General features: G+C 41.8%; 8 protein-coding genes across 13 annotated transcripts in view; 5 read left to right on the top strand and 3 right to left on the bottom strand.

The window, feature by feature from the left end:
- LOC106598568 (potassium channel subfamily T member 2) overlaps positions 1 to 855 on the bottom strand; it is a 64,237-nt gene extending 63,382 nt beyond the window's left edge. The window contains exon 1 of the mRNA XM_014189602.3: positions 486 to 855. Within this exon, the coding sequence (XP_014045077.1) occupies positions 486 to 580 (95 nt within the window). The 5' untranslated portion in view covers positions 581 to 855. The remainder of the gene's footprint in view (positions 1 to 485) is intronic.
- Positions 856 to 6,245: 5,390 nt separating this feature from the next.
- LOC106598656 (complement factor H-related protein 4) lies at positions 6,246 to 18,113 on the top strand. Of its 2 annotated transcripts, XM_082973272.1 has the most exons (17): positions 6,246 to 6,403; positions 7,081 to 7,272; positions 7,951 to 8,130; positions 8,415 to 8,597; positions 8,722 to 8,757; positions 9,488 to 9,709; positions 10,517 to 10,708; positions 11,387 to 11,566; positions 11,851 to 12,033; positions 12,158 to 12,193; positions 12,809 to 13,150; positions 14,350 to 14,415; positions 15,542 to 15,712; positions 15,828 to 16,001; positions 16,202 to 16,366; positions 16,549 to 16,571; positions 16,766 to 18,113. In XM_082973272.1, the coding sequence occupies exons 1-16, from the start codon at positions 6,319 to 6,321 to the stop codon at positions 16,563 to 16,565; spliced, it is 2,424 nt and encodes an 807-aa protein (XP_082829398.1). In that variant the 5' UTR covers positions 6,246 to 6,318; the 3' UTR covers positions 16,566 to 16,571; positions 16,766 to 18,113. The 2 variants fall into 2 exon arrangements, with proteins under 2 accessions (XP_082829398.1, XP_082829399.1); XM_082973273.1 differs by lacking the exon at positions 16,202 to 16,366.
- A 3,603-nt stretch (positions 18,114 to 21,716) lies between these two features.
- On the top strand, positions 21,717 to 30,242 carry LOC145877544 (uncharacterized). 2 transcript variants are annotated; one of them, XM_082973274.1, is made up of 12 exons: positions 21,717 to 21,874; positions 22,552 to 22,743; positions 23,422 to 23,601; positions 23,886 to 24,068; positions 24,193 to 24,228; positions 24,844 to 25,281; positions 26,479 to 26,544; positions 27,671 to 27,841; positions 27,957 to 28,130; positions 28,331 to 28,495; positions 28,678 to 28,700; positions 28,895 to 30,242. In XM_082973274.1, exons 1-11 carry the CDS (start codon positions 21,790 to 21,792, stop codon positions 28,692 to 28,694), a joined length of 1,707 nt encoding a protein of 568 aa, XP_082829400.1. In that variant the 5' UTR covers positions 21,717 to 21,789; the 3' UTR covers positions 28,695 to 28,700; positions 28,895 to 30,242. The 2 variants fall into 2 exon arrangements, with proteins under 2 accessions (XP_082829400.1, XP_082829401.1); XM_082973275.1 differs by lacking the exon at positions 28,331 to 28,495.
- A 3,015-nt stretch (positions 30,243 to 33,257) lies between these two features.
- Positions 33,258 to 40,875, top strand: LOC145877545 (uncharacterized). 2 transcript variants are annotated; one of them, XM_082973276.1, is made up of 12 exons: positions 33,258 to 33,415; positions 34,093 to 34,284; positions 34,963 to 35,142; positions 35,427 to 35,609; positions 35,734 to 35,769; positions 36,385 to 36,798; positions 37,996 to 38,061; positions 39,188 to 39,358; positions 39,474 to 39,647; positions 39,848 to 40,012; positions 40,195 to 40,217; positions 40,412 to 40,875. In XM_082973276.1, the coding sequence occupies exons 1-11, from the start codon at positions 33,331 to 33,333 to the stop codon at positions 40,209 to 40,211; spliced, it is 1,683 nt and encodes a 560-aa protein (XP_082829402.1). In that variant the 5' UTR covers positions 33,258 to 33,330; the 3' UTR covers positions 40,212 to 40,217; positions 40,412 to 40,875. The 2 variants fall into 2 exon arrangements, with proteins under 2 accessions (XP_082829402.1, XP_082829403.1); XM_082973277.1 differs by lacking the exon at positions 39,848 to 40,012.
- Positions 40,876 to 45,755: 4,880 nt separating this feature from the next.
- On the top strand, positions 45,756 to 53,554 carry LOC106599177 (complement factor H-related protein 1). Of its 2 annotated transcripts, none has more exons than XM_082973278.1 (6): positions 45,756 to 45,893; positions 46,160 to 46,351; positions 46,555 to 46,731; positions 47,800 to 47,925; positions 48,150 to 48,175; positions 48,260 to 53,554. In XM_082973278.1, exon 6 carries the CDS (start codon positions 52,635 to 52,637, stop codon positions 53,250 to 53,252), a length of 618 nt encoding a protein of 205 aa, XP_082829404.1. In that variant the 5' UTR covers positions 45,756 to 45,893; positions 46,160 to 46,351; positions 46,555 to 46,731; positions 47,800 to 47,925; positions 48,150 to 48,175; positions 48,260 to 52,634; the 3' UTR covers positions 53,253 to 53,554. The 2 variants fall into 2 exon arrangements, with proteins under 2 accessions (XP_082829404.1, XP_014045771.1); XM_014190296.3 differs by having other exon boundaries at positions 48,260 to 51,748.
- Positions 53,555 to 55,022: 1,468 nt separating this feature from the next.
- On the bottom strand, positions 55,023 to 72,983 carry zbtb41 (zinc finger and BTB domain containing 41). Its single transcript, XM_014189792.3, has 11 exons — positions 72,840 to 72,983; positions 71,079 to 72,348; positions 69,738 to 69,945; positions 68,739 to 68,808; positions 61,171 to 61,318; positions 59,808 to 59,937; positions 58,602 to 58,697; positions 58,270 to 58,376; positions 57,990 to 58,095; positions 57,194 to 57,282; positions 55,023 to 55,968 (listed from the first exon to the last, which is right to left on the bottom strand). The coding sequence occupies exons 2-11, from the start codon at positions 72,316 to 72,318 to the stop codon at positions 55,334 to 55,336; spliced, it is 2,829 nt and encodes a 942-aa protein (XP_014045267.1). The 5' UTR covers positions 72,319 to 72,348; positions 72,840 to 72,983; the 3' UTR covers positions 55,023 to 55,333.
- Positions 72,984 to 84,603: 11,620 nt separating this feature from the next.
- Positions 84,604 to 99,177, top strand: LOC106598731 (crumbs cell polarity complex component 1). The gene is made up of 6 exons (XM_082973054.1): positions 84,604 to 85,669; positions 87,117 to 87,670; positions 90,933 to 91,098; positions 92,657 to 93,584; positions 94,031 to 94,153; positions 98,675 to 99,177. Exons 1-6 carry the CDS (start codon positions 84,604 to 84,606, stop codon positions 98,931 to 98,933), a joined length of 3,096 nt encoding a protein of 1,031 aa, XP_082829180.1. The 3' UTR covers positions 98,934 to 99,177.
- Positions 99,178 to 126,370: 27,193 nt separating this feature from the next.
- Positions 126,371 to 135,174, bottom strand: LOC106598790 (sentrin-specific protease 5). Of its 2 annotated transcripts, XM_014189795.3 has the most exons (10): positions 133,767 to 135,174; positions 133,372 to 133,594; positions 133,186 to 133,291; positions 132,441 to 132,588; positions 129,836 to 129,883; positions 129,504 to 129,581; positions 129,051 to 129,188; positions 127,527 to 127,610; positions 127,282 to 127,332; positions 126,371 to 127,140 (listed from the first exon to the last, which is right to left on the bottom strand). In XM_014189795.3, the coding sequence occupies exons 1-10, from the start codon at positions 134,727 to 134,729 to the stop codon at positions 127,030 to 127,032; spliced, it is 1,950 nt and encodes a 649-aa protein (XP_014045270.3). In that variant the 5' UTR covers positions 134,730 to 135,174; the 3' UTR covers positions 126,371 to 127,029. The 2 variants fall into 2 exon arrangements, with proteins under 2 accessions (XP_014045270.3, XP_014045271.1); XM_014189796.3 differs by lacking the exon at positions 133,372 to 133,594 and having other exon boundaries at positions 135,080 to 135,153.
- Between the last annotated feature and the right edge of the window lie 9,005 nt (positions 135,175 to 144,179).

The raw sequence follows: 144,179 nt of genomic DNA on the forward strand, positions 1-144,179 counted from the left end.
ACAGAAGACTGAAATATAACAAAACCGTTTGATATAGAAACACCTGATTTTCAGCGGTTTAAAACAAATGTTTATTAATGATTCAATTATGAATAACATTCCACACATTAAAAGAAAGGGCTAGATTCTACAGGTACAAACTCTAAATAAACTTTGACCCTGGACTATCAACTACTGCTGTATGCCAATCATAGTCTCATTCCCTTCTTATGCCAGCACCATGACACTGTAGGTCTTTATACAAATGTAACCCCCACAGATTTGTTCTAAGGGGTGCACTATTAGCATAGTCATTCTCTTCCCCTCTCCAACTACACTTTGCAAAACACAAAATCACAACACAAAATCTACTATTGTATTGAACAAGTAAACATGTTTTTTAAAATGTCTCCACCAACCTTACGTTTTGTACTAGCTACAACAATGTTTAACCACGTCATTTTTTATAATTGTAGTTAACATGATGTCAAACAAACTGAACCTACCTGTCATCATTTTGTAAATTCTGGTCCCCGAGGAGTAAGTCTCTGAATCTATACTTCGGGGGAAGAGGGGGTACTTCGCTCTCCAAATCAACCATAGTTTTCCTCTGCTGTAGCTACATCAGCCGAAAAAAAATCCAGATCATCAATCCAGATCTCAAATGCACACTTTTATGACTGTATTTTAAAACAATTGTTGTACTCCGAGTGCACAAAATGTGTGTCTTCTCACTCCAAGCGCTCGAAATGACTGCATACATCACACAAATGTTGTTACATTATTTGGAAAACAAGGAAGCCGCTATAGGCTAATTATTCAAAATCGTCCCATTGTTGAGCATCCTTGGCAGTGCACGTGCGACTACACCCAAAGTCCAATTGCATCATTCTATAACCTCTTGAGGCGCTTTGCGTGGGTATCAGTGTCCGCAACATCTGAAGCGCACATTGCAGTCACTGGAGTCGTCGGTTTATTGGTGATGATGATTAAGGACGATTTCAATATATACAGCGCCTCCAGAAAGTATTCACACCCCTTGACCTTTTCCACATTTTGGTGTGTTTCAGCCTGCATTTAAAATGGATTTAATTGGATCAACATTTTTACAAATTAATAAAAAAGGAAAAGCTGAAATGTCTTGAGTCAACAAGTATTCAAGCCCTTTGTTATGGCAAGCCTAAATAAGTTCAGGAGTAATAATGTGCTTAAAAAGTCACATAATAAGTTGCATGGACTGAGTGTTTTACCCCACACATACAATGATCTATAATATCCCGAGCAGTGAGTTTCAAACAGATTCAACTACAAAGACCAGGGAGGTTTACCAAGGTCACATAATAAGTTGCATGGACTGACTCTGTCTGCAATAATTGTGTTTTACAATACTTTTGAATGACTTCCTCATCTCTGTACTCCACACATACAATTATCTGGAAGATCCCTCAGTTGAGCAGTGAATTTCAAACACAGATTCAACCACAAAGACCAGGAAGGTTTTCCAGTGCCTCACAAAGAAGGGCACCTATTGGTAGATGGGTAAAAAAAAGCAGACATTGAATATCCCATTGAGCATGATGAAGTTATTAATTACACTTTGGATGGTGTATCAATACACCCAGTCTCTACAAAGATACAGGCATCCTTCCTAACTCAGTTGCCAGAGAGGAAGGAAACCAGTTAAAACAGTTACAGAGTTTAATGGCTGTGAATTTAGAAAGTTGAGGATGGATTAACAACATTGTAGTTACTCCACAATACTAACCTAATTGACAGAGTAAAAAGAAGGAATCCTGTACAGAATACAAATATTCCAAAACATGCATCCTGTTTGCAACAAGGCACTAAAGTAATACTGCAAAAATATGACAAAGCAATTCACTTTTTGTCCTGAATACAAAGTGTTATGTTTGGGGCAAATCCAATTAAAACATTGAAGAACTTTGAAAAGAATAATGGGCAAATGTTACACAATCCAGGTCTGTAATGCCATTAGAGACTTACCCAGAAAGACTCACAGCTGTAATCGCTGCAAAAGGTGATTCTAACGTGTATTGACTCAGGGGGGTGAATACTTATCTTATTTTTCCTAAATGTTTTACAATTGTTCGAATTTTTCTTCCGCTTTGACATTACAAAGTATTTTGTGTAGATCGTTGACAAAAAAAAAGACCATTAAATCAATTTGAATCAAAATGTGGAAAAAGTCAAGGGGTGTGAATACTTTCTGAAGGCACTGTATTATTACATTATTATTTTGTTGATTTGGATCAGTGGAGGCTGCTGAGGGGAGGACTGCTCATAATAATGGCCAGGAATGGACTGAATTTATTTAGTTTATTTATCTGTTATTTTACCAGGTAAGTTGACTGAGAACACGATCTCATTTGCAGCAACGACCTGGGGAATAGTTACAGGGGAGAAGAGGCGGATGAATGAGCCAATTGGAAACTGAATAGAATTGTATCCTAAACATGTGTTTGATGCCATTCCATTCACTCCATTCCACTGACTCCATTCCATTCACTCGATTCCACTGACTCCATTCCACTGACTCCATTCCATTCACTCCATTCCACTGACTCCATTCCACTGACTCCATTCCATTCACTCCATTCCACTGACTCCATTCCACTGACTCCATTCCACTGACTCCATTCCACTGACTCCATTCCACTGACTCCATTCCATTCACTCCATTCCACTGACTCCATTCCACTGACTCCATTCCACTGACTCCATTCCATTCACTCCATTCCACTGACTCCATTCCATTCACTCCATTCCACTGACTCCATTCCACTGACTCCATTCCATTCACTCCATTCCACTGACTCCATTCCACTGACTCCATTCCATTCACTCTATTCCATTCACTCAATTCCACTGACTCCATTCCACTGACTCCATTCCATTCACTTCATTCCACTGACTCCATTCCACTGACTCCATTACACTGACTCCATTCCATTCACTCCATTCCACTGACTCCATTCCATTCACTCCATTCCACTGACTCCATTCCATTCACTCCATTCCACTGACTCCATTCCATTCACTCAATTCCACTGACTCCATTCCACTGACTCCATTCCATTCACTTCATTCCACTGACTCCATTCCACTGACTCCATTCCACTGACTCCATTCCATTCACTCCATTCCATTCACTCCATTCCATTCACTTCATTCCATTCACTCCATTCCACTGACTCCATTCCATTCACTCAATTCCACTGACTCCATTCCACTGACTCCATTCCATTCACTTCATTCCACTGACTCCATTACACTGACTCCATTCCACTGACTCCATTCCACTGACTCCATTACACTGACTCCATTCCATTCACTCCATTCCATTCACTTCATTCCATTCACTCCATTCCACTGACTCCATTCCATTCACTCAATTCCACTGACTCCATTCCACTGACTCCATTCCATTCACTTCATTCCACTGACTCCATTCCACTGACTCCATTCCACTGACTCCATTCCACTGACTCCATTCCATTCACTTCATTCCATTCACTTCATTCCATTCACTCCATTCCATTCACTCCATTCCACTGACTCCATTCCACTGACTCCATTCCATTCACTTCATTCCATTCACTCCATTCCATTCACTCCATTCCACTGACTCCATTCCACTGACTCCATTCCATTTACTCCATTCCATTTACTCCATTCCATTCACTTCATTCCATTCACTCCATTCCATTCACTCCATTCCACTGACTCCATTCCATTCACTCCATTCCATTCACTCCATTCCACTGACTCCATTCCACTGACTCCATTCCATTCACTCCATTCCATTCCATTCACTTCATTCCATTCACTCCATTCCACTGAATCCATTCCAGCCATTATTATGAGCCGTCCTCCCCTCAGCAGCCTCCATTTGGATAAATACAAACAAACACACTAACACATCGAACAAACAGTCATCTGATGCATTGCACTATAGTGTTTCTAGCACATGGTAATTTTCAACACCCGTCCCCTTGGGTTCTAATTGACACAAAAGAAAATAAATAAATACATAATCAATGAAAAATCACATAAAATCACAGATCAGTACATTATCAGTACATTATCACAATTATATGCACAAAAACAAATCTCATACATACTGTATGTATCCCTAATATTTACACCATGGAGGTACACGGGTCTTAATTGATCTGTTGATTGCACGCAGCAGATCATACGTGATTGTACTGTTGGAGCTATAGCAACCAGTTTTTGGTGTTTCTTCTGAATGTATTAAAATGTTTCAGCAGTTTATGTTCTTCTGATAAAGTGTTCCATGCATGTGCTCCTCTGTACGAGAAGGAGGACTGTCCTATAGAGGTTTTTCATAGAGGGACCATGCAGTTTCCCCTGGTGCCCCATGAAATGTGGATTTAGTGTTATTGATGACCACACATTGTCCACGGTTTTCCAAGATGTAAACCAAACCAGCTGATGGCTTTGTCTGATAAATTCAACTTGTGGAGTTTGGAGAGCAGTACCCTGTGATTCACTATGTCAAAAGTCTTTTTCAGGTCAAGGACGACTGCCCCAACCACATTTCCCTCATCCAGTGATTTCTTGATATTCTGCAGTAGGACACAGCTTGCTGTTTCAGTGGAGTATTTTGGTCTGAATCCAAATTGTTCCTGGTGCAAGTACTGATGCTTATCCAGATATGACATGAGCTGTTCTGCTAGGACTTTCTCCAACACTTTACATAAGACAGGCTCGAATACATCTGTTTGACACACCTCTCTGAATTCAAAACAGTCAGCTTTATTGACATCTCTGAGTTCAAAACAGTCAGCTTTATTGACATCTCTGAGTTTAAAACAGTCAGCTTTATTGACATCTCTGAGTTTAAAACAGTCAGCTTTATTCACACCTCTCTGAGTTCAAAACAATTAGCTTTCTTGACATCTCTGAGTTCAAAACAGTCTGCTTTATTGACATCTCTGAGTTTAAAACAGTCAGCTTTATTGACACCTCTCTGAGTTCAAAACATTCATCTTTATTCACACCTCTCTGAGTTCAAAACAGTCAGCTTTATTGACATCTCTGAGTTCAAAACATTCATCTTTATTCACACCTCTGAGTTCAAAACAGTCAGCTTTATTCACACCTCTCTGAGTTCAAAACAGTCAGCTTTATTCACACCTCTCTGAGTTCAAAACAGTCAGCTTTATTCACACCTCTCTGAGTTCAAAACAGTCAGCTTTATTCACACCTCTCTGAGTTCAAAACAGTCAGCTTTATTCACACCTCTCTGAGTTCAAAACAGTCAGCTTTATTCACACCTCTCTGAGTTCAAAAGTCAGCTTTATTCACACCTCTCTGAATTCAAAACAGTCAGCTTTATTCACACCTCTCTGAATTCAAAACAGTCAGCTTTATTGACATCTCTGAGTTTAAAACAGTCAACTTTATTCACACCTCTCTGAGTTCAAAACAGTCAGCTTTATTCACACCTCTCTGAGTTCAAAACAGTCAGCTTTATTCACACCTCTCTGAGTTCAAAACAGTCAGCTTTATTCACACCTCTCTGAGTTCAAAACAGTCAGCTTTATTCACACCTCTCTGAGTTCAAAACAGTCAGCTTTATTCACACCTCTCTGAGTTCAAAACAGACAGCTTTATTCACACCTCTCTGAGTTCAAAACAGTCAGCTTTATTCACACCTCTCTGAATTCAAAACAGTCAGCTTTATTCACACCTCTCTGAATTCAAAACAGTCAGCTTTATTGACATCTCTGAGTTTAAAACAGTCAACTTTATTCACACCTCTCTGAGTTCAAAACAGTCAGCTTTATTCACACCTCTCTGAGTTCAAAACAGTCAGCTTTATTCACACCTCTCTGAATTCAAAACAGTCAGCTTTATTGACATCTCTGAGTTTAAAACAGTCAACTTTATTCACACCTCTCTGAGTTCAAAACAGTCAGCTTTATTCACACCTCTCTGAGTTCAAAACAGTCAGCTTTTATCACATCATTGCTGGTGGTATTTGTTTTTGTAAAACGAAAAGGCACTGCACTGTCACAATATTTATGATGAACAGTCCAATAAAATCCTACAACAACTACAACATGAAGCATTATTTATAAGACAATGCAATTGAAGTCAGCTACACCCCTTACTGTTCAAAACAATTCTGTTTTGTTGGAAACACAGTCAGATGCGCCAAAATACATAGCCTATTTGGAAACTCTAGAGTTTGGAACTGCCCTAGGCAATGATTAACTTGCACACAGCTGACCTAAACTATTTGTGAAATCCAGTTTACTTTATTCGGCAGTAAGCATTTGTCAGAGTCGCATGGGTTATCTATTTTGTAGGGAAATGCGTGAACCAAAATGTTTGTTTTTTGTTCTATTGATTTGGTGTCTCGGCACAGTACACGGTAAGAGCTTTTGTTACGTGGCATCATTCACTTCTCATTTTACAAAATGTTTATTTAATTTGTTGGCAATTTTGATTAAAATAACCAAGTGGACCTTATGCTCCCACGTTGTCTATGGGCTATTACAGATGGACTCCATGGTCGTGAGCCTCACATTTCATACACTTCTAAGTGGTTGGCATCTTTACTGCCATTCCATTACATGTGATCATTACATGGTAAAGGCCTTTCATTGGTGAGGATGACTTTTCAGGGTCGATCACAAGCATTGGAATTGTTAAAGGGATGTTTCATTCAAAATGCAACTGAACATAAGCTTTTCTCGCACCTTGGCTGTGGTCGAATCCCCAAGACAGATTTTGGATATGTGTTTTGCTTACTTGGGTATTTGATAGTCATGTTGTGTTTGGTCACTATCACCATAGGGCACAGTTCATTCTGAAATGATGTCTGAAACACCTTACAAACACTGAAATACAATTCACAATACAAAAGTGTCCCTTTCTGAAGAACTCGTCTGCATCAGGTTTTTGAAAAGTCAAAAGTGTTCTCATACACTTTTGGATTGTGATGTATTTATGCATCAGAACGCCACAATTCAAAATGTAATAAAGTAATCTGGTTGTTATCAGCTTTACTGTTCCTTTGATAATTAGGCCAAGGTTGCTCCATTTCAGCTCAAGATTCCCAACGAAGCTGCCTAAAACCCAAACTGGATCGAGGTTATTTTGACCTGGATGAAGAAACGTACCCGCATGGCACTAAACTTTACTATGCCTGCGATAAAGGCTGGAAACCTGTGGTTGAGGGGTGGTGGGGGATGGTTAAGTGTGAGAACAGAAAATGGTCCCACATACCTCAGTGCATAGGTAAGTGATTTGAGCATTCTTTTAAAAAAATGTATCATGAATGAATTGTTAGAACATTGGTGTTTGAGATCATGGGAAGACTTTGAGGGTTCCTGCTGCCCTCATAGAGTATAGTGTGTACTGCTCACTGTTAATACCTGCATGTTGTACTGGGAAGTCACCAACAATCTTGTATTGCTTGTTAACACGTTTTCTGTTCAGGTGAAGATGGAAAGACTGTTGATGACTTTGTTTAAGCTTTCTTTTCATAATGTGTAGGGAACTCCTTGTACAACAGCCTAATTGCACTAGGTCACTAGTACTATCAGGAACTCTCCTAAAAGAGACTCTCCCAACTACATCACATGCTATCACAATACATCTCCAAACCCTGCCCCAAGTCCCCAGTCTCCCTCTGGCAGCCCTGATTTAGTGTATATGGCCTTCTGGGGCCGCCCTTAGGCTTCAGCTTTGTAAACACGAAATCCTGAGACTTTGGGTCAAGCACCGGGGTAAAACCTGACAGTGGAAAAGGTCTATACAGCCCTTTTTGGCACACGGCACAGATAGTAGACTAGTCCATCTACTTTGTCTACCTTAAGATAAATACAGACATGCTGTTTGGTTCAAACCTCACTCTAGCTTTTCTCCCTCAGTTGATTCAATAAGATGTTTATAGTTGATGTTTTTGTTTTTCAGATGAGAACAACTGCATTCCTCCAGATAACCCTAATGCTAAAGAGAAACCTCTTAATGTGAATGGATGGTATCCCAATGGAAAAACTGTTTGGTTTGATTGTGATTTAACACATGAAATTAAGGGCTCTCCCTCAGCTAAGTGTGAGAATGGGAGTTGGAGAGAATTACCACTTTGTGTAGGTGAGTGTGTTCTCAGAGTTGTCTCTGTATCAAACCCTTGTTTTGCTCCACTATGTGGACATAATGAGGACTTTTTCATTACATTTAATGAAATATTACATTCTGTATTTTTTCACCTCTTTCACCACAGAGGGTGGCATTTCGTCATGTATTCTCCTTCATTTTGTTAAACATTCCAGTGATTGTCAGTGGAAGCAGCATGTGTCAGTGTCACGCATGAGAAAGATGCTGTACATAGCAACATGTATTAGTGTCTGTGTTTCCACTGTCTTGGTTCTTTACAGAAAAATACGACTTGTGTCGAAAACCTCCTCCTGTTGTGACCAATGCAGTTATCATTCATAAATATCAGGACAAGTTCCCAGAAGGCTTTAAGTTAAATTATACATGTCAGGATTCATATACTTTGGAAGGAACTGACTCTACTGTTTGCCAATCTGGAGGATGGACCAAAGGTCCCACATGCAGTAAGTGAAGTCCTGGCGTCAGAGCCATCATTCTATAGTGTGACTCCTGTTTCCTTGGTTGTTTCATCTTCTGAACCCTTCTGAATAAATCATTGATATTTGTTCCCTTCCTCCCTCTCAATAGTTGAAACTCCATCCCCCACAGAGTGGCCCAGCACAGGTAAAAGTGACCAGTCATTTTGTATCTTAGGCAAGAACAGCTTTGTTTACCCCAATGGCAATAAACTGGCAATAGCAATATTGAACAATGTAACTGGCCAAACGAGCTAAACAAACCTGCAGGTTTCTTGTTTGGTGAGTGACATTTCTATAAGATGTTTTACATTGCACAAATTGTGCCCCCTGATATTCCTAAAACATCCCAGACTGATAAATCTATGAACATTGGGTCATTGACATCAGTTGAGGCCAAAACTGTGTAGTTTGTAGTAACAGCCTTCAAGCTAATGTTATTAACCATGTTATATTAATGTTATTAATCATGTTATATTAATGTTATTAATCATGTTATAGTAATGTTATTAATCATGTTATATTAATGTTATGAATCATGTTATATTAATGTTATGAATCATGTTATATTAATGTTATGAATCATGTTATATTAATGTTATGAATCATGTTATATTAATGTTATTAATCATGTTATATTAATGTTATTAATCATGTTATATTAATGTTATTAATCATGTTATATTAATGTTATTAATCATGTTATATTAATGTTATGAATCATGTTATATTAATGTTATGAATCATGTTATATTAATGTTATTAATCATGTTATATTCATGTTATTAATCATGTTATATTCATGTTATTAATCATGTTATATTAATGTTATTAATCATGTTATATTAATGTTATTAATCATGTCATGTGTGGAACAGGTGATGGAGGCAGCAGCACTTCGAGTGACAGAGGGAATGGTGGCACGTCTAGTGGAGGGGACCGCAGCACGTCTAGTGGAGGGGACCGCAGCACGTCTAGTGGAGGGGACCGCAGCACGTCTAGTGGAGGGGACCGCAGCACGTCTAGTGGAGGGGACCGCAGCACGTCTAGTGGAGGGGACCGCAGCACGTCTAGTGGAGGGGACCGCAGCACGTCTAGTGGTAATCTCATCCAAATGAGAAATTCCATAAAAAAATATCCTATTCCTTCCTCAGTTTAGTTCAGCCAGTCATAAATATTGTAACAAACCTGGCATTGATTAGACCGATTGCAGGTACCATAATGCCACAATATTCTGCTTTTGTTACGTGGCATCATTCACTTCTCATTTTACAAAATGTTTATTTAATTTGTTGGCAATTTTGATTAAAATAACCAAGTGGACCTTATGCTCCCACGTTGTCTATGGGCTATTACAGATGGACTCCATGGTCGTGAGCCTCACATTTCATACACTTCTAAGTGGTTGGCATCTTTACTGCCATTCCATTACATGTGATCATTACATGGTAAAGGCCTTTCATTGGTGAGGATGACTTTTCAGGGTCGATCACAAGCATTGGAATTGTTAAAGGGATGTTTCATTCAAAATGCAACTGAACATAAGCTTTTCTCGCACCTTGGCTGTGGTCGAATCCCCAAGACAGATTTTGGATATGTGTTTTGCTTACTTGGGTATTTGATAGTCATGTTGTGTTTGGTCACTATCACCATAGGGCACAGTTCATTCTGAAATGATGTCTGAAACACCTTACAAACACTGAAATACAATTCACAATACAAAAGTGTCCCTTTCTGAAGAACTCGTCTGCATCAGGTTTTTGAAAAGTCAAAAGTGTTCTCATACACTTTTGGATTGTGATGTATTTATGCATCAGAACGCCACAATTCAAAATGTAATAAAGTAATCTGGTTGTTATCAGCTTTACTGTTCCTTTGATAATTAGGCCAAGGTTGCTCCATTTCAGCTCAAGATTCCCAACGAAGCTGCCTAAAACCCAAACTGGATCGAGGTTATTTTGACCTGGATGAAGAAACGTACCCGCATGGCACTAAACTTTACTATGCCTGCGATAAAGGCTGGAAACCTGTGGTTGAGGGGTGGTGGGGGATGGTTAAGTGTGAGAACAGAAAATGGTCCCACATACCTCAGTGCATAGGTAAGTGATTTGAGCATTCTTTTAAAAAAATGTATCATGAATGAATTGTTAGAACATTGGTGTTTGAGATCATGGGAAGACTTTGAGGGTTCCTGCTGCCCTCATAGAGTATAGTGTGTACTGCTCACTGTTAATACCTGCATGTTGTACTGGGAAGTCACCAACAATCTTGTATTGCTTGTTAACACGTTTTCTGTTCAGGTGAAGATGGAAAGACTGTTGATGACTTTGTTTAAGCTTTCTTTTCATAATGTGTAGGGAACTCCTTGTACAACAGCCTAATTGCACTAGGTCACTAGTACTATCAGGAACTCTCCTAAAAGAGACTCTCCCAACTACATCACATGCTATCACAATACATCTCCAAACCCTGCCCCAAGTCCCCAGTCTCCCTCTGGCAGCCCTGATTTAGTGTATATGGCCTTCTGGGGCCGCCCTTAGGCTTCAGCTTTGTAAACACGAAATCCTGAGACTTTGGGTCAAGCACCGGGGTAAAACCTGACAGTGGAAAAGGTCTATACAGCTCTTTTTGGCACACGGCACAGATAGTAGACTAGTCCATCTACTTTGTCTACCTTAAGATAAATACAGACATGCTGTTTGGTTCAAACCTCACTCTAGCTTTTCTCCCTCAGTTGATTCAATAAGATGTTTATAGTTGATGTTTTTGTTTTTCAGATGAGAACAACTGCATTCCTCCAGATAACCCTAATGCTAAAGAGAAACCTCTTAATGTGAATGGATGGTATCCCAATGGAAAAACTGTTTGGTTTGATTGTGATTTAACACATGAAATTAAGGGCTCTCCCTCAGCTAAGTGTGAGAATGGGAGTTGGAGAGAATTACCACTTTGTGTAGGTGAGTGTGTTCTCAGAGTTGTCTCTGTATCAAACCCTTGTTTTGCTCCACTATGTGGACATAATGAGGACTTTTTCATTACATTTAATGAAATATTACATTCTGTATTTTTTCACCTCTTTCACCACAGAGGGTGGCATTTCGTCATGTATTCTCCTTCATTTTGTTAAACATTCCAGTGATTGTCAGTGGAAGCAGCATGTGTCAGTGTCACGCATGAGAAAGATGCTGTACATAGCAACATGTATTAGTGTCTGTGTTTCCACTGTCTTGGTTCTTTACAGAAAAATACGACTTGTGTCGAAAACCTCCTCCTGTTGTGACCAATGCAGTTATCATTCATAAATATCAGGACAAGTTCCCAGAAGGCTTTAAGTTAAATTATACATGTCAGGATTCATATACTTTGGAAGGAACTGACTCTACTGTTTGCCAATCTGGAGGATGGACCAAAGGTCCCACATGCAGTAAGTGAAGTCCTGGCGTCAGAGCCATCATTCTATAGTGTGACTCCTGTTTCCTTGGTTGTTTCATCTTCTGAACCCTTCTGAATAAATCATTGATATTTGTTCCCTTCCTCCCTCTCAATAGTTGAAACTCCATCCCCCACAGAGTGGCCCAGCACAGGTAAAAGTGACCAGTCATTTTGTATCTTAGGCAAGAACAGCTTTGTTTACCCCAATGGCAATAAACTGGCAATAGCAATATTGAACAATGTAACTGGCCAAACGAGCTAAACAAACCTGCAGGTTTCTTGTTTGGTGAGTGACATTTCTATAAGATGTTTTACATTGCACAAATTGTGCCCCCTGATATTCCTAAAACATCCCAGACTGATAAATCTATGAACATTGGGTCATTGACATCAGTTGAGGCCAAAACTGTGTAGTTTGTAGTAACAGCCTTCAAGCTAATGTTATTAACCATGTTATATTAATGTTATTAATCATGTTATATTAATGTTATTAATCATGTTATATTAATGTTATGAATCATGTTATATTAATGTTATGAATCATGTTATATTAATGTTATGAATCATGTTATATTAATGTTATGAATCATGTTATATTAATGTTATGAATCATGTTATATTATTGTTATTAATCATGTTATATTCATGTTATTAATCATGTTATATTCATGTTATTAATCATGTTATATTAATGTTATTAATCATGTTATATTAATGTTATTAATCATGTTATATTAATGTTATTAATCATGTCATGTGTGGAACAGGTGATGGAGGCAGCAGCACTTCGAGTGACAGAGGGAATGGTGGCACGTCTAGTGGAGGGGACCGCAGCACGTCTAGTGGAGGGGACCGCAGCACGTCTAGTGGAGGGGACCGCAGCACGTCTAGTGGAGGGGACCGCAGCACGTCTAGTGGAGGGGACCGCAGCAGGTCTAGTGGAGGGGACCGCAGCAGGTCTAGTGGAGGGGACCGCAGCAGGTCTAGTGGAGGGGACCGCAGCACGTCTAGTGGAGGGGACCGCAGCACGTCTAGTGGAGGGGACCGCAGCACGTCTAGTGGAGGGGACCGCAGCACGTCTAGTGGAGGGGACCGCAGCACGTCTAGTGGTAATCTCATCCAAATGAGAAATTCCATAAAAAAATATCCTATTCCTTCCTCAGTTTAGTTCAGCCAGTCATAAATATTGTAACAAACCTGGCATTGATTAGACCGATTGCAGGTACCATAATGCCACAATATTCTGCTATAACTAATTCTTAGCAGGTTAATTAATTAAATACATAGTGTGAATTTACAATGTTATTTGTAAGAGACCCTTAGGTCTCTATTCAATCTGGATCGCTGAAACGTTACAGGTTTTTGGTCATTTTTTTTGTTGGTATTTTATTAGGATCCCCATTAGCTGTTGCAAAAGCAGCAGCTACTCTTCCTGGGTTCACACAAAACATGAAACATAATACAGAATGACATAATGCAGAACATCAATAGACAACAACGGCTCAAAGACAGAACTACATACGTTATTTTGAAAGGCACATGTAGCCTACATATCAATATATACACACACACACACACACACACTATCTAGGTCAAATAGGCATTGTGCCACGAGGTGTTGCTTTACCTGTTTTTAGAAACCAGGTTTTCAGTTTATTTTAGCTATATGAGAAGGAAGGAAGTACCATGCAATAAGGGCTCTATATAATACTGTACATTTTCTTGAATTTGTTCTGGACCTTGGGACTGTGAAAAGACCCCTGGTGGCATGTCTGGTGGGACAAGTGTGTGTGTCAGAGCTGTGTGTAAGTTGACTATGCAAACAATTTGGGATTTTCAACACCTTAATGTTTCTTATATAAAGAAGAAATGATGCAGTCAGTCTTTCCTCAACTCTCAGCCAATAGAGACTGGCATGTATAGTATTGATATCAGCCCTCTGATTACAATGAAGAGCAAAACGTGCCGATCTGTTCTGGGCCAGCTGCAGCTTAACTAGGTTGCGCGTTACAAATGTAAAGCTAATTTCCGATTGAGTCGACATATGCAGAGTTCACCGTGAATGCAGTCTCCGCTAAAGCAGGAACATTGCCTTTAAATTTCATCAGGCTGTAACGCTGCATTTCCACGATACAGATTGATCCGAGCCCTAAGTTTCATGGCGTTTATCACTCAAAAAACTAATGCAGGAAAAGTAAAAATGCTGTAGAATCAATATATTTATTATGTCTTGTGGTTTCCAGTGTCTAATGCCACATTTCATACCAGGTTCATTTTTACAGATATCTGCTGTAACTGTCTCCAACAGGTGATGAGGCCTCACCCAATGTCAGACCCTCTGCCAGACCACAACCTAGTGGCCCATTTTTACCTGGTAATTCAAACTTTCTGTTTTCCACTTTTCAGCATTAGACTTAATATTATCATCTTATTTAGTGAACCAAACAGAAGCTAGTCCAGGAATGCTTACTTAAATCTTCCAAGTGTGATGCTTTATAATTTGTAACAAGCCTTTATAATGTCTTATAACAAGACTTTAACCCTCTCAGTCCTGAGACCCAAACAAAAACTGGCTTTTCATGTATCTGACTTGTATGTATCTGCTTGTCCAGCCCTTATATTTAGCCTCACAATGAAGTGTTTTCCCATTTTCTTTTTAGGACAACCATCGCTAGAACACAAAACTATTTGACATAAACAGTTGCATTCATGAGTTTTATTAACAAATGTCAATAATAAAAATAAGGTGCGCATAGGAAAACCTGATAAAAATGAATTTATTTGAACGCTGTAGTACAGAAAATGTTTGCTCATTAGAAAATGAGTGACAACAACTATGTCAGCTTATTACAGTATTATAGACACTATGTCCTGGGATTTTCTATGATATTCTATGTAGAAGAACCCCTTACCTTCTAATGACTCTTGTGTAGCTTGTGAGGTCATAAAGGAAAACATGTTACACGTGCGTGTTCGTAGACAGCTTTTAATAGTTTGTAGCTCAAACTATTCTGACTCTACAGACGTTTTTGTAAAAAAGGCCCCTTTGGGATCCGCCCTTGTCTCACAGACACCACTCTAGCTACGCCCTCGTTAATCACACAGGTTGGTACCAACGGCGGCAGAAGAAATAGACTAATCCAATGGTCCAACCCAGAAGTCTGTAGCTCAAATACACTTTGTTTAAAAAGGGGTTAGAAATCCTAAATCACACTGGCAGCGTAACGGTGGGACTGTTATGTCTCTATATGCAATTTCTGGCTGAGATTTAGTCCAGATCATTATGACATGATTACAAGAGACATACAGGGGTTGTATATGCTAATTACACATCTCATAATGCATTATAGCTGCATCATAATGAATTATACATGGATGCTTAGAGTACATTTTTACCACAATTCCTTTCACCTGGAAGTGGCCTGGTTTATGACCTGAAATGTCTCAGAACAATATGAGCATTATTCTTGTAATCCTGAAGTGCTGTATTTGTTGTTCAGTTGATAGCTGTGGAGAGAAGCCAACAGTTGATAATGGGGATTTTATCAGTGACTCTGACAGAAATCGAATGGCACTGACCTTCAAATGCATTAACTATTATAAACTTGTGGGCCCAGAGCAAGTGATGTGTCATAGTGATAAAACGTGGTCAAAGCTACCCATTTGTAAAGGTAAGTAAATTAATCACTTGCTAAAATTACCAAGATACCATCACACACCTAATTGTCTTGTCTAATAATATATCAACCTTCGTTAACACTCTTATATCCACTCTTTATATTACAGCTCCCTGTACCATTGACAAAAGGACATTTTACCTGCTGGATCTTAAAAAAGATATGTTTGTGAAGGAAGGAGAGAGTCAGACATTTCTCTGTAAAGAAACTGATTATTGGAAAAAACCTTTTGTTGCTGATGTTCGATGTCTGAATGGAGATGTGACCACTGGCAGTTGTACATGTATGTATGATGTACTACTCACAACAATAACAAACAGAATATACAGTACTTAATTAACACAATGTTTTCATTTGTTTATTATTTAGTTTAGTTTATTATATTTAATGTGTACTGTAAATGAGTCACTCTAAAATATATTATCACAAACTCAATGTATAAACCTTCATTTACACTTTTATATTGATTATCTTTTTACAAAGTGGGCTGCAAACTGGACGCACGGCGTTATTATTGGTTGGATCTTACACAGGATATGTTTCTAAAGGATGAACGTCAGACATTGAACTGTAAACAAAAGGATTACTGGGGTCGTCCTCTTGTTGCAAATGTTCAATGTCAGAATGGATATTTAACTTCGAACAGTTGTAAGTCTAATGCAACAGTAGGAAAGAGAATATAATCAACTGAAACACATTCTACACAGGTTTTTGTCAAGTGTGAAAACATACTGTCTTCAAGTTACAATAGTTGTACATGTCAGTTACTGAATATGCTACTGTAAGCCTCATAACATTCTAAATATGAACTACAATGTCATCCCATTTAGGTTACCAGCTAAACTAATATTTGGTAAGTGTTTATGGATCTCTGCACAGGTATTAAACTCAAGAAAACTTCAATGGGAGTTTTCTCAGTGTCAGATAAACATTAATAGAATCAAGAAATGGTAAGGCCAGTCCCATAAATACTGCCATTAGTTGTAGTTTGTAGTGAGCCTCTATTCTCTTCTGTAACTTCAACAAGGATGTGTATTTTCTTCACAGGCCTGATGAATCAATGCAACAAACCCAAAGCTGCAGCAAATCCCCTGGAAGACAGGACTTCCCACGTTGGCCACCAATCAAGATCATAATATGTTTGATTAAGTTGCTTTTACATTTGGTTCATGATATGGAATATGCCTCATAACACAGGGGGTTAGAAGGAGAGCAGAGAGGAATGGAGGTCCACCATCTTAGGATAGGAGGCTGTCTGAGAAGATTCAGACAGTCATTCTGAATGATTCAAAAGTAATGAAAAATACATGTTGAATATAATAATGGGAAGGTAAACAATTGATGAAATAGTTCATCAGCAAAACATTTGATATTGATCCTCTATTCATTTAAAGCAGAAAACTACTGATTGTCAATGAAAGTCGAATCAATACCCCACACATACAATACCCCACACATACAATGATCTATAATATCCCGAGCAGTGAGTTTCAAACAGATTCAACTACAAAGACCAGGGAGGTTTACCAAGGTCACATAATAAGTTGCATGGACTGACTCTGTCTGCAATAATTGTGTTTTACAATACTTTTGAATGACTTCCTCATCTCTGTACTCCACACATACAATTATCTGGAAGATCCCTCAGTTGAGCAGTGAATTTCAAACACAGATTCAACCACAAAGACCAGGAAGGTTTTCCAGTGCCTCACAAAGAAGGGCACCTATTGGTAGATGGGTAAAAAAAAGCAGACATTGAATATCCCATTGAGCATGATGAAGTTATTAATTACACTTTGGATGGTGTATCAATACACCCAGTCTCTACAAAGATACAGGCATCCTTCCTAACTCAGTTGCCAGAGAGGAAGGAAACCAGTTAAAACAGTTACAGAGTTTAATGGCTGTGAATTTAGAAAGTTGAGGATGGATTAACAACATTGTAGTTACTCCACAATACTAACCTAATTGACAGAGTAAAAAGAAGGAATCCTGTACAGAATACAAATATTCCAAAACATGCATCCTGTTTGCAACAAGGCACTAAAGTAATACTGCAAAAATATGACAAAGCAATTCACTTTTTGTCCTGAATACAAAGTGTTATGTTTGGGGCAAATCCAATTAAAACATTGAAGAACTTTGAAAAGAATAATGGGCAAATGTTACACAATCCAGGTCTGTAATGCCATTAGAGACTTACCCAGAAAGACTCACAGCTGTAATCGCTGCAAAAGGTGATTCTAACGTGTATTGACTCAGGGGGGTGAATACTTATCTTATTTTTCCTAAATGTTTTACAATTGTTCGAATTTTTCTTCCGCTTTGACATTACAAAGTATTTTGTGTAGATCGTTGACAAAAAAAAAGACCATTAAATCAATTTGAATCAAAATGTGGAAAAAGTCAAGGGGTGTGAATACTTTCTGAAGGCACTGTATTATTACATTATTATTTTGTTGATTTGGATCAGTGGAGGCTGCTGAGGGGAGGACTGCTCATAATAATGGCCAGGAATGGACTGAATTTATTTAGTTTATTTATCTGTTATTTTACCAGGTAAGTTGACTGAGAACACGATCTCATTTGCAGCAACGACCTGGGGAATAGTTACAGGGGAGAAGAGGCGGATGAATGAGCCAATTGGAAACTGAATAGAATTGTATCCTAAACATGTGTTTGATGCCATTCCATTCACTCCATTCCACTGACTCCATTCCATTCACTCCATTCCACTGACTCCATTCCACTGACTCCATTCCATTCACTCCATTCCACTGACTCCATTCCACTGACTCCATTTCATTCACTCCATTCCACTGACTCCATTCCACTGACTCCATTCCACTGACTCCATTCCACTGACTCCATTCCATTCACTCCATTCCACTGACTCCATTCCACTGACTCCATTCCATTCACTCCATTCCACTGACTCCATTCCATTCACTCCATTCCACTGACTCCATTCCACTGACTCCATTTCATTCACTCCATTCCACTGACTCCATTCCACTGACTCCATTCCACTGACTCCATTCCACTGACTCCATTCCATTCACTCCATTCCACTGACTCCATTCCACTGACTCCATTCCATTCACTCTATTCCATTCACTCCATTCCACTGACTCCATTCCATTCACTTCATTCCACTGACTCCATTCCACTGACTCCATTACACTGACTCCATTACACTGACTCCATTCCATTCACTCCATTCCACTGACTCCATTCCATTCACTCCATTCCACTGACTCCATTCCATTCACTCAATTCCACTGACTCCATTCCACTGACTCCATTCCATTCACTTCATTCCACTGACTCCATTCCACTGACTCCATTCCATTCACTCCATTCCATTCACTCCATTCCATTCACTCCATTCCATTCACTTCATTCCATTCACTCCATTCCACTGACTCCATTCCATTCACTCAATTCCACTGACTCCATTCCACTGACTCCATTCCATTCACTTCATTCCACTGACTCCATTACACTGACTCCATTCCACTGACTCCATTCCACTGACTCCATTACACTGACTCCATTCCATTCACTCCATTCCATTCACTTCATTCCATTCACTCCATTCCACTGACTCCATTCCACTGACTCCATTCCATTCACTTCATTCCATTCACTCCATTCCACTGACTCCATTCCATTCACTCAATTCCACTGACTCCATTCCACTGACTCCATTCCATTCACTTCATTCCACTGACTCCATTCCACTGACTCCATTCCACTGACTCCATTCCACTGACTCCATTCCATTCACTTCATTCCATTCACTTCATTCCATTCACTCCATTCCATTCACTCCATTCCACTGACTCCATTCCACTGACTCCATTCCATTCACTTCATTCCATTCACTCCATTCCATTCACTCCATTCCACTGACTCCATTCCATTCACTCCATTCCATTCCATTCACTTCATTCCATTCACTCCATTCCACTGAATCCATTCCAGCCATTATTATGAGCCGTCCTCCCCTCAGCAGCCTCCATTTGGATAAATACAAACAAACACACTAACACATCGAACAAACAGTCATCTGATGCATTGCACTATAGTGTTTCTAGCACATGGTAATTTTCAACACCCGTCCCCTTGGGTTCTAATTGACACAAAAGAAAATAAATAAATACATAATCAATGAAAAATCACATAAAATCACAGATCAGTACATTATCAGTACATTATCACAATTATATGCACAAAAACAAATCTCATACATACTGTATGTATCCCTAATATTTACACCATGGAGGTACACGGGTCTTAATTGATCTGTTGATTGCACGCAGCAGATCATACGTGATTGTACTGTTGGAGCTATAGCAACCAGTTTTTGGTGTTTCTTCTGAATGTATTAAAATGTTTCAGCAGTTTATGTTCTTCTGATAAAGTGTTCCATGCATGTGCTCCTCTGTACGAGAAGGAGGACTGTCCTATAGAGGTTTTTCATAGAGGGACCATGCAGTTTCCCCTGGTGCCCCATGAAATGTGGATTTAGTGTTATTGATGACCACACATTGTCCACGGTTTTCCAAGATGTAAACCAAACCAGCTGATGGCTTTGTCTGATAAATTCAACTTGTGGAGTTTGGAGAGCAGTACCCTGTGATTCACTATGTCAAAAGTCTTTTTCAGGTCAAGGACGACTGCCCCAACCACATTTCCCTCATCCAGTGATTTCTTGATATTCTGCAGTAGGACACAGCTTGCTGTTTCAGTGGAGTATTTTGGTCTGAATCCAAATTGTTCCTGGTGCAAGTACTGATGCTTATCCAGATATGACATGAGCTGTTCTGCTAGGACTTTCTCCAACACTTTACATAAGACAGGCTCGAATACATCTGTTTGACACACCTCTCTGAATTCAAAACAGTCAGCTTTATTGACATCTCTGAGTTTAAAACAGTCAGCTTTATTGACATCTCTGAGTTTAAAACAGTCAGCTTTATTCACACCTCTCTGAGTTCAAAACAATTAGCTTTCTTGACATCTCTGAGTTCAAAACAGTCTGCTTTATTGACATCTGAGTTCAAAACAGTCAGCTTTATTGACATCTCTGAGTTCAAAACAGTCAGCTTTATTCACACCTCTCTGAGTTCAAAACAGTCAGCTTTATTCACACCTCTCTGAGTTCAAAACAGTCAGCTTTATTCACACCTCTCTGAGTTCAAAACAGTCAGCTTTATTCACACCTCTCTGAGTTCAAAACAGTCAGCTTTATTCACACCTCTCTGAGTTCAAAACAGTCAGCTTTATTCACACCTCTCTGAGTTCAAAAGTCAGCTTTATTCACACCTCTCTGAATTCAAAACAGTCAGCTTTATTCACACCTCTCTGAATTCAAAACAGTCAGCTTTATTGACATCTCTGAGTTTAAAACAGTCAACTTTATTCACACCTCTCTGAGTTCAAAACAGTCAGCTTTATTCACACCTCTCTGAGTTCAAAACAGTCAGCTTTATTCACACCTCTCTGAATTCAAAACAGTCAGCTTTATTGACATCTCTGAGTTTAAAACAGTCAACTTTATTCACACCTCTCTGAGTTCAAAACAGTCAGCTTTATTCACACCTCTCTGAATTCAAAACAGTCAGCTTTATTGACATCTCTGAGTTTAAAACAGTCAACTTTATTCACACCTCTCTGAGTTCAAAACAGTCAGCTTTATTCACACCTCTCTGAGTTCAAAACAGTCAGCTTTTATCACATCATTGCTGGTGGTATTTGTTTTTGTAAAACGAAAAGGCACTGCACTGTCACAATATTTATGATGAACAGTCCAATAAAATCCTACAACAACTACAACATGAAGCATTATTTATAAGACAATGCAATTGAAGTCAGCTACACCCCTTACTGTTCAAAACAATTCTGTTTTGTTGGAAACACAGTCAGATGCGCCAAAATACATAGCCTATTTGGAAACTCTAGAGTTTGGAACTGCCCTAGGCAATGATTAACTTGCACACAGCTGACCTAAACTATTTGTGAAATCCAGTTTACTTTATTCGGCAGTAAGCATTTGTCAGAGTCGCATGGGTTATCTATTTTGTAGGGAAATGCGTGAACCAAAATGTTTGTTTTTTGTTCTATTGATTTGGTGTCTCGGCACAGTACACGGTAAGAGCTTTTGTTACGTGGCATCATTCACTTCTCATTTTACAAAATGTTTATTTAATTTGTTGGCAATTTTGATTAAAATAACCAAGTGGACCTTATGCTCCCACGTTGTCTATGGGCTATTACAGATGGACTCCATGGTCGTGAGCCTCACATTTCATACACTTCTAAGTGGTTGGCATCTTTACTGCCATTCCATTACATGTGATCATTACATGGTAAAGGCCTTTCATTGGTGAGGATGACTTTTCAGGGTCGATCACAAGCATTGGAATTGTTAAAGGGATGTTTCATTCAAAATGCAACTGAACATAAGCTTTTCTCGCACCTTGGCTGTGGTCGAATCCCCAAGACAGATTTTGGATATGTGTTTTGCTTACTTGGGTATTTGATAGTCATGTTGTGTTTGGTCACTATCACCATAGGGCACAGTTCATTCTGAAATGATGTCTGAAACACCTTACAAACACTGAAATACAATTCACAATACAAAAGTGTCCCTTTCTGAAGAACTCGTCTGCATCAGGTTTTTGAAAAGTCAAAAGTGTTCTCATACACTTTTGGATTGTGATGTATTTATGCATCAGAACGCCACAATTCAAAATGTAATAAAGTAATCTGGTTGTTATCAGCTTTACTGTTCCTTTGATAATTAGGCCAAGGTTGCTCCATTTCAGCTCAAGATTCCCAACGAAGCTGCCTAAAACCCAAACTGGATCGAGGTTATTTTGACCTGGATGAAGAAACGTACCCGCATGGCACTAAACTTTACTATGCCTGCGATAAAGGCTGGAAACCTGTGGTTGAGGGGTGGTGGGGGATGGTTAAGTGTGAGAACAGAAAATGGTCCCACATACCTCAGTGCATAGGTAAGTGATTTGAGCATTCTTTTAAAAAAATGTATCATGAATGAATTGTTAGAACATTGGTGTTTGAGATCATGGGAAGACTTTGAGGGTTCCTGCTGCCCTCATAGAGTATAGTGTGTACTGCTCACTGTTAATACCTGCATGTTGTACTGGGAAGTCACCAACAATCTTGTATTGCTTGTTAACACGTTTTCTGTTCAGGTGAAGATGGAAAGACTGTTGATGACTTTGTTTAAGCTTTCTTTTCATAATGTGTAGGGAACTCCTTGTACAACAGCCTAATTGCACTAGGTCACTAGTACTATCAGGAACTCTCCTAAAAGAGACTCTCCCAACTACATCACATGCTATCACAATACATCTCCAAACCCTGCCCCAAGTCCCCAGTCTCCCTCTGGCAGCCCTGATTTAGTGTATATGGCCTTCTGGGGCCGCCCTTAGGCTTCAGCTTTGTAAACACGAAATCCTGAGACTTTGGGTCAAGCACCGGGGTAAAACCTGACAGTGGAAAAGGTCTATACAGCTCTTTTTGGCACACGGCACAGATAGTAGACTAGTCCATCTACTTTGTCTACCTTAAGATAAATACAGACATGCTGTTTGGTTCAAACCTCACTCTAGCTTTTCTCCCTCAGTTGATTCAATAAGATGTTTATAGTTGATGTTTTTGTTTTTCAGATGAGAACAACTGCATTCCTCCAGATAACCCTAATGCTAAAGAGAAACCTCTTAATGTGAATGGATGGTATCCCAATGGAAAAACTGTTTGGTTTGATTGTGATTTAACACATGAAATTAAGGGCTCTCCCTCAGCTAAGTGTGAGAATGGGAGTTGGAGAGAATTACCACTTTGTGTAGGTGAGTGTGTTCTCAGAGTTGTCTCTGTATCAAACCCTTGTTTTGCTCCACTATGTGGACATAATGAGGACTTTTTCATTACATTTAATGAAATATTACATTCTGTATTTTTTCACCTCTTTCACCACAGAGGGTGGCATTTCGTCATGTATTCTCCTTCATTTTGTTAAACATTCCAGTGATTGTCAGTGGAAGCAGCATGTGTCAGTGTCACGCATGAGAAAGATGCTGTACATAGCAACATGTATTAGTGTCTGTGTTTCCACTGTCTTGGTTCTTTACAGAAAAATACGACTTGTGTCGAAAACCTCCTCCTGTTGTGACCAATGCAGTTATCATTCATAAATATCAGGACAAGTTCCCAGAAGGCTTTAAGTTAAATTATACATGTCAGGATTCATATACTTTGGAAGGAACTGACTCTACTGTTTGCCAATCTGGAGGATGGACCAAAGGTCCCACATGCAGTAAGTGAAGTCCTGGCGTCAGAGCCATCATTCTATAGTGTGACTCCTGTTTCCTTGGTTGTTTCATCTTCTGAACCCTTCTGAATAAATCATTGATATTTGTTCCCTTCCTCCCTCTCAATAGTTGAAACTCCATCCCCCACAGAGTGGCCCAGCACAGGTAAAAGTGACCAGTCATTTTGTATCTTAGGCAAGAACAGCTTTGTTTACCCCAATGGCAATAAACTGGCAATAGCAATATTGAACAATGTAACTGGCCAAACGAGCTAAACAAACCTGCAGGTTTCTTGTTTGGTGAGTGACATTTCTATAAGATGTTTTACATTGCACAAATTGTGCCCCCTGATATTCCTAAAACATCCCAGACTGATAAATCTATGAACATTGGGTCATTGACATCAGTTGAGGCCAAAACTGTGTAGTTTGTAGTAACAGCCTTCAAGCTAATGTTATTAACCATGTTATATTAATGTTATTAATCATGTTATATTAATGTTATTAATCATGTTATAGTAATGTTATTAATCATGTTATATTAATGTTATGAATCATGTTATATTAATGTTATGAATCATGTTATATTAATGTTATGAATCATGTTATATTAATGTTATGAATCATGTTATATTATTGTTATTAATCATGTTATATTAATGTTATTAATCATGTTATATTCATGTTATTAATCATGTTATATTAATGTTATTAATCATGTTATATTAATGTTATTAATCATGTTATATTAATGTTATTAATCATGTCATGTGTGGAACAGGTGATGGAGGCAGCAGCACTTCGAGTGACAGAGGGAATGGTGGCACGTCTAGTGGAGGGGACCGCAGCACGTCTAGTGGAGGGGACCGCAGCACGTCTAGTGGAGGGGACCGCAGCACGTCTAGTGGAGGGGACCGCAGCACGTCTAGTGGAGGGGACCGCAGCACGTCTAGTGGAGGGGACCGCAGCACGTCTAGTGGAGGGGACCGCAGCACGTCTAGTGGAGGGGACCGCAGCACGTCTAGTGGAGGGGACCGCAGCAGGTCTAGTGGAGGGGACCGCAGCAGGTCTAGTGGAGGGGACCGCAGCAGGTCTAGTGGAGGGGACCGCAGCACGTCTAGTGGAGGGGACCGCAGCACGTCTAGTGGAGGGGACCGCAGCACGTCTAGTGGAGGGGACCGCAGCACGTCTAGTGGAGGGGACCGCAGCACGTCTAGTGGTAATCTCATCCAAATGAGAAATTCCATAAAAAAATATCCTATTCCTTCCTCAGTTTAGTTCAGCCAGTCATAAATATTGTAACAAACCTGGCATTGATTAGACCGATTGCAGGTACCATAATGCCACAATATTCTGCTATAACTAATTCTTAGCAGGTTAATTAATTAAATACATAGTGTGAATTTACAATGTTATTTGTAAGAGACCCTTAGGTCTCTATTCAATCTGGATCGCTGAAACGTTACAGGTTTTTGGTCATTTTTTTTGTTGGTATTTTATTAGGATCCCCATTAGCTGTTGCAAAAGCAGCAGCTACTCTTCCTGGGTTCACACAAAACATGAAACATAATACAGAATGACATAATGCAGAACATCAATAGACAACAACGGCTCAAAGACAGAACTACATACGTTATTTTGAAAGGCACATGTAGCCTACATATCAATATATACACACACACACACACACACTATCTAGGTCAAATAGGCATTGTGCCACGAGGTGTTGCTTTACCTGTTTTTAGAAACCAGGTTTTCAGTTTATTTTAGCTATATGAGAAGGAAGGAAGTACCATGCAATAAGGGCTCTATATAATACTGTACATTTTCTTGAATTTGTTCTGGACCTTGGGACTGTGAAAAGACCCCTGGTGGCATGTCTGGTGGGACAAGTGTGTGTGTCAGAGCTGTGTGTAAGTTGACTATGCAAACAATTTGGGATTTTCAACACCTTAATGTTTCTTATATAAAGAAGAAATGATGCAGTCAGTCTTTCCTCAACTCTCAGCCAATAGAGACTGGCATGTATAGTATTGATATCAGCCCTCTGATTACAATGAAGAGCAAAACGTGCCGATCTGTTCTGGGCCAGCTGCAGCTTAACTAGGTTGCGCGTTACAAATGTAAAGCTAATTTCCGATTGAGTCGACATATGCAGAGTTCACCGTGAATGCAGTCTCCGCTAAAGCAGGAACATTGCCTTTAAATTTCATCAGGCTGTAACGCTGCATTTCCACGATACAGATTGATCCGAGCCCTAAGTTTCATGGCGTTTATCACTCAAAAAACTAATGCAGGAAAAGTAAAAATGCTGTAGAATCAATATATTTATTATGTCTTGTGGTTTCCAGTGTCTAATGCCACATTTCATACCAGGTTCATTTTTACAGATATCTGCTGTAACTGTCTCCAACAGGTGATGAGGCCTCACCCAATGTCAGACCCTCTGCCAGACCACAACCTAGTGGCCCATTTTTACCTGGTAATTCAAACTTTCTGTTTTCCACTTTTCAGCATTAGACTTAATATTATCATCTTATTTAGTGAGCCAAACAGAAGCTAGTCCAGGAATGCTTACTTAAATCTTCCAAGTGTGATGCTTTATAATTTGTAACAAGCCTTTATAATGTCTTATAACAAGACTTTAACCCTCTCAGTCCTGAGACCCAAACAAAAACTGGCTTTTCATGTATCTGACTTGTATGTATCTGCTTGTCCAGCCCTTATATTTAGCCTCACAATGAAGTGTTTTCCCATTTTCTTTTTAGGACAACCATCGCTAGAACACAAAACTATTTGACATAAACAGTTGCATTCATGAGTTTTATTAACAAATGTCAATAATAAAAATAAGGTGCGCATAGGAAAACCTGATAAAAATGAATTTATTTGAACGCTGTAGTACAGAAAATGTTTGCTCATTAGAAAATGAGTGACAACAACTATGTCAGCTTATTACAGTATTATAGACACTATGTCCTGGGATTTTCTATGATATTCTATGTAGAAGAACCCCTTACCTTCTAATGACTCTTGTGTAGCTTGTGAGGTCATAAAGGAAAACATGTTACACGTGCGTGTTCGTAGACAGCTTTTAATAGTTTGTAGCTCAAACTATTCTGACTCTACAGACGTTTTTGTAAAAAAGGCCCCTTTGGGATCCGCCCTTGTCTCACAGACACCACTCTAGCTACGCCCTCGTTAATCACACAGGTTGGTACCAACGGCGGCAGAAGAAATAGACTAATCCAATGGTCCAACCCAGAAGTCTGTAGCTCAAATACACTTTGTTTAAAAAGGGGTTAGAAATCCTAAATCACACTGGCAGCGTAACGGTGGGACTGTTATGTCTCTATATGCAATTTCTGGCTGAGATTTAGTCCAGATCATTATGACATGATTACAAGAGACATACAGGGGTTGTATATGCTAATTACACATCTCATAATGCATTATAGCTGCATCATAATGAATTATACATGGATGCTTAGAGTACATTTTTACCACAATTCCTTTCACCTGGAAGTGGCCTGGTTTATGACCTGAAATGTCTCAGAACAATATGAGCATTATTCTTGTAATCCTGAAGTGCTGTATTTGTTGTTCAGTTGATAGCTGTGGAGAGAAGCCAACAGTTGATAATGGGGATTTTATCAGTGACTCTGACAGAAATCGAATGGCACTGACCTTCAAATGCATTAACTATTATAAACTTGTGGGCCCAGAGCAAGTGATGTGTCATAGTGATAAAACGTGGTCAAAGCTACCCATTTGTAAAGGTAAGTAAATTAATCACTTGCTAAAATTACCAAGATACCATCACACACCTAATTGTCTTGTCTAATAATATATCAACCTTCGTTAACACTCTTATATCCACTCTTTATATTACAGCTCCCTGTACCATTGACAAAAGGACATTTTACCTGCTGGATCTTAAAAAAGATATGTTTGTGAAGGAAGGAGAGAGTCAGACATTTCTCTGTAAAGAAACTGATTATTGGAAAAAACCTTTTGTTGCTGATGTTCGATGTCTGAATGGAGATGTGACCACTGGCAGTTGTACATGTATGTATGATGTACTACTCACAACAATAACAAACAGAATATACAGTACTTAATTAACACAATGTTTTCATTTGTTTATTATTTAGTTTAGTTTATTATATTTAATGTGTACTGTAAATGAGTCACTCTAAAATATATTATCACAAACTCAATGTATAAACCTTCATTTACACTTTTATATTGATTATCTTTTTACAAAGTGGGCTGCAAACTGGACGCACGGCGTTATTATTGGTTGGATCTTACACAGGATATGTTTCTAAAGGATGAACGTCAGACATTGAACTGTAAACAAAAGGATTACTGGGGTCGTCCTCTTGTTGCAAATGTTCAATGTCAGAATGGATATTTAACTTCGAACAGTTGTAAGTCTAATGCAACAGTAGGAAAGAGAATATAATCAACTGAAACACATTCTACACAGGTTTTTGTCAAGTGTGAAAACATACTGTCTTCAAGTTACAATAGTTGTACATGTCAGTTACTGAATATGCTACTGTAAGCCTCATAACATTCTAAATATGAACTACAATGTCATCCCATTTAGGTTACCAGCTAAACTAATATTTGGTAAGTGTTTATGGATCTCTGCACAGGTATTAAACTCAAGAAAACTTCAATGGGAGTTTTCTCAGTGTCAGATAAACATTAATAGAATCAAGAAATGGTAAGGCCAGTCCCATAAATACTGCCATTAGTTGTAGTTTGTAGTGAGCCTCTATTCTCTTCTGTAACTTCAACAAGGATGTGTATTTTCTTCACAGGCCTGATGAATCAATGCAACAAACCCAAAGCTGCAGCAAATCCCCTGGAAGACAGGACTTCCCACGTTGGCCACCAATCAAGATCATAATATGTTTGATTAAGTTGCTTTTACATTTGGTTCATGATATGGAATATGCCTCATAACACAGGGGGTTAGAAGGAGAGCAGAGAGGAATGGAGGTCCACCATCTTAGGATAGGAGGCTGTCTGAGAAGATTCAGACAGTCATTCTGAATGATTCAAAAGTAATGAAAAATACATGTTGAATATAATAATGGGAAGGTAAACAATTGATGAAATAGTTCATCAGCAAAACATTTGATATTGATCCTCTATTCATTTAAAGCAGAAAACTACTGATTGTCAATGAAAGTCGAATCAATACCCCACACATACAATACCCCACACATACAATGATCTATAATATCCCGAGCAGTGAGTTTCAAACAGATTCAACTACAAAGACCAGGGAGGTTTACCAAGGTCACATAATAAGTTGCATGGACTGACTCTGTCTGCAATAATTGTGTTTTACAATACTTTTGAATGACTTCCTCATCTCTGTACTCCACACATACAATTATCTGGAAGATCCCTCAGTTGAGCAGTGAATTTCAAACACAGATTCAACCACAAAGACCAGGAAGGTTTTCCAGTGCCTCACAAAGAAGGGCACCTATTGGTAGATGGGTAAAAAAAAGCAGACATTGAATATCCCATTGAGCATGATGAAGTTATTAATTACACTTTGGATGGTGTATCAATACACCCAGTCTCTACAAAGATACAGGCATCCTTCCTAACTCAGTTGCCAGAGAGGAAGGAAACCAGTTAAAACAGTTACAGAGTTTAATGGCTGTGAATTTAGAAAGTTGAGGATGGATTAACAACATTGTAGTTACTCCACAATACTAACCTAATTGACAGAGTAAAAAGAAGGAATCCTGTACAGAATACAAATATTCCAAAACATGCATCCTGTTTGCAACAAGGCACTAAAGTAATACTGCAAAAATATGACAAAGCAATTCACTTTTTGTCCTGAATACAAAGTGTTATGTTTGGGGCAAATCCAATTAAAACATTGAAGAACTTTGAAAAGAATAATGGGCAAATGTTACACAATCCAGGTCTGTAATGCCATTAGAGACTTACCCAGAAAGACTCACAGCTGTAATCGCTGCAAAAGGTGATTCTAACGTGTATTGACTCAGGGGGGTGAATACTTATCTTATTTTTCCTAAATGTTTTACAATTGTTCGAATTTTTCTTCCGCTTTGACATTACAAAGTATTTTGTGTAGATCGTTGACAAAAAAAAAGACCATTAAATCAATTTGAATCAAAATGTGGAAAAAGTCAAGGGGTGTGAATACTTTCTGAAGGCACTGTATTATTACATTATTATTTTGTTGATTTGGATCAGTGGAGGCTGCTGAGGGGAGGACTGCTCATAATAATGGCCAGGAATGGACTGAATTTATTTAGTTTATTTATCTGTTATTTTACCAGGTAAGTTGACTGAGAACACGATCTCATTTGCAGCAACGACCTGGGGAATAGTTACAGGGGAGAAGAGGCGGATGAATGAGCCAATTGGAAACTGAATAGAATTGTATCCTAAACATGTGTTTGATGCCATTCCATTCACTCCATTCCACTGACTCCATTCCATTCACTCCATTCCACTGACTCCATTCCACTGACTCCATTCCATTCACTCCATTCCATTCACTCCATTCCATTCACTCCATTCCATTCACTCCATTCCATTCACTTCATTCCATTCACTCCATTCCACTGACTCCATTCCATTCACTCAATTCCACTGACTCCATTCCACTGACTCCATTCCATTCACTTCATTCCACTGACTCCATTACACTGACTCCATTCCACTGACTCCATTCCACTGACTCCATTACACTGACTCCATTCCATTCACTCCATTCCATTCACTTCATTCCATTCACTCCATTCCACTGACTCCATTCCACTGACTCCATTCCATTCACTTCATTCCATTCACTCCATTCCACTGACTCCATTCCATTCACTCAATTCCACTGACTCCATTCCACTGACTCCATTCCATTCACTTCATTCCACTGACTCCATTCCACTGACTCCATTCCACTGACTCCATTCCATTCACTTCATTCCATTCACTTCATTCCATTCACTCCATTCCATTCACTCCATTCCACTGACTCCATTCCACTGACTCCATTCCATTCACTTCATTCCATTCACTCCATTCCATTCACTCCATTCCACTGACTCCATTCCATTCACTCCATTCCATTCCATTCACTTCATTCCATTCACTCCATTCCACTGAATCCATTCCAGCCATTATTATGAGCCGTCCTCCCCTCAGCAGCCTCCATTTGGATAAATACAAACAAACACACTAACACATCGAACAAACAGTCATCTGATGCATTGCACTATAGTGTTTCTAGCACATGGTAATTTTCAACACCCGTCCCCTTGGGTTCTAATTGACACAAAAGAAAATAAATAAATACATAATCAATGAAAAATCACATAAAATCACAGATCAGTACATTATCAGTACATTATCACAATTATATGCACAAAAACAAATCTCATACATACTGTATGTATCCCTAATATTTACACCATGGAGGTACACGGGTCTTAATTGATCTGTTGATTGCACGCAGCAGATCATACGTGATTGTACTGTTGGAGCTATAGCAACCAGTTTTTGGTGTTTCTTCTGAATGTATTAAAATGTTTCAGCAGTTTATGTTCTTCTGATAAAGTGTTCCATGCATGTGCTCCTCTGTACGAGAAGGAGGACTGTCCTATAGAGGTTTTTCATAGAGGGACCATGCAGTTTCCCCTGGTGCCCCATGAAATGTGGATTTAGTGTTATTGATGACCACACATTGTCCACGGTTTTCCAAGATGTAAACCAAACCAGCTGATGGCTTTGTCTGATAAATTCAACTTGTGGAGTTTGGAGAGCAGTACCCTGTGATTCACTATGTCAAAAGTCTTTTTCAGGTCAAGGACGACTGCCCCAACCACATTTCCCTCATCCAGTGATTTCTTGATATTCTGCAGTAGGACACAGCTTGCTGTTTCAGTGGAGTATTTTGGTCTGAATCCAAATTGTTCCTGGTGCAAGTACTGATGCTTATCCAGATATGACATGAGCTGTTCTGCTAGGACTTTCTCCAACACTTTACATAAGACAGGCTCGAATACATCTGTTTGACACACCTCTCTGAATTCAAAACAGTCAGCTTTATTGACATCTCTGAGTTTAAAACAGTCAGCTTTATTGACATCTCTGAGTTTAAAACAGTCAGCTTTATTCACACCTCTCTGAGTTCAAAACAATTAGCTTTCTTGACATCTCTGAGTTCAAAACAGTCTGCTTTATTGACATCTGAGTTCAAAACAGTCAGCTTTATTGACATCTCTGAGTTCAAAACAGTCAGCTTTATTCACACCTCTCTGAGTTCAAAACAGTCAGCTTTATTCACACCTCTCTGAGTTCAAAACAGTCAGCTTTATTCACACCTCTCTGAGTTCAAAACAGTCAGCTTTATTCACACCTCTCTGAGTTCAAAACAGTCAGCTTTATTCACACCTCTCTGAGTTCAAAACAGTCAGCTTTATTCACACCTCTCTGAGTTCAAAAGTCAGCTTTATTCACACCTCTCTGAATTCAAAACAGTCAGCTTTATTCACACCTCTCTGAATTCAAAACAGTCAGCTTTATTGACATCTCTGAGTTTAAAACAGTCAACTTTATTCACACCTCTCTGAGTTCAAAACAGTCAGCTTTATTCACACCTCTCTGAGTTCAAAACAGTCAGCTTTATTCACACCTCTCTGAATTCAAAACAGTCAGCTTTATTGACATCTCTGAGTTTAAAACAGTCAACTTTATTCACACCTCTCTGAGTTCAAAACAGTCAGCTTTATTCACACCTCTCTGAATTCAAAACAGTCAGCTTTATTGACATCTCTGAGTTTAAAACAGTCAACTTTATTCACACCTCTCTGAGTTCAAAACAGTCAGCTTTATTCACACCTCTCTGAGTTCAAAACAGTCAGCTTTTATCACATCATTGCTGGTGGTATTTGTTTTTGTAAAACGAAAAGGCACTGCACTGTCACAATATTTATGATGAACAGTCCAATAAAATCCTACAACAACTACAACATGAAGCATTATTTATAAGACAATGCAATTGAAGTCAGCTACACCCCTTACTGTTCAAAACAATTCTGTTTTGTTGGAAACACAGTCAGATGCGCCAAAATACATAGCCTATTTGGAAACTCTAGAGTTTGGAACTGCCCTAGGCAATGATTAACTTGCACACAGCTGACCTAAACTATTTGTGAAATCCAGTTTACTTTATTCGGCAGTAAGCATTTGTCAGAGTCGCATGGGTTATCTATTTTGTAGGGAAATGCGTGAACCAAAATGTTTGTTTTTTGTTCTATTGATTTGGTGTCTCGGCACAGTACACGGTAAGAGCTTTTGTTACGTGGCATCATTCACTTCTCATTTTACAAAATGTTTATTTAATTTGTTGGCAATTTTGATTAAAATAACCAAGTGGACCTTATGCTCCCACGTTGTCTATGGGCTATTACAGATGGACTCCATGGTCGTGAGCCTCACATTTCATACACTTCTAAGTGGTTGGCATCTTTACTGCCATTCCATTACATGTGATCATTACATGGTAAAGGCCTTTCATTGGTGAGGATGACTTTTCAGGGTCGATCACAAGCATTGGAATTGTTAAAGGGATGTTTCATTCAAAATGCAACTGAACATAAGCTTTTCTCGCACCTTGGCTGTGGTCGAATCCCCAAGACAGATTTTGGATATGTGTTTTGCTTACTTGGGTATTTGATAGTCATGTTGTGTTTGGTCACTATCACCATAGGGCACAGTTCATTCTGAAATGATGTCTGAAACACCTTACAAACACTGAAATACAATTCACAATACAAAAGTGTCCCTTTCTGAAGAACTCGTCTGCATCAGGTTTTTGAAAAGTCAAAAGTGTTCTCATACACTTTTGGATTGTGATGTATTTATGCATCAGAACGCCACAATTCAAAATGTAATAAAGTAATCTGGTTGTTATCAGCTTTACTGTTCCTTTGATAATTAGGCCAAGGTTGCTCCATTTCAGCTCAAGATTCCCAACGAAGCTGCCTAAAACCCAAACTGGATCGAGGTTATTTTGACCTGGATGAAGAAACGTACCCGCATGGCACTAAACTTTACTATGCCTGCGATAAAGGCTGGAAACCTGTGGTTGAGGGGTGGTGGGGGATGGTTAAGTGTGAGAACAGAAAATGGTCCCACATACCTCAGTGCATAGGTAAGTGATTTGAGCATTCTTTTAAAAAAATGTATCATGAATGAATTGTTAGAACATTGGTGTTTGAGATCATGGGAAGACTTTGAGGGTTCCTGCTGCCCTCATAGAGTATAGTGTGTACTGCTCACTGTTAATACCTGCATGTTGTACTGGGAAGTCACCAACAATCTTGTATTGCTTGTTAACACGTTTTCTGTTCAGGTGAAGATGGAAAGACTGTTGATGACTTTGTTTAAGCTTTCTTTTCATAATGTGTAGGGAACTCCTTGTACAACAGCCTAATTGCACTAGGTCACTAGTACTATCAGGAACTCTCCTAAAAGAGACTCTCCCAACTACATCACATGCTATCACAATACATCTCCAAACCCTGCCCCAAGTCCCCAGTCTCCCTCTGGCAGCCCTGATTTAGTGTATATGGCCTTCTGGGGCCGCCCTTAGGCTTCAGCTTTGTAAACACGAAATCCTGAGACTTTGGGTCAAGCACCGGGGTAAAACCTGACAGTGGAAAAGGTCTATACAGCTCTTTTTGGCACACGGCACAGATAGTAGACTAGTCCATCTACTTTGTCTACCTTAAGATAAATACAGACATGCTGTTTGGTTCAAACCTCACTCTAGCTTTTCTCCCTCAGTTGATTCAATAAGATGTTTATAGTTGATGTTTTTGTTTTTCAGATGAGAACAACTGCATTCCTCCAGATAACCCTAATGCTAAAGAGAAACCTCTTAATGTGAATGGATGGTATCCCAATGGAAAAACTGTTTGGTTTGATTGTGATTTAACACATGAAATTAAGGGCTCTCCCTCAGCTAAGTGTGAGAATGGGAGTTGGAGAGAATTACCACTTTGTGTAGGTGAGTGTGTTCTCAGAGTTGTCTCTGTATCAAACCCTTGTTTTGCTCCACTATGTGGACATAATGAGGACTTTTTCATTACATTTAATGAAATATTACATTCTGTATTTTTTCACCTCTTTCACCACAGAGGGTGGCATTTCGTCATGTATTCTCCTTCATTTTGTTAAACATTCCAGTGATTGTCAGTGGAAGCAGCATGTGTCAGTGTCACGCATGAGAAAGATGCTGTACATAGCAACATGTATTAGTGTCTGTGTTTCCACTGTCTTGGTTCTTTACAGAAAAATACGACTTGTGTCGAAAACCTCCTCCTGTTGTGACCAATGCAGTTATCATTCATAAATATCAGGACAAGTTCCCAGAAGGCTTTAAGTTAAATTATACATGTCAGGATTCATATACTTTGGAAGGAACTGACTCTACTGTTTGCCAATCTGGAGGATGGACCAAAGGTCCCACATGCAGTAAGTGAAGTCCTGGCGTCAGAGCCATCATTCTATAGTGTGACTCCTGTTTCCTTGGTTGTTTCATCTTCTGAACCCTTCTGAATAAATCATTGATATTTGTTCCCTTCCTCCCTCTCAATAGTTGAAACTCCATCCCCCACAGAGTGGCCCAGCACAGGTAAAAGTGACCAGTCATTTTGTATCTTAGGCAAGAACAGCTTTGTTTACCCCAATGGCAATAAACTGGCAATAGCAATATTGAACAATGTAACTGGCCAAACGAGCTAAACAAACCTGCAGGTTTCTTGTTTGGTGAGTGACATTTCTATAAGATGTTTTACATTGCACAAATTGTGCCCCCTGATATTCCTAAAACATCCCAGACTGATAAATCTATGAACATTGGGTCATTGACATCAGTTGAGGCCAAAACTGTGTAGTTTGTAGTAACAGCCTTCAAGCTAATGTTATTAACCATGTTATATTAATGTTATTAATCATGTTATATTAATGTTATTAATCATGTTATAGTAATGTTATTAATCATGTTATATTAATGTTATGAATCATGTTATATTAATGTTATGAATCATGTTATATTAATGTTATGAATCATGTTATATTAATGTTATGAATCATGTTATATTATTGTTATTAATCATGTTATATTAATGTTATTAATCATGTTATATTCATGTTATTAATCATGTTATATTAATGTTATTAATCATGTTATATTAATGTTATTAATCATGTTATATTAATGTTATTAATCATGTCATGTGTGGAACAGGTGATGGAGGCAGCAGCACTTCGAGTGACAGAGGGAATGGTGGCACGTCTAGTGGAGGGGACCGCAGCACGTCTAGTGGAGGGGACCGCAGCACGTCTAGTGGAGGGGACCGCAGCACGTCTAGTGGAGGGGACCGCAGCACGTCTAGTGGAGGGGACCGCAGCACGTCTAGTGGAGGGGACCGCAGCACGTCTAGTGGAGGGGACCGCAGCACGTCTAGTGGAGGGGACCGCAGCAGGTCTAGTGGAGGGGACCGCAGCAGGTCTAGTGGAGGGGACCGCAGCAGGTCTAGTGGAGGGGACCGCAGCACGTCTAGTGGAGGGGACCGCAGCACGTCTAGTGGAGGGGACCGCAGCACGTCTAGTGGAGGGGACCGCAGCACGTCTAGTGGAGGGGACCGCAGCACGTCTAGTGGTAATCTCATCCAAATGAGAAATTCCATAAAAAAATATCCTATTCCTTCCTCAGTTTAGTTCAGCCAGTCATAAATATTGTAACAAACCTGGCATTGATTAGACCGATTGCAGGTACCATAATGCCACAATATTCTGCTATAACTAATTCTTAGCAGGTTAATTAATTAAATACATAGTGTGAATTTACAATGTTATTTGTAAGAGACCCTTAGGTCTCTATTCAATCTGGATCGCTGAAACGTTACAGGTTTTTGGTCATTTTTTTTGTTGGTATTTTATTAGGATCCCCATTAGCTGTTGCAAAAGCAGCAGCTACTCTTCCTGGGTTCACACAAAACATGAAACATAATACAGAATGACATAATGCAGAACATCAATAGACAACAACGGCTCAAAGACAGAACTACATACGTTATTTTGAAAGGCACATGTAGCCTACATATCAATATATACACACACACACACACACACTATCTAGGTCAAATAGGCATTGTGCCACGAGGTGTTGCTTTACCTGTTTTTAGAAACCAGGTTTTCAGTTTATTTTAGCTATATGAGAAGGAAGGAAGTACCATGCAATAAGGGCTCTATATAATACTGTACATTTTCTTGAATTTGTTCTGGACCTTGGGACTGTGAAAAGACCCCTGGTGGCATGTCTGGTGGGACAAGTGTGTGTGTCAGAGCTGTGTGTAAGTTGACTATGCAAACAATTTGGGATTTTCAACACCTTAATGTTTCTTATATAAAGAAGAAATGATGCAGTCAGTCTTTCCTCAACTCTCAGCCAATAGAGACTGGCATGTATAGTATTGATATCAGCCCTCTGATTACAATGAAGAGCAAAACGTGCCGATCTGTTCTGGGCCAGCTGCAGCTTAACTAGGTTGCGCGTTACAAATGTAAAGCTAATTTCCGATTGAGTCGACATATGCAGAGTTCACCGTGAATGCAGTCTCCGCTAAAGCAGGAACATTGCCTTTAAATTTCATCAGGCTGTAACGCTGCATTTCCACGATACAGATTGATCCGAGCCCTAAGTTTCATGGCGTTTATCACTCAAAAAACTAATGCAGGAAAAGTAAAAATGCTGTAGAATCAATATATTTATTATGTCTTGTGGTTTCCAGTGTCTAATGCCACATTTCATACCAGGTTCATTTTTACAGATATCTGCTGTAACTGTCTCCAACAGGTGATGAGGCCTCACCCAATGTCAGACCCTCTGCCAGACCACAACCTAGTGGCCCATTTTTACCTGGTAATTCAAACTTTCTGTTTTCCACTTTTCAGCATTAGACTTAATATTATCATCTTATTTAGTGAACCAAACAGAAGCTAGTCCAGGAATGCTTACTTAAATCTTCCAAGTGTGATGCTTTATAATTTGTAACAAGCCTTTATAATGTCTTATAACAAGACTTTAACCCTCTCAGTCCTGAGACCCAAACAAAAACTGGCTTTTCATGTATCTGACTTGTATGTATCTGCTTGTCCAGCCCTTATATTTAGCCTCACAATGAAGTGTTTTCCCATTTTCTTTTTAGGACAACCATCGCTAGAACACAAAACTATTTGACATAAACAGTTGCATTCATGAGTTTTATTAACAAATGTCAATAATAAAAATAAGGTGCGCATAGGAAAACCTGATAAAAATGAATTTATTTGAACGCTGTAGTACAGAAAATGTTTGCTCATTAGAAAATGAGTGACAACAACTATGTCAGCTTATTACAGTATTATAGACACTATGTCCTGGGATTTTCTATGATATTCTATGTAGAAGAACCCCTTACCTTCTAATGACTCTTGTGTAGCTTGTGAGGTCATAAAGGAAAACATGTTACACGTGCGTGTTCGTAGACAGCTTTTAATAGTTTGTAGCTCAAACTATTCTGACTCTACAGACGTTTTTGTAAAAAAGGCCCCTTTGGGATCCGCCCTTGTCTCACAGACACCACTCTAGCTACGCCCTCGTTAATCACACAGGTTGGTACCAACGGCGGCAGAAGAAATAGACTAATCCAATGGTCCAACCCAGAAGTCTGTAGCTCAAATACACTTTGTTTAAAAAGGGGTTAGAAATCCTAAATCACACTGGCAGCGTAACGGTGGGACTGTTATGTCTCTATATGCAATTTCTGGCTGAGATTTAGTCCAGATCATTATGACATGATTACAAGAGACATACAGGGGTTGTATATGCTAATTACACATCTCATAATGCATTATAGCTGCATCATAATGAATTATACATGGATGCTTAGAGTACATTTTTACCACAATTCCTTTCACCTGGAAGTGGCCTGGTTTATGACCTGAAATGTCTCAGAACAATATGAGCATTATTCTTGTAATCCTGAAGTGCTGTATTTGTTGTTCAGTTGATAGCTGTGGAGAGAAGCCAACAGTTGATAATGGGGATTTTATCAGTGACTCTGACAGAAATCGAATGGCACTGACCTTCAAATGCATTAACTATTATAAACTTGTGGGCCCAGAGCAAGTGATGTGTCATAGTGATAAAACGTGGTCAAAGCTACCCATTTGTAAAGGTAAGTAAATTAATCACTTGCTAAAATTACCAAGATACCATCACACACCTAATTGTCTTGTCTAATAATATATCAACCTTCGTTAACACTCTTATATCCACTCTTTATATTACAGCTCCCTGTACCGTTGACAAAAGGACATTTTACCTGCTGGATCTTAAAAAAGATATGTTTGTGAAGGAAGGAGAGAGTCAGACATTTCTCTGTAAAGAAACTGATTATTGGAAAAAACCTTTTGTTGCTGATGTTCGATGTCTGAATGGAGATGTGACCACTGGCAGTTGTACATGTATGTATGATGTACTACTCACAACAATAACAAACAGAATATACAGTACTTAATTAACACAATGTTTTCATTTGTTTATTATTTAGTTTAGTTTATTATATTTAATGTGTACTGTAAATGAGTCACTCTAAAATATATTATCACAAACTCAATGTATAAACCTTCATTTACACTTTTATATTCATTATCTTTTTACAAAGTGGGCTGCAAACTGGACGCACGGCGTTATTATTGGTTGGATCTTACACAGGATATGTTTCTAAAGGATGAACGTCAGACATTGAACTGTAAACAAAAGGATTACTGGGGTCGTCCTCTTGTTGCAAATGTTCAATGTCAGAATGGATATTTAACTTCGAACAGTTGTAAGTCTAATGCAACAGTAGGAAAGAGAATATAATCAACTGAAACACATTCTACACAGGTTTTTGTCAAGTGTGAAAACATACTGTCTTCAAGTTACAATAGTTGTACATGTCAGTTACTGAATATGCTACTGTAAGCCTCATAACATTCTAAATATGAACTACAATGTCATCCCATTTAGGTTACCAGCTAAACTAATATTTGGTAAGTGTTTATGGATCTCTGCACAGGTATTAAACTCAAGAAAACTTCAATGGGAGTTTTCTCAGTGTCAGATAAACATTAATAGAATCAAGAAATGGTAAGGCCAGTCCCATAAATACTGCCATTAGTTGTAGTTTGTAGTGAGCCTCTATTCTCTTCTGTAACTTCAACAAGGATGTGTATTTTCTTCACAGGCCTGATGAATCAATGCAACAAACCCAAAGCTGCAGCAAATCCCCTGGAAGACAGGACTTCCCACGTTGGCCACCAATCAAGATCATAATATGTTTGATTAAGTTGCTTTTACATTTGGTTCATGATATGGAATATGCCTCATAACACAGGGGGTTAGAAGGAGAGCAGAGAGGAATGGAGGTCCACCATCTTAGGATAGGAGGCTGTCTGAGAAGATTCAGACAGTCATTCTGAATGATTCAAAAGTAATGAAAAATACATGTTGAATATAATAATGGGAAGGTAAACAATTGATGAAATAGTTCATCAGCAAAACATTTGATATTGATCCTCTATTCATTTAAAGCAGAAAACTACTGATTGTCAATGAAAGTCGAATCAATAGAATGTGCAGTATACAATGAAGATGGATGAATGTAGAAAATGTCATGGCTTGGATCTATATAAAAGAGATATAATTAGACATTTGTGTGTGCTTTTATATGCGTATACTGGTTTTACACCAAATCAATTCACTAACAAATGTATCAAACACAACAGTTAACACTAACCAACAGCTAACTATCCAGAAGCATATTCAGAAGAACAAAAGACAGAAATGACTGTTGAACATATTTTAATAGTTTGAATTGTAATGATGAAGACAATCTGACAATATGGCCTCCATACAAGAAGGTTGACGCTACTGCTACTCTCTGTTTATCATATATACACAGTCACTTTAACCATACCTACATGTACATAATACCTCAATTAGCCCCAATAACCGGTGCATGTGTATAGCCTCGCTACTGTCATAGCCTCGCTACTGTCATAGCCTCGCTACTGTATATAGCCTCGCTACTGTATATAGCCTCGCTACTGTATATAGCCTCGCTACTGTATATAGCCTCGCTACTGTCATAGCCTCACTACTGTCATAGCCTCACTACTGTCTATAGCCTCACTACTGTCTATAGCCTCACTACTGTATATAGCCTCACTACTGTCATATCCTCACTACTGTCTATAGCCTCACTACTGTCTATAGCCTCGCTACTGTCATAGCCTCACTACTGTCATAGCCTCACTACTGTCTATAGCCTCACTACTGTCTATAGCCTCACTACTGTATATAGCCTCACTACTGTCATATCCTCACTACTGTCATAGCCTCACTACTGTCATATCCTCACTACTGTCATATCCTCACTACTGTCATATCCTCGCTACTGTCATAGACTCGCTACTGTCATAGACTCGCTACTGTCATAGTCTCGCTACTGTAAGAGCCTCGCTACTGTAAGAGCCTCGCTACTGTAAGAGCCTCGCTACTGTATATAGCCTCGCTACTGTCATAGCCAAAATACTGTCATAGACTCGCTACTGTCATAGCCTCGCTACTGTCATAGTCTCGCTACTGTATATAGACTCGCTAATGTCATAGCCTCGCTACTGTATATAGCCTCGCTACTGTCATAGTCTCGCTACTGAATATACATAGTCTCGTTACTGTCATAGCATCACTACTGTCATAGCCTCGCTACTGTATATAGCCTCGCTATTGTCATAGCCTCGCTACTGTCATAGCCTAGCTACTGTATATAGCATCACTACTGTCATAGCCTCACTGCTGTCATAGCCTCGCTACTGTATATAGCCTCGCTATTGTCATAGCCTCGCTACTTTCATAGCCTCGCTACTGTGTATAGCCTCGGTACTGTCAAAGCCTCGCTACTGTCATAGCCTCGCTACTGTATATAGCCTAGCTACTGTCATAGTCTTGCTACTGTATATAGCCTCGCTACTGTCATAGCCTCGCTACTGTCATAGTCTCGCTACTGTATATAGACTCGCTACTGTCATAGCCTCGCTACTGTCATAGCCTCGCTACTGTCATAGCCTCGCTACTGTCATAGCCTCGCTACTGTATATTGCCTCGCTACTGTATATAGCTTCGCTACTGTTTATAGCCTCGCTACTGTTTATAGCCTCGCTACTGTCATAGCCTCGCTACTGTACATAGCCTCGCTACTGTACATAGCCTCGCTACTGTACATAGCCTCGCTACTGTACATAGCCTCGCTACTGTATATAGCCTCGCTACTGTATAATGCCTCGATACTGTCATAGCCTCGCTACTGTATATAGGCTCGCTACTGTATATAGGCTCGCTACTGTCATAATCTCGCTACTGTCAGTCTCGCTCTGTATATAGACTCGCTAATGTCATAGCCTCGCTACTGTATATAGCCTCGCTACTGTCATAGTCTCGCTACTGAATATACATAGTCTCGTTACTGTCATAGCATCACTACTGTCATAGCCTCACTGCTGTCATAGCCTCGCTACTGTATATAGCCTCGCTATTGTCATAGCCTCGCTACTGTCATAGCCTAGCTACTGTATATAGCATCACTACTGTCATAGCCTCACTGCTGTCATAGCCTCGCTACTGTATATAGCCTCGCTACTTTCATAGCCTTGCTACTTTCATAGCCTTGCTACTGTGTATAGCCTCGGTACTGTCAAAGCCTCGCTACTGTCATAGCCTCGCTACTGTATATAGCCTAGCTACTGTATATAGCCTAGCTACTGTCATAGTCTTGCTACTGTATATAGTCTCGCTACTGTCATAGTCTCGCTACTGTCATAGTCTCGCTACTGTCATAGCCTCGCTACTGTCATAGCCTCGCTACTGTCATAGCCTCGCTACTGTATATTGCCTCGCTACTGTATATAGCTTCGCTACTGTCATAATCTCGCTACTGTCATAGCCTCGCTACTGTCATAGCCTCGCTACTGTCATAGTCTCGCTACTGTATATAGCCTCGCTACTGTATAATGCCTCGATACTGTCATAGCCTCGCTACTGTATATAGGCTCGCTACTGTCATAGCCTCGCTACTGTCATAATCTCGCTACTGTCAGTCTCGCTCTGTATATAGCCTCGCTACTGTCATAGCCTCGCTACTGTCATAGTCTCGCTACTGTCATAGTCTCGCTACTGTCATAGTCTCTCTACTGTCATAGTCTCGCTACTGTCATAGTCTCGCTACTGTATATAGCCTCGCTACTGTATATAGCCTCGATACTGTCTATAGCCCCGCTACTGTATATAGGCTCGCTACTGTCATAGCCTCGCTACTGTCATAGCCTCGCTACTGTATATTGCCTCGCTACTGTATATAGCTTCGCTACTGTCATAATCTCGCTACTGTTTATAGCCTCGCTACTGTCATAGCCTCGCTACTGTCATAGCCTCGCTACTGTCATAGTCTCGCTACTGTATATAGCCTCGCTACTGTATAATGCCTCGATACTGTCATAGCCTCGCTACTGTATATAGGCTCGCTACTGTCATAGCCTCGCTACTGTCATAATCTCGCTACTGTCATAATCTCGCTACTGTCAGTCTCGCTCTGTATATAGCCTCGCTACTGTCATAGCCTCGCTACTGTCATAGTCTCGCTACTGTCATAGTCTCGCTACTGTCATAGTCTCTCTACTGTCATATCTCGCTACTGTCATAGTCTCGCTACTGTATATAGCCTCGATACTGTATAAAGCCTCGATACTGTCTATAGCCCCGCTACTGTATATAGGCTCGCTACTGTCATAGCCTCACAACTGTCATAGTCTCGCTACTGTCAGTCTCGCTCTGTATATAGCCTCGCCACTGTCATAGCCTCACTACTGTATATAGCCTCGCTACTGTCATAGCCTCACTACTGTATATAGCCTCGCTACTGTATATAGCCTCGCTACTGTATATAGCCTCGCTACTGTCATAGCCTCGCTACTGTCATAGCCTCGCTACTGTCATAGCCTCACTACTGTCATAGCCTCACTACTGTCATAGCCTCACTACTGTCATAGCCTCACTACTGTCATTGCCTCACTACTGTCATTGCCTCACTACTGTCATTGCCTCACTACTGTCATTGCCTCACTACTGTCATAGCCTCACTACTGTCATAGCCTCACTACTGTCATAGCCTCACTACTGTCATAGTCTCACTACTGTCTTAGCCTCACTACTGTCATTGTCTCACTACTGTCATAGCCTCACTACTGTCATAGCCTCACTACTGTCATTGTCTCACTACTGTCATAGCCTCACTACTGTCATAGCCTCACTACTGTCATTGTCTCACTACTGTCATTGTCTCACTACTGTCATAGCCTCGCTGCTGTATTCAGCCTCGCTACAGTTATTTTTCTGTGTCTTTTTACTGTTGTTTTTATTTCTTTAGATATCCATTTTTCACCTAATACCTATTTTTTATTTTAAAATTGCGCTGTTCATTAGAGCCTGTAAGTAAGCATTTCACTGTAAGAACTACACCTGTTCTATTCAGCGCACGTGACAAATAAACTTTGATTTGATTTGACACAGACATGTCATATTTGGCAATTTGCACCATATCAATTCAAAGCATCAGCATATTTTTGGTTTACACTTTTGGTCAAAAGCCAACAATCATGCTAGTCAAGTCTCAGACTTTCCGTGGTTGAATTGGACAACAAGGTGTTAAGAAATTGGTGCAGTTCATAAAGAAACTGCAAATATTTGTTTGACCCTTGGCATGTGTCTGCTAAACAAACATTATTTTGTCTATGTATCCCTTAACATCTGCCTCTTGACTTCAATAGATCTCAAAGCCGTCTGGAATTTTCAGTTTTTCTCAATTGATTTGGCGCATTGAAGGGAACACAGGTCCATGCTCTTAAAACAGTTCATCCAGACATCGAAACATACTTCTAATTTTGCTGAATGGCCCGTAGTCATTGCAAAATCCAACATTTCATTTTCAATATATCTCTTTAAATCAAATTTCTCCATCAAAACTACACACGTGTCAACCATTGATTAGTTCCTATCTTAACACAACATTATTTGTGTGTGGATGCATATTTTTTCACAGGAACTTAGTCATGGACATTTCCTCAAATAAATTGTTAACAAAAGATCAATACGTGTCCTTGAATGATATTAGTCATTTTCATTTCTTAACATGGATGCATCTGAAACAGTCTCAAAATGATCAAACACTAGTAACTTTGGTGAGACATTTACAGAATATAAGAAATATTTGGAACTAGTGCATCGCCCATAGGACAGTTTCATGGAATTTAAAATAAGATTTTTGTTTTTAAAGATAGTTCAACACACAACTTCAGATTTAAACAATCCTTAGTTCATTATGTGAACAAAAACAATATTTAAAATGTTAATTAATTCACTATTTTTCCACTGTAAAAAAATCCTTCTTTGTTAATTGTGACATCTTGTATTTTTCCACAGTGCTGCCCAAAGGCACAAGTTTAAGATCCACCCCCGACAATAATTACCTTGGTTGAATTTAAAAAGCCCCAACTCAGACTCAGACTCCAGTTAATTCATTTCTCAGTGTACATGTAACACCAGTGGAGAGAGAATGAAGGAAATACCACTGTATGTCATTATTGTACTACACATCTGGTCCTACGGTGTTAAAGGTAAGACATTATGATATACACTAACTATTCATTCAATGAAAATTGCATTTAGTATTCTTTACACATTCAATGAATTGTGAGCACTGATGTTTTTTCTAAAGGCAGTGCCTATATGTGGTGTACGTGTAATTAATAAAAAGGCCTAGTACAGGGCAGAAACACTCATCTATACATTTCTTATCCAAGATGCACTGTATTTGTTGAACAAAGGTCATTGTGCAGACAGATGATGCATAATAATACATGTATTTTCTGTCATTTTTCAGCTCAAGAATCTGGAAAAGGCTGTCAAAGACCCCAACTGGACAATGGCTTTGTTGACCCGGAGCAGGAAATGTACCAGGATGGCATGACTTTGACTTATGCCTGTGATAAAGGTCTGAAGACACCAATGGAAGGCTGGTGGGGGATGATTAAATGTGAGAATGGTAGATGGTCTGATAGTCCTCTGTGCACGGGTAAGTACTGTCTGCTCTAACATTGATCTATAGCAAAGAGTAGTGTAAAAACTCAGAAAACTTTCGGTACAGGAAAGAGGGGATGTTGGTGTGACAGGAAATATGAAACATTTGTGTTGTGAACAACGTTCAGTACTATCATCTCTTGTACTTCGTTGTCCTTTATTTCTTTACTAATCATTGTTTGTACTGTATCTTCACAGCCAGTCGTTCTTGTGATGCACCTCCTCAAGTGAACCATGCAACCATTGTTCAACATTATCAACACAAGTTTAGTAATGGATCAAAAGTGGTTTATAAATGCAAAAGATCCTTCATGATGGAGGGGAATGCAGATATATTCTGCCTTTCAGGAGAATGGACCTCAGTCCCCACATGCAGTGAGTACTGACTTAAAGGGATTGTGCCAGATTTTGGCAAATAAGCCCTTTTCCTACTTACCCTGAGTCAGATGAACTTGAGCATGCTAGCCATTCCGGTAGACTTCCAGTTATTGACTCGCAAAACTACCTTTGTCTTCCTTCATACTGGACGCAGAAAAATACAATTTTTATCCATTATTTCATCTTGATTGGGGTAAATCGAAGCAGGGCTTAAAATCTCACACTATCCATTTTTACATTTTAGTCATTTAGCAGACGCTCTTATCCAGAGGAAATTACAGTAGTGAATACATACATTTCATACATTTATTTTCTCCGTACTGGTCCCCCGTGGGAATCGAACCCACAACCCTGGCATTGCAAACACCATGCTCTACCAACTGAGCCACACGGGACTACTATCCCTTTAAGATCCAACTGATTTCTGTGTTCTGACGTCTGTACTGCATTTTTGTGTCACTGAAGAGAGCAGTACAGTATTGACTTTGAGCTTCAGTCCAGAGTCCTCCAGAAGGGTTTCTAATAATATAACATAACCACAAGTTTAAAACTGACCATAAGCCTTGTTTCCTAGCCGTTTCATTGAAAAGTCAAAAGTGAGCAAATAACATTTCTTGTAATAATCACATTTATCTCTTAATCTGAAATCTAATCAAATGTTATTGGTCAAGTACACATATTTTTAGATGTTATTGCATGTGCAGTTGAAATGCTTGTGTTTCTAGCTCCAACAGGGCAGTAATACATGGCATTAAAACCAATTAAAATAAATAACAATACACACATAATCCAGAAAAATAAAGAAATTAAGAAATATCAGAACAATATTTGTTTAATATGCTGCTATACTGTAAAGCTTAGCTGGGTCATTCATTAAAGACATAATGGGAATGTATTATTAAATTTTAAAAGGGTCATTTCACAGCTTTCCTTGCTGAAATTTAACCTAATGCAGGTAAAGTCAATAACAACAAATGCAACCTGTGGAAACCATTCATTTGTGCTTGCTGATTTCAATCTTTTTACCAGATTCATTTTCACACCTACCATAACTCTCTCCAACAGGTCATGAGGACTTACGGAAGTGTATGGACAGCCAGTTTCAGTGCAGTAACAGAAGGTGTATACCGACCACCTGGAGGTGCGACAAAGACAACGACTGTTCCGACAACAGCGACGAGGAAAACTGTGGTAAAGCGAAAAACCTTTCTGAAATCTACCAATTGCCTAGATACCTTAATATGCTAATTTAGCTGGTGGGGGGGAATGTCTCGGTGCTTTCCTTCCTCTATGAACCTGTTTTATCTCAGTTATTCTCAGTAGGTGTATTTTGTCTCTTAGTTGTACTTCAATAAATGTTACAGTAGGCCTATTTTTTTCTCTCAAAATATGAACTACCATGTCATCCCATTCAGGTAATGAAAATGTAGATCCATAATGGGTAAGTTTTTGTGCATCCCTACACGGTGGATTACAAAACTCGTAAGAGTTTACAGTATTAAAAATATTATGATTTTTATTTCAGGTTGTTCATGATGAAGATGTGACTTACTGAAAGACCTGAGGATGGATGATACCTTGTCCATTTGTTCACATATCACAGCATATGTGTATTTTCTTAACAGGGCTAGTAACAGGAAATCAATAGATTGTTTAGGATATAACTGATAAATGTAGCTTTTACATTTGGGTCATGATATAGAAAATTATTTACAGCACAAAATGAAGGAAAAAGGAAACCGCACACTGCCCTTGATAGTATCACTGATCTTTAACTTCTATGGGCTAGGTGGGACGCTACACAGCCAGTGAAATATCAGGGTGGAACATTAAAAAACAACAAAATGTCATAATTCAACTTTCTCAAACATACGACTATTTTACACCATTTTAAAGATACACTTCTCGTTAATCTAACCACATTGTCCGATTTCAAAAAGGCTTTACAGCGAAAGCAAAACATTAGATTATGTTAGGAGAGTACATAGACAAAAATAATCACACAGCCATTTTCCAAGCAAGGACATGTGTCAATAAAACCCAAAACACAGCGAAATGAAGCACTAACCTTTGACGATATTCATCAGATGACACTCCTAGGACATTATGTTACACAATACATGTATGTTTTGTTCGATAAAGTTCGTATTTATATCCAAAAACCGCATTTTACATTGGCGCGTGATATTCAGAAAATGTATTCCCACCAAAACGTCGGTGAATGTGCACATCAATTTACAAAAATACTCATCATAAACGTTGACAAAATACATAACAATTATTTTAAGAATTATAGATAGACTACTCCTTTATGCAACCACTGTGTCAGATTTTAAAATAGCTTTATGGAGAAAGCACATTTTTAAATATTCTGAGTACATAGCTCAGCCATCACAGCAAGCTATTCAGACACCCGCCAAATTCGGGGCAACCTAAACTCAGAATTAGAATTAGAAATATTGTATTACCTTTGCTGATCTTCGTCAGAATGCACTCCCAGGACTGCTACTTCCACAAGAAATGTTGTTTTTGTTCCAAATAATCCATATTTATGTCCAAATACCTTCGTGCATACAGATCACTTATCCAAAGGCATAACGCGCGAGTGCGGAACAAGAGACGAAAAGTCAAAATGTTCCATTACCGTACTTAGAAGCATGTCAAACGCTGTTTAAAATCAATCTTTATGGTATTTTTAACGTAAAATTGCAATAATATTCCAACCGGACAATAGCATATTCATTCAAGAAGAAAAAGAACGAGGGGCGCGCTCGCGGGACCGAGCATATCCAATCCCTTTGTTGCCAGGCAGACCACTCAGTAACTGTGCTCCTATACTCTGCCCAGTGACAGAAAAATGCTCAAACCACTTTCTGAAGGCTTTAGACAGCCAATGGAAGCCTTAGGAAGTGCAACGTCATCCCACAGACACTGGAGCTTCGATAGAGAATCAAAAGAAGAACTACAATTCTCAGACTTTTCACTTCCTGCTTGGATTTTTCTCAGGTTTTTGCCTGCCATATGAATTCTGTTATACTCACAGACACCATTTAAACAGTTTTAGAAACTTCTGAGTGTTTTCGATCCAAATCGACTAATAATATGCATATTCTAGTTTCTGGGCCAGAGTAGTAACCTGTTTAATTGGGGCTACAGGTTAGCAATGAACCCCGAGCCGGGATTGCTAACAAGGCTGGAAATTCAAAACATCAAAAATCTAATAATTTCAATTTCCCAAACAATCAACTATTTTACACAATTTAAATGATAAACATCTCCTTAATCTAACCACATTGTTCGATTTTCAAAGAGGCTTTACGGCAAAAGCATAAAGTTAGATTATGTTAGGACAGTACATAGCCACAAAAGTACAAACATCCATTTTCAATTCAAGGTCAGGCATCACCAAAAGCAGAAACCAGCTTGAATTATGCACTAACTTTTGTCAATCTCCATCAGATGACACTCCTAGGACATTATGTTATACAATACATGCATTTTTTGTTCCATCAAGTTCATATTTATATCCAAAAACAGCATTTTACAGTAGCGTGAAATTCAGATTTTTTTCTTCTCTGAAATGCTTCCGGTGAACATAACAAAATTACTATTCGAAAACATTGGTAAATTATAATATTGTCATTCAAAGAATAATATATTATCATCTCGTAATTGCTACCGAATGGCCAGATCTCAAAATAACTTTACTGGGAAATCACATTTTGCAATAAACGGGGTGCTATGCTAAGAACAACAGGCTATGCTATACAGTTAGCATCATCTAAAATCGATAATAACATTGTAAATACCCCCTTACCTTTGATTATCTCCATCAGAAGGCAGGATCCCAGGTCCGGAAGGCATTCCAGGTCCGGAACAAATGTGGTTTCTTTTGACAAAGTTCATAATTTATGTCCAAATAACACCAAGTACTTAGCGTTCATTATGCTCCCACAAAACGTGGTGTGGGGCTGGTAAAATCACGCCGAAAAGCTAAAAAAAACCTAGTAAATAATCTATTTATGTTCGTTCAAACATGTCAAATGTTGTTTAGCATTAATCTTTTGGTCCATTTTTAACGTTAAACATCAGTAATATTTTCACACAACCTATCCTATGTCTAGATAAAAAATGATGACAAACTCACGTCTCTCAGATTTATGCGCAGGCGCAAAAAAATGAAGTGATGACATGTCAACTTCCTTGGATTCTAATTTGCTCTCTGTTTATCATAGACGCTTCAAACAACTTTATAAAGATCGTTGACATCTAGTGGAAGCCGTAGGTGTTGCGAAATGAATCCTTTCTCACTATGGTATCTATAAAACAATGACACTAAATAGTACAGTCACAAAATCCACATTTTTTTGGATCTATTTTTCACAGGTTTTTGCCTGCAATATGAGTTTTGTTATACTTACAGACACCATTCAAACTGTTTTAGAAAATTCAGAGTGTTTTCTATCCGAATGTGTTAATAATATGCATATCCTAGCTTCTGAGTTGGTGTAGGAGGCAGTTAAAAATGGGCACATATTTTTTTCCAAATGTCTCAATACTGCCCCCGAGCCCCAACAGGTTAAATTGGGTATGTTTTTCATCCGGCCGTGAAAATACTGCCCCCTAGCCCAGACAGGTTAATAAGCTTACGTCAGAGCTTTTAGCACAAGGGATTAAAATGGAGGGGAGCAGAGTAGGGTTCTATCATGACCAATCTCCATCGTTTTAGGAATGGATAGAGCCTCCTGAATGGCGCAGTGATCTAAGGCACTGCACTGCTGTGCAAGCTGTGCCAGTAGATATTCTGGTTCGAGTCCAGGCTCTGTCACAGCTGGCCAGCAGGGCTGTTCTTGTCCCATTGTGCTCAAATGACTCCTGTGGTGGGATGGGTGCAATGCATGCTGACATGATCACTAGGTGTGCAGCAGCAATGGTAAAGAACTGCTCATGACTGAATTAAATGTAGAAACAACACTCTGAAACTTTCAATAAATGATTTACATACAGTAATGTATATGTGGGACACTCTATAAATGATCCTCCTGTATCTTACATGTGGTTTTCTTTACTTAGAGGTTGTATTGGACAGAGAGAGAAGTCAAGTTTATTTAGAGGTTGTATTGGACAGAGAGAGAGAAGTCGAGTTTATTTAGAGATTGTATTGGACAGAGAGAGAGAAGTCGAGTTTATTTAGAGGTTGTATTGGACAGAGAGAGAGAAGTCGAGTTTATTTAGAGGTTGTATTGGACAGACAGAGAGAAGTCGAGTTGATTTCGAGGTTGTATTGGACAGACAGACAGAAGTTGAGTTTAAGTTGGGTATGTGCTGACCAACTGGCAGGTGTCTTCACTGACATTTTCAACATGTTCCTGATTGAGTCTGTAATACCAACATGTTTCAAGCAGGCCACCATAGTCCCTGTGCCCAAGAACACAAAGGCAACCTGCCTAAATGACTACAGACCCGTAGCACTCACGTCCGTAGCCATGAAGTGCTTTGAAAGGTTGCTAATGGCTCACATCAACACCATTATCCCAGAAACCCTAAACCCACTCCAATTTGCATACCGCCCAAACAGATTCACAGATGATGCAATCTTTATTGCACTCCACACTGCCCTTTCCCACCTGGACAAAAGGAACACTTATGTTAGAATGCTATTCATTGACTACAGCTGAGCGTTCAATACCATAGTACCCTCAAAGCTCATCACTAAGCTAAGGATCCTGGGACTAAACACCTCCCTCTCCCTCTGCAACTGGATCCTGGACTTCCTGACGGGCCGCCCCCAGGTGGTGAGGGTAGGTAGCAGCACATCTGCCACGCTGATCCTTAACACTGGAGCTCCGCAGGGGTGCGTGCTCAGTCCCCTCCTGTACTCCCTGTTCACCCACGACTGCATGACCAGGCACGACTCCAACACCATCATTAAGTTTGCAGATGACACAACAGTGGTAGGCCTGATCACCAACAACGACGAGACAGCCTATAGGGAGGAGGTCAGAGACCTGGCTGGGTGGTGCCAGAATAACAACCTATCCCTCAACGTAACCAAGACTAAGGAGATGATTGTGGACTACAAGAAAAGGAGGACCGAGCACGCCCCCATTCTCATCGACGGGGCTGTAGTGGAGCAGGTTGAGAGCTTCAAGTTCCTTGGTGTCCACATCAACAACAAACTAGAATGGTCCAAACACACCAAGACAGTTGTGAAGAGGGCACGACAAAGCCTATCCCACCTCAGGAAACTAAAAAGGTTTGGCATGGGTCCTGAGATCCTCAAAAGGTTCTACAGCTGCAACATCGAGAGCATCCTGACTGGTTGCATCACTGCCTGGTACGGCAATTGCTCGGCCTCTGACCGCAAGGCACTACAGAGAGTAGTGTGTACGGCCCAGTACATCACTGGGGCTAAGCTGCCTACCATCCAGGACCTCTACACCAGGCGGTGTCAGAGGAAGGCCCTAAAAATTATCAAAGACCCCAGCCACCCCAGTCATAGACTGTTATCTCTATAACCACATGGCAAGCGGTACCGGAGTGCCAAGTCTAGGACAAAAAGGCTTCTCAACAGTTTTTACCCCCAAGACATAAGACTCCTGAACAGGCAATCAAATGGCTACCCGGACTATTTGCATTGTGTATAGTCACTTTAACAATATCTATATGTACATATTACCTCACTTTAACCATATCTACATGTACATACTACCTCAATCAGCCTGACTAACCGGTGTCTGTATGTAGCCTCTCTACTTTTATAGCCTCGCTACTGTATATAGCCTGTCTTTTTACTGTTGTTTTATTTCTTTACCTACCTATTGTTCACCTAATACCTTTTTTGCACTATTGGTTAGAGCCTGTAAGTAAGCATTTCACTGTAAGGTCTACACCTGTTGTATTCGGCGCACGTGACAAATAAACTTTGATTTGATTTAGAGGTTGTATTGTAAAGGCAGAGAGAAGTCGAGTTTATTTAGAGGTTGTATTGGACAGACAGAGAGAAGTCAAGTTTATTTAAGCAATAAGGCTTGAGGGGGTGTGGTATATGGCCAATATACCACGGCTAAGGGCTGTTCTTATGCGCAACACAACGTGGAGTGCCTGGATACAGCCCTTAGCCGTGGTATATTGGCCATATACCACATATCCCTGAGGTGCCTTATTGCTATTATAAACTGGTAACAAACATAATTAGACCAGTAAAAATAAATATTTTGTCATACTTGTGATATACCACGGCTTTCAGCCAATCAGCAAACAGGGCTCGAACCAACCGGATTATAATGCACATTAATAAACATGGTGATCCCCTATAAGGCAACATATAGTACATCCCCATAAGGACAGAAACCTATCATAAGTATCAAGCGTCTCAGAGTAGAAGTGCTGATTTAGGATCAGTTTTGCCTTTTAGATCATAATGAATAAGATTACATGGACGGGGGGGTGGTCTGATCCTAGATCAGGGTGTTTTATACATACTACCCAGGCTGTTCCCTCCTGTCCATTGTGAAAGAAACAACATGATATACATAATATACAGAATACTTTTAAGATTGATTCAGACGTGGTTGACCTCATGATACACTGATTAAACAGACCTTTCTAGTTTTGAGGAGCCCGCTGGGTGTAGGGACGTCACCCCTAGACGCTGATCTTGGATCAGTTTTGCATTTCCCCTACTGATGGTGTAATTGGTTATGGTTACTATTGGGGGAGGGGAATCTGATCCTAGATCTGTACAGGGGAAACTTCACCCCGGAGCAACAGGCTGACAACACCATGATTGATTGTTACTCTAAAATTCTGTGGTAACTGGTAAGGAACATGTGGAATATTATGGAACTTGATTTGCATGGGGTAAATGCGTTCTATAATACTTTAATTCAATTTAAATTGTGAATAAATAGCCAGATTACACCTGTAAGATTCAGACTTACAGCCAGCTTTTTAAAAATGAGACACCCTGTTCTGGAATTACCTTTTGTAATCAATCAGGCTCCTGTCACAATATACATCACTCACTCACTCACACTAATTTATGGAATGACAGAGATCTGAGGCTTTTGTGTGACAAGAGAAACTTTAAAAAGTGCTCTTTGAACCCAATATGATGAAAGAGTTGGGGCTCAATCAAGGTGGTGCAACGTTTGGACGATCGCAGATATAAATATCACAAATGGAGCTGATGAGATTCCCTGTTCCACACGGCTGACAACGAGATCTGTTCGACACCATCTGTTTCTACCAGAGCGTTCTCCCCTAAATAAGCTGCAGAGGTTAAAAGAGCAGGACGATCACATTTTATTTTAAGGCTAGCTACATAAATACTTCATAACCCATACATAACCCATTCATAACAGATTCATAACCCATTCATAAACTATACATAAGCCATGCATAAGCAGTGCATGAGCATTTTGTGAATGCTTACGTTAACAACCACACCCTTCAAATAAACGTTACCTCTATGGGCTTATACAGTTTCGTATGGGTTATAAATGTGTACTGTATGGATTATAAATGTGTTATAATGTCCTTATGTAGGTACCCTTTAAATAAAATGTTGCCAAACGGGAAGTATAGAGAGGCATTATCAATGGGCGACATGGTCCGAGTTGGAGATGTTCTGGACGGGGGTGGCAGAGTCCAGGCCCAGCAGGGTACCCAGGTATGACTGATCCCTGGGGTCCAACATCTGGTCAGGCTGCACCGGGTGAACAATGTTGGCCGGCTGGGGGGTAAGCGTGTACTTCTCCAGGAACGCCAGCTCCGTGGCAGTCTGGTACCCCCCAGCTGTCTGCTGCTGCCCCTGACCTTGGGGCGGGCAGGTTACATGTCCCCCCAGGTCACCCTGTACCCCCGAGACCACCCTGGGCATCTGGACGGGCACCAGCGTGACAGGCACACATACGTCGGAGGGGACATTCTGGAGAACGGTCTTGGGTTCAGCCCGGTACACTTTGGAGGGGCCGTGGGTATTATAAGGCAGGGTCACCATCTTGTCCTCTGTCAGCACCACCGGAGGCTGCTGGTGGTGCTGCTGCTCAGTGGACTTAGCACCGTGTACATGGTCCATATGGTACTTCAGCTTGTCTTTCCTCTTAAAGGTGGCGCTGCAGTGCGGGCAGTTAAAGGGGCGGGCGTCCGAGTGGATCACCATGTGCTTGGTGAGGGTCTTCTTAATGCGGAACGTCTGTTGGCACACGGGGCATCGGTAAGGTTTTTCACCTTGCAAAAGACATGACGGAAGTTAGTTGGGCAAACATAGTATTACAGATAGAGGATAAAAAGGGGAGGGGAGAGGTAGAGGAGAGGTAGAGGGGAGATAGAGGGATGGGGAGGTAGAGGGATGGGGATGGGGAGGTAGAGGGATGGGGGAGGTAGAGGAGAGGTAGAGGGGAGGTAGAGGGATGAGGAGGTAGAGGGATGGGGAGGTAGAGGGATGGGGGAGGTAGAGGAGAGGTAGAGGGGATGGAGGAGGTAGAGGGATGGGGGACGTAGAGGAGAGGTAGAGGGGAGGTAGAGGAGAGGGTGGAGGTAGAGGAGATAGAGGGGAGGTAGAGGGGAGGGTAGAGGAGATAGAGGGGAGGTAGAGGGGAGGGTGGAGGTAGAGGAGATAGAGGGGAGGTAGAGGGGAGGGTGGAGGTAGAGGAGATAGAGGGGAGGTAGAGGAGAAGGTGGAGGTAGAGGAGATAGAGGGGAGGTAGAGGGGAGGGTAGAGGAGATAGAGGGGAGGTAGAGGGGAGGGTGGAGGTAGAGGAGATAGAGGGGAGGTAGAGGGGAGGGTGGAGGTAGAGGTAGAGGGGAGGTAGAGGGGAGGGTGGAGGTAGAGGGGAGGGAGAGGGTGGAGGTAGAGGAAAGGTACAGGGGAGGTAGAGGGGAGGGTGGAGGTAGAGGAGAGGTAGAGGGGAGGTAGAGGGGAGGGTGGAGGTAGAGGAGAGGTACAGGGGAGGTAGAGGGGAGGGTGGAGGTAGAGGAGAGGTACAGGGGAGGTAGAGGTAGAGGAGAGGTACAGGGGAGGTAGAGGGGAGGGTGGAGGTAGAGGAAAGGTACAGGGGAGGTAGAGGGGAGGGTGGAGGTAGAGGAGATAAAGGTAAAGGTTTTTTGGTGGAGGTAGAGGAGATAGATGGGAGGTAGAGGGGAGGTAGAGGGGAGGGTAGAGGTAGAGGAGATAAAGGTAAAGGTTTTGTTGTGGCCCTTTGTCTGTAAAATAGTTTTTAAAAAACAGATGAAAAGCAGACATTCATTGAAGCGTGTGTATAGTGTGATGGCTGCTGGTCTAGGAAATGAAAGCAGGTCGGTATGTTGCCTGCCACACCTATCATCTATTTATTGGACATCTACGTCCACCAAATACATTTGTTCTGTGTTAATATGTCAATAAAGGGTTGATGTGAAAAGAAAGTTATGCTGCCAGGCAAACAGACATTCACAGCTTGTATTGTCATCTTACCTGAGTGTGTTCTGAAGTGCATCTCCAGACTGGACTTCCCTTTGAACTCCTTCTTACAGACCTCACACTGATGCACAGCTGTTTTATACCTATAGAATCCACACATATTTTCCCAATGCTTAGTCTTTTCACAAATAGTCAACTAGACACCATAGAAGATTCTCTTCAACAGTAAAACATTGTTCCATCTGGGTTGTTGGGTTGATAAAATGTAGTATCAATAAATTAATTGTAATTATACCAGTGACAGTGAGTGCAAGAAAATACATTTTCAACGTCTCTTCAACATCTTGTTCTCATAGGGTAGTCACATTTATACCAAAAACTATGTGACTGTATGTATTTGACTGTCCAGATATGGAAGTGAAGTTGTTTTCTGTGCATGTACTGTGAATTTACTTTGTTTTATTGAATATCATGTGAAAATGTGTTTGACGTGTGCTGACTATGCAATTGTTGTTTGTCCAATGCTGTTTATTCTGCCTATTTTCTTCATAATTATTATTATTTATTTTTTTTATTCAAAATCCCTTTGGCGCCTTGGTGCGTCTAAGTCCAGCCTGACACTTTAAATCTAGAACATATTGGTCACGTTCCAGCATGACTACATTGCAGATGTTACGTTTCATCAACCAATGGTTATATGCCACGTCATCAGATTGCTATATTATATGATGTAGTTAGCTGATATGTTAACACCTACTCAGTCATTGTGAGATCTGACATGCACCTGCAATGTAGTCAGCCTGGAACGCGCCCATTCCCTCCATCTCCTTCCACCATCAGGACCACTTACTTCTGCCACACCTTCTCTCCCAGGTGGACACTTTTGTAATGGACGGTCAGGTGATCATGGCGCCTGAAACACTTCCCACACTCCTCACACTGGTGGGCTTTCTCCCCTGATAACAACCAAGGGAGATTCAATTCAATTATTATCCCCGTAAGACAATTCATGTGCAGCATAAAAACATCCAAACAGGTCCAGGACCATATATGAAGAAATAACCCAGGGGAACATTTTACTCTCTTTTGCATGGCTACGGAACATAACACGGAAGGTGTGTATACTGTACCCGAGTGTATTTTCTGGTGTTTGGTCAGATGGTCGTGGCGTATGAACGTCTTTCCGCATTCGTCACACTCGTAGCGCTTGTCGTCGTGGTGGACTCGAAGATGAAGCCTATCAGAATAAAGTTGGGGATTCAAGTTTTTAACAAATGTTAATATTCAATTAAAACAGGCAAACATTTTATTTATTTTGTATTAAATGACAAAATTATGATACAATTATTTTCTCTGGAGAAGACAAAAACTCCCCAATAGAAACCTCCTGAACATGGGAATCCACCCACAGGTGATAGCCAATAAGAACTAGGTACGTCATGAACTGCCCAAGCATATTGACCTATAAGAGCTGCCGTGGCGGAAACTCTGTCCACAGATACTGCAGAGGTGAGGTTTCTCTCCGCTGTGAATCCGCAAATGTTCTCTCAACGTTGTCCTACGGACATAAAAAACAACCACATTACAATCAATGGAGTTAGATTGATAGTAGACCAGTCACTAAAGTTGAGACTGTTACCATGTGAGCAGTGAGAGATAGACACAATACCACTGTAAGGTTCTGCTTTTCTTTTCTTAGTCAACCTTGAGTTATTTTCTGTGTTCTTGAACGTAGCCCTGTTTCTTTGTGTTCTGGAACGTAGCCCTGTTTCTTTGTGTTCTGGAACGTAGCCCTGTTTCTTTGTGTTCTGGAACGTAGCCCTGTTTCTTTGTGTTCTGGAACGTAGCCCTGTTTCTTTGTGTTCTGGAACGTAGCCCTGTTTCTTTGTGTTCTGGAACGTAGCCCTGTTTCTTTGTGTTCTGGAACGTAGCCCTGTTTCTTTGTGTTCTGGAACGTAGCCCTGTTTCTTTGTGTTCTGGAACGTAGCCCTGTTTCTTTGTGTTCTGGAACGTAGCCCTGTTTCTTTGTGTTCTGGAACGTAGCCCTGTTTCTTTGTGTTCTGGAACGTAGCCCTGTTTCTTTGTGTTCTGGAACGTAGCCCTGTTTCTTTGTGTTCTGGAACGTAGCCCTGTTTCTTTGTGTTCTGGAACATAGCCCTGTTTCTTGTGTTCTGGAACGTAGCCCTGTCTTTCATTTTTGTTCATTGATTTCAACCTGTGTTCATTTCTCACCTGGTCTCATCAGCTCCATATTTAGTTCAGTTCTTTCTCTTTATATCATTGTGAGGTATTGTTTGTTTTTGACTGCCTGCCTGTGTTTGACCTTTGCCTGCCTGTGTTTGACCTTTGCCTGCCTGTGACCACGGCCTTCTGCGAAGTCTTAATAAACATTTGCTGCGCTCTGCGTGTGAATCTACACCTTTTTCTCCCTGAGTATTCATTACAACCACCACCAAAAATAATTGTTAAAAAGAAGTTGGTTAAAAGTTTTGTTAAAAGTTATAACATTAGTAGTTGTTGTGTTAAAAAACATAGAAGTTCAATGTAATCACACTTACATGTGCAGTATTCTAAGCACTGCTGTTTATTTTAGTATTTTTATTTATAATTTTCCCACAACACAAAAAAAATAACATCAACCTGTTTATTGTAGTTGTGACAATCCTACCTCTCCCTCACTGACTTCCCACAGATTAAGCAGGTCCATTTTCTCTTGCCCCCGTGTGTACATTCAATGTGCCTCTTCCTGTTACCCGTGTCGTTGAACTGGCGGCCACAGATGTCACATGGGAACGGACCTGTGGACAGAGTCAAAGGTCAATTCAATATCCTTGTGTCACAGCCTTACTTTTCAATCCAACAGCAACATCTGATCATTGATTAAAGCTACGCTTCTACAAACTTGATAGCATTCTCTTCAATGATTATACAAGCTTTTCCTTGACTCCCAATGTTTTTGAGGACAATAAACCCGAACGTGGTATTTGTATTTATTTTGGATCCCCAATAGTTCCTGCCAATCGAGCAGCTTCTCTTCTCTGGGTGCAGCAACATTAAGGCAGTTTATACAATTGAAAAAACATTACAATACATTCACAACAGATTTCACAACATATTAAGTGTGTGCCCTCAGGCCTGTACTCTACTACCACATATCTACAACACAAAATCCATGTGTACGTGTGTGTATAGTGTGTATGTTATTGTGTGTGTATGCAGGTGTCAGTGCCTATGTCTGTGTCTCTTCACAGCCTCCGCTGTTCCATAAGGTGTATTTTTATCTGTTTTTTAAAATCTGATTCTACTGCTTGCATCAGTTACTTGATGTGGAATGGAGTTCCATGTATTCATAGCTCTACGTAGTACTAGTCTATTCTGTGCTGCCCTGTTCGGAGCCAATTGAAATTGTCCTATGTTTCTCATTGTGGCACCTAACCACACGACTGAACAGTAGTAGTCCAGATGTGGCAAAACTAGGGCCTGTGGAACCTGCCTTGTTGATTGTGCTGTTAAGAAGAAATGTCGCCTAAAATGTAATTTAAGGTGCTCCAAAGCTTTTAACTATCATTCTTTATATCATTTATTTTTGTTTCATAGTATAGTTTCTTCTTCTTTTTATTCAGTTTAGTCACATGATTTCTCAATTTGCAGTACGTATGCCATACCTTTTGCCTCATCCCTCTCAACCATACAATTTTTCAATTCCTCATCAATCCAAGGGGATTCAACAGTAACACTTAGGGCATATAGCTTAAACGTATTATTACTTGTTATAACCATGATAATGCTTTATACATGAACTTATAATATGTTACGCCTTTCAACTGGCTCAAAATGACAGATAATAACCGATTCATCACTTTACTAACAAATTATAAGCAGTTCATTCATACTTTTTTCAAGGCTAATAAAGCATTATGATCCATCATAATGCATTATATCTGTACGCCTAAAGTCAAGAGGTACAATACATTTATCTATTATCTAAATAGGTTGGATGAAGCAATTCAATTACATTTCCCATTCATTACCTAAATGGTACTTTTCTTGATGCTTCAAGCGGGCAAACCTGGACTTGAAGTAGTCGTCGCAGAAGGCACATTTGAAGGGTCGGTCTTGCGTGTGTAAAATCATGTGCTCCTCCAGATGGGGTCTACGTGTGAAAGACTTGTGGCAGATCTGAACCAGGAAGAGCAGAGTGAAGATGATTCCAGAATACACTGACTGTACTTGCAGAATACACTGACTGTACTTGCAGAATACACCGACTGTACTTGCAGAATACACTGACTACTTGCAGTGAATGTGAAAATGTGTCATTCTGTGGACAATGTGTATCATTCTGTGGACTATGTGTATCATTCTGTGGACTATGTATTATGTGATGTGTACAGATGTAGGATCTTAATTTGAGCCAGTTCGCTACAGAAGGAAAGTAATCCTGCAGCAACAGGAAATGTGAATTATTATGTGGATTATAATTCATGGACACACATTTTTGTAGGGGTTGATACATTATGCTATACTAAGGGAAAAATAAGTCTGACATTTCTATGTGGAAATTACAGACACCAGAAACCCTTTTAAACCTCAAATACACTACAGGTTTCAATTTCCTGCATTGCATCTGTAGGTATATATTATACAGTGGTCCTTGTGCGTAAATATTGCATCACCCATCTCATATGTATATACTGTATTCTATACTATGCCACTGTATCTTAGTCCAATGCCACTCTGTGTCACAGTATCCACAGAAGATGGCGCCCCTCCTCGGTCGGGCGGCGCTCGTCGTCGCTGGTCTACTAGCTGCCACCGATCTATGTTTCTGTGTTCTTTGGTTTTTGTCTGTCTAGGTCCGCACCTGTTTCTTGTCTGTCATTAGTGGGGGGGTATTTAGTTTGTTCCTTGGTGTTCTGTATTCGTGTGGGATTATTTGTATGTCGACGGGCAGTGATTTTGTGTACGCTGTTTTGTGTTTTCAGCGTGGTGCATTCTATATTTTTATTGCCGGGCTGCGCCCCGTGCGTTATGATTTTTGGATAACCTTTTCCGTTTGGGTGTTGTGCGCACCCTGTGCCTTTTGATCACCTTTGTTTCGGTGGAAATAAACTTCGGCACTATTGGACCTCAATCTGCTGCTCTTGACTCTGCCCCTTCTCCCTGCCCTTAAGGAAACATGACAGAATCCCGCACCAGAACGATGGAGTCAGCAGGAGCAGAAGCGCCGTCAGTAGCGGAGCAGGTGTCACAACACGCCAGCCTCCTTCACAGTCTGGGCTCGGCGATGGACCAGGTGCTAGCCCGATTGGAGAGCTGGGAGAGAGGTGCTTCCCCCACCAGACCAGCTCCGGTTCCGCAGCCGGCGCCACTACCGACACCCACTGAAGCGGGCGCAAGCGGAATCCGGATTACGCCTCCGAGTGAATTTGATGGGACGGCCGCAGGGTGTAAGGGGTTCTTGCTCCAGATAGAGCTTTACCTGGCGACCGTCCGCCCCTCTCCCTCCGACGAAGAGAAAGTGAGCGTCCTCGTCTCTTGTCTTATGGGTAGAGCCCGGGAATGGGCCAACGCGGTCTGGGATGGCCCAGACTCGGCTCGGGGTGACTACCCGGAGTACGCTTCCGGGCGGTATTCGATCATCCCCCGGAGGGCAAGGCAGCGGGTGAGCGGTTATTTCATTTGAGACAGGAGACGAGGAGCGCTCAGGACTTCGCCCTGGAGTTCCGGGCTCTCGCCGCTGGATCGGGGTGGAATGAGCGGGGCCCTGATAGATCATTATCGATGCAGTCTCCGAGAGGATGTCCGCCGGGAGCTGGCTTGTAGGGACAACACCATCACCCTAGACCAACTGGTGGATTTGTCCATCAGATTGGACAACCTGCTGGCTACCCGGGGACGTTCCAGTCGGGGCTTGTTCGTTCCACCTCCCAGCCCTCCTGCTCCAACGCCCATGGAGATGGGAGGAGTTGCTTCAAGGAGGACCGGAGGGGGGGGCCTCTCCTGCACCCACTGTGGGTGCAGAGGACACACTGCGGACCGGTGCTGGAGGGGTCCACCCGGGAGTTCAGATGGCAGGCCGAGCACTACATCGACCCCCCAGGTGAGTCAGCACCAGCCACACCCAGAGCCCCCTGTCGACCACATGTACACCTCAGTCTGTTTTCCCGATTTTTCCCCTCACTTCCAGTATAAGGCACTAGTAGATTCAGGTGCAGCTGGGAGTTTTATGGACCGTGGGGTCGCTAATAAGTTAGGGATTCCCCTGGTTCAGCTGGACCACCCCTTCCCTGTGCACGCCCTAGATAGTCGATCGCTAGGGTCCGGCCAAGTGGGGGAGGTTACTGTGCCACTGGTTATGGCGACGTGGGGGGGTCATGTGGAACGTATCAGCCTATTTCTCATTGACTCCCCGGCGTTTCCGGTGGTACTGGGAATCCCCTGGCTAGCCACTCACAACCCTCAGATTTCGTGGAGGCAGAGGGCTCTTAAGGGGTGGTCGAGGGAGTGCTCAGGTAGGTGTATAGGAGTTTCCATCGGTGCAACCACGGTGGAAAGTCCAGACCAAGTCTCCACCGTGCACATTCCCTCTGAATATGCCGATTTGGCTATCGCCTTCAGTAAAACGAAGGCGACTCAATTACCCCCTCATCGACGAGGGGATTGTGCGATAAACCTCCAGGCTGACGCAGCCCTTCCTAGGAGTCACGTGTATCCTCTGTCTCAGGAGGAGACAGTGGCTATGGAGACATATGTCACTGAGTCTTTGAGACAGGGATACATTCAGCCATCCAAGTCACCCGTCTCCTCAAGCTTCTTTTTTGTGAAGAAGAACGAGGGGGGTCTGCGCCCGTGCATTGATTATAGAGGTCTAAATTCTATCACGGTGGGTTTCAGTTACCCGCTACCTCTCATTGCTACGGCAGTGGAGTCATTTCACGGGGCGCGCTTCTTCACCAAACTAGATCTCAGGAGCGCGTATAACCTGGTGCGTATCCGAGATGGAGACGAGTGGAAAACCGCATTTAGTACCACATCTGGCCATTATGAGTACCTCGTCATGCCGTATGGGTTAAAATATGCTCCCGCTGTCTTCCAATCCTTTGTGGACGAGGTTCTCAGAGACATGCTCGGACAGGGTGTGGTGGTGTACATCGATGACATCTTGATCTACTCCGCCACACGCACCGCGCATGTGGCTCTGGTGCGTAAAGTGCTTGGGCGGCTGCTGGAGCATAACCTATACGTCAAGGCTGAGAAATGTGAGTTCTACAAACGAGCGGTCTCTTTTCTGGGATATCGCATTTCCACCATAGGGGTGGTGATGGAATGTGACCGCGTTACGGCTGTGCGTAATTGGCCAACCCCAACCACGGTGAAGGAGGTGCAGCGGTTCTTGGGGTTCGCCAATTATTACCGGAGGTTTATCCGGGGTTTTGGTCAGGTGGCGGCTCCCATTACCTCACTGATGAAGGGGGGTCCGGTGCGACTGCGGTGGTCGGCAGAGGCGGACAGAGCCTTCCGTCGTCTGAAGGTTCTGTTTACCGACGCTCCGGTGCTGGCGCATCCGGATCCCTCTTTGCCATTCATAGTGGAGGTGGACGCGTCCGAGGCTGGGGTAGGAGCAGTGCTGTCGCAGCGTTCGGGCGCTCCTCCGAAGCTCCACCCCTGCACATTCTTTTCCAAGAAGCTGAGCCCGGCGGAGCGCAACTATGATGTGGGGGACAGGGAGTTGTTAGCCGTGGTCAAGGCTTTGACGGTGTGGAGACATTGGCTTGAGGGGGCACGTCACCCTTTTCTCATCTGGACCAACCACCGTAACCTGGAGTACATCTGGGCAGCGAGGAGACTTAATCCTCGTCAAGCCAGGTGGGCCATGTTCTTTACGAGGTTCCAATTTACACTCTCATACATTCCGGGTTCCTGGAACCGGAAGGCCGACGCACTGTCGCGTTTCTATGACACCGAGGAGCGGACCATCGATCCTACTCCCATACTCCCTGCTTCCTGTCTGGTGGCACCGGTGGAATGGGAGGTGGATGCGGACATCGAGCGGGCGGGTCAGTCAGAACCTACTCCACCTCAATGTCCCGCGGGTCTGAAGTTCGTTCCGCTTGGTGTTCGCGATCGCCTGATCTGATGGTCCCACACTCTACCCTCCTCGGGTCATCCTGGGGTGGAACGGACAGTGCGGGGCCTGAAGGGAAAGTACTGGTGGCCCACCTTGGTTGAGGATGTAAAACACTATGTCTCTTCCTGTTCGGTGTGCGCCCAGTGCAAGGCTCCTAGGCACCTGCCTCGAGGGAAACTACAGCCCCTCCCCATTCCACAGCGACCTTGGTCTCACCTCTCGGTGGATTTCCTCACGGATCTCCCGCCGTCCCAGGGGAACACTGTGATCCTGGTCGTTGTGGACCGGTTCTCGAAGTCCTGCCGTCTGCTCCCTTTGCCCGGTCTTCCTACGGCCCTACAGACCGCGGAGGCCCTATTCACCCATGTCTTCCGGCACTACGGGGTGCCCGAGGACATCGTATCTGATCGTGGTCCCCAGTTCACTTGCAGGGTGTGGAGGTCGTTTATGGAGAGGCTGGGGGTCTCGGTCAGCCTGACCTCGGGTTTTCACCCCGAGAGTAATGGGCAGGTAGAACGCATTAACCGGGATGTGGGCAGGTTTCTGCGGTCGTATTGCCAGGACCGGCCAGGGGACTGGGCGAGGTTCGTGCCATGGGCCAAAATGGCCTAGAACTCTCAGCGCCACTCCTCTACTAACCTGTCACCTTTCCAGGTTGTATTAGGGTATTAGCCGGTCCTGGTGCCATGGCAGCAGAGCCAGATGGAGGCCCCTGTGGTGGAGGAATGGGTACAGCGCTCTAAGGAGACCTGGAGTACTGTCCAGGAGTGTTTGAAGCGGGCGATAGAACGACAGAAGGAGAGCGCTGACCGCCGCCGCAGTGAGGCCCCCGTGTATAATCCGGGGGACAGAGTCTGGCTCTCGACCCGGAACCTGCCCCTCCGTCTGCCCTGCCGGAAGCTGGGTCTGCGATTTGTGGGGCCATTCAAAGTCCTGAGGAGAATAAACGAGGTGTGTTATAGGTTACAACTTCCTTCATATTACCGTATTAACCCCTCGTTTCATGTTTCTCTCCTCAGGCCGGTGGTAGCTGGTCCGCTGAGGTGCGGGAGGTCCCTCCGCCCCCCCTGGACATCGGGGGGGGCCCCGGCGTACACAGTCCGGGCCATCCTGGACTCCCGACGTCGGGTAGGGGGCCTGCAGTACCTCTTGGACTGGGAGGGGTACGGCCCGGAGGAGAGGTGCTGGGTTCCGGTGGGGGACATTTTGGATCCTGCTATGCTGCAGGAGTTCCACCGTCTCCGTCCGGATTGGCCGGCGCCTCGCCCTCCGGGTCGTCCCCGAGGCCGGCGTTGGCGCGCGGCTTCAGGGGAGGGGTACTGTCACAGTATCCACAGAAGATGGCGCCCCTCCTCGGTCGGGCAGCGCTCGGCGGTCGTCGTCGCCGGTCTACTAGCTGCCACCGATCTATGTTTCTGTGTTCTTTGGTTTTTGTCTGTCTAGGTCCGCACCTGTTTCTTGTCTGTCATTAGTGGGGGGGGTATTTAGTTTGTTCCTTGGTGTTCTGTATTCGTGCGGGATTATTTGTATGTCGACGGGCAGTGATTTTGTGTACGCTGTTTTGTGTTTTCAGCATGGTGCATTCTATATTTTTATTGCCGGGCTGCGCCCCGTGCGTTATCATTTTTGGATAACCTTTTCTGTTTGGGTGTTGTGCGCACCCTGTGACTTTTGATCACCTTAATTTCGGTGGAAATAAACTTCGGCACTATTGGACCTCAGTCTCCTGCTCTTGACTCTGCCCCTTCTCCCTGCCCTTAAGGAAACGTGACACTCTGATATATTATATATAAATAACACATCCTAGATCTGAATGAATGAAATAATCTTATTAAATACTTTTTTCTTTACATAGTTGAATGTGCTGACAACAAAATCACACAAAAATAATCAATGGAAATCCGATTTATCAACCCATGGAGGTCTGGATTTGGAGTCACACTCAAAATTAAAGTGGAAAACCACACTACAGGCTGATCCAACTTTGATGTAATGTCCTTAAAACAAGTCAAAATGAGTCTCAGTAGTGTGTGTGGCCTCCACGTGCCTGTATGACCTCCCTACAACGCCTGGGCATGCTCCTGATGAGGTGGCGGATGGTCTCCTGAGGGATCTCCTCCCAGACCTGGACTGGTGTGCTAGCTTTGGCGAGCACATGGAGGGCTGTGCGGCCCCCCAAAGAAATGCCACCCCACACCATGACTGACCCACCGCCAAACCGGTCATGCTGGAGGATGTTGCAGGCAGCAGAACGTTCTCCACGGCGTCTCCAGACTCTGTCACGTCTGTCACGTGCTCAGTGTGAACCTGCTTTCATCTGTGAAGAGCACAGGGCGCCAGTGGCGAATTTTCCAATCTTGGTGTTCTCTGGCAAATGCCAAACGGCCTGCACGGTGTTGGGCTGTAAGCACAACCCCCACCTGTGGACGTCGGGCCCTCATACCACCCTCATGGAGTCTGTTTCTGACCGTTTGAGCAGACACCTGCACATTTGTGGCCTGCTGGAGGTCATTTTGCAGGGCTCTGGCAGGGCTCCTCCTGCTCGTCCTTGCACAAAGGCGGAGGTAGTGGTCCTGCTGCTGGGTTGTTGCCCTCCTACGACCAAAACATCAGCCAGGAAGCATAGGAACTGAGAAGTGGTCTGTGGTTACCACCCGCAGAACCACTCCTTTATTGGGGGTGTCTTGCTAATTGCCTATAATTTCCACCTGTTGTCTATTCCATTTGCACAACAGCATGTGAAATTTATTGTCAATCAGTGTTGCTTCCTAAGTGGACAGTTTGATTTCACAGAAGTGTGATTGACTTGGAGTTACATTGTGTTGTTTAAGTGTTCCCTTTATTTTTTTGAGCAGTATATATTCTTAATCCATTACTTACTTAGATTTACGTGTTTTTTGGGTATATGTTGTAAAACTGTTAAGATATTACTTGTTAAATATTACTGCATAGTCGGAGCTAGAAGCAGAAGCATTTCGCTACACCCGCAATAACATCTGCTAAACCCGTGTATGTGACCAATACATTTGACATGATTTGATTTTGACTCAACTTCTAAAAGACATCTCATTTCATATGGCTATGCAATGACGTCACTTGAACTTGATGAGCTAATGGTTGTGAAACTACCATGTGGCTCAGTTGATAGAGCACAGCGCTTGCAACGACAGGGTTGTGGGTTAGATTCCCACGGGGGGGGGGACGAAAAATGTATGCAAGTGTATTTGGATAAGAGCGTCTGTTAAATGTTAAAACCAAACTTCTTAGGCTCAAAGTGTTGATATTGATCAGCGAGAGACATTCATATTATAAGGGCTCAAGGTGAGTGATCCCTTCAAAATATGATTGTAGTCTGAATCTTGGGGCTAGCATTTTACTCCTTACATCATTTTCTATACTGTGTCCGTTATAGGAAACATTTTCTTTTTTTGGATTGTGTTTCATAAAATAAAACAAGTCAAATCTTACATCACACTTCCATCCATCGTTCTTCTTCCTCCTCATGGCCAGGAACTCCTGAATGTGGTCCGGGTGGAACCTGAAAGCACAGTGGTAACACATAGTTAGTACACACTTGACTTCATTATTCATTCCTTTTCACTCCTTGGAGAGCAGAGGGCCTCCATATAAACACGCAGTACAACATTGACCTGTCTGGATCCCTTTGACACTGAACTGCGCTGTGACACGTGTCCACAAGGTGGTAAAGCAAATTATTTTAACTTTAAGTACACTACATAGAACTAGGTGAGAAAAGGACACGACTGGTGGACTACAGTGTAATCCATTTAATTCAATAAACTGTTTATCCCTGAAGAGCAATGAAATAATCCCCATTATAGAACTGCTAATAACATCTAGATCAGGGCATATAATGATCAACTCAGATTACTATTAACCAGAAACCCCTTTACCCTGAAAGACTACAAACAAACTTTAAACTCATCTAGCAATGGTTTCCTTGAGCCAGATTAAGCCTAGTAATTGACTAAAACACACTTTCAATGGAGAATCTCCATTGACTGATTGTTAATCTAGGACTAGGCTTAATCTGGATCTGGGAAACCAGCCCGTAGTTTGGAAGGGCTGTTAATAAGGTTTCAATTCAACCACTAAATAAATAACCTCATCGTTTTTAATTCATACGAACATGATTTTAATCATTTGAATTTAGAGTGATTATTTTACTAAAAACTCAATTGTTAGGGATTTATAATAATCTAAATATATAATATGTATAAGAGTGTAATGTGAATATCAGGGTTGGGGGTCAAGTCCATTTCAATTCAGTCAATTCGGGAAGTAAACTGTAATTCCTATTCCAACTCAAATGTTCCTCAAAGCTTCTCTATTAGAAAAATGTGGAATTGGAATTTCTGTTTACTTCATGAATTGGCTGAATTGAAATGGAACTGACCCCAACCCTGGTGAACAGAGAATGATGATGGGACAGGAACGAAGGCTCGCCTTCTGACGTGTTTGGCGAGGGTCTTTTTGCTGGCGTGGAGCTTGTTGCAGAAGGAGCACTTGTGGTCCTTCTTCTGGAATGGGGCGTCACTGGCGTGCTTCTTCTTGTGTACAGTGAGGTTCGACTTGGTGGAGTAACACTGCAGACACACGTCACACTGGAAGGGCTTCTCTCCTGTGTGTACCCTGGTGTGACTCTCATACTTCCCTATGGAAAATACAGAGAAAAACATCATATTATTATGAGTTATAATAAAGTATTCGGTCCATGTTATGGCTAGGCTCAAAAGACAGATAAGTGGTGCACAACTCCAGCACAGATAGAACAATGACACAGATATTTCACTGGATGTTTAAATGTGAAGCATCCGCTTGGCATTTCCACTCACTAACAAATATGGTAGTGAGAGGAAGCCCAATGGCGGGCAGTGAGAGAAGATGGAACAAGATGGAGTTTGGCCGACATTCTGCAAATTTTCTCATCGATGAAACATTTGATCTCAATACAGTTTTCTGTTCCCAAAATTAGAATCGGTTATAGACAGAGTGGACAATTTTTTTTATTTTATTTAACTTGGCAAAACAGTTAAGATTACATTACAGCCGAGAAACAGTGGGTTAACTGCCTTGTTCAGGGGCAGAACAACAGATCTTTACCATGTCAGCTCGGGGATTTAATCTAGCAACCTTTCAGTTACTGGCCCAACGCTCTAACCACTAGGCTACCTGCCGGACTAAGGATTATAAACTTTACTCTTCGCAAAAGTAAAAAAAATAACGACGTTTAGGACTGCAAGTGTGAATTGAGTTATTGCACAAGCGCACTTCACAAAGTAGACGTTCTCTAACGGAAATATGCAGATGATGCTAGAACGCGCCAATAGGATCTCGCTAGCTCGTGCTTTCCTCTGCCCACCTCCTTGCTTGTTCTGCCCACTATGGGGGCAGCAGGTAGCCTAGTGGTAAGAGCATTGGGCCAGTAACCGAAAGGTTTCTGGATCGAATCCCCAAGCTGTCGTTCTGCCCCTGAAGAAGGCAGTTAACCAAGTGTCATTGTAAATAAGAATTTGTTCTTAACTGACTTGCCTAGTTAAAAAAAAATCTAACACTTGTGGTTGGTTATGTATTAATTATTTAATATATTATTATTGTTTAATATCTTATTATTATGTTGAATGTTGGTTATTGTTTCATACTATATTATTATTATTATTATGTTGTTGTTGTCATGTATGTTATTCATCTGTTGTTGTATAATATCAGCTCAGAAACAACTGCCTACATAAATCCAATGTAATCAGTGCAATACATTTAAATAAACTCTTTAAGGACAGTACCTACCTGTGCGGTCAAAGGTCTTGTCACACTTGGGGCACTTGAGCGTCTTCTTGCTTACGCTCTGGATGATGACAGGAGCCAGTCCCTCTGGGTACACTGTTCCATAGTTAGAACCATTGGCAGCCTGACTATATACCTCCACCTCATTGACTGTCTGGTGTTCTGTTGTCTCCACCTCTGAACTCTCACCGCTCTCTCTTGCTCCCCGTACTAACGCACTTTGACGTTCCTCCACCATCTCCTCCTCCTCCCTCTCCTCTTCCGCCTCCTCACCCTCGGTTGGGGTGAGTGCATCTCCTGTGTCGGATATGTGCTTTGGTTTTCTCCCATCTTCTTGTTCTTCTTCATCTTCCTCGTCGTCTTCCTCTGTGGTGTTTAGGTCTCTACTAGCGGAGTCTTGATGTAGCTTCCCCTCCGTTGCACCGGCGCTGTCTGCGTCACCTCTCTCCAATTTAGCGGGAACTCTCCTCCTGCGGGCAGACCTCCGGGTCGTGGTTACCGTAGTAGTAACCTCTTGATTGACCTCCTTTTCTCTGGCGTCTCCCTCGGTGCTGCTACTGTGGTTCCTGTTTAAATGGTTCTCCAGAGACTTCTTGTAGCAAAACGTGCGGCTGCAGAATGAACAATGGTGGGCACCAGCCTGGACTGGGCTTTGGACCCCGACACAGTCCGATGGAAGGTCAGAAGCTTTAGAGGTCTTCTCTGAGCTTGGTTCCCCCACGGACTTAATCTCCACTCGGGCAAGCGCTGGCCGGCCATCCCCCTCTCCTGCCAGGAGCTTCACTACATCCATCATGTCCAGGAAGCCGGCCGCTTCAGTCAGGGCAGGGACCTCGCTCTCGGGGATGACGCACTCGGCCGTGTAAAGGAGGTGCAGTAAGTGTTGGAACACGGAATCCTCCACGTGGTCGAGAATCACGTGATTGGCGGTTGGGTTTTTGGTCAGCTCGGCGTGGAAGTAGCTGCTACCGTGCGCCAACATGGCTTTGTGGGCTCTGTAGCGCTTCCCGCCCACACTGACGGAGACGTCGCAGAACCTCTGCTTCGTTCGGTCCTCATTTAGAAACTTGAGGAGGTTGTCGCCATGCTGCATCATGGTCAGGTGCCTCTTTTGTGATGGAGGAACTGTCTCTGAATCAGTCATGGTATTGTTGTCCAGTGAGTCAATTTGCCCACTGACACTAGCACTGACCTTTCCTCTTCTCTTTGGGGGTTGAGGTTGGTTGGGTTTTCTCGTCATCATTATGTTAAATGGGGAACCATTCAAAGAGTTCTGAAAAACAGACATCATTTCAAGAAACTGCCTATGTCAGCAGAAAGTTATGTTGTACATATGTTATTACACAGCCTGTATGGCAAGGTGAGAGGTAAAGACAGATGTAGCTTATAGATGCAGCTGATTATACATGTATTTTGATATTGCATTTACTGTTATCGCCAGCCTTTGATATTTTGGCTAATGTTTTGTGAAAGCCAATGTATGCAGTGTCATGGGTGTATCAACAACTCAACTACTGGCGACGTTGTTATATCGCAAATTCGAACCAACGTAGCATGCAGCCAACTCAATTCAGTTTTGATGTGCAGCAGCAGTTGGCTACAATGTTGCAGTCTCAAATTCGCTATCCACCTCAAGGACCCCTATGTTATGGTCTCTACAACAGCCCCCCCCCCCCCCCCCCCGAAGAGGAGAACGTTGACAAACGACCCTTACTGCCCCTTTGGGAAAGCATTCGTGCAAGTGAATTCATTTTCAAAACCTACCTTAGAAGTGTAAGCACGCTAAGAAAAAAAACGAAATACACTCGTACATCTCTACTATGAGAAAAATAGAAAAATGACAATTTCCTGAATATCGCAAAACGCCCCACCTTCACATTCTTGGGTAAACGTCGCAAACAAACAACGCGCTCGTTCATTGGCTGTTTCAGCTTTTGTCCTCGAGCCCATTGTGTAACAGTAACCAGAGGGAAATGACACACAAAAAGCCGACAGAAACCCTTTGATATTTCTCTCATATTTATGCAGGTACGTGTAAACTGTTTTAAACGGTAACAGCCTTTGTGTGCTTTGTGTTCCTTGATTAACGTGAAGAATGTGCTGAACTGTATCACATGATTCGCCTATGCGACTTTATACTCTATGTGGCATTGTGGGTATTGTAGTGAAATACGACCTAGGGAACCTATCGAGAGAGATGTAGGATGAAAGGATTGTGAACAGTCTCACAGTCATAAACCACTTGAAAATTAATAGAGGAGAATGTTAAAAAAATATTGATTAGGAAAATGAATGATTGGAAACCCATGATAATAATCAAACCGTTCCTCAAACTGGACTTCAACAGTATAGACTCCTTTAATGTTCTGCTCTTATTCACCATTGTTTCAATGACCTACTTGAAATTTGATTTATGACATGTTATTTACATACATTAGACAACGTCATAATGTAATAATAATAATAAACATAATTTCATAATGTCAGCGTCAACACTGATCAATTCATCAGCATCAACAAGTATGGCATGTAAAAACAATACCTCTGTGAGATTTACTGGCATCATGCAAAGGAACTCCCCATGTACGGTATGCTATTGTGGAAAAATTACCCCAGCCATTATCACCTTAACTGCACTAGCTTCGTTCACTTCCGTCGATCTACAGAAATCCCATAACCTACTAGCTATACAATTGTAATGTTATAGCTGAAAAGGGGGAAAAATGAGAAATGATTCACACTGTCTCATAGAATCAGCGACGAAATGAACATTTAGAACTGTATTTGTACTGGCCTTGGTTAAAGCTAAATATAAGATAATTAATCCGTAGGTTATTTTCAATGTGTTGCCACATTTAATAACATAAATGCCAAGTAATAAATAACATGCGATTGTACGCTAAATAGCCATGTTCCCAACTGCTGTCATGCTCTAACTAGCACATGTGCCCAGGGAGACAGTATGAATTAAACCATAGATCACATCAAATTCCTCAAATATTTATCAACGGTATGTTTACATTCAAACCCTGTCTACTGTTATTACATAATGTAGCGATCAAGATGACCATTTAAAATCACAAGTGAACCTTTCGTGTTAGAATAACCCATAAAGTACCTTCTGATCTTCTCAAAACAAATGTTATTTTTTATTTAACCTTTATTTAACTAAAGCAAGTCAGTTAAGAACAAATTCTCATTTACAATGACGGCCTACCAAAAGGCAAAAGGCCTCCTGCCGGGAAGGGGCTGGGATAAAAATATTAAAATTTAGGGCAAAACACACATCACGACCGACAAGAAAGACAACACAACATTACATAAAGAGAGACCTAAGACAACAACATAGCATGGCAGCAACACATGACAACACAGCATGGTAGAAACACAACATGGTAGCAGAACAACATGGTAGCAGAAAAAAACATGGTACAAACATTATTGGGCACAGACAACAGCACAAAAGGGCAAGAAAGTAGAGTCAACAATACATCACGCAAAGCAGCCACAACTGTCAGTAAGAGTGTCCATGATTGAGTCTTTGAATGAAGAGACAAAACTGTCCAGTTTGAGTGTTTGTTGCAGCTCGTTCCAGTCGCTAGCTGCAGCGAACTGAAAAGATGAGCGACCCAGGGATGTGTGTGCTTTGAGGACCTTTAACAGAAGGTGACTGGCAGAATGGGTGTTGTATGTGGAGGATAAGGGCTGCAGTAGATATCTCATATAGGGGGGAGTGAGTCCTAAGAGGGTTTTATAAATAAACATCAACCAGTGGGTCTTGCGACAGGTATACAGAGATGACCAGTACCTGTAACTATAATGTTAAACACTACAGTTTCATCTTAAACCTAATAACTGCTCAGTGTATGGCTAATCAACAAGTAAGCCCATAAACAGAAAAAACTACATTCAATGTCTCTTTTAACCATCTCCTTTGTTTTTTTCCCCCTAACACATACACTACCATTCAAAAGTTTGGGGTCACATAGAAATGTCCTTGTTTTTGAAAGAAAAGCACATTTTCTGTCCATTAAAATAACATCAAATTGATCTGAAATACAGTGTAGACATTGTTAATGTTGTAAATGACTATTGTAGCTGGAATGCCAGTCACTCTGGTAAAAGTAGAAGGGCCTAGAGAGCTGCCCTGCTGTACACCACACTTTACATGTTTGACATTAGAGACGCTTCCATTAAAGAAAACCCTTTGAGTTCTATTAGATAGATAGCTCTGAGTCCATGATATGGCAGAGGTTGAAAAGTCATAGCACTTAAAGTTTTTTCAACAACAGTTTATGGTCAGTAATATCAAAGGCTGCACTGAAATCTAACAGTACAGCTCCCACAATCTTATTATTATCAATTTCTTTCAACCAATCATCAGTCATTTGTGTCAGTGCAGTACATGTTGAGTGCCCTTCTCTATAAGCATGCTGAAAGTCTGTTGTTAATTTGTTTACAGAGAAATAGCATTGCATTTGGTCAAACACAATTTTCTCCAACAGTTTGCTAAGAGCTGGCAGCAAGCTTATAGGTCTGCTGTTAGAACCAGTAAAGGCCGCTTTACCACTCTTGGGTAGCGGAATGACTTTAACTTCCCTCCAGGCCTGAGGACAAAGATTTTCCTCTCGGCTCAGACAAAAATATGACAGATAGGAGTGGCTATAGAGTTAGCTACCATCCTCAGTAGCTTTCCATTTATGTTGTCAATGCCAGGAGGTTTGTCATTATTGATCGTTAACAATTATGTTTCTACCTCTCCCACACTAACTTTACAAAATTCAAACTTGCACTGCTTTTCTTTCATTATTTGTTTTTTTTTATGCATGAATATAATTGCTCACTGTTTGTCGTGGGCATTTCCTACCTAAGTTTGCCCACTTTGCCAATGAAATAATCATTAAATTAATTGGCAACATCAAATGGTTTTGTGATGAATAAGCCATCTGATTCAATGAAAGATGGAGTTGAATTTGTCTTTCTGCCCATAATTTCATTTAAAATACTCAAGTTTTTTTCCATCATTCTTTATGTCATTGATCTTGGCTTCATAATAAAGTTTATTCTTCTTTTTGTTGAGTTTAGTCACATAATTTCTAAATTTGCAGTAAGTAAGCCAGTCAGACTTATTAGCCACTCCTTTTGCCCCATCTCTTTCAACCATACAGTTTTTCAATTCCTCCTCAATCCATGGAGCCTTGAACTGTTCTAACAGTCAGTTTCTTAACAGGTGCATGTTTATCAATAATTGGAAGAAGCAATTTCATCAATTCATCAAGTGCAGAGTCTGGATGCTCCTCATAAATCACATCAGACCAACAAATATTTTTAACATCATCCACACATCATCCAGCAAAATCTTTTGTATGATCTCTTATACACAATTTTAGGTCCAGCTGTTGGAACTTTGGCTTTCCTGGATATAGCCACAATATTGTGATCACTGCATCCAATGGGTACGGATATACAGTTGAAATCGGAAGTTTATATACACCTTAGCCAAATACATTTAAACTCAGTTTTTCACAATTCCTAGTACGAATTCCCTGTTTTAGGTCAGTTAGGATCACCACTTTATTTTAAGAATGTGAAATGTCAGAATAATAGTAGAGAGAATGATTTATTTCAGCTTTTATTTCTTTCATCACAGTGGGTCAGAATTTTACATACACTCAATTAGTATTTAGTAGCATTGCCTTTAAATTGTTTAACTTGGGTCAAACATTTTGGGTAGCCTTCCACAAGCTTCCCACAATAAATTGGGTGAATTTTGACCCATTCCACCTGACAGAGCTGGTGTAACTGAGTCAGGTTTGTAGGTCTCCTTACTCGCACACGCTTTTTCAGTTCTGCCCACATACTTTCTATAGGATTGAGGTCAGGGCTTTGTGATGGCCACTCCAATACCTTGACTTTGTTGTCCTTAAGCTATTTTGCCACAACTTTGGAAGTGTCACATTCTGACCTGTAAAGGTGTTATTTGTTAGTGTTTAGTATGGTCAGGACGTGGCAGGGGGTATTTTGTTTATATGTTTTGGGGATTGTTAGTCTATGTGTATAGACAAGGGGTGTTTGATTAGGGTGTCTAGAGTTTTGGTATATGTTCTATGTTAGGGCATTTTCTAGGTTTATTCTAGTCACTCTGTTTCTATGTGCAGTTTTGTTCTTGACCTTCAATTGGAAGCAGCGGCTCCTCGTTGCTTCTGATTGAAGGTCCTATAATTAGGGGTTTGTTTGTATTGTGGATTGTGGGTAGTTGTATTCTGTTTTGTGCTTATCACCTGACAGAACTGTTAGTGTCGTTTCCGTTAATTGTAAACTTGTTTCATTTGTTTCTCCTTCTTCAATATTAAAAAGAAGATGAGTATACACTTCCCTGTTGCGTCTTGGTCCTCCACACACGACACGCGTTACAGGAAGTATGCTTGGGGTTTTGTCCATTTGGAAGACCCATTTGCGACCAAGCTTTAAATTCCTGACTGATGTCTTGAGATGTTGCTTCAATATATCCTCATAATTGTCCTACCTCATGATGCCATTTATTTTGTGAAGTGCACCAGTCCCTCCCGCAGCAAAGCACCCCCACAACATGATCCTGCCAACCCCGTGCTTCACGGTTGGGATGGTGTACCTCGGCTTGCAAGCCTCCCCTTTTTTCTCCAAACAAAGAGATGGTCCTTATGGTCAATCAGTTCTATTTTTGTTTCATCAGACCAGAGGACATTTCTCCAAAAAGTACAATCTTTGTCCCCTTGTGCAGTTGCAAACCGCTTGTCAGGCTTTTTTATGGTGGTTTTGGAGCAGTGGCTTCTTCCTTGCTGAGTGGCCTTTCAGGTTATGTTGATATAGGACTCATTTTACTGTGGATATAGATACTTTTGTACCTGGTTCCTCCAGCATCTTCAAAGTCCAACTTCTTCCTAAGCGGTATGATGGCTGTGTGGTCCCATGGTGTTTATACTTGCATACTATTGTTTGTACAGATGAACGTGGTACCTTCAGGCATTTGGAAATTGCTCCCAAGGATGAACCAGACTTGTGGAGGTCTAGAATTTTTTTTTCTTCTGAGGTCTTGGCTGATTTCTTTTGATTTTCCCATGATGTCAACCAAAGAGGCACTGCGTTTGAAGGTAGGCCTTGAAATACATCCACAGGTACACCTCCAATTGACTCAAATTATGTCAATTAGCCTATCAGAAGCTTCTAAAGCCATGACATCATTTTCTGGAATTTTCCAAGCTGTTTAAAGGCACAGTCAACTTAGTGTATGTAAACTTCTGACCCACTGGAATTGTAATACAGTGAATGATAAGTGAAATAATCTGTCTGTAAACAATTGTTCGAAAAAGTACTTGTGTCATGCACAAAGTAGCTGTCCTAATCGACTTACCAAAACTATAGTTTGTTAACAAGAAATTTGTGGAGTGGTTGAACAACGAATTTTAATGACACCAACCTAAGTGTATGTAAACTTCTGACTTCAACTGTAGCTTTAGAACAAAGTTCTACAGCATTAGTAAAAATGTGATCGATACATGTAGATGATGTTGTTCCTGTAGTGTTTGTAAACACCCTGGTAGGTTGATTAATAACCTGAACCAGATTACAGGGACTGGTCACAGTAAGAAGCTTCCTTTTGAGCGGACAGCTTGATGAAAACCAGTCATTTTTCAGGTCCCCAAGAAATTAGACCTCTCTCTTAACATCACATACACTGTCAAGCATTTCACACATTTCATTTAGATACTGACTGTTAGCACTTGGTGGCCTATAGCAATACCCCAAAAGAAAAGGCTTTAGATGTGCCAAGTGAACCTGCAACCACAACACTTCAATAACACTTGACATACAGGGATATGGCTCTCAATATATACAGCAACTCCTCCTCCATAAGCATTTCTGTCTCTTCTATAAATGTTATGTCCTTGTATTGCTACTAATGTATCATCAAGTGAATTATCTAAGTGAGTCTCAGAAATGGCTAATATATGAATTTTATCTGACGTTAGTAAGTTATTGATTTCATGAACCTTATTTCTAAGGCTACCTATATTAATATGGTCTATTTTCAGCCCTTTCCTGGGTAGCTTATCAGAGATAGACATAATATTGAAAAGAGTTATCAACGATGGGTGTAGCTTGTGCATAGAAGTCAGGCGCAGGAGAGCAGAGATGAGTGGACAAAGCACTTTACTGAGGCAATGTTTGGAACAGAACGCAACCGCATCACAAAAACACATGCCCAAAGAACAAGTGAGGCAAAGTATCACAACCAAGTACAAAGTACTGGCTGCCACAAAGCACAGGTACAAAACAAAACCCGACGCAAACCAGCCGGAAGCGTGCCAACCTCGACAATAAACAATACCCCGCACAGACATGGAGGGAACAGAGGGCTAAATACACATAGTAATTATGAGGAGACGTAAACCAGGTGTGCAGGAAAACAAGACAAAATAAATGGAAAATGAAAGGTGGAGCGGCGATGGCTAGAAGACAACGCCGCCCGAACAAGGAGAGGGACCGACTTTGCCGGAAGTCGTGAGAAGAGCATACAAAGTAAGAGAAAAAATTATACATTCAGCAGTCCATTAATCAGTTGGTGTGTGTGCGTGCTGCGGGGTTGAGGCTACGAACCCATAGGCTTGGCTCTCTCATCCCTTCCAGGCTTCTGGGAGGGAGGGTGGACAATGAATCTGTCGTAGCGGATGTACGCAATGTCACCAAGCACTCTGGCAGCTTTCATTGCTGGGATCAGTTCTTTCCTCTTCTGGCACACAGCTTCAGGATAGTCCTAGTTGAGGAAGATATACATTCCTCTCAAGTTCTTGGCCCCTTCCAGAACATCTACCTTGTCCTTGAACCTCAGGAACTTGACCACTATCGGCCTGGGCTTATCACCTGGGCCAATGGTGGGTTTTCCAATCCTGTGGGCGCGCTCCACCTCAATATTCCTGTGGTCCATCTTCAATTTCTCAGAGATCATTTCCTTCACTGTGTCCTCAGACTCCATCCAGGTCTCATGTGGAGATTCTGCAATTCCGTCCACAACCATGTTGTTTTGCCTTGATTGTCCCTCGAGATAGTCTGATTTATTTGTCATTGTTATCATGGATTCACATACAGAACTGATGTCCTCTCTCAATGACTTACAGATTGCTGTCATCTTGCCGTTCTCCTGTTTCAACTCGTCGAGCTGACCCTGGGAGAACTGCAAACTGTTCTTCAGATCCGGGACCTCTCTGGCCAGGTCGTCCATTCTTTAATTAGTAGAATCCACGAGTATTTGGACAAAACACTTGAAACTAATTTCTTGTTGTAACAACTGCTTATAGGTCTCTTTTTGTTCGTTTAAAAGATCCTTCACATGTGATAGAGAGACACCACTGGCACTGTCCTCAACGGTACCCCCGACGGCTTTGGTCTTTGTCATGGTAGCTAGTAACGTATGTTAGGCTGTTACTCCTCACAGTTCCAGACAGGGCAGGTCACCGGGAAAATTGAGAACAACAAACAGCAGGGATCTAGACAGCCACAAACCCGGGACAATCCGCTGTCCCAGCCACAATTAGCCAACCCTTCCCCTAATCTTAACCTTAATTAACCATTTAACCTCACTCCTAACCTTAACCTTAACCCCTAGCCTAACTAACATTATCCAGCTAGCTAACGTTAATGTTAGTCACCAAACCACCTAGCTAACGTTACCAACAACAAGTTGGAATTCGTAACATATCAGAAGTTTTGCACATTCATAACATATTGTACATTTAGCAAATTCGTAACATATTGTACGAATTGCAATTCATAACAGATTGTATGAATTGGAATTTGTGATATACACTACATGACCAAAAGTATGTGGAGACCTGCTCATCGAACATCTCATTTGAAAATCATGGGAATTAATATGGAGTTGGACTCCCCTTTGCTGCTATAACAGCCTCCACTTTTCTGGGAAGGCTTTCCACTAGATGTTGGAACATTGCTGCGGGAACTTGCTTCCATTCAGCCACAACAGCATTACTGAGGTCGGCACTGATGTTGGGTGATTAGGCCTGCCTCGCAGTCTGCATTCCAATTCATCCCAAAGGTTTTCGATGGGGTTGAGGTCAGGGCTTTGTGCAGGCCAGTCAAGTTCTTCCACTCCGATCTCGACAAACCATTTCTGTATGGACCTCCTCTTTGTGCACAGGGGCATTGTCATGTTGAAATAGGAAAGGGCCTTCCCCAAACTGTTGCCACAAAATTGGAAGCACAGAATCGTCTAGAATGTCATTGTATGCTGTAGCATTAAGATTCCCCTTCACTGGAACTAAGGGGTGTAGACCAAACCATGAAAAACAGCCTCAGACCATTATTCCTCCTTCACCAAACTTTACAGTTGGCACTATGCATTGGGGCAGGCAGCGTTTCCCTGGCGTCAGCAAAACCCATATTCTTCCATCGGACTGCCAGATGGCATGATTCTTCACTCCAGAGAACGCGTTTCCACTACTCCAGAGTCCAATTGCGGGCGAGCTTTACACCACTCCAGCCAACACTTGGCATTGTGCATGGTGATCTTAGGCTTGTGTGCGGCTGCTCGGCCATGGAAACCCATTTCATGAAGCTCCTGACGAACAGTTCTTGTGCTGACGTTGCTTCCAGAGGCAGTTTGAAACTCGGTAGTGAGTGTTGCAACCAAGGACAGATGATTTTTACGTGTTACGCGCGTCATCAATCGGCAGTCCGGTTCTCTGAGATTGTGTGGCCTACCACTTTGCGGCTGAGCCGCTGTTGCTCCTAGATGTTTACACTTCACAATAACAGCACTTACAGTTGACCGGGGCAGCTCTAGCAGGGCGGAAAGTTGATGAACTGACTGTTGGAAATGTGACATCCTATGATGGAGAAAGTCAGGGAACTCTTCAGTAAGGCCATTCTACTGTCCATTTTTGTCTATGAAGTTTCTCTATGATGAAACTGTCTCTTATGAGGACCGCCACAGGAAAGGAAGACCCAGAGTTATCTCTGATGCAGAGGATACTATAAGTTAATTAGAGTTAACTGCACCTCAGATTGCAACCCAAATAAATGCTTCACAGAGTTCAAGTAACAGACACATGTCAACATCAACTGTTCAGAGGAGACTGTGTGAATCAGTTCGTCATGGTCGAATTGCTGCAAAGAAACCACTACTAAAGGACACCGATAATAAGAAGAGACTTGCTTGGGCCAAGAAACACAAGCAATGGACATTAGACCGGTGGAAATCTGTCCTTTGGTCTGATGAGTCCAAATTTGAGATTTTTGGTTCCAATCGCCGTGTCTTTGTGAGACGCAGAGTAGGTGAACGGATGATCTCCGCATGTGTGGTTCCCACCGTGAAGCATGGAGGAGGAGTTGTGATGGTGTGGGGGTGCTTTGCTGGTGACACTGTCAGTGATTTATTCAGAATTCAAGACATGCTTAACCAGCATGGCTACCACAGCATTCTGCAGCGATACACCATCCCATCTGGTTTGCGCTTAGTGGGACAATAATTTGTTTTTCAACAGGACAATGACCCAAAACACACCTCCAGGCTGTGTATGGGCTATTTGACCAAGGAGAGTGATAGAGTGCTGCATCAGATGACCTGGCCTCCACAATCACCAAACCTCAACCCAATTGAGATGGTTTGGGATGAGTTGGACCACAGAGTGAAGTAAAAACAGAGTGAGAGGAGAAAGAGGAGAGAGAGCGATCGAGAGAGAGAGACAGGGAGAGAGTGACAGAGAAAGAGAGAGAGCGAGAGGAGAGAGAGAGAGAGAGAGAGAGAGAGAGAGGAGAGAGCGAGAGGAGAGAGAGCAAGAGGAGAGAGAGCAAGAGGAGAGAGAGGAGAGAGAGAGGAGAGAACACAGTATATATACATAATATGGCATTTGTAATGTCTTTATTCTTTTGGAACTTCTGTGAATGTAATGTTTACTGTTCATTTTTATTGTTTATTTCACTTTTGTATATTATCTACCTCACTTGCTTTGGCAATGTAAACATATGTTTCCCATGCCAATAAAGCCCCTTGAATTTAATTGAATTTAATTGAGAGGAGAGAGAGAGAGAGAAAGGGAGAGAGTGACAGAGAAAGAGAGAGAGCGAGAGGAGAGAGAGAGAGAGAGACAGGGAGAGAGAGAGACCAATGAACAAGTTCAAACAGAGAGTCAAAGTACCCTGATGTAGGCAAGTATGTATTAGGTGGCTGTGTTTTTACCTTAACTAATATGCTAATAGAATACTGTAAAGGCTTTTACTGAATGGTACCCTAACTTCCAACATGTGTGTGTGTGTGTGTGTGTGTGTGTGTGTGTGTGTCCATAACATCAGTTCACAAAATCTTTGAAACCAGTGTACTATCAAAGTACTAAAACATTTCGCTACACCCACAATAACATCTGCTAAACAGAATTATAGGCTATATCAGTACTCCTCCTACTATAGGCTGTCTTATAGTTAGGATGTTTTAGTTTTGTTGTATTCATGGATTTTTGGGGGTCTTCAGGTTACCATGAGACACTGGTCTCAACTGGGTTCCCGTGAATTAAATGAAAGTTCATTTTAAAAGCTCATAATCGGTGAGGTAGGTTCCAGTCTCTTATATAAGCCTTCGTGTTACTAGACTAATGGAGATGTTTGCTGTTGCTCAAATTAGTCCTGTGAACTCCTCCTTGGCTAGCATTCCATTTGTAAGACATTTTAAGTACATTAGCTTAATCCCAAATAGGCTATCTAGCTTGTAGTGATCACGGCTTTAGACTGGACTGGGCAGTCATTCATGCATGGGGGAAACACAAGAAGCTGATATCCGTTGTAATGGCTTCCAAACCACTTCTGTGAAATGCAATGGAGTCATTTACAGATATTCCGATTTCTACCGATTAGGAGGACTGGCCAAGGACCATGTTGAGAGTCAACGTGTATGTTTGGATTTCGTGGTTACTCTATACAGGTAATTTACATCTCTTGTTCGTAGTGTGTTTGTTGTTGTTGTTGTTGTTGTTGTTGTTCTCTGTGAGGTTTCCTGTGTGGCTATACAGGGCACAGAACAGAAAAGTGTTACAAAGAGAATATCAAATTGTTTTATCACGCTAATATTTTCATCAACCGTTTTACGTTCTTTATGACTTGCTTTCTATAGTGTTCAAACTAAACGTCACGAAATAAACTACAAATATCTATTTCTATAATTAAAGTTATTATTTTATTAGTTGATATAGGAAAAGTAATACAAGTGAATATATCAACCAATCTGCAAAATTAGTGTTATACTTCCCTAGATATAGATGTGTAATTAACTAGGTAAATGTGGATATATTCGAAAGGAAAATAAAGATTTTATAAAACAAACTAGTAATCAATGGCATGACATGTGCCAAACTTTTGAATTAATGTTTTCATTCTCTTGGTATGGCCAATTTCACATGCAGGAAAAATAATTATGGATTCATATCAATAACATATTAATTCCACATAGATAGAAAAAAAAAGGAATTGCAAACTGATTTTAATGCAGGACGCAAAGATATCTGATTGTTTACATATCTACACAGGTGCCATCTGTGAGGAGGACACTAACACATGTGAACTGCTACCGTGTCAGAATGGTGGAGTCTGCGAGAGCCACCATGGAGGCTACAGGTGCCTCTGCTCTCAACAGAGCCAAGATGGCCAACTGTACGGAGGCGAGAACTGCACAGTTGCCCTCCTGGGCTGCGACGGCAACCGCTGCAAGAATGGCAGTATCTGCTCTCCCCTCTTCCTGAACGACCGCCACACCTACACCTGCACCTGCCGCGCGGGCTTCACCGGCTCCAAGTGTCAGACGTCCACCATCTTCTCCTTCGAGACCAGCGGCTACATGTACGTGGAGACCCAGATATCGGACCCTGAAGTCCCTCTGAACGTCACCCTAAGCTTCAGGACGGACCGGCCCGTCGGCACCCTCCTCCAGCGCCGGGTCGAAAACCTGCTGCTCACCATCGAGCTGGTCGACAGCCACTTACGCCTCAGCATGCTAAGAGGTCAAGAGTCAAGAAGGGCAGTGGTTCTGGAGCTACCGCCGAGCGTGTCGGATGGCCAGTGGCACACAGTGGAGGCCTGGCTGGGCAGTGAGGCGGAGGGAAGCGGGGTCAGATTGCTTCAGTCCTCCTGTGATGAGGTGGGCTGCACCAAGGAGTTCCCAACCACCGAGACCCCCCTACTGGAGCAAGGCTCCGGCCTCTCTGAGTCCGGCTCAGTCCGTCACAGCCTCTTCCTAGGAGGTGTGGGACTGGGCTGGGGCTCTGGTGTGGTAGCAGGAAAGAGGACGCCTGAGGCTGCTGACCCGCCTGTCGCACTTGCCCCGCCTGCCCACTTCCTGGGCTGCTTTCGGGACGTGTTTGTGGAGTCACGACTGGTGGTGCCTGCCCCCGCCAACTCGCCGGCTCAGATCAACGTCACAGCGGGGTGCAGTGATAAGGACAAGTGTGACGACAACCCGTGTCAGAACCGGGGGCATTGCATAAACCAGGGATGGAGGAGCCATGTGTGCGAGTGCTACAGACCGTACAAGGGGACTACTGACTGCGCTGAGGGTAAGGCCTGGAGAGTGTTGTCTGAAAACACTGAAGATGTAGCAGTAAAACCATAGTAAAGCAGAAACACTGTACAATGTGAGAGCCACAGCTTCAGAATGTCATTTCAATGCAATAATACCACATATTCTATTAGAGCAATGGTTATGTGCTTCTCCTAAAGCTTGGATAATGTAGCCAAGAACAATGGAAATGGTCAACCCGAGAAGGTACGGGTCATTTTGGCCTGAGGTACAGGTCAACAGTTCAGCCTCAGAACCACTCCAAAATCCGAATGGCTGGATTTGTAATGTGGCACCGAACAGGTGGATAAAGTAGCCTGTGGTAGACTGCAAAGGAGCTTAGAGAACTAGTAAAAATAGCATATACAGTACACACACACACACACACACACACACACACACACACACACACACACACACACACACACACACACACACCACACACACACACACACATGTATGCACACACACAGGTACACACACACAGGCACGCATGAACGTACACACACAAACTCAAACACACAGAGGCAGAGAGGAGCAAATAACACCTGGCCTTAGGATTAAGGAAACGTTTAAGGAGCCGACTGGGAGCGCTTTTACTTTCCAGAAAACAGAGGTTCCCAAGGAGTTCCGCCACAACGCTTTAACGTGATAGGTGGAAATAACTGGTCCGAGTTCTGAATACGGGTCCGCTTCACCTTGAATCAGGGATGGGCAACGCTAGTCCTCAGGGGCCGGATTGCCCCAGCTCACACCTGACAATATTCCATCCCTGCTGCTTGAATGAGTGGCATAAACATAGTCTGGTACCAAGTCAAAATTGGGGGCAATTGCATTTTAATTTTATGAGTTTAATTCAATTCATGATTTGAAAACTTTTCATGTCAGCAATAGAATTTCAATTTACTTCATGACTTGACTGAGTTTAAATGGAATTTACACCAATCCTGGTACCCAGACTAGTAAACAAACAATAGCATCGTTTTGGAAAAAGAGAAGGCACTAACACACAGTGGCCCGACTGAAGATTGGTACACTCTTAGAAAAACTTGCTTTCTATAACCGGAAAAGGGTTCCCCATAGGAAAACCCTTTGATTAACTTTTTTTGGTTCCAGGTAGAACCATTTTGGGTTCCATGTAGGACCCCTTTGGGTTCCACGTAGGACCCTTTCCACAGAGGGTTCTACATGGTATCCAAAAGGGTTCCATGTGGAGCCTAAAAGGGTTCTATCTGGATCCAAAAAGTGTTCTCCTAATGGGACAGCTGAAGAACTGTTTTGGAACCCTTTTTTCTAAGAGTGTAGTGGAAACCATGCTATTGTCTTTGCGTTTTGACACTATCTCTCTCTGTTAGTTCTTCATCTATGCATTAAGTAATTGGGAGGACATAGTTTGCAACTTTATTTATTTTTCTTAAACTCTCTCTCTCTGTGTATCAACGCAGAGTACATCACCGCCAAGTTCGGGAACGAGGACGTAGCAAGCTATGCCGTCTTCTCCTTGGACGATCCCCTGGGTTCTGGCACCATCACCATATCCATGTTTGTGCGCACCCGGCGCCCCAGCGGCCTTCTCCTGGTACTGGCTAACAGCACCAGCCAGTACCTCCGTCTGTGGCTGGATGACGGCCAGGTCAAAGTTCAGGTGAACAATTTTGAGAGCCTGGCGGGAAGCAAAGTGGTCAGTGACGGCCAATTTCACTTGGTGACGGTGCAGCTGGACGGCGACTCTGTGACCCTGTTCCAGTCGGCCCAGAGCCATGGAACCATTCCCATCTGGCCCGTGGTGGCTCAGCCAGGGGACCTGGTCTACGTTGGGGGCCTGTCTGACCAGAGAGCCTCGGCCTCCTTCGGGGGTTACCTGAAAGGCTGTGTCCAGGACCTGAGAATCAACAATAAACAGCTGCAGTTCTTTCCCATAGGAACTCCGGTGACCTCATTCAGCGTGGAGGAGCTGGTCAACGTCACACAGGGATGTACAAGTGACAACGTCTGCAGTGTGAGTAGCTGGACATACACTATACTATATACTACATACTATACTGACAAACCACAGTTACCCCATGACTCACCACAGTTGCCCCATGACTCACCACAGTTACCCCATGACTCACCACAGTTTCCCCATGACTCACCACAGTTACCCCATGACAATGCCAGTTGCCCCATGACTCACCACAGTTACCCCATGACTCACCACAGTTGCCCCATGACACCACCACAGTTGCCCCATGACTCACCACAGTTGCCCCATGACAAAACCACAGTTGCCCCATGACAATGCCAGTTGCCCCATGACTCACCACAGTCACCCCATGACAACACCACAGTTGCCTCATGACAACACCACAGTTGCCCCATGACTCACCACAGTTACCCCATGACTCACCACAGTTGCCCCATGACACCACCACAGTTGCCCCATGACTCACCACAGTTGCCCCATGACAAAACCACAGTTGCCCCATGACAATGCCAGTTGCCCCATGACTCACCACAGTCACCCCATGACAACACCACAGTCGCCTCATGACAACACCACAGTCGCCTCATGACAACACCACAGTTGCCCCATGACTCACCACAGTTGCCCCATGACAAAACCACAGTTGCCCCATGACAACACCACAGTCGCCCCATGACAACACCACAGTCGCCCCATGACAACACCACAGTTGCCTCATGACAACACCACTGAGTTTATAAACCCAAAGTTCCTAGCAGCCAATACTTCCTGGGATGCCCGCGAAGCAGACCAAACAGACCATACTGGGATTTGGGGTTTGGGAAGTCAATGAAGAGTGAAAGATAACTTCCTTATAGTGACCTAGCCGCACTGCTAAATGTCCCTATCCTGTGCACTTTAACATTCATTTGCAACAAACATTTAGCCTTGTTCAAATAATGACCCCGTTTTACCATTTGGGTTTTGTGCAGCTCTTTTCTGGTGGCTAGGTGTTCTTGGCACATTCTATTACCCTTAATCTGGAGGGGTGTTGGGTGATACCACCTCTGTCCAGCATGTAGGGGAAATGGATTTCCCTAACTCTAAATATTATGCTAAAATGTACTATGCACATATATGAGTATATTTACAGCCTACCTGCCTTGTATATTTGGAACTGGCCATTCCCTTCAGAGTGTCATGCTTTTGGCTTTAGCTAACCCTTGATTTGAGTTGCTCCTCCACTGCTATGTATACCTCTGTTATACTTTAAGTTGAGGCTTTAGAAAAGTTTACTTTTATTAATTTACAGACCTTATAATATTTTATGCAACTTATGGCTTAAATTCGCTTACATTGTTAACAATTTAAAGTTTGGGAAAATAAAAACCCTACTACAGTGTTTGCACCCTACTCAGTTGTCTCATTGGCTGCTTGGTCCTTACCCTTTACTTAGTTGTTCATTTTCTCTCATTTCCATGCGTGATCTAAGCTAGCTAACGTCGCCATGACATTGCCTACAAGTGTGATGAGGGGGTTCTATTTGAGAAGCAGTTTCTGGAGCTCTGCATGTATATTCTCTTTGACAACATACAGTTGAAGTCGGAAGTTTACATACACTTAGGTTGGAGTCCTTAAAAATCGTTTTTTAACCACAAATTTCTTAGTTTTGGCAAGTCGGTTAGGACATCTACTTTGTGCATGACACAAGTAATTTTTCCAACAATTGTTTACAGACAGATTATTTCACTTATAATTCACTGTATCACAATTCCAGTGGGTCAGAAGTTTTCATTCACTAAGTTGACTGTGCCTTTGAACAGCTTGGAAAATTCCAGAAAATTATGTCATGGCTTTAGAAGTTTCTGATAGGCTAATTGACATCATTTCAGTCAATTGGAGGTGTACCTGTGGATGTATTTCAAGGCCTACCTTCAAACTCAGTGCCTCTTTGCTTGACATCATAGCAAAATAAAAATAAATCAGCCAAGACCTCAGAAAAAAATTGTAGACCTCATCAAGTCTGGTTCATCATTTCCAAACGCCTGAAGGTACCACATTCATCTGTACAAACAATAGTACGCAAGTATAAACACCATGGGACCACTCAGCCGTCATACCGCTCAGGAAGGAGACGCGTTCTGTCTCCTAGAGATGAACATACTTTGGTGAGAAAAGTGCAAATCAATCCCAGAACAACAGCAAAGGACCTTGTGAAGATGCTGGAGAAAATATGTACAAAAGTATCTATATCCACAGTAAAACAAGTCCTATATCGACATAAACTGAAAGGCCGCTCAGCAAGGAAGAAGCCACTGCTCCAAAACCGCCATAAAAAAGCCAGACTACGGTTTGCAACTGCACAAGGGGACAAAGATCGTACTTTTTGGAGAAATGTGGTCTGGTGAAACAAAAATAGAGCTGTTTGGCTGTAATGACCATCGTTATGTTTGGAGGAAAAAGGGGGAGGCTTGCAAGCCGAAGAACACCGTCCCAACCGTGAATCACGGGGGCGGTAGCATCATGTTGTGTTGGTGCTTTGCTGCAGGAGGGACTGGTGCAGTTCACAAAATAGATGGCATCATGAGGTAGGAAAATGATGTGGATATATTGAAGCAACATCTCAAGACATCAGTCAGGAAGTTAAAGCTTGGTCGCAAATGGGTCTTCCAAATAGACAGTGACCCCAAACATACATCCAAAGTTGTGGCAAAACGGCTTAAGGACAACAAAGTCAAGGTATTGGAGTGGCCATCACAAAGCCTTTACCTCAATCCTATAGAAAATTTGTGGGCAGAACTGAAAAAGCGTGTGCGAACAAGGAGGCCTACAAACCTGATTCAGTTAAACAAGCTCTATCAGGAGGAATGGGCCAAAATTCACCCAACTTATTGTGGGAAGCTTGTGGAAGGCTACCCGAAACGTTTGACCCAAGTTAAACAATTTAAAGGCAATGCTACCAAATACTAATTGAGTGTATGTAAAATTCTGACCCACTGGGAATGTGATGAAAGAAATAAAAGCTGAAATAAATCATTCTCTCTACTATTATTCTGACATTTCACATTCTTAAAATAAAGTGGTGATCCTAACTGACCTAAGACAGGGAATTATTACTAGGATTAAATGTCAGGAATTGTGAAAAACTGAGTTTAAATCTATTTGGCTAAGGTGTATGCAAACTTCTGACTTCAACTGTAGTTGCCCAATGACTCTGCACAACTTCCCCATGACAACACAGTTGCCCCATGACATAACAGTTGCCCCACCATGACAAAGTCAACTGCTTGACAGAGTTATTATTTGTCTCCTCCAGAACATCCCATGTCTGAACGGCGGAGTGTGCTACTCCATGTGGGACGACTTTATCTGCAATTGCCCACCCAACATTGCAGGGCGGCGCTGTGAGGCGGTCAAGTGGTGTGAGCTGTCTCCGTGCCCTTCGACCGCAGCCTGCCAGACCCTCTCACAGGGCTTTGAGTGTGAGTTCCTAGTTCGGGAACCCCTTTCTGAAGAGATTATCAACCAAGCAATGTAATCCATTCTGCAGAAATCAAAAGTCAAATTTCACTATTACTCATATCAATGTTTCTCAAACCTCTCCTTTAATACCGCCTGCAAGGTCCAGTTACACTACATTTACAAAAGTATGTGGACACCCCTTTAAATTAGTGGATTCGGCTATTTCAGCCACACCCGTTGCTGACAGGTGTATAAAATCGAGCACACAGCCATACAATCTCCATAGAGAAACATTGGCAGTAGAATGGCCTTTCTGAAGAACAGTGATTTTCAATGTGGCACCGTCATAGGATTCCACCTTTCCAACAAGTCAGTTCGTCAAATTTCTGCCCTGCTGGGGCTGCTCCGGTCAACTGTAAGTGCTGTTATTGTGAAGTGGAAACATCTAGCAGTAACAACAGCTGAGCCACAAAGTGGAACTTGACTGGCCTGTGCAGAGCCCTGACCTCAACCCCATCTAACACCTTTGGGATGAATTGGAACACCGACTGCGAGCCAGACCTAATCGCCCAACATCAGTGCACAACCTCACTAATGCTCTTGTGGCTGAATGGAAGCAAGTCCCCACAGAAATGTTCCAACATCTAGTGGAAAGCCTTCCCAGAAGAGTGGAGGCTGTTATAGCAGCAAAGGGGGATCAACTCCATATTAATGCCCAGGATTTTGGAATGAGATGTTCGACGAGCAGGTGCCCACATACTTTTGGTCATGTAGTGTATTTGACCTAATCCAGTATCAGTGCACCTGATTCAATTACCGGTAGTTCACTAATCATCAAGCCCTTCATTAGCTGAATCCAGTCTGCTTGATAAGTTGAATCAGGTCTGCTTAATTAGTTGAATTAAGTTCACTGTACTTAAATAGATACATGGAACTGGCTGGGGGTTCTTGAAGAGAGGCCAGGGAAACATAGACATGTAGCAATTGCTTCTCTGTTTTTGGCGTATTTTATATAGAGTAGACTAGTATGTCGGCCTATTCAGTGTGTATCCACTGAATGGAATGTTGATTATCCTCCCTGCGTTTCCTTATCTGAGGGCTTAACTAGAATAAAGGTAAATACAGTAGACTTAGGGCAGAAGGAGAAGCCCAACAGAGAATTCCCATGAGCCAAGTTTATCCCCCCAGATTAACCATACCGCCACATGATTCAAGAGGTTTAGGCACCAGAATTTTTTCAAGTAATGCTCCTGTTTGTTCAATAGGCAATTAAAGGATAAGGACTCAATATGGTTCCTTACCCTGAAAGTAGTCTATGGGCTAGGAGAGACTGTAATCCATGGTGTGGATTTCTTTAAACAGCCACCGTTAACTTCAGTAACTTTACCCAAGGCTAACCACAAATCAATGGGAGAGATGGGGGCAACCTTTAATGACTCAGTTACTTAAATGTGTTTTAGCCCAAAATGTTGAACATTCCACTTGCCCCATCTCTCTCGTTGATTTTTGGTTGCTTCTTGTGCCACTGAGGATATTACAGATTTCGTTGTTTTAAGCCTCTTCTGTTTTGCATTCCAGGTGTGTCCAACGTGACCCTCCGGAATGACAGCATACTGGCCTACAGAGGCAACGGGAAGATCAGGAACCACCTCAGCAGCGTCCTCCTCAGTGTGCGAACCAGACAAACGGACGCCACCCTCCTACACACCGAGAAAGGCTCTGAGTTCATCACCATCTCCCTCCAGGACTCTCACCTCCTGCTGGAACTACAGGCCGGTGGTGGCGAGGCCTCCCCCAAGCTCACTGCCCAGAGCCGGGGCCTTGTCAGTGACGGCCAGTGGCACATGGTGGAGCTCTCAATGGAAGCCCCGGATCTACAGACCTCCAGGTGGATCATGGTCCTGGATGGGGGAAGAGATGGAGTAGAGGAGGAGCATGTTGTGTCCGAGGTCGCCTCTGGGAGCCTGGCCTTCCTCAGGGAGGGAGTGGACATCCTCCTGGGAGGTCTGGGGCCAGAGGCTGGGGGGAATTTGGATGGATGTCTGGGCCCTGTCCAGATCGGGGGGCTACCGCTGCCCTACTATGGAGATACTGACCTGAACCTTCCCAGGCCCCAAGAGGGGCAGTTTGTGAGGAACCCCGGTGCCGCCACCCCCCTATATGGCTGCCGGGGGGCTAGTGTGTGCACGCCGAACCCCTGTCTAAACCAGGGGGTGTGTGAGGATCTCTTTGACCTCTACCTCTGCAGGTGCCCTCCTGAGTGGATGGGGCCACAATGCCAGAATGACGTGGACACCTGCGCCGTCAAGGCCTGTGTCCATGGCAACTGCAGTGTGTTGGGGGAGGGATATGTATGTGCATGTGAGCCGGGGTATGGGGGGACCAGGTGTGAGAAGGACGTGGATACGTGTGAGAACAACAGGTGTGGCCCGGGGGCCACCTGTCTCAGAGGCCTCCTGAACTACGCCTGCCACTGCCCCAGGAACATGACCGGGCCCTTCTGCGAGTAAGTCTCAAACGCTTCCCATATTCCCCACCAACCTTAACCCAACCTAACCCTAATTTAACTTAAAGAAAATAGAAAAAAATCCCAAAACAAATCTGCAAGAACTTAACCTAACAATCCAAAGCTATAACTCAATTGTGTATGAGTTATTGCATATGTCATATGTCAAGGGTGATATGAACACAAATGGATACCTGATTAATCATTCTCTTTTAGTGAAAATGTGCCAGAAGTCCCATGGTACATTGAAAAGATACCGTAAGTTATTTCAAGTTCTTTCAAGTAATTTTAAATCCTATCCTCTCAAGCCAAGACTAGCTCATATCTGTGGTGATTAGACACATCAACTTAATCAACTAACAATTCTGTTTGAGCTATTTTGCCAGCTATCAAACTCCTAACTGTCAGGTAACTGATGCTTGTATGTTTGTGTCGCTGAACTCTAGATACCCCAACCTGCCCACGTCCGTGTGTCCTGGAGACAGATGGAACTACAGCTGCTTCAATGGGGGGAACTGCTCTAAGCAAGACTACACCTGTGACTGTCTGCCCGGTTTTATAGGGCAATGGTAAGCCATGACTATAAACTATAGTAAATCTGTAGTAAATACTTGTGTCAATGAATCTCAATGAAACCTAAGTGTACTTACTATGTAATTCAGGCATTCTTGAAAATCTGGACAATCCTTGTCCTAAGCAAAGGATTCCAATTTCAACCTCGGAAACTCAAAATGTTAGAAACTTGGATCTGAAAACGGATCTCATGTAGTTTATTGGAATAACCCTCTGTGACTTCAAAGGATATGTATCTTAAAACTGTGACTCCTTAAAGATGTGTCCCAAGGTTTGGTAAACTCCATCAGATTTTTCAAAAATCCTAAATTATTGAGGAATGAGCAGGGTCAACTTTCTTAATTTCATGTTTACATATAGTGTAACAAGACAACTCGGGATCCGGAAAGTTCTCTACTTTTGATAGATTTAAACAAAATATATTGATATCACCATGGTAAACAAAAAACATAAACTGTCAACTCCCTCTCCCTTGAAGATTTAGATAGAATATTAATGATCAAATATGTTAATTTTAATTAGGTTTTAGAGTCATAAAGCAACAGGAAATAAAACAAAATTGCTACTCAGTATACCACGTGAATGAAGAAGAAAAATTATTGTACCAATTGTTATTATATGGGGGCGTGGTTAAGTATTAGCATAGATAGACAGCACACTACCACTTCCACACATAATCCCTAGGTGGCAGCAGCAACCGACTGCAGATGCTGTGCCCAGCCTTGATAAGTGCACAGGTGTGGGTAATTAAAAATGATCAGCAAACAGTAAGAGAGAAGTGTCCAGAAGCCTCTTGGGCTGCCAGTGTTTGTTTTGGGTTAGTGTTTGTTTTTTGTACATATTTATTTTGTCACCATGAATTTAACAATTCAATAGCCCGCTTGGGCTGGCCGACCCAGGAGTCAGGATGGAGGAGGCCCAGGACCTAGGTAAGGTTTCTGTCTCCTGGAGGCAAATGCATACAACACAGTCCACATACTCTGACTTCTCTCATAAATCTACACACAAGAAAATGGTGACGGAGCAGAAGGCAGATGTTTTACGTGCCACCAACTGATTGTGTTTTTTTGTTCGTTTTTAACTTCTTTTTTACTCATTTTGTACATAATGTTGCCACTACCGTCTCTTATGACCGAAAATAACTTCTAGACATCAAGACTGCGATTACTCACCACGGACTAGCAGAATCCTTTTTCTTCTTTCACGACTCTGAAGAGCCCGAGGCGGAGGATATACGGCTCCCTTGGGAACAGGCCCCAACCCCCATGATCTGCGTGAAGAGGAGGGGGAGAAAGAGAGGCCGGAAAGTGGGGTGCCTGCTGAGAATTCGAAGGCGATCGAATAAACCCCCACTTCCCGCAATTCTGCTAGTAAACGTGCAATCTTTGGGCAATAAAATCGACGAGTTACGGAGAAGATTAAACTACCAACGGGACATTAAAAACTGTAACATCTTATTCTTCATGGAGTCGAGGCTGAACGACGACAATATCAACATACAGCTGGCTGGTTATACGATGTACTGGCAGGATAGAACAACGGCATCTGGTAAGACAAGGGGCGGCGGACTATGTATTTTTGTAAATAACAGCTGGTGCACTAAATCTAAGGAAGTCTCGAGCTATTGCTCACCTGAGGTTGAGTATATCATGATAAGCTGTAGACCACACTACCTACCAAGAGAGATCTCATTTGTATTCTTCGTAGCTGTTTACATACCACCTCAGTCAGAAGTTGGCACTAAGATAGCATGAATGAGCTGTATTCCGCTATAAGCAAACAAGAAAACACTCACCCAGAGGCGGCGCTCCTAGTAGCCGGGGACTTTAATGCAGGGAAACTTAAATCAGTTGTACCAAATTTTTATCAGCGTGTTAAATGTGCAACCAGAGTGAAAAGAACTCTGGACCACCTATACTCCACACACAGAGATGCATACAAAGCTCGCATTCCCTTTGGCAAATCTGACTATAATTCCATCCTCCTGATTCCTGCTTAGAAGCAAACATTTAAGCAGGAAGCACCAGTGACTAGATATAAAAAAAAAGTGGTCGGATGAAGCAATTGCTAAGCTACAGGACTGTTTTGCTAGCACAGACTGGAATATGTTCCGTGATTCCTCCAATGGCATTGAGGAGTACACCACATCTGTCATTGGCTTCATCAATAAGTGCATTGATGACGTCGTCCCCACAGTGACCGTACGTACATACCCCAACCAGAAGCCATGGATTACAGGCAGCATCCACACTCAGCTAAAGGCTAGAGCTACCGCTTACAAGGAGCGGGACTCTAACCCGGAAGCTTATAAGAAATCCCTCTATGCCCTCCGACGAACCATCAAACAGGCAAAGTGTCAATACAGGACTAAGATCGAGTCATACTATACCGGCTCTGATGCTCGTTGGATGTGGCAGGGCTTGCAAAACATTACAGGCTACAAAGGGAAGCACAGCTGAGAGCTGCCCAGTGACACGAGCCTACCAGACGAGCTAAACTACTTCTATGCTCGCTTCGGGGCAAATAACACTGAAACATGCATGAGAGCACCAGCTGTACCGGAAGACTGTGTGATCACACTCTCCGCAGCCGATGTGAGTAACACCTTTAGACAGGTCAACATTCACAACGTCGCAGGGCCAGACAAATTACCAGGACATGTGCTGCGAGCATGCGCTGACCAACTAGCAAGTGTCTTCACTGACATTTTCAATCTCTCCCTGTCCGAGTCTGTAATACCAACATGTTTTAAGCAGACCACCATAGTGCCTGTGCCCAAGAACACCAAGGTAACCTGCCTAAATGACTACTGACCCATAGCACTCATGTCTGTAGCCATGAAGTGCTTTGAAAGGCTGGTCATGGCTCACATCAACACCATCATCCCAGAAACCCTAGACCCACTTCAATTTGCATACTGCCCCAACAGATCCACAGATGATGCAATCTCTATTTCACTCCACATTGCCCTTTCCCACCTGGACAAAAGGAACACCTATGTGAGAATGCTATTCACTGACTAAAGCTCAGCGTTCAACACCATAGTGCCCTCAAAGCTCATCAATAAGCTAAGGACCCTGGGACCAAACACCTCCCTCTGCAACTGGATCCTGGACTTCCCGACAGGCCGCCCCCAGGTGGTAAGGGTAGGTAACAACACATCCGCCACACTGATCCTCAACACAGGGGCCACTCAGGGGTGCGTGCTCAGCCCCCTCCTGCACTCCCTGTTCACTCATGACTGCAAGGCTATGCACGACTCCAACGACTCCAAATTTGCTGATGACACAACAGTGGTAGGCCTGATCACGGACAACAATGAGACAGCCTATAGGGAGGAGGTCAGAGACCTGGCCGTGTGGTGCCAGGACAACAACCTCTCCCTCAACCTGATCAAGACGAAGGAGATGATTGTGGACTACAGGAAAAGGAGGACCAAGCACGCCCCCATTCTCATCGACGGGGCTGTAGTGGAGCAGGTTGAGAGATTCAAGTTCCTTGGTGTCCACATCACCAACAAACTAACATGGTCCAAGCTCACCAAGACAGTCGTGAAGCGGGCATGACAAAACCAACTAGCTAGCCAAAACCTATTCCCCCTCAGGAGACTGAAAAGATTTGGCATGGGTCCTCAGATCCTCAAAAGGTCCTACAGCTGCACCATCGAGAGCATCCTGACTGGTTGCATCACTGCCTGGTATGCTCGGCCTCCGACCACAAGGCACTACAGAGGGTAGTGCGAACGGCCCAGTACATCACTAGGGCCAAGCTTCCTGCCATCCAGGACCTCTATACCAGGTGGTGTCAGAGGAAGGTGCTAAAAATTGTCAAGACTCCAGCTACCCTAGTCATAGACTGTTCTCTCACGGCAAGCGGTACCGGAGCGCCAAGTCTAGGTTCAAGAGGCTTCTAAACAGCTTCTAGCCCCAAGCCATAAGACTCCTGAGCATCTAGTCAAATGGCTACCCAGACTATTTGCATTGCCCCCCCCCCCCCCCACACCACTGCCACTCTGTTGTCATTTATGCATAGTCACTTTAATAACTCTACTTACATGCACATACTACCTCAACTAACCGGTGCCCCCGCACATTGACTTTGTACCGGCACCACCCCCCCTGTATATATTGTTAATTTTAACTGCTGCTCTTTAATTACTTGTTACTTTTATCTCTTATTCTTATCCATATTTTTTGGAAACTGCGCTGTTGGTTAGGGGCTCGTAAAATAGCATTTCCCTGTAAGCGCTACACCTGTTGTGTTCAGCACATGTGACTAATAACATCGGATTTGATTTGATTTTAAATGAACACATTAAATCAGGTTACAGACCATTTAGCTAGGCCTAGGACTCCTAGACTTAGAGAGTGTAACAAACCCAGTTGACTAGGTAGTTGGTTTCGTAACACAATGTATATGTCTATAATACTGTCATTATTATAATTAAAATATATATTTATTGTTAAATATATAACTAATATATACGTATATTTCATTAAATCCCCCGTGTGTAACAGGTGTGAGGTAGACTTTGATGAGTGTGCGTCGGGCCCCTGTGAATACGGAGGCTACTGCCACAACCTTGTCAACAACTTCCACTGTATATGTGAGATTAACTTCTCAGGTGACCAGTGCCAGATCGATGTCAGCGACTTCTACTTGTACCTGGCCCTGGTGCAATTCCAATACATGTTCCAGCTCATGTCCTACCTTATCTTACACCTCGACGATGGCCCAGAGATCGACTGGGGACAACTGCAAATAGATGACGACTAGCGACCCATTGGAGCCAACATGGACAACTAGGGGCCCATGAGAGCCAACATGGATAACAAAGGGCCATCAGGAACCAACATGGGCTACAAAGTGTTGATGAAATGTTCTGGGTAGATGTTGCTTCCACTTCCTATGCACAGGTCTAGGATCCATTTACCCTCCCAAAAACCTTACCTTAACTATTTACATATGTTATTGGACCATAAACAGATGTCTCATTAATCAATACAGTCCAAATAATGATAATCCACACTTCTTTGAAAATATATATAATACTTTATCAAACCTACAAGCAATACAAGACTGTATTATTATGGTGGGAGATTATAATACGGTTTTAAATACCTCAATGGACCGTAAAGGAAATCACACAACAAACTATTACCCTCGGTTGACTTAAGGAAATATCGAAATCATGGATATATTGGAACTAGTGGATATATGGAGACTTAAATACCCTGACCTAGTGACATATACATGGCGGAGGCTCAATCAAGCTACTTGTCTTGACTACTTGCTTATGTCGTTCTCGCGGGCACTAAAAGTTTTAAAAAATTGATAGGGGACAGAATGCAGTTGGACCATCAAATAATTGGCCTATACATTACTCTTACATAATTTCCATGTGGGCAAGGATATTGGAAATGTAATCAAAGCCAATTGGATTATAACTTGCTTTTAATTAGGACAGAATCATTTATAACTGACGTTTTCCGACATAACATACAGTTGAAGTTGGAAGTTTACATACACCTTAGCCAAATACATTTAAACTCAGTTTTTCCACAATTCCTGACATTTAATCCTAGTAAATATTCCCTGTCTTAGGTCAGTTAGGATCACCACTTTATTTTAAGAATGTGAAATGTCAGAATAATAGTAGAGAGAATGATTTATTTCAGCTTTTATTTCTTTCATTACATTCCCAGTGGGTCAGAATTGTACATACACTCAATTAGTATTTGGTAACATTGCCTTGCATTGCCATTTGCGACCAAGCTTTAACTTCCTGACTGAAGTCTTGAGTGGCTTCAATATATCCACATAATTGTCCTACCTCATGATGCCATCTATTTTGTGAAGTGCACCAGTCCCTCCTGCAGCAAAGCAACCCAACAACATGATGCTACCACCCCCGTGCTTCACGGTTGGGATGGTCATTATGGCCAAACAGTTCTATTTTTGTTTCATCAGACCAGAAGACATTTCTCCAAAAAGTACGATCTTTGTCCCCTTGTGCAGTTGCAAACCGTAGTCTGGCTTTTTTATGGCGGTTTTGGAGCAGTGGCCTCTTCCTTGCTGAGCGGCCTTTCAGGTTATGGCGATATAGGACGTTTTACTGTGGAAATAGATACTTTGTACCTGTTTCCTCCAGCATCTTCATAAGGTCCTTTGCTGTTGTTCTGGGATTGATTTGCACTTTCACACCGAAGTACGTTCATCCCTCGGAGACAAAACGCGTCTCCTTCCTGAGTGGTATGACGGCTGCGTGGTCCCATGGTGTTTATACTTGCGTACTGATGTTTGTACAGATGAACATGGTACCTCCAGGCATTTGGAAATTGCTTCCAAGGATGAACCAGACTTGTGGAGGTCTACAATTTTTTCTGAGGTCTTGGCTGATTTATTTTTATTTTTCCATGATGTCAAGCAAAGAGGCACTGAGTTTGAAAGTAGGCCTTGAAATACATCCACAGGTACACCTCCAATTGACTGAAATGATGTCAATTAGCCTATCAGAAGCTCCTAAACCCATGACATAATTTTCCGTAATTGTCCAAGCTGTTTAAAGGCACAGTCAACTTAGTGTATGTAAACTTCTGACCCACTGGAATTGTCATACATTGAATTATAAGTGAAATAATCTGTCTGTAAACAATTGTTGGAAAAATTACTTGTGTGATGTGCAAAGTAGATGTCCTAACCAACTTGCCAAAACTATAGTTTGTTAACAAGAAATTTGTGGAGTGGTTGAAAACCGACTCCAACCTAAGTGTATGTAAACTTCCGACTTCAACTGTAGGTACAGCACATCCTCTTAGTGTATGGGACACTTTTAAATGTGCCTTTAGAGGCCATGCAATGAAGTACTCATCTCTAAAACAAAGGCAATTTAGGTCAAAAGAGTCCATTTTTGAAAAGGAAATGGAGGGACTAACAGTAGAGATAGATACCAATAGAAACTGTACCAAAGAGACACAGAATAAGTTAGAGGAAAAAATAAAATAAATGGAGGAACTTATTCAAGAAAGATCAAGTGTAATATATTATAAAAAATGTAAGCGAACTGAATGGAATATGGCGGAAAATGCTCCAAATTATTTTTAAAATCTTCAACATAATAATGCTACCGAAATGACACCCATGATTCACCAAACTATATTTTGAAAGAGGAAGCAAAGTACTTTAAGCATATGTTTTCATTTCAGTCTCCTCCATCTCCACTAACCGAAGTTAATTTTATGTATTTTTTATTTTATTAATAATGTAAAATTAACAGCTGCACAGAAAGACTCATGTGAAGGCCAAATTACAGAGGAGGAACTTCTTGATGCAATTAAAGCCTTTAAGTCCGGGAAAACTCCAGGGCTGGATGGCATACTGTACCAGGGGAGGTATACCAAACCTTTTTTGATATATTCATAGGACCGTTATTATCATGTTTTATCCACTCCTATAAAAATTGTAGATTAGCAGATGCTCAACAAGAAGGTCGGATTTCATTATTACTGAAACAGGATCCAAATGGTAAATACAAAGATCCAGTCCATAAAAAAAATGGGAAGCTCCTTTCACTTCAGTGTGGTGATTAGGGCTGTTGCATTTACCATATTACCGCCACACCTGCGGTCACCAGTCATGAAGGCAGTCATATTCCATGTAACCATTTAGTAATGGTAATTAGGCTTCTCCAAGCTCTGATGCTGCTGATGGTCATTAGTAACCTACCAAACTTGCTAACTGCCTGGTACTCAGCACGCTATTGTCCCTCTAATCACTTTGACATCAATGCAAATGTATTAATCAAACACTTCATGAGAGCCCATGAGCTCATGTTGCGCAACATTTCAATAGGCTATGCAATTGAGCGAGAAAACAGAGTCATGGCCTCTCTAAAAAGAGGAGGATCAGCTTTCTATAAGCTAGGCCTAGGGCTGGGCGATATGGCCAAAATATTATATCACAATATTTTTATTTAAAGTTGAAGGTTTGACGGTATTTGACAAAATGTAATGTTTTTGAATATTAAAAGTTCAAAATTTGCTTCATGAGTAGTGCGTAACCTTAGAGTGACAACACACTAAGTGATTTCAATTGGTCTTTCTCCATTCTGATTGTTTTATACTGTTCAATTCAACTTCAATCAAAACAAATTTCAGCACCTTTATCATTTTCTGTATTTCCTGCACTCAATTGAGATAATTTCCACACTGCCACGTAGGGCTGCACGATATGGGCAAATAATCTAGGACTTATTTTTAACCAAATGTTGCAATTGCGATTTGACTTGCGATTTAGAGCAAAATACTCAGGTGAACTGTTGGAATCATGGAAATAGAATGACTATTCTAATTCTATTGTTAGAATATAATAGTGGGCACTTTGAATACAGTGTTGTTTGACATGACAATGAATGATAATTCCAGGGAGGAGTTATTGTGACAGGGTAGGAACTAAAGTGTTGACAAGTGTTTCCTAAGGGACCCTATAATCTTTGGCTACATTGAATGTTTTCTATTAGCTACTTCATGTATTTAACATATTCTTGCTTTGAATATTCCTCTTTGATTTAGACGATACTGTTGCACAAACGATATGTTGAATGCTGATTTAGGTCTACACCATCACTGGTATAATTAGGCTGTATAGCTAATTATGTTTGCTCTGACTCAGTACATGTAACAGCGAGCTGGCGATTAGCGTTAGCAGCTAACAGGATTATGGCCCAACTTGCTAAGAAAATACAAACTAGGTGTTAGCAGATGTAAGAAACACAAACAAATAGTGTAATTATAGAATGCTAGTGGATTTATATTAAGAAGCAAAGTGAAAACCATCGTTGTCATCAACATTGTTGCATGAGCTACATTGACCATGCAGACTGAATGCAAGTGTCTCGTGGTCGAGTAAAACCAAATGCCATCCTTGAGTGACAGGGGGCAGTATTAGGTCTGTGTGGAAAGTGGCATGGAGAGAGAGCGGAGAAGTAAACTATAAAAATGTACGTTACACACGGTGTATCCCATTTAACAAACTAAACATTCATATACCATTATAGAAGGTAAAGTAAAAACCCAAACCGGTCCATGCATCAATACCGGTATATCATAAAATACGGTATACCGCCCAGCCATAGCTAAGCCTATTATATTTATTTATCAACTTTCCTAATATTAAGTACATTGCTTATATATACAACAGGAGTATAGCCTGCCTGGCTGGCATGACAATAAACCACAGGGAAAAGCGTCCTCCATTCGCTATTTAAGTGCATAGATGACATGTATTTTTTTGCCGCTGCCCGTTTTGATACAGGTGCATGATAATGGTCCATTCTAAATCCAAAACAAATTTCACACATATATTATTTAGTATATGTAAAGACAAGATTAAATCAAGAATAGTCTGATGGGTGACAATATTAGCATATCATTTATGAATTATATATTATTACTTGTGATTGATGCCCAGCATAAGAAACAAAGCCTTTTTTAGCGACTTTTTCTAATCATCGTCGCACACCTCATGTAGCCTAGCCCATAGGCTTATATGTTTTAATAAGGTTTGTATCACAACTAAAGTGGCCAAATAACGTCTTAAAATGAAGCACATTAATCGCTTTACAAGGGGTGTGGAGCCTAACAAGCAGCACGTGAGTTTCAAGTTTGGGGAAGTTCATTTTCATCATAAAAATGCACCTTTATAATAAAAACATTACATGCATAATTGCATGTGCGGTCACTTTTGACAATGGTATTTTCCACTAATGGAACATTTGCGCTTATAGCCTACTACCATGTGCGCATTGCTGTGCTTATAATGTGAAGAAATAGCCTAATAGTTTAGCAATATTTTAAGCTAAACGTTCTGATTTGTTGCGTCAGCCACATTGCGTAAAAAAAAAGTGATGCTAGTGGTTGTATTAATTTGGGATCTTTCGCATCCCACAACTGTCCCAGAGTATATTTGGAATATTTATTTCTCGCACAGAATAGAATAGGTCAACTTTTGTACTATGGGGGATAGTAGATTGACATAGGCTAGTGCTAGTTAGGCCTACTCATCTTGTTGGCTGATGAAAAGTAAAAGTGGGCAGTTCTTCCAATATCTTCAATATACACCTCGGAATTGGATAAGGATGCACGCAGTTGCGTCCCTGATGTGTCTGTCTTCACTTGTAGCCTGTGAGAAAGACCCGATCACGTGATGGAGCATGCAGGCAGCACTCAGGGAGAAGGGCACAATGGCCACTGGCCGCAAAAGGCATGGATTTTTTTAGAGTGCATTACGGCCACACATAGGGATGCCACCGTGAAATTTTACACATTATCAAGTGCTTGTCAAATTGTGAATGAGTGACTGATGTAGTGTGCACAGCCTGCACAAAAAAACAAAGCAGAGCTCAAGCCTTTCAAGTGAAGTTTTTCAAATCATCATTAGAGTCGCATCATGCAGCCTTACAATGTATTAAATAACTAAACATATAGCCCAACGTTTGTAGAACAACTAAAGTTACATTAATAACTATAAATTAGCATATAGGCGGACCTATTTCTTTGTTAACCGCTCAACACAGAATTGCCGCATGTGATATATCCTTTCTATTTTATTCAGCTTTGTTCAATTGTATTCTTCATACCATAAAATATTGCCACAGAATTCTAAGCAAATTTTGTCTGCTAAATGAACTAGTGTAGCCCATGGCCTTTTGTATAATCAGATCAGGACCTAACATAAGGACAACTCAGAGTATGCTATTATGTTCTTCTGAAATAGACTACATTTTCTTCATATCATGCTTCTTTAGACCTTTCTAAAATAAATAATGGATTTATTGTGGAGGTGTAGGCTATATTACATGGATTTATTAGACCTTATGTAGATGTTCCAAAGGTCAGCATCAGTGGCTTGTATGTGTGGAAACCAGGAGATGCTAAATGTGTTTATGTTAATTAATGGTCAATTACCGTGAGAACAACATTTTCTTTGTTTGACAATCAACAGCTGACAAAATTTCCTGACCGCCACAGCCCTAGTTGTGATGCAAAAATTCTAGCAAAATGCATATGCATAGAATTAAAAAGTTATTGTTGGATATTATTTATCCTAATTAGAGCGTTTTTTTACATGGACGATACATTGAAGATAATATAAGACAGGTACTGGAAACAATAGTAACACTACGAAAAATCTGGGAAACCAGTCCTGGCATTCGTAGCTGACTTTGAAAAGGCTTTTGATGAAGTAAAACTGGAATTTATATATAAATGCCTGGAATATTTCAATTTTGGAGAATCATTAAAAAAATATATATATTTAACTTGGCAAGTCAGTTAAGAACAAATTCTTACTTACAATGACGGCCTACAGGGAACAGTGGGTTAACTGCCTTGTTCAGGTGCAAAACGACAAATTTTTACCTTGTCAGCTCGGGGATTCGATCAAGCAACAATTTTGGTTACTGGCCGAATGCTCTAACCACTAGGCTACCTGCCGCCTACCTGGGTTCAAGTTATATATAATAACCCTAGGTGTAAAATAGTATTAAATTGTCAAGAGGAGTAAAACAAGGTTGTCCACTATCGGCATATCTATTTATTATGGCCATCGAAATGTTAGCTATTAAAATCAGATCCAACAATAATATCAAGGGGTTAGAAATCCAGGGCTTAAAAACAAAGATATTATTGTACGCTGATGATTCATGTTTTCTTTTAAATCCACAATTTGGATCATTCCACAGCCTTATAGAGGATCTAAATACTTTTTGTAACCTCTCTGGATTACAACCAAATTATGATAAGTGTACTACATTACATATTGGATCATTACAAAGCACAACTTTTACATTATCAATAAAATTGTCAATTTTATTTGGAACAGCAAGCCATACAAAATTAAACAGGCCTATTTATATAATGAATATTAATTCGGAGGTCAGAAATTGTTAAATATTAAAGCATTAGACCTCTCACTGAAGGTGTCAGTCATACAAAAAGTAATATACAGCACATTTGTAAGAATGTCTCACCCCATGTTCAAGAATGGCCTTTTTCCCTTTATTCAGATTACCACCTCTCACTTTTGGTTATTTAAAAATGAAATAATCTCCAGAATATCGCTATTTTTAAAACAAACCATAGAAAGTTGTTTGCATTTTCAGTTTAATCCACCAGAAAAGACAGAACAAATAATATGACAAATATTGTGGTTAAACTTAAATATACTAATTGATAAAGAAAAGTAAAATTTGTGTAAATTATATCATAAATAGGACTGGTAGAGTTATGTCACACATGCAGCTAAAAAAATATATATGGACATGTCTGCTCTACCCAAAATTACAACCTACCAATTGCAGCATTACCGCAAAAATGGAAGAGGCAAGTGGAAGGGGAATAAAGTAAGGAACTTGTCTGCCGGCCCTGCATTAAAATTGGTTAAAGAACATTTTGATGAATAAAAAAGTATACCAGTTTCATTTAAGGACCAAAAGATTGACAGGTGTGCCATACAGATTGCAAAATAGAAGAGATTTTTGATGTACTAATTCCATGGCATATGGTTTACAGACTGATACTCAAAACGACACCGGATTCAAAACTTAGCACTTCAGAATTTTTTTCTTTAAATTATTATACCAACTTTTTGCAACCAGTATAATGTTTTATATATGGGGATACAAACATAACTTCTCTGGAGATTTTGCTGCGAAGAGACAAAATAATTTGATCATTAGTTTACTTTCCATATGTAGCTTGTTTTTGGTTGCAGGTCTAGGAATGGCTGAAGAATTGCAACATTTACCTGCAGCTAACTCTGCAGATAGCACTACTGGGTGATTTGAAAAGTCATAGTCAATCGATCAATAATATTGTAATACTTTTAGCAAAAATGTTTATCTTTAATTTACAATCTGTAGAAACTATGAGAATAGAAAGGTTCAGAAATGTTGTGAAACATCACAGCACAGTTGAAAAATATATGACAAATAGAAATCCAATATGGATGGTGTTAAGAGATAGATGGGAGGGGTTGAGAGGAGCTGAAGTGTGGGACTAATAACAACAAGATAACTAATGTAAAATATACTGTGTACGTAAAATGTCTATAGGTTCAGAACGTCTGTGAAACAGCACAGTTAAAAAGATATGGCAAATAGAAATAGAACTAGATATTCTTCAGAAATAGATGGGAGGGGTTAAGGGTAGCGGAAGGATAGGAGTAAAAACAAACTAAATATAACTATTATAAAATAGATTGTGTCCGTAAAATGTATATGGTATGTATAAGCTGGAAATAGAAGCCTAAGTGTTGTTGTTCCTTAGTTTACTACAATTAGGGAAGGTGTGGTAGGGTTAGAGGAAAATATTAAAGGATGTTTTTTTTAAAGATGTATATAATATATGTGTATGTGTCTAAACATATGTATGTATGTATGTATGTATGTATGTATGTATGTATGTATGTATGTATGTATGTATGTATGTATGTATGTATGTATGTATGTGTATATACAGTACCAGTCAAAAGTATGAACACACCTACTCTTTCAAGTGTAATAAGATTTTTACGATTTTCTACATTGTAAATTAATAGTGAAGACATCAAAACTATGAAATAACACATATTGAATCATTTAGTAACCAAAAAAGTTATAAACAAATCAAAATAGATTTTATATTTTATATTCTTCAAAGTACCCACCCTTTGCCTTGATGAGACCTTCGCACACTCTTGGCATTCTCTCAACCAGTTTCACCTGGAATGCTTTTCCAACAGTCTTGAAGGAGTTCCCACATATGCGGAACACTTGTTGGCTGTTTTTCCTTCACTCTGTGGTCCAACTCATCCCAAACCATTTCAATTGGGGTGAGGTCGGGTGATTGTGGAGGTCAGGTCATCTGATGCAGCACTCCATCACTCTCCTTCTTGGTCAAATAGCCCTTACACAGCCTGGAGGTTGAAAAACAAATGATAGTTCCACTAAGTCAAACCAGATGGGATGGCGTATCGCTGCAGAATGCTGTGGTAACCATGCTGGTAAAGTGTGCCGTAAATTCTAAATAAATCACAGACAATGTCACCAGCAAAGCACCCCCACATCATCACACCTCTTCCTCCATGCTTCACGGTGGGAACCACACATATGGAGATCATCCATTCACCTTCTCGGAGTCTCACAAAGACACGGCGGTTTGAACCAAAAAACAAACATTTGGACTCATTAGGCCAAAGGACAGATTTCCACCGGTCTAATGTCCATTGCTCGTGTTTCTTGGCCCAAGCAAGTCTCTTCCTCTTGTTGGTGTCCTTTAGTAGTGGTTTCTTTGCAGCAATTTGACCATGAAGGCCTGATTCACAGTCTCCTCAGAACAGTTGATGTTGAGATGTGTCTGTTACTTGAACTCTGTGAAGCATTTATTTGAGCTGCAATTTCTGAGGCTGGTAACTCTAATGAACTTATCCTCTGCAGCAGAGGTAAATCTGGGTCTTCCTTTCCTGTGGCGGTCCACATGAGAACTAGTTTCATCATAGCACTTCATGGTTTTTGCAACTGCACTTGAAGAAACTTTCAAAGTTCTTAAAATTGTTCCGGATTGACTGACATTCATGTCTTAAAGTAATGATGGACTGTGGTTTCTCTTCGTTTATTTAAAATGTTCTTGCCATAATATGGACTTGGGTCTTTTACCAAATAGGGCTATCTTCTTTATACCACCCCTACCTTGTCACAACACAACTGATTGTCTCAAACACATTAAGAAGGAAAGAAAATTCACAAATGTAATTTTAACAAGGCACACCTGTTAATAGAAATGCATTCCAGGGGACTACCTCAATCCAGTTGAGATGGTTTGGGATGAGTTGGACCGCAGAGTGAAGGAAAAGCAGCCAACAAGTGCTCAGCATATGTGGGAACTCCTTCAAACACATTCCTCATGAAGCTGGTTGAGAGAATGCCAAGCGTCTGCAAAGCTGTCATCAAGGCAAAAGGTGGCTACTTTGAAGAATCTCAAATATAAAATATATTTCGATTTTTTTAACACTTTTTTGTTACTACATGATTCCATATGTGTTATTTCATAGTTATGATGTCTTCACTATTATTCTACAATGTAGAAAATAGTAAAAATAAAGAAAAACCCTGAAATGAGTGCGTGTGTCCAAACCTTTGACTGGCGTTGTATATATATATTTGCAGAAAAATATATGGGGGATTGGAAATGATGCTGACAATTACATTGACTGAAGCTCTAATATATCTGCAATATTAAAGCTGATCTACCCCGTACATTGTTTTCGTTCTGCTCTGAAAGGAATGACCTGAAAATCGGACTTTCATACAAAACTCCCATCATGGTAGAAGGCTGTGCATTACAACCAGCTGGAATCAAACCCACGATCCTGCCGTTGTAAGACCATGCTCTACCAACTGAGCCACAGAGGATCACATACAGTATTGTGATACTGTACCATAACTATACTTCTCCTAAGAAACGCATCTGTCAGGAGTTAAATCAAAATGAACATTTGATGTCTTCTAAAATAACTAAATGGAAGTTTACCATTTTCATTTGTAAATTGACTCGTGTCAACAAGGAAATGTGCATACGAGTGGTCTGAGGCAGTCGTAGAATGCGTTCTACAACTGCCTCAGTCCACATTTCTGATAAGGGCTGCTGTTAGGTTTCTGGTTCCGGTGGCATACTTTGAAACTAGTGGCCTTTTCGTGACTTTCTTATGCAAACTACTATGAATTAACAGACTTATTTCCTAAAACTCAATAGTAAACATCAAATTAAGGTGTGGGACATTCATTGGGTGACAAGAAATACCTACCAGGTCCATTACGCTCCAGCAGCTAGAATTTGGACGTCCACAATTCAACTGTGTGAACATGACGGCTCTCAACACCAGACAACAGAAAGAGCTGGCTGCTACTATACGAGATAATAAATGAATCATTGGCAGAGTGGATACCTATTATTTATTTTACCTTTATTAAACTAGGCAAGTCAGTTAATTAAGAACAAATTCTTATTTAGAATGACGGTCTACCCCAGCAAAACCCTTCCCTAACCCGGACAACGCTGAGCCAATTGTGCACCGCCCAATGGGACTCCCGATCACAGCCGGTTGTGATACAGCCTGGGATCAAACCAGGGTCTGTAGTGATGCCTCTAGCACTTAGATGCAGTGCCTTAGACCGCTGCACCACTCGGGATCCCATTTTAAAACAAAGTGGAGTCTGGAGAAGACAGCCAATACGACAGATGTGCGACTCCATGATCTGGAAACAGCGTAAACTAAGTTGGAAGAGATAATCAACTGAATCACTCCAAAATCAGTCCCGTTAATTGAATGTGCAGATCACAGGACTTGAAACTGGTGTGGAAGCGGAGAACCCAACTTCCTCCATAAGCAATCTTTTCTATGAATTGTTCAGGCAGGAGACGATTGGTCCCATGCCACTGATTAACCTTGCGCACCACACTGGTCAACTCCGCAACGGCTTTCGCTGTATGATTGTACAGAGCCACAGCTTTGAAGTCAAGCTGCTAATCGTTCGCCTTGCAACGTAATCCAGGGGTCTGACCTACGCAGGGAAGAGGATCAGCATCTACCCAGACCTGAGTGATGAACTGCTAAAACAGAGGGAGGCCTGCAAAGAGGTGAGAACCCAGTTACGCAAGCTAAACCTAAGATGTGACTTCATCCACCCGGCAAAACTCATCTTGACCTTCCAGAACACAACACACACGTTTTCCACTGCCAAGGAAGTTCAAGACTTCTTCCATGACTAGCTCATTATGCTATCCATGCACAATCATGTAGCCTAGACTATGGCTAGGATGCTGCCCTCAGCAAAAGACAATGATGAGGACACCCCTCATGTTCGGGTACAAGGAACAATAATAATATTATTCCTGAGTATTGAACGTGTTATAATTATATTGCCTATGGTCTAGGACATTTACATAGTGATTACACCATGCCAATTAATGAACAATGGACAATATATGGATCCTACAGCTACCTTATGTTTTACTGTTAGGCATATTTTACTTTTGATTTCATTTTTGTTTATTTTTCTTAATTACCCACCCTTGTCAAGTCTACTAACTTAATTGTAAAGGTCTGAAATGTTTACTTATGTTGTTTTACTTTATTATTATTATTTATTATTTATTTTTCTTAAGATATGCTGCTTAAGAGATTTCATATGTAAGACTGTGTCGTGACTTGACTTTAACATTAATCTGAATGTTATTTATCTAATTACCTAACTATGTTTAATTGTTACCTGATTAAATGAAACATATAACAATTAACTCAATAGGATCTGGAGCACCACGGGAGCAGTTGTTTAAAGAGTTACCATCTCCCAAATTAAACCCTAAAAGGTCTTTACCTATCACATCTATAAACAGTCAATTTATTCATCCTAACCTCGTACCGAAGACATGGATGTCGATTAAGGCAGCCCCCCGCACCTCTCTGATTCATGTGGAAGACACATTTCAGTTGAAGGCATTCAGTTGTACAACTGACTAGGTATCCCCCTTTCCCTTTCCTATCATATCATCACTCTGAACAGTCGTAACCTCCTTGCATCTGCAAAAACCCCAGCCTTACTTATGATTCAGTACTACACAAATTGGTTAAATTATTTATTTACTAGCTAATTAAATGGAACACAGGATAAACATACATACTTTGCATCGGTTATTGACTGGAAACATAATTGGCATGCTGACTGCAGGAATGTCCAACAGAGCTGTTGCCAGAAAATTGAATGTTAATTTCTCTACCATAAGCTGCCTCCAACATGGTTTTAGAGAATTTGGCAGTACGTCCAACCGGCCTCAGACACTAGCCTAGGACCTCCACATCCGGCTTCTTCACCTGCGGGATCATCTGAGACCAACCACCCGGACTGATGAACTGATGAAACTGTGGAGTATTTCTGTCTATAATAAAGCCCTTTGTGAGGAAAAACTCATTCTGATTGGCTGGGCCTGGCTCCCAAGTGTGTGGGCCTATGCCCTCCCAAGCCCCTGCCCAGTCATGTGAAATCCATAGATTAGGGCCTAATTAATTTTTTTCAATTGACTGATTTCCTTATATGAACTGTAACTCAGTAAAATCATTTAAATTGTTGCATGTTTCTTTTATATTATTGATGAATATAAATCTATTGAGAAGATAGACTGCAGAATGACTTAGGGGTATGACCTTTGACCCTCTACAACTTTCTCACACATCATTATTCAAGATTCATTCAGGATTATCCATAATCATTGTGGTATCCACATTAATTTACAACTGTTTAGAAACATATACTATTCTTATTCACAATAGAATTTACTCCAAAACAACACAATACATTATTTACCACCCATTTCTATTGGGCACAATATAATCTGAAACACAATAAAAACTAACCGCAAACGCATCCAACATGTTTGTAGAGTCATAAGCTTGATGTAGTCAATGTGTGCTAAGAATATGGGACCAAATACTAAACTTTTGACTAATGCCAAGAGTCTGCAAAGCTGTCATCAAGGCAAAGGGTGTCTACTTTGAAGAATCTCAAATATAAAATATATTTTGATTTGTTTAACAGTTTTTTGCATACTACATGATTCCATATGTGTTATTTCATAGTTTTGATGTCTTCACTATTATTCTACAATGTAGAAAATAGTACAAATAAAGAAAAACCCTTTAATAATGAGAAGGTATGTCCAAACGTTTGACTGGAACTGTATATACAGTGCATTCGGAAAGTATTCAAACCTGTAGACTTTTTCCACATTTTGTTACGTTACAGCCTTATTCTAAAATGGAATCAATTGTTTTCTTTCCTCATCAAATCTACACACAATACGCAGCAATTACAGCCTCAAGTCTTCTTGGGTATGATGCTACAAGCTCGGCACACCTGTATTTGGGGAGTTTATCCCATTATTCTTTGCAGATCCTTTCAAGCTATGTCAGGTTGGATGGGGAGCATCGCTGCACAGCTATTTTCAGGTCTTTCCAGAGATGTTTGATCAGGTTCAAGTCCGGGCTTTGGCTGGGAAACTCAAGGACATTCAGAGACTTGTCTAGAAGCCACTCCTGCATTGGCTTGGCTGTGTGCTTAGGGTCATTGTCCTGTTGGAAGGTGAACCTTCGCCCCTGTCTGAGGTCCTGAGCGCTCTGGAGCATGTTTTCATCAAGGATCTCTCTGTACTTTTCTCCGTCCATCTTTGCCTCGAACCTGACTAGTCTCCCAGTCCCTGCCGCTGAAAAGCATCCCCACAGCATGATGCTGCCACCACCATGCTTCACCGTAGGGAGGGTGCCAGGTTTCCTCCAGACGTGACGCTTGGCATTCAGGCCAAAGAGTTCAATCTTGGTTTCATCAGACCAGAGAATCTTGTTTCTCATGGTTTGAGAGTCCTTTAGTTGCCTTTTGGCAAACTTCAAGCGGGCTGTCATGTGCCTTTTACTGAGGAGTGGCTTCCGTCTGGCCATTCTACCATAAAGGCCTGATTGGTGGAGTTCTGCAGTGATGGTTGTCTTTTTGGAAGGTTCTCCCATCTCCACAGAGGAACTATTGGGAGCCAACATGGACAACTAGGGGCTGATGGGAGCCAACATGGACGACTAGGGTCCATTGGGAGCCAACATAGATGAGTAGGGGCCCATTGGGAGCCAACATGGACAACTAGGGGCTGATGGGAGCCAACATGGATGACTAGGGTTCATTGGGAGCCAACATAGATGAGTAGGGGCCCATTGGGAGCCAACATGGACAACGAATGGCCATTGGGATCCAACATAGGCGTCATCCAACATAGGTTTGACTAAATACTCTGGAAAGAAGCTGCCCCCACCTCCTGACACAGGTGAAGGAACAATTTACTCTCCCCAAATCCTTACATTAACCATTAGGGGATAAATGGAAAAACTGATCTCAGATCAGTGTATCTACAGGCATACAAGGGGTGGCAGGTAGCCTAGTGGTTAGAGCATTGGACTAGTAACAGGAATGTTGCAAGATTGAATCCCAGAGCTGACAAGGTAAAAATCAGTCATTCTGCCCCTGAACAAGGCAGTTAACCCACTGTTCCTAGGCCATCATTGAAAATAAGAATTTGTTCTTAACTGACTTGCCTATTTAATTAAAGGTAAAATCAAATAAATCCCAACCCTGATAAAGATACTGTGGATGATTAGGACTGAAGGGACAACAGAACATATTTCAGTACCATCCGTGTCGGCATGATTTGTATTAAACAAGTCGGCCAAGGAAGGTGATGTGATAGAACTGTTAACTTTCATCTGTTCTAAACAGAATGACCTGCAGCTCTTCCTGTTACAATACAGTATGTATATTTTAAAGGGGAAGTTCAGTATTTTACAACAATGTTAGATTGTTCCTCACATTGAAAGTAGTGTACAGGCCTGGAGAAACCATGGATTACATATTCTCCTGGCCCATAGACTACTTTCAGGGTGAGGAACCATCTAACATCAGGTTGTAAAATACTGAACTTCCCCTTTAATGTCTATATTAATTTAGACACCATTATCATGCTGATGGCCCATCATGGTAGAAGGCTGTTTTTGTGCCTTACAAGCTGAATGGTTTTCAGGGAACTCCAACTGTATTATATGTTTTTTTATAGTAATTAAGCAAAATGTTGATAGAAACCCCATATATACACCACATATACAAAAGCATGTGGACACCCCTTCAAATTAGTGGATTCTGCTATTTCAGCCACACTCACTGCTGACAAATGTATAAAATTGAGCACACAGCCATGCAATCTTCATAGACAAACATTGTCAGTAGAATGGTCTTACTGAAGAGCTCGGTGACATTCAACTGGAGTGGTGTAAAGCTAGCCGCCATTGGAATCTGGAGCAGTGGAAACGCGTGCTCTGGAGTGATGAATCATGCTCACCATCTGGCAGTCCGACAGACAAATCTGGGTTTGGCGGATGCCAGGAGAACGCTACCTGCTCAAATGCATAGTGCCAACTGTAAAGTTTGGTGGAGAAAGAATAATGGTCTGGGGCTGTTTTTGGTTCGGACTAGGCCCTTTAGCTCCAATGAAGGGAAATCTTAACCCTACAGCATACAATGACATTCTAGACAATTCTGTTCTTCCAACTTTGTGGCAACAGTTTGAAGAATGCCCTTTCCTGTTTCAGCATGATAATGCCCCCATGCACAAAGCGAGGCCTATACAGAAATAGTTTTTATCGAGATCAGTGTGGAAGAACTTGACTGGCCTGCACAGAGCTCTAACCGCAACCCCTTCGAACACCTTTGGGATGATTTGGAACACCAACTGCGAACCAGGCCTAATCGCCCAACATCAGTGCCCGACCTCACTAATGCTCTTGTGGCTGAATGGGGCAAGTCCCTGCAGCAATGTTCCAACGTCTAGTGGAAGAGTGTCAATTGGAAGCTGTTATAGCAGCAAAAGGGGGACCAACTGCATATTAATGCCCATGATTTTGGAATGAGATGTTCGATGAGCAGGTTTCCACATACTTTTGGTCGTGTAGTGTATCTATGTATGTATAACTTCTTTATTTATTTCTATATACTGTTTTGAATTACGCATTGCATGTCAAACAGTGAGGATCTATGGTTTGGAAATGTTGTTACTACCAGATACTAAATAATAGGAAACAGTATATTCAACACAAAACCAGAAAGCCATAATCACAACATGCATACTGTACAAACGTAATATGTAGGATGAAAATATGCACAATAAACTAAATTGATAACATGTTTATGTTACTTTAATATTACTATATACATACTTTGCATGACAATACAGGAACTGGACAATAACTTTTACAGATTGCATCCTTCTTTTCACTTCCTCAAAGTAAGACATCTTTCACCGGAGTCAAAACATTAATCGGAGAAATTCCTGCTAATTGACTTGTTTCAACAAGAAAATGTGTGTACGAGTGGTCTAAGGCAGTTGTAAAATTTGTTTGTACAGAAGAACACATTTCTGATAAGAAAAAAATTACAAAAGCTACTGCCACAACCTCCCCAATAGCTTCCACTGTGATTGTGAGAGCAACTTCTCAGGTGACCAATGCACAGTCGACTGTAGTGACTTCTACTTGTACGTGGTCCTGCTGCTGTGGCAATACATGTTCCAGCTAATTTCCTACATCCTCCTGCACCATGATGATGACCAGGAGATCGATCAGGAACACCAGCAGATGGAAAACAACTAGGGGCCAATTAGGGCCAACATGGATGACTAGGGCCCATTGGGAGCCAAAATAGACGACGAATGGCCATTGGGAGCGAACAAAGGGTCAATGAAATTCTCTGGGAAAAAGCTGCCCCCATCTCCTAAAGTTCTAGGATCATACGTCTAGGGTCAGTTTACCCTCCCCAAATACTTACCTTTACCATTAGAGTGTAAATGGAAAAACTGACCTCATATCAGTGTATATACGGGCATCCCACCGCTGACTAAGCTAATGTGGACGACTAAAAGTGAAGGGACACAGTACATATTTCAGAACTATGTATTTTGACATTGTTAGCGTTAAACAAGTCAGCCAAGGAAGGTGTTGTAATAGAACCGTTAACTTCAATCTGTTCTAATCAGAATGATCTGCAGCTCTTCCTGTTACAATACCGTATAGTGCTTTTCAGACAGCCAGCAGAATATCGCAGAGTACACCACTTGTCCCTCTAGTCAATGCGGCTAGTGCCTTTACACACGTGGACGAAAGTCCACAGTCTATGCGACAGCTGCCGGTGAACATGGCAATGAAATAAACAAACATTATCAACGTGCGAAAAAAATATTGCTATAACACCATAAGCATGCATAAAACATGCAACAGAAATTAATAATACAAATATTTGTAGATTTTTGTAAATATATTGTTAAACATGGATCTGTAAACTGATAGTATCCTGCTGTTGGCTACGTTTTCTACTGTGATTGGTCAACAACGACGGAATCTCTTGAAAAATAAGAGCAGAATCCTGTTTTCGCTGCCTTGGCTAAGCAGCTTCCGCCGGCACGAGCACCTCTGTACGCCTGAATAGAATTTCGTCCCCACCTAGGCTTCATTGAAAAAGAATGGGCCACCCAGTCCGCTGTGTGCTCTCTGTCTGTGCCTTATTACATTTTAAAGGGGAAGTTCAGTATTTTACAACTTGATGTTAGATGGTTCCTCACCCTAAAAGGTACTCTACAGGCCTGGAGAAACCATGGACTCAAGTTTCTCCCAGTATAGACTACTTTCAAGGTGAGGAACCTTCTATTAAAGTATTCATATTGGATTTCTTCACATTTTATTGTGTTACAAAGTGCGATTATCATTTATTTAATTGTAATTTTTGTCAACAATCTCCACAAAATACTGGATATCATAAGGCGAATGCACCAATTTCTAAGTCGCTCTGGATAAGAGCGTCTGCTAAATGACGTAAATGTAAATACTAGGCAAGTCAATTAAGAACAAATTATTATTTACAATGACGGCCTACCACAGACGACACTGGTCCAGTTGTGCACTGCCCTATGGGACTCCCAATCACGGCCAGTTGTGATACAGCCTGGAATCAAACCAGGGTCTGTAGTGACGCCTCTAGCACTGAGATGCAGTGCCTTAGACCACTGCGCCACTTGAGAGCTCAAAGGCTTGATGCTCTGCATTGGCCAGGAATGTCAAATGTCAAAATGGAAGAAACATTTTAAAGATTAGTAGAAATTAAATAACTAATATATAGTTATTGCATAAGTATTCAGCCCCCTGAGTCAATACATGTTAGAAACGCATTTGGCAGCGATTACAGCTGCAAGTCTTCTTGGATAAGTCTCTAAGAGCTTAACAAAAAAAGTGTGTGCGAGCAAGGAGGCCTACAAACCTGACTCAGTTGCACCAGCTCTGTCAGGAGGAATTGGCCAAAATTAGCCCAACTTATTGTGGGAAGTTTGTGGAAAGGCTACACAAGTTAAACAATTTAATGGCAATGCTACCAAATACTAATTGAGTGTCTGTAAACTTCTGACCCAATGGGAATGTGATGAAAGAAATATAAGCTGAAATAAATCATTCTCTCTACTATTATTCTGACGTTTCACATTCTTATAATAAAATGGTGATCCTAGCTGACCTAAGACAGGGAATTTTGACTAGGATTAAATGTCAGGAATTGTGAAAAACTGAGTTTAAATGCATTTGGCTAAGGTGTTTGTAAACTTCCAACTTCAACTGCACCTAAGTAGTTTCCTTCCTGTCCTACAGCTCAGATCAGCAGGACGACTACATCTTTGATGTGTCTGGGTGGTTTAATACATAATCCACAAAATGATTCTTAACTTGACTATGCTTAAATATATATTCAATGTCTGATTTGTTACTGTTACCCATCTACCAATCACTGCCCTTCTTTATGAGGCATTCAAAAATATCCCTGGTCATTGTAGCTGAACCTGTGCTTGAAATTCAACACTTGAATGAAGGGACCTTACAGATGTATGTAAACTTAGCAAAAAAATAAACATCCTCTCACTGTCAATTTTCAGCAAACTTAATTAACATGTGTAAATATTTGTATGAACATAAGATTCAACAACTGAGACATAAACTGAACAAGTTCCACAGACATGTGACTAACAGAAATTGAATAATGTGTCCCTGAACAAAGTGGGGGTCAAAATCAAAAGTAACAGTCAGCATCTGCTGTGGCCACCAGCTGCATTAAGTACTGCAGTGCATCTCCTCCTCATGGACTGCACCAGATTTGCCAGTTCTTGCTGTGAGATGTTACCCCACTCTTCCACCAAGGCACCTGCAAGTTCCCGGACATTTCTGGGGGGAATGGCCCTAGCCATCCCCCACCGATCCAACAGGTCCCAGATGTGCTCAATGGGATTGAGTTCCAGGCTCTTCGCTGGCCATAGCAGAACACTGACATTCCTGTGTTGCAGGAAATCACGCACAGAACGAGCAGTATGGCTGGTGGCATTGTCATGCTGTGGAGGGTCATGTCAGGATGAGCCTGCAGGAAGGGTACCACATAAGGGAGGAGGATGTCTTCCCTGTAGCGCACAGTGTTGAGATTGCCTGCAATGACAACAAGCTCAGTCCGATGATGCTGTGACACACCGCCCCACATCATGACGAACCCTCCACCTCCAAATCGATCCAGAGTACAGGCCTCGGTGTAACGCTCATTCCTTTGACGATAAACGCGAATCCGACCATCACCCCTGGTGAGACAAAACCATGACTAGTCAGTGAAGAGCACTTTTTGCCAGTCCTGTCTGGTCCAGCGACGGTGGGTTTGTGCCCATAGGCGACATTGTTGCAGGGTGATGTCTGGTGAGGACCTGCCTTACAACAGGCCTACAAGCCCTCAGTCCAGCCTCTCTCAGCCTATTGCGGACAGTCTCAGCACTGATGGAGGGATTGTGCATTCCTGGTGTGACTCAGGCAGTTGTTGTTGCCATCTTGTACCTGTCGCGCAGGTGTGATGTTCGGATGTACCGATCCTGTGTAGGTGTTGTTACACGTGGTCTGCCACTGCGAGGACAATCAGCTGTCCTCCTGTCTCCCTGTAGCGCTGTCTTAGGCATTGGTACCTACATTGCAATTTATTGCCCAGTCCTCATGCCTCCTTGCAGCATGCCTAAGGCACGTCCACACAGATGAGCAGGGACCCTGGGCATCTTTCTTTTGGTGTTTTTCAGAGTCAGTAGAAAGGCCTCTCTAGTGTTCTAAGTTTTCATAACTGTGACCTTAATTGCCTACCGTCTGTAAGCTGTTAGTGTCTTAACGACCGTTCCACAGGTGCATGTCCGTTAATTGTTTATGGTTCATTGAACAAGCATGGGAAACAGTGTTTCAACCCTTTTCAATGAAGATCTGAGAAGTTATTTGGATTTTTACGAATTATCTTTGAAAGACAGGGTCCTGAAAAAGGGACGTTCCTTTTTTTTTGCAGAGTTTATGTAGGTAGGTAGGTAGGTAGGTAGGTAGGTATGTATGTATGTATGTATGTATGTATGTATGTATGTATGTATGTATGTATGTATGTATGTATGTATGTATGTATGGGGGACACAAGGGTTATTCATTCAAAAATCATGTGAACCCCTATAATTTCACACAGTGAGTCCATGTAACATACAGTGCTGTGGAAAAGTATTTGCTCCCTTCCTGATTTCTTATTTTTTTGCACATTTGTCACACTTAAATGTTTCAGATCATCAAACAAATTTAAATATTACACAAAGATAACCCAAGTAAACACAAAATGCAGTTTTTAAGTGATGATTTTATTTATTAAGGGAAAAAAGCCATCCGAACCTTCATGGCCCTATGTGACAAAGTAATTGCCCCTTAAACCTAATATCTGGTTGTGCCACCCTCAGCAGCAACAACTGCAATCAAGCGTTTGCGATAACTGGCAATGAGTCTTTCACATCGCTGTGAAGGAATTTTGGCCCACTCTTCTTTGCAGAATTGTTTTAATTCAGCCACATTGGAGGGTTTTTGAGCATGAACCGCCTTTTTAAGGTCACGCCACAGCATCTCAATCGGATTCAAGTCCGGACTTTGACTAGGCCACTCCAAAACCTTCATTTCGTTTTTTTTAAGGCATTCAGAGGTGGACTTGCTGCTGTGTTTTGAATCATTGTCCTGCTGCAGAACCCAAGTGCGCTTCAGCTTGAGGTCACGAACTGATGGCCGGACATTCTCCTTCAGGATTTTTTGGTAGAGAGCAGAATTCCTGGTTCCATCAATCGCAGCAAGTTATCCAGGTCCTGAAGCAGCAAAGCAGTCCCAGACCATCACACTACCACCACCATATTTGACTGTTGGTATGATGTTCTTTTTCTGAAGTGCTGTGTTACTTTTAAACCAGATGTAATGGGACGCACACCTTCCAAAAAGTTCAACTTTTGTCTCGACAGTCCACAGAATATTTTCCCAAAAGTCTTGGGAATCATCAAGATGTTTTTTGCCAAAAGTGAAACGAGTCTTTATGTTCTTCTTGGTCAGCAGCGGTTTTCGCCTTGGAACTCTGCCATGGATGCCATTTTTGCCCAGTCTCTTTCTTATGGTTGAGTCATGAACACTGACCTTAACTGAGGCAAGTGAGGCCTGTAGTTCTTTAGGTGTTGTTGTGGGTTCTTTTGTGACCTCTTAGATGAGTCATTGCTGCGCTCTTAGGGTAATTTGGTAGGCCAGCCACTCCTGAGAAGGTTCACCACTGTTCCAAATTTTCTCCATTTGTGGATAATGGCTCTCACCGTGGTTCGCTGGAGTCCCAAAGCTTTAGAAATGGCTTTGTAACCCTTTCCAGACTGATAGATGTCAATTACTTTGTTTCTCATCTGTTCCTGAATTTCTTTCTATCGCGGCATGATGTCTTGCTTTTTGAGATCTTTTGGCCTACTTCACTTTGTCAGACAGGTTCTATTTAAGTGATTTCTTGATTCAACAGGTCTGGCAGTAATCAGGCCTGGGTGTGGCTAGTGAAATTGAACTCAGCTTTGCAAAAAATGTGATTAACCGCAGTAAATTCATGATTTAACAAGGAGGGGCAATTACTTTGTCACATAGGGCCATGAAGGTTCGGATAGCTTTTTTCCCTTAATAAATAAAATGATCACTTAAAAACTGCATTTTGTGTTTACTTGGGTTATCTTTGTGTAATATAAACATTTGTTTGATGATCTGAAACATTTAAGTGTGACAAATGTGCAAAAAAATAAGAAATCAGGAAGGGAGCAAATACTTTTTCACAGCACTGTATGTGATTTGTTAAGCCAAATGTTACTCCTGAACTAATTTAAGCTTGCCTGAACAAAGAGCTATATTTTAAGTGTCTAATCTATATTAAATCTTTATATATATATATATATATATATATATATATATATATATATATATATATATATATATATATATAAATAAATATATAATTTAAATTCCCAGAAAAGTTACAATTAGATCAATTTTAATCCCACTTTGTAACAAGATGCGAAGAAATCCAAGGGGTATGAATACTTTTACAAGGCACTATATCCATATAAATCTGACTTTCATACTGAACGGCCATTATGGTAGAAGGCAATTTGTGTGCGTTACAACCAGAATGTTTTCGCTGAACTTCTATTTTAGATGTTTAATGTAGTGAAGCTGAGTGTACATTTACTTTTTATAGCTTGTGTGTTTAATATTAATATATATACACACACATACACACACACACACACACAGTGCCTTTGGAAGGTTTTCAGACCCCTTGACGTTTTCCACATTTTGTTAAGTTACAGCCTTATTATAAAATTGATTAAATAAAAACATTTCCTCAACAATCTACATTGTACATTGTGATCAATTTTTCATTTGGAAGAGTCAGCTTTTTAAACCAACATGGTTCAGTTTAAATTGTTTTTACATTGTAGTAAAACAAAATCTCATTTGACATGCATTTTGACATAAAATTACTACATTCTGTAGCAATGAATGTTTTTTCCCATTAATTAAAATGCGATTTGATTAGAATGAATGCCTTCAACTGCAGGTGATGCAAAAAGGTGGCAGTTTATGACAAAGTGAAAACAGGTTTTAGCAAATTTATAAAAAAAATTAAAATAGAAATACCTTATTTACGTAAGTATTCAGACCCTTTGCTATGCGACTCGAAATTGAGCTCAGGTGCATCCTGTTTCCATTGACCATCCTTGAGATGTTTCTACAACTTGTATGGAGTCCACCTGTGGTAAATTCAATGGATTGGACATGATTTGGAAAGGCACATACCTGTCTATATAAGGTCCCACAGTTGACAGTGCATGCCAGAGCAAAAACCAAGCCATGAGGTCAAAGGAATTGTCCGTAGAGCTCCAACACAGGATTGTGTTGCGGCACAGATCTGGGGAAGGGTACCAACACATTTCTACAGCATTGAAGTTCCCCAAGAACACAGTGGCATCCATCATTCTTAAATGGAAGAAGTTTGGAACCATCAAGACTCTTCATGGAGCTGGCCGCCCAGCCAAACTAAGCAATCGGGGGAAAAGGGCCTTGGTCAGGGAGGTGACCAAGAACCCGATGGTCACTCTGACAGAGCTCTCGAGTACCTCTGTGGAGATGAGAGAACCTTCCAGAAGGACAACCATCTCTGCAGAACTCAACCAATCAGGCCTTTATGGTAGAGTGGCCAGACAGAAGACACTCCTCAGTAAAAGGCACATGACAGCCCGCTTGGTTTGCCAAAAGGCAACTAAAGGACTCTTAGACCATGAGAAATAAAATTCTCTGGTCTAATAAAACCAAGATTGAAATCCTTGGCCTGAATGCCAAGCATCACGTCTGGAGAAAACCTGGAACCATCCCGACGGTGAAGCAAGGTGGTGGCAGCATCATGCTGTGGGGATGCTTTTCAGCGGCAGGGACTGGGAGACTAGTCAGGATCGAGGCAAAGATGAACGGAGCAAAGAACAGAGATCCTTGATCAAAATCTGCTCCAGAGCGCTCAGGACCTCAGACAGGGGCGAAGGTTCACCTTCCAACAGGACAACAACCCTAAGCACACAGACAAGACAACGCAGTAGTGACTTCGGGACAAGTCTCAATGTCCTTGAGTGGCCCAGCCAGAGCACGGACTTTAACCCGATCAAACATCTCTGGAGAGACCTGAAAATAGCTGTGTAGCGACGCTCCCCATCCAACCTGACAGAGCTTGAGAGGATCAGCAGAGAAGAATGGGACAAAATCTCCAAATACAGGTGAGCCAAGCTTGTAGCGTCATACCCAAGAAGACTCGAGGCTGTAATCGCTGCTAAAGGTGCTTCAAGACAAGGGGTCTGAATACTTTCCGAATGCACACACATACACACAGTACCAGTCAAAAGTTCAGACACACCTACTCATTCAAGGGTTTTTCTTTATTTTTCTATTTTCTACATTGTAGAATAATAGTGAAGACATCAAAAATGCCATTTTTTGTTTTATTTAACCTTTATTTAACTAGGCAAGTCAGTTAAGAACAAATTCTTATTTACAATGATGGCCTACGCCAGCCAAACCCGGACAACGCTGGGCCAATTGTGCGCCGCCCAATGGTACTCCCAATCACGGCCGGATGTGATGCGGCCTGGATTTGAACAAGGTACTGCAGTAACACCTCTTGTACTGAAATGCAGTGTCTTACACCACTGCGCCACTGGGGAGGCCTGTATCATAACAAAAATGGAATCATGTAGTAACCAACAAAATATATTTAATATTCTCCAAAGTAGCCACCCTTTGCCTTGAGGACAGCTTTGAGCACTTGTTGGGTGCTTTTCCTGCTTTTCGGTCCAACTCATCCCAAACCATCTCAATTGGGTTTAGGTCGGGTGATTGTGGAAGCCAGGTCATCTGATGCAGCACTCCATCACTGTCCTTGGTCAAATAGCCCTTACACAGCCTGGAGGTGTTATGGGTCATTGTCCTGTTGAAAAACAAAATGGATAGTCCCACTAAGCGCAAACCAGATGGGATGGTGTATTGCTGCAGAATGCTGTGGTAGCCATGCTGGTTAAGTGTGCCAGCAAAGCACCCCCACACCATCACACCTCCTCCTCCATGCGTCATGGTGGGAGCCACACATGAGGAGAGCATCCGTTCACCTACTCTGCGTCTCACAAAGACACGGCGGTTTGAACCAAAAATCGCACATTTGGACTCATCAGACCAAAGGACAGATTTCCACCGGTCTAATGTCCATTGCTCGTGTTTCTTGGCACAAGCAAGTCTCTTCTTCTTATTGGTGTCCTTTAGTAGTGGTTTATTTGCAGCAATTCAACCATCAAGGCCTGATTCACGCAGTCTCCTGTGAACAGTTGATGTTGAGACGTGTCTGTTACTTGAACTCTGTGAAGCATTTATTTGGGCTGCAATTTCTGAGGCTGGTAACTCTGAGCTTATCCTCTGCAGCAGAGGTATCTCTGGGTCTTCCTTTCCTGTGGCAGTCCTCACGAGAGCCAGTGTCATCATAGCGCTTGATGGTTTTTGCAACTGAAGAAACTTTCAAAGTTCTTGAAATTTTCCAGATTGACTGACCTTCATACCTTAAAGTAATGATGGACTGTCATTTCTCTTTGCTTATTTGAGCTATTCTTGCCATAATATGGACTTGGTCTTGTACCAAATAGGGATCTTCTGTATACCACCCCTACCTTGTCACAACACAACTGATTGGCTCAAATGCGTTAAGGAAGAAATTCCACAAATGAACAAGGCACACCTGTTAATTGAAATGCATTCCAGGTGACTCCCTTATGAAGCTGGTTGAGATGTCAAGAGTGAGCAAAGCTGTCATCAAGGCAAAGAGTAGCTACTTTGATGAATCTCAAATATAAAATATATTTTGATTTAACACTTTTTTGGTAACTACATGTTTCCATATGTTATTTCATAGTTTGATGTATTCACTATTATTCTACAATGTAGAACGTAGTAAAAATAAAGATAAATCCTTTAATGAGTACGTGTCCAAACTTTTGACTGGTACTGTGTGTACGTATGTATATATATATATATATATCTCGCCATAATTCATCATCTCTGTTAAGTGAAAATATGTACAATACATTAGGTAAAATAATGCACCCAGAGTGGCTCTAAATCAAATGGATTTTATGTTATTTTAACATTACTATGTAGATATACTTTACAATAACTTTGTTCAATATTGGGGCGGCAGGTAGCCTAGTGGTTAGAGCCAGTAACCGAAAGGTTGCTGGATCAAATCCCCAAACTGACAAGGTAAAAATCTGTCGTTCTGCCCCTGAACAAGGCAGTTGTTCCCCGGTAGGCCGTCATTGTAAATAAGAATTTGTTCTTAACTGACTTGCCTGGTTAAATAAAAATTCCAGATTATGTCTTTCATGAAAGTAAGGTGACAAAGACAAAAAAACATTACGTATCCTTCTGGGCCTGTATTCTCAAAGCTTCTCAGAGAAGTCCTACCTTTACACGCTTTATGAATACGGGCCCTGATTTACTTTTTAATGGCTCAAAACCTGATCCAAATTAACCTCCTGCTGACCTGTTACAGAACTGAGCTTCCAGGAGATAGAGACATGACATAATGGTAAAACTTAGGTCTTAAAGGTCAATTGCAAATCTAACTGACAAAGGGACAACAGTTTCCATTTAAATGAATGCAATTTATCCAATGCAAAAAACTGAAATTTGACCCATACATAAACGTCTAAAACACAAACTTTAAACAAAAGTGTGAACAAAAACTACATTGAATACATTCCGTATGTTCAATACATTCAATGGTAAGTTGCTATTCGGTCTGCCGCCTTCAACAATAGTCTAAACGTTGTAAGCTCATGTAAAATAATGCAATAACCATTGAAAAACAGTGGACACATATATAGAGTTGCCTCAGACTTTGTTAAGTCAGTAAGTACTAAGTTCATACCAGTTTTTTATAAAATAAAAATGTCAACTTCTAGGAGACCAACTAGTCTGCTGTCATTACAGACTGATCACAACATATTGTGTTACACCCTGATACACCATTAGCTAAAATAAATGCCAGCTAGTCAGTCTGCTACCATGCGGCTTGAAATGACAGGCTGGCAGAATATGGGGTGGAGATGCTTCTCCACTAATTAAATATATCAGCTAATACAATGACAGGGTCCAAACAAACCAACCCCCCCCCCCCCTTTTTCTATGGCTCAAGGATTCTTGAAAGACAGGACAATCTCTACTTTTTTTTACCATTGCAAAACATTTTGCTACAGTGTGCCCTGGTGAGGTGAGTGAGGATGGTGAAAAGTCCATTTTGTCAGTCCTGGAGCTTGCATTCACAGAGCTCTCTGTAGATTCTCTTACGCACAGTCGGCATGTCCCCTTGGGAGAATTGCAGCGGTTTCCCCAAGGCAAGGCACCTGCAGTACTGAGAGAAAGGTACACGAATGAACAGGGTGAGTGAGACAGAAAGTAATACTTTATTAAGATTGCACTGACACAGAGGTACATGACGATAAAAGCAGACAATTGAAATAATCAAGGATTTAAAAAAATAATACGCTAGTACCTCTAACACAAAAACTCCACAGTCGTTTTCATTCGTCTGTTGTGGTATTCTCTGTGAAAAATCATTAGGAGTTAGACACCCAAAACAGTGATTATCATGGGCTACATTTCAAATGGCATTTTTGGCAGGATTTCTGCAGGCAATCCCTTAAAGACCAGTATTTTTGTTCTATTGTGTTAAAAAAATGACCAAGCAAACATTAAAACTCAATTTCAAAGATCTACACACAGCTCAATGTATCATACCTCATTGATATACATCTTCCAGCCATTTTGAAATGCAGTTTGCTTCCTCTCCTTCGCTTCAGTATGTATGTACCTTAAAACATTCTATAGAATGGAAAGGGGGGAGACAAAAGAAATGTTGATTTCGTCTACATTAAATCAGGTAAAATAGCATTTTACTGATTGGAAATTGTATTTGTTTGTGTAAAGTCAGTCTGTGAAATCTGACGTAACAAGTAACAACTTAATTAAGCTATGATTAAACATGAATATATTAGGGATGTGACAAATAAAAACAATTTTTTATTCATTTTCAATGAAATTATAATAAAATTAATACAATTCCACATGAATCAATTGTTTTTGTGTTAAGATTCGATTCCACTAGGAATCGACTGCTAAGATTGGTATTTTTGGAACTTGGAACGGAGACTGATTAGATGCTGTACTGCCGAGAACAGAAACACAGAAGGGAGGGGCACAGTATAGGCAGGTTGGCCACCAGGCAGACAGAGTAAGAACCGTGTAATAGACCTAAATCGCAATTTGTCTTGCAACTTCGGTAAAGCGGGGCATATCATCAATAAATAGGCTGGCATATTCCACACGCAACAGACCGAAGACTGAACACACACTGACATCATTGGTGAAGAGAAAGAGCAGGCGAGACAGCGCAAGGGAGAGAGGGAGCAGGCCAACGCGAGGGAGAGGGCAGGCAGGCCAACGCGAGGGAGAGGGCAGGCAGGCCAACGCGAGGGAGAGGGCAGGCAGGCCAACGCGAGGGAGAGAGAGGAAGGGGCAGGCAGGCCAACGCGAGGGAGAGAGAGGAGGGGGCAGGCAAACCAGCGCAAGGGGAGAGAGAGGGGGCAGGCAGGCCAGCGCGAGGGAGAGAGAGGAGGGGGCAGGCAGAACAGTGCGCATATGTTTTGGTAATCTGTATCTCACAATGTCTTGTCTTGCATGCCTCCCAAATTCACCAAAGTAGCCTAAAGTTTGCCTCTTCCTCTCTGGTTTTTATTTAAATTACACAACTTTCCCCAGGTCTTTATAGCCATATAGTCCAGTTAGGCTACACACAGAAAATAATATGTTTTGTGAAAAATGCACAGTGATTTTAGTTATTATTATTATTTTATTTTTTATGAACATGTTTTTCAGTTAAGGATTTTTCTTAAAGTTAAGGATCCCAATTTTGTTTAAACGTTTACACCACTGGAATGTATATTCTGTTATTGAATATGGACACATTCACTACTGGTTAAGTCATTCCACAATGTACAGGGCAAGGGTATGGATGAAATGAAAGCATTCCTTTCAGTCAAGTGAGATATTTAGCCACAGTAGCATATTATAGCAAAAATAAAATAAAGCATTTTCATGTTCATCCTATTAAAATATGCTTGAGTCTTCCTACCACCAATGAGTTCAGACACACATTAGCTGGTGTAAGGACGCATCAGTTGTGAGGTCTGATTGAGATTTGATCTCAATGAGAATAACCTGTATAAACAAAAGTTAAATCAGTAAAAGTTATGTCAACGTTACCTCAGCAGCCTCCTTGAACACGATGCCCTGGGAGTCGTAGAGGTGGATCCTCTTGCCGGCGGTGTCGGCCGTCACCAGGCACCAGTGGATCTCCAGGTGGATGGGTATCAGCAGCAGAGCCTTGGAGAAAAGATCCACCTGCAGGACAAAGAGGAACAGAAGCCAGGGATGTGTTCAGTAGGGTAGAAAACGGTTTGCACGGAGTGAAACAGCGGTTGTGCTCATTAGAATACGGAAAGTAAAAAAAAAATTGTAATGGAAAGCTAAAACGAACGACCCTGGTCCGGGTTGGGGTCAATTCCATTTCCACCAATTAAAGTTTATGTACATCACAATTAATCTCCTGAATTGAAACAGAACAGACCCCATCCCCAATGATTATCAGAAGTTTTTGAGTGACATCCATTCTGAAAGATCAAAACAAAGTTTAACAATCTGAAATTCAGCCTTTACCTTCTTGGTCCACCTCTTCACCCCTTCATATCCTTTGGTCATGAGCTGTCGGTGGAAGAAGCTGTTAAAGAAATGGACCTAGACAAGTAAAAAAAAAAAGGAAAAAAAAAAGAAGCTCATTCAGGAACCAAGACCACATGCATCAAATGGAGGGACGACAATCAAAGTTGCTCCCATTTGTTATATAAGCCCAATTGCATCAGGACTCGGGCTATTGTAGAATTTCTACCCCTCTGTGATCAGACTCATTATTATAATGTAACACATCATTATAATACATTATGAATATTTCTTGATAGAATGGAGGAAATATAATGATAAATAAAACCTACCTTGTGTTGTGCGGACTCCATGATTAATTCTCCATACATATTCATGACCTTCAAGAGTAAACCACAAAATAAGTTCAAACAGGTCACATCACATTGAGCAAGTTAACTTTGGACTGATGACGCACCAGACTACGCAGGGCCAAGAGGCTTTTCTGATCCTGACCACGTGAACTCCAGTTTTTCTTGATCAGGTCACGTGGTCAGAAGAAACTCCCAGCCCGTCATGAACGTTTTCAGTCTATGGACATACAGTGAACTCCAAAAGTTATGGATCAGTGAAACATTTGTTGTTGTTTTGGCTCTGTACTCCAGCACTTTGAATTTGAAATTATACAATGACTGAGGTTGAAGTGCAGACTGTCAACTTTCATTTGGAGGGAATGATCAACTGTTTAGAAATTACAGCACTTTTAATACATAGTGCCCCTATTTTAGGGAAACGAAAGTATTGGGACAAAATCCTTTGTGTGTATTATAGTCAAAAGTTTAGTATTTGGTCCCATATTCCTAGCAATCAATGATTGCATGAAGCTTGTGACAAAAATTTGTTGGATGCATTTGCTGTGTGTTTCGGTTGTGTTTCAGATTATTTTGTACCCATTAGAAATGAATGGTAAATAACGTAGTGTCATTTGAGTCACTTTTATTGTAAATAAGAATAGAATATATACATTAATGTGGATGCTACCATGATTAAGGATAATCCTAAATGAATCGAACGCACAAATATCATACCCCTCAAAAAATGCTAACCTCCGATTAATGTTTTGGTGAGAGGTCAGCATGTCTTGGGGTATGATATTTGTGCGACTAACTTCCTCACTCATCATTATTCACAATTCATTCAGGACTGTATATAACACTATATATCCGTCTATGGATATACACTACCGTTCAAAAGTTTGGGGTCACTTAGAAATGTCCTTGTTTTGAAAGAAAAGCACATTTTTTGTCCATTAAAATAACATCAAATTGATCAGAAATACAGTATAGACATTGTTAATGTTGTAAATGAGTATTGTAGCTGGAATGCCAGTCACTTTGGTAAAAATAGAAAAGAATAGAGGGCCTAGAGAGCTGCCCTGCTGTACACTACACTTTACAAGTTTGACATTAGAGACTCTTCCATTAAAGAAAACCAATTGAGTTCTATTAGCTCTGAATCCACGATATGGCAGAGGTTGATTTTTTTATAGATTATCTACATAGGCATACAGAGGCCCAATGGCGTGTTGTGTTAGCTAATCCAAGTTTATCATTTTAAAAGGTTAACTGATCATTAGAAAACCCTTTTGCAATGATGTTAGCACAGCTGAAAACTGTTGTTCTGATTAAAGAAGCAATAAAACTGGCTTTTAGACTAGTTGAGTATCTGGAGGATCATCATTTGTTGGTTCGATTACAGGCTCAAAATGGCCAGAAACAAATAACTTTTTTCTGAAACTCATCTGGTTGGGAGAATCAAGGACAGTCAGAGACTTGTCCCGAAGCTACTCCTTCGTTGTCTTGGCTGTGTGCTTATGATCGTTTTCCTGTTGGAAGGTGAACCTTCGCCCAAGTCTGAGGTCCTGAACAGTCTGGAGCAGGTTTTCATGAAGGATCTCGCTGTACTTTGCTCCATTCAGCTTTGCCTCGATCCTGACTAGCCTCCCTGCCGCTGAAAAACATCCACACAGCATGATGCTGCCACCACGCTTTACCGTAGGGATGGTGCCAGGTTTCCTCCAGACGTGACGCTTGGTATTCAGGCCAAAGAGTTCAATCTTGGTTTCATCAGACCAGAGAATCTTGTTTCTCAAGGTCTGAGAGTCGTTAGGTACCTTTTGGCAAACTCCAAGCGGGCTGTCATGTGCCTTTTTCTGAGGAGTGGCTTCCGTCTGGCCACTCTACTATAAAGGCCTGATTGGTGGAGTGCTGCAGAGATGGTTGTCCTTCTGGAAGGTTCTCCCATCTCCACAGAGGAACTCTGTCAGAGTGACCATCGGGTTCTTGGTCATGTGACCAAGGCCCTTATTCCTCCAATTGCTCAGTTTGGCTGGGTGGCCAGCTCGTGGAAGAGTCTTGATGGTTCCAAACTTTTCATTTAGGAATGATGGAGGCCACTGTGTTACTGGGGATCTTCAATGCGGCAGACATTTTTCGGTACCCCTCCCCAGATCTGTGCCTTGACACAATCCTGTCTCTGAGTTCTACAGAAAATTCCTTCGACCTCATGGCTTGTTTTTTGCTCTGACATGCACTGTCAACTGTGGGACCTTATATAGACAGCTGTGTGCCTTTCCAAATCATGTCCAATCATAGAAACATCTCAAGGATGATCAATAGAAACAATACGCACCTGAGCTCAATTTTCAAGTCTCATAGCAAAGGGTCTGAATAAAGTATCTGTTTTTTTTATTATTTTCTAAAAATGTCAAATAACCTCTTTTCGGTTTGTCAATAGGGGGTATTGCGTGTAGATTCCTGAGGATTTTTATTTTATTTAATCCAGTTATGAATAAGGCTGTAACGTATCAAAAAAGTGGAAAAGTCAAGGGGTCTGAATACTTTCCAAAAGCACTGTATATCATGGTGAAATTGGTGGATTTGGGTCAAAGGCACCAACCTGGTCATTGAGCCAGTTCTGATCGTCCAGCGTAGACAAGTCTTCCAGTGTCAGAGTGTGCTTGTTGTAGACCACCCGGAAAGCGGGCATCATTCTATGCGCTAGGACAGCCTGGTACTTCATTACTACTGCAGAGATTAAATACTTCCTATGAAAGAGGGCAGAACAAAACATTGTTTTGTTCTTTAGTAGAGAGCCTTATAATTCCTAGGGCCCTGAGTTTTTCCTTGACCATGTGACCTCAACAGGATAGGCTATACCTTGAGTCTAAAGTTGTCCAGGGCCAGAGATATAAGATACAGCTAGGGCCTAGAGCAGGGTTGCCCAACCCTCTTCCAGGAGTTCTACTGCCCTGTAAGTTTTCAGTCCAACCCTAACCTAAAATACTTGATTCAGCTTGGTGTGCAGCTAATAAATAGAATCAGGTGTGGTAAATTACAATTGGGCTGAAAACCTACAGGACAGTAGATCTCTAGGAAGAGGGATGGACTGAAAACCTACAGGACAGTAGATCTCTAGGAAGAGGGTTGGACTGAAAACCTACAGGACAGTAGATCTCTAGGAAGAGGGTTGGACTGAAAACCTACAGGACAGTAGCTTTCCAGGAAGAGGTTTGGGCAGCCCTGGCCTAGTATACCCAAGTCAGGCCACATGATCAGGAAAAACAGGGCATACTACTCATATTGCATTATGAAGTGAGGGAACCAAAACCATGTCTTCTCTGTTGTATTTATTATGTACTTGCCGCTTAGTAAGGTCAGTGTTCAGTTTCTTGTTAAGGTGCCTCAGTACATCGCTCTTGCTCAATGGGATGAAACTTCCGTACTTCACATAGAAGCAGTCAAGGAACTCTACGGAGATAGAAAGAACATTAGATACTCAAGGCAGCACTTAAGGAAACAGTTTAAAAGTTTAAGAAAAACAAATCTACCATGGATGAGCGTCGTTGTTGCTTCCCAGCTGACGTCCGTGGACGCCCGCTGGCTCTGAGGTTGATATGGCACTGCTCGCTTTGTCACCAACGTGTCCTGTTTAGTGGCGGTGGCCGCATCCCTAGCTCTGACTATGCCCTGGTCCTCCTCCTTGACAGGGTTGCTACACAGCACTGATGTGCCCACAGACGGACGCACCTTCTGTTCCAAACTCCCCTTTGCCTAAATAAGTAAACTGTATTTAGCTATTTTGAATTTTATTGCTGTCAGTATAGGTCTCTTGTATTGATTTATAAATGTGTTTGGATAGGCCTGAGCATATAAATGGATGACATGTACATGCTCATGGACTTTGTATTGACTGCTATGTTGGTGTAATGCAATTTGAACTTGCCTGGCTGTCCTCTGCACTGTCCAGGCCTTGACCATCACATGCAATGGCCGTAGTGACCACTTCTTTTCCTTTGCGTACCTTCTGCCATTTCTGACTTTCCGCCAATTCCCCAGTGTATTTATAAGACATCTGTGTGTTGAAAATAGACAGGCGCCTGCTGGTTTCCGCCAGTCTTTTAGCTCTGATCATGGAGAACCAGAGGAGACACCTGGCTCTCCGCCACTTTCTGTGCCCCCACTTCCGCCACACCTGGCACCAGAACTGGATGTTACACCGGCGCCGCGACTGCCTCTTGTGTCGCATGGAGAGAGGAGAGACTCCTTTTCTGTTGTGCTTTAGGCCCCTTTTCCGGCGTTGTCTATGGTTTGTGGCTCTAATGGGGGCTGCGGTTGTTGTTAGGGATGGGTCGTGGACCTGTGCCACAGGGCTGCAGCAGAGGTAAGAGGCATGTGTGACTGGCAGGGGCTGTCTATTGATGTGCACTGTGGAGGGAGGGCAAGGGGAGTGCATGGAGGGGGACTGACTCAGGGGCAGGTCAGAGCAGGTATGAGACACCGAGATCTGCTTTAGATCTGATCTCAGATTTGCTTGAGTGTTGTCTGTGGGAGCAATGCACTCAGAGTCAGGTTCAAGCCCATGGTTGCTAATAGCTACACTAGGGAGGACTGGAGCAGAGACAATGGAAGGCTCCATTTTAAGTTTGTGCTTTTTCCTGTTCTTGAATGTGTGAGGGACTAATTTCTCTAGCCTTGTGTTTGATTGGACGGCTGAGAGTTTACGGCTTTTAAGTGAATGACTCGAATAGGTCATGGTCTCCAGGGTATGGTTCCCAATTTGAGTGCCTTCGGTTGGGTCCGAGGAAGGAAAACAAGACACCTGACCCTTGCCTTCTATTTTGCCCTTCTTTGCCTCCTCAGCCGACTGGCTAGACGTACTATAGACACCACACGCTGAGAGAAACATGCCCTTAAGATGGTTAATTTAACTAATATATAACTCTGCTAGCTAGCTCACAGTAGCGTTACCTACTCTCTGGCAATGTACATACTGGAACGGCATTACAATGTTTTGATTATTGGCTACTGTGAATCCTAACTACCGGTATGCTAGCTTGCTAATTTAAACCACGTTTGAAGCTAGCCCTCGTGTGTCATGTCAGAGCCTCCAACAACACACGGAAAGGATTTGGGACCAAAGCGTGCAGCAAAAAAATTCTCTAACCAAAATGTAGCACACACCATCACCGTCAGCATGTTTAGTATTGTCTTGCCTGACTGAAATTAATTCAGAAATATGTAGCAACGTGTATTTACCCAAATGAGCCGATACCTAGACCACATAATTTTCGTGTATACACTCTTTGCCTGGACGACCAGACGCCTGTAGCGAAACACATCACGACTGAATGTGTCGATTTCATGCAAGCGGTCGCACGTTGAATACGTCACGACACTGGCTTCCGTGGTTACTAGTTACCACAGCCACAAAGTAAAAATGGACTATATCGTAAAAATTCATGAAAACAAACATTTGCTTTTTGGTCTTCATTCAAGGGTAGAGTTAGGCATAAAGTTAGCAGAGTGGGTAAGGTTTCAAGAAGATACATTGTAGAGATAGGCGGGATTAAACCATAATTATGACCTTGTCTAGATACGACCGGTACCAATCAGAATTTATCAAGGAAAAAAGTGATCACAATAATACGTTCAATAATAATAAATACATTAATTGATTCAATTTCAATAAATGAGGGTCAATCAAATACAGCCCGTGGGTCTTTGAAAAAAGTAAATAAAATGATGAGAGATGCCACGTTATGCCATTTTGCTCATTTTACATCCATACATGTCAATGTATGTGTTCTTTTCGTGTGTGTGTTTGTGTCTCTCTCTCAATAAAATCTTTTCAATTTAAGGGGATTTATTGACATGGGAAACATATGTTTACATTGCCAAAGCAGGTGAAATAGATAATAAACAAAAGTAAAATAAACATAAAAACATTAACAGTAAACATTACACTTACAAAAGTTCCAAAATAATAAAGACATTTCAAATGTCATATTATGGCTATATACAGTGTTGTAACGATGTGAAAATAGTTAAAGTACAAAACTGAAAACAAATAAACATAAATATAGGTTGTATTTACAATGGCGTTTGTTCTTCACTGGTTGCCCTTTTCTTGTGGCAGCAGGTCACAAATCTTGCTGCTGTGATGGCACACTGTGCTATTTCACCCAATAGATATGGGAGTTTATCAAAATTTGATTTGTTTTCGAATTCATTGTGGGAAATATGTGTCTCTAATATGGTCATATATTTGGCATGATGTTAGGAAGTGCAGCTCAGTTTCCAACTCATTTTGTGGGCAGTGTGCATAGTCTGTCTTCTCTTGAGAGCCAGGTCTGCCTTCGGCGGACTTTCTCAATAGCAAGGCTATGCTCACTGAGTCCATACATAGTCAAAGATTTCCTTAATTTTGGGTCAGTCACAGGGGTCAGGTATTCTGCCGCTGTGTACTCTCTGTTTAGGGCCAAATAGAATTCTAGTTTGCTCAGTTTTTTTGTAAATTCTTTCCAATGTTTCAAGTAATTAGCTTTTTGTTTTCTCATGATTTAGTTGGGTGTAATTGTGTTGCTGTCCTGGGGCTCTTTGGGGTGTGTTTGTGTTTGTGAAAAGAACCCCAGGACCAGCTTGCTTAGGGGCCTCTTCTCCAGGTTTATTTCTCTGTAGGGGATGGCTTTGTTATGGAAGGTTTGGTAATTGCTTCCTTTTAGGTGGTTGTAGAATTTAATGGCTCTTTTCTCTATTTTGATAATTAGCGGGTATTGGCCTAATTCTGCTCTGCATGCATTATTTGGTGTTTTACGTTGTACATGGAAGACATTTTTGCAGAATTCTGTATGCAGTCTCAAATCAAATCAAATCAAAGTTCATTTGTCACGTGCACCGAATACAACAGGTGTAGACCTTACAGTGAAATGCTTACTTCCAGGCTCTAACCAATAGTGCAAAGAAGGTGTTAGGTTAACAATAGGTAAGTAAAGTCAGGCTGATTGAGGCTGATTGAGGTAGTATGTACATGTAGATATGGTTAAAGTGATTATGCATATATGATGAACAGAGAGTAGCAGTAGCGTAAAAGAGGGGTTGTCAGGTGGTGGGTGGCGGGACACAATGCAGATAGCCCGGGTTGCCAACGTGCGGGAACACTGGTTGGTCGGCCCAATTGAGGTAGTATGTACATGAATGTATAGTTAAAGTGACTATGCATATATGATAAACAGAGAGTAGCAGCAGCGTAAAAAGAGGGTTTGGGGTTTGGAGGGTCTGGGGGGGGGGGGACACACACACAATGCAAATAGTCCGGGTAGCCATTTGATTACCTATTCAGGAGTCTTATGGCTTGGGGGTAAAAACTATTGAGAAGCCTTTTTGTCCTAAACTTGGCCCTCCAGTACCGCTTGCCATGCGGCAGTAGAGAGAACAGTCTATGACTAGGGTGGCTGGGGTCTTTGACAATTTTTAGGGCCGTCCTCTGACACCGCCTGGTGTAGAGGTCCTGGATGGCAGGCAGCTTAGCCTCAGTGATGTACTGGGCCGTACGCACTACCCTCTGTAGTGCCTTGCGGTCAGAGGCCGAGCAATTGCCGTACCAGGCAGTGATGCAACCAGTCAGGATGCTCTTGATGTTGCAGATGTAGAACCTTCTGAGGATCTCAGGACCCATGCCAAACCTTTTTAGTTTCCTGAGGGGGAATATGCATTGTCGTGCCCTCTTCACGACTGTTTTGGTGTGTTTGGACCATTCTAGTATGTTGTTGATGTGGACACCGAGGAACTTGAAGCTCTCAACCTGCTCCACTACAAACCCGTCGATGAGAATGGGGGCGTGCTCGGTCCTCCTTTTCCTGTAATCCACAATCATCTCCTTAGTCTTGGTTACGTTGAGGGATAGGTTGTTATTCTGGCACCACACGGCCAGGTCTTTGACCTTCTCCCTGTAGGCTGTCTCGTCGTTGTCGGTGATCAGGCCTACCACTGTTGTGTCATCTGCAAACTTAATGATGGTGTTGGAGTGGTGCCTGGCCATGCAGTCGTGGGTGAATAGGGAATACAGGAGGGGACTGAGCACGCACCCCTGTGGAGCTCCAGTGTTGAGGATCAGCGTGGCAGATGTGTTGCTACCTACCCTCACCACCTGGAGGCGGCCTGTCAGGAAGTCCAGGATCCAGTTGCAGAGGGAGGTGTTTAGTCCCAGGATCCTTAGCTTAGTGATGAGCTTTGAGGGTACAATGGTGTTGAATGCTGAGCTGTAGTCAATGACTAGCCATCATCGACTCAGTGGGTTTTGTCCAACATGTCTCCGGACCTGCTCACTGCCACAGTCATACTCTGGACCTAGTTTTGTCCTGTGGAATAAATGTTGTGGATCTTAATGTTTTTCCTCATAATCCTGGACTATCGGACCACCATTTTATTACGTTTGCAATTTCAACAAATAATCTGCTCAGACCCAAACCAAGGATCATCAAAAGTCGTGCTATAAATTCTCGGACAACCCAAAGATTCCTAGATGCCCTTCCAGACTCCCTCCGCCTATCCAAGGACGTCGAAGTACAAAAATCAGTTAACCACCTAACTGAGGAACTCAATTTAACCTTGCGCAATACCCTAGATGCAGTTGCACCCCTAAAAACAAAAAACATTTGTCATAAGAAACTAGCTCCCTGGTATACAGAAAATACCGAGCTCTGAAGCAAGCTCCAAGAAAATTGGAACGGAAATGGCGCCACACCAACTAGCTTGGAAAGACAGTACCGTGCAGTATCGAAGAGCCCTCACTGCTGCTCGATCATCCTATTTTTCCAACTTAATTGAGGAATATAAGAACAATCCAACATTTATTTTTGATACTGTCGCAAAGCTAACTAAAAAGCAACATTCCCCAAGAGAGGATGGCTTTCACTTCAGCAGTGATAAATTCATGAACTTCTTTGAGGAAAAGATAATAATCATTAGAAAGCAAATTACGGACTCCTCTTTAAATCTGCGTATTCCTCCAAAGCTCAGATGTCCTCAGTTGTCCTGCACAACTCTGCCAGGACCTAGGATCAAGGGAGACACTCAAGTGTTTTAGTACTATATCTCTTGAGACAATGATGGAAATAATCATGGCCTCTAAACCTTCAAGCTGCATACTGGACCCTATTCCAACTAAACTACTGAAAGAGCTGCTTCCTGTGCTTGGCCCTCCTATGTTGAACATAATAAACGGCTCTCTATCCACTGGATGTGTACCAAACTCAATAAAAGTGGCAGTAATAAAGCCTCTCTTGAAAAAGCCGAACCTTGACCGAGAAAATATAAAGAACTATCGGCCTATATCGAATCTCCCATTCCTCTCAAAAAAAATTGAAAAGCTGTTGCACAGCAACTCAATCCCTTCCTGAAAACAAACAATGTATACGAAACGCTTCAGTCTGGTTTTAGACCCCATCATAGCACTGAGACTGCACTTGTGAAGGTGGTAAATTACCTTTTAATGGCGTCAGACCGAGGCTCTGCATCTGTCCTCGTGCTCCTAGACCTTAGTGCTGCTTTTGATACCATCGATCACCACATTCTTTTGGAGAGATTGGAAACCCAAATTGGTCTACACGGACAAGTTCTGGCCTGGATTAGATCTTATCTGTCGGAAAGAAATCAGTTTGTCTCTGTGGATGGTTTGTCCTCTGACAAATCAACTGTACATTTCAGTGTTCCTTTAGGTTCCATTTTAGGACCACTATTGTTTTCACTATATATTTTACCTCTTGGTGATGTCATTTGGAAACATAATGTTAACTTTCACTGCTATGCGGATGACACACAGCTGAAACATGGTGAAGCCCCAAAATTGCCCTTGCTAGAAGCCTGTGTTTCAGACATAAGGAAGTGGATGGCTGCAAATGTTCTACTTTTAAACTCGGACAAAACAGAGATGCTTGTTCTAGGTCCCAAGAAACAAAGAGATCTTCTGTTGAATCTGACAATTAATCTTGATGGTTGTACAGGTGACCCGATCCTGTAGGTTCATGATCTACAACATTCGTAGAGTACGACCCTGCCTTACACAGGAAGCGGCGCAGGTCCTAATCCAGGCACTTGTCATCTCCCGTCTGGATTACTGCAACTCGCTGTTGGCGTGGCTCCCTGCCTGTGCCATTAAACCCCTACAACTCATCCAGAACGCCGCAGCCCGTCTGGTGTTCAACCTTCCCAAGTTCTCCCACGTCACCCCGCTCCTCCGCACACTCCACTGGCTTCCAGTTGAAGCTCGCAACTGCCACAAGACCATGGTGCTTGCCTACGGAGCTGTGAGGGGAACGGCACCTCCGTACCTTCAGGCTCTGATCAGGCCCTACACCCAAACAAGGGCACTGCGTTCATCCACCTCTGGCCTGCTGGCCCCCCTACCTCTGCAGAAGCACAGTTCCCGCTCAGCCCAGTCAAAACTGTTAGCTGCTCTGGCACCCCAATGGTGGAACAAGCTCCCTCACGACGCCAGGACAGCGGAGTCAATCACCACCTTCCGTAGACACCTGAAACCCCACCTCTTTAAGGAATACCTGGGATAGGATAAAGTAATCCTTCTAACCCCCCCCCAAAAAAGAAAAAGATATAGATGTACTATTGTAAAGTGGTTGTTCCACTGGATATCATAAGGTGAATGTACCAATTTGTAAGTCGCTCTGGATAAGAGCATCTGCTAAATGATGTAAATGTAAATGTAATCTCAAATAAAACTGTGAAGGACCTCGGCGTTACTCTGGACCATGATCTCTTTTTTGACGAACATATCAAGACTGTTTCAAGGACAGCTTTTTTCCCATTTACGTAACATTGCAAAAATTATAAACTTTCTGTACAAAATGGAGCAGAAAAATGAATCCATGCTTTTGTCACTTCTAGGTTAGACTACTGCAATGCTATACTTTCCGGCTACCCGGATAAAGCACTAAATAAACTTCAGTTAGTGCTAAACACGGCTGCTCGAATCTTCACTAGAACCCCAAACAGTGCTAGCCTCTCTATACTGGCTTCCTGTTAAGACAAGGGCTGATTTCAAGGTTTTACTGCTAACCTACAAAGCCTTACACGGGCTTGCTTCTACCTATCTTTCCGATTTGGTCCTGCCGTACATACCTACACGTACGCTACGGTCACAAGACACAGGCCTCCCTACAGTCCCTAGAATTTCTAAACAAACAGCTGGAGGCAGGGCTTTCTCCTATAGAGCTCCATTTTTATGGAATGGTCTGCCTACCCATGTGAGAGACGCAGACTCGGTCTCAACCTTTAAGTCTTTATTGAAGACTCATCTCTTCAGTAGGTCCTATGATTGAATGTAGTCTGGCCCAGGAGTGTGAAGGTGAACGGAAAGGCACTGGAACAACGAACCGCCCTTGCTGTCTCTGCCTGGCCGGTTCCCTTCTTTCCACTGGGATTCTCTGCCTCTAACCATTTTTACATTTACATTTTTAGTCATTTAGCAGACGCTCTTATCCAGAGCGACTTACAGTAGTGAATACATACATTTCATTTCATGCATTTTTTAACCCTATTACAGGGGCTGAGTCACTGGCTTACTGGTGCTCTTCCATGCCATCCCTGGGAGGGGTGGGTCACTTGAGTGGGTTGAGTCATTGACGTGATCTTCCTGTCTGGATTGGCGCCCCCCCTTGGGTTGTGCCGCGGCGGAGATCTTTGTGGGCTATACTCGGCCTTGTCTCAGGATTGTAAGTTGGTGGTTGAAGGTATCCCTCTAGTGGTGTGGGGGCTGTGCTTTGGCAACGTGGGTGGGGTTATATCCTGCCTGTTTGGCCCTGTCCGGGGGTATCGTCGGATGGGGCCACAGTGTCTCCCGACCACTCCTGTCTCAGCCTCCAGTATTTATGCTGCAGTAGTTTATGTGTCGGGGGGCTAGGGCCAGTCTGTTATATCTGGAGTATTTCTCCTGTCTTATCCGGTGTCCTGTGTGAATTTAAGTATGCTCTCTCTAATTCTTTCTTTCTTTCTTTCTCTCTTTCTTTCTCTCTCTCGGAGGACCTGAGCCCAGGACCATGCCTCAGGACTATCTGGCCTGATGACTCCTTGCTGTCCCCAGTCCACCTGGCCGTGCTTCTGCTCCAGTTTCAACTGTTCTGCGTATGGCTATGGAATCCTGACCTGTTCTGGACGTGCTACCTGTCCCAGACCTGCTGTTTTCAACTCTCTAGAGACAGCAGGAGCGGAAGAGATACTCTGAATGATCGGCTATGAAAAGTCAACTGACATTTACTCCTGAGGTGCTGACCTGTTGCACCCTCGACATCCACTGTGATTATTATTATTTGACCCTGCTGGTCACCTATAAACATTTGAACATCTTGGCCGTGTTCTGTTATAATCTCCACCCGGCTCAGACAGAAGAGGACTGGCCACCCCTCATAGTCTGGTTCCTCTCTAGGTTTCTTTCTAGGTTCTGGCCTTTCTAGGGAGTTTTTCCTAGCCACCGTGCTTCTACACCTGCTTCCCTTTGTAGTCTATAATAGTTTGCAAGCCCTGCCACATAAGACGAGCGTTGGAGCCGGTGTAGTATGATTCAATCTTAGTCCTGTATTGACACTTTTCCTGTTTGATGGTTCGTCGCAGGGCATAGCAGGATTTCTTATAAGCTTCCGGGTTAGAGTCCCGCACCTTGAAAGCGGCAGCTCTACCCTTTAGCTCAGTGCGAATGTTGCCTGTAATCCATGGCTTCTGGTTGGGGTATGTCCGTACAGTCACTGTGGGGACGACGTCCTCGATGCACTTATTGATAATGCCAGTGACTGATGTGGTGTACTCCTCAATGCCATCGGAAGAATCCCGGAACATGTTCCAGTCTGTGATAGCAAAACAGTCCTGTAGTTTAGCATCTGCTTCATCTGACCACTTTTTTATAGACCGAGTCACTGGTGCTTCCTGCTTTAATTTGTGCTTGTAAGCAGGAATCAGGAGGATAGAGTTGTGGTCGGATTTACCAAATGGAGGGCGAGGGAGAGCTTTGTACGCGTCTCTGTGTGTGGAGTACAGATGATCTAGAATTGTTTTCCCTCTGGTTGAACATTTAACATGTTGATAGAAATTAGGTAGAACTGATTTAAGTTTCCCTGAATTAAAGTCTCCAGCCTCTAGGAGCGCCGCCTCTGGATGAGCGGTTTCCTGTTTGCTTATTTCCTTATACAGCTGTCTGAGTGCGATCTTAGTGCCAGCATCTGTCTGTGGTGGTAAATAAACAGCCAAGAAAGGTATAGCTGAAAACTCTCTAGGCAAGTAGTGTGGCCTGCAATTTATCACAATATACTCTACTTCAGGCGAGCAAAATCTAGAGACTTCCTTAGATTTCGTGCACCAGCTGTTGTTTACAAATATGCACAGACCGCCCCCCCCCCCCCCCCCCCCCCCTGTTCTATCTTGCCGGTGCAGCATATATCCTGCTAGCTGAATATCCATGTCGTCATTCAGCCACGATTCCGTGAAACATAGGATATTACAGTTTTTGATGTCCCGTTGCTAGGATATTTATGATCGTACCTCATCTAATTTATTGTCCAATGATTGCACGTTGGCGAGTAGTATTGACGGTAACGGCAGCTTTCCCAGACGCCTTCTCCGGGTCCTGACCAGGCATCCGGCTCTTTGTCCCCTGTACCTGTGTTGCTTCCTCTTGCAAATAACGGGGATGTTGGTCCTGTGGGATATTTGGAGAATGTCTTGTGCATCGTCCATGTTGTAGAAAAAATCTTTGTCTAATCCGAGGTGAGTGATCGCTGTCCTGATATCCAGAAGCTCTTTTTTGCTGTAAGATACGATTGAAGAAACATTATGTACAAAATAAGTTACAAATAACGCGCAAAAAAACACATAATAGCACAATTGGTTGGGCGCCCGTAAAACTGCTGCCATTTCTTCAGCCGCCTTTTGGTGTTTGTCCCATTTTATGAATTCTTGGTTGGTGAGCAGAACCCAGACCTCACAACCATAAAGGGCAATGGGTTCTATAACTGATTCAAGTATTTTTAGCCAGATCCTAATTGGTATGTCGAATTTTATGTTCCTTATGATGGCATAGAAAGCCCTTCTTGCCTTGTCTCTCAGCTCATTCACAGCTTTGTGGAAGTTACCTGTGGTGCTGATGTTTAGGCTGAGGTATGTATATTTTTTTGTGTGCTCTAGGACAAAGGTGTCTAGATGGAATTTGTATTCGTGGTTCTGGTAACTGGACCTTTTTAGGAACACCGTTATTTATGTCTCACTGAGATGTACTGTCAGGGCCCAGCTCTCTCTCTCTGTGTCTGTGGCCGTGTTTGAGAGGATCAAAACCACAATGTATCATGGGTAAATTTTG

Source organism: Salmo salar, chromosome 03 (assembly GCF_965601325.2).
Source record: "Salmo salar chromosome 03, fSalSal1, whole genome shotgun sequence".
In the NCBI taxonomy this organism is placed as follows: Eukaryota; Metazoa; Chordata; class Actinopteri; order Salmoniformes; family Salmonidae; genus Salmo; species Salmo salar.

Coding starts and splice junctions, on each gene's coding strand:
- LOC106598790 (XM_014189795.3), bottom strand. CDS start 134,729: ATGTTTCTCTCAGCGTGTGGTGTCTATAGTACGTCTAGCCAGTCGGCT. Junction 132,589..133,185: donor AACACTGACCTTACTAAGCG/GCAAGTACATAA, acceptor CCTCTTTCATAG/GAAGTATTTAATCTCTGCAG. Junction 127,611..129,050: donor TGTTCAAGGAGGCTGCTGAG/GTAACGTTGACA, acceptor TCCATTCTATAG/AATGTTTTAAGGTACATACA.
- LOC145877545 (XM_082973276.1), top strand. CDS start 33,331: ATGGGTTATCTATTTTGTAGGGAAATGCGTGAACCAAAATGTTTGTTT. Junction 35,770..36,384: donor CACAGAGTGGCCCAGCACAG/GTAAAAGTGACC, acceptor TGTGTGGAACAG/GTGATGGAGGCAGCAGCACT. Junction 39,648..39,847: donor GACCACTGGCAGTTGTACAT/GTATGTATGATG, acceptor CTTTTTACAAAG/TGGGCTGCAAACTGGACGCA.
- LOC106599177 (XM_082973278.1), top strand. CDS start 52,635: ATGACCAGGCACGACTCCAACACCATCATTAAGTTTGCAGATGACACA.
- LOC106598731 (XM_082973054.1), top strand. CDS start 84,604: ATGCAGGACGCAAAGATATCTGATTGTTTACATATCTACACAGGTGCC. Junction 87,671..90,932: donor CAAGTGACAACGTCTGCAGT/GTGAGTAGCTGG, acceptor TGTCTCCTCCAG/AACATCCCATGTCTGAACGG. Junction 94,154..98,674: donor CCCGGTTTTATAGGGCAATG/GTAAGCCATGAC, acceptor CGTGTGTAACAG/GTGTGAGGTAGACTTTGATG.
- LOC106598656 (XM_082973272.1), top strand. CDS start 6,319: ATGGGTTATCTATTTTGTAGGGAAATGCGTGAACCAAAATGTTTGTTT. Junction 6,404..7,080: donor GTGTCTCGGCACAGTACACG/GTAAGAGCTTTT, acceptor GCTCCATTTCAG/CTCAAGATTCCCAACGAAGC. Junction 10,709..11,386: donor CCACATACCTCAGTGCATAG/GTAAGTGATTTG, acceptor TTTGTTTTTCAG/ATGAGAACAACTGCATTCCT.
- LOC145877544 (XM_082973274.1), top strand. CDS start 21,790: ATGGGTTATCTATTTTGTAGGGAAATGCGTGAACCAAAATGTTTGTTT. Junction 23,602..23,885: donor AGAATTACCACTTTGTGTAG/GTGAGTGTGTTC, acceptor GGTTCTTTACAG/AAAAATACGACTTGTGTCGA. Junction 27,842..27,956: donor AAAGCTACCCATTTGTAAAG/GTAAGTAAATTA, acceptor TTTATATTACAG/CTCCCTGTACCATTGACAAA.
- zbtb41 (XM_014189792.3), bottom strand. CDS start 72,318: ATGATGACGAGAAAACCCAACCAACCTCAACCCCCAAAGAGAAGAGGA. Junction 69,946..71,078: donor CAAGACCTTTGACCGCACAG/GTAGGTACTGTC, acceptor TATTTTCCATAG/GGAAGTATGAGAGTCACACC. Junction 61,319..68,738: donor ACGATGGATGGAAGTGTGAT/GTAAGATTTGAC, acceptor TTCCTGGTTCAG/ATCTGCCACAAGTCTTTCAC.